Source organism: Pseudochaenichthys georgianus, chromosome 21 (assembly GCF_902827115.2).
Source record: "Pseudochaenichthys georgianus chromosome 21, fPseGeo1.2, whole genome shotgun sequence".
Classification (NCBI taxonomy): Eukaryota; Metazoa; Chordata; class Actinopteri; order Perciformes; family Channichthyidae; genus Pseudochaenichthys; species Pseudochaenichthys georgianus.
This window is the reverse complement of record NC_047523.1, coordinates 33190049-33334227: the sequence shown is the minus strand read 5'-3', so window position 1 is coordinate 33334227 and position 144179 is coordinate 33190049. Positions and strand designations below refer to the sequence as shown.

General features: G+C 41.3%; 4 protein-coding genes across 7 annotated transcripts in view; 2 read left to right on the top strand and 2 right to left on the bottom strand.

Moving 5' to 3' along the window:
* st6gal2a (ST6 beta-galactosamide alpha-2,6-sialyltranferase 2a) overlaps window positions 1–3081 on the top strand; it is an 82063-nt gene extending 78982 nt beyond the window's left edge. The window contains exon 7 of the mRNA XM_034110482.2: window positions 2284–3081. Within this exon, the coding sequence (XP_033966373.1) occupies window positions 2284–2387 (104 nt within the window). The 3' untranslated portion in view covers window positions 2388–3081. The remainder of the gene's footprint in view (window positions 1–2283) is intronic.
* tmtops2b (teleost multiple tissue opsin 2b) overlaps window positions 1–31861 on the bottom strand; it is a 42351-nt gene extending 10490 nt beyond the window's left edge. Inside the window, exons 1-2 of the mRNA XM_034110483.2 lie at window positions 31032–31861; window positions 6117–6442 (exon numbers count right to left, since the gene is read on the bottom strand). Coding sequence (XP_033966374.1) covers window positions 6117–6442; window positions 31032–31401 — 696 coding nt within the window. The 5' untranslated portion in view covers window positions 31402–31861. The remainder of the gene's footprint in view (window positions 1–6116; window positions 6443–31031) is intronic.
* A 42113-nt stretch (window positions 31862–73974) lies between these two features.
* Window positions 73975–125854, top strand: uxs1 (UDP-glucuronate decarboxylase 1). 4 transcript variants are annotated; one of them, XM_034110033.2, is made up of 16 exons: window positions 73975–74124; window positions 74542–74764; window positions 77369–77396; window positions 79527–79575; window positions 88940–88983; window positions 95257–95317; window positions 96568–96748; window positions 102330–102434; window positions 103179–103238; window positions 104280–104401; window positions 114870–114989; window positions 115725–115768; window positions 123486–123546; window positions 123666–123756; window positions 124538–124641; window positions 125152–125854. In XM_034110033.2, the coding sequence occupies exons 2-16, from the start codon at window positions 74674–74676 to the stop codon at window positions 125281–125283; spliced, it is 1293 nt and encodes a 430-aa protein (XP_033965924.1). In that variant the 5' UTR covers window positions 73975–74124; window positions 74542–74673; the 3' UTR covers window positions 125284–125854. The 4 variants fall into 4 exon arrangements, with proteins under 4 accessions (XP_033965924.1, XP_033965922.1, XP_033965923.1 ...); XM_034110031.2 differs by having other exon boundaries at window positions 73975–74172; XM_034110032.2 differs by having other exon boundaries at window positions 73975–74188.
* Window positions 125855–126405: 551 nt separating this feature from the next.
* On the bottom strand, window positions 126406–136345 carry ecrg4a (ECRG4 augurin precursor a). Its single transcript, XM_034110592.1, is given in 6 exon segments — window positions 126406–126556; window positions 126559–126652; window positions 130168–130254; window positions 130256–130341; window positions 133649–133696; window positions 136215–136345. Coding segments are annotated over 6 exon segments (441 nt in total). The 5' UTR covers window positions 136285–136345; the 3' UTR covers window positions 126406–126500.
* Between the last annotated feature and the right edge of the window lie 7834 nt (window positions 136346–144179).

Here is a 144179-nt window from a genome sequence, read left to right as displayed (position 1 = left end):
GGCCAAAATGTAATGTAACAACCCATTGCTTATCGTCTGACAGACAATCAGCTTGTTCTAGGCTTGTAAACTGGCTCATTGGAAAATATCCGGACATAATTTAATCTCTCAATCCCAGCTCTATTTGTGCGTCTGATATTGCTACTTAGGCTGTTAACTGTGTTGACGGATTAGATTAATATTTTCCATCCGAATCACAATTTAAAACCTGCCTAATTCAATCAAAGAACTGCCAAAAAACCATAACCTTGCCAGAAACCCATTGAAAAGCATTACACACACAATAGAAACCCCATAATAAGCTTCACATCACACATTTCTTGGTGTTTTCTGACGGAGAAAACTAATGTTTGCTTCACAGCTGACGTTGAATTGAAATGGTCTCTTCTCCTTAGCAACGATAGTAATTATTAACAATCTTTGTAATGTCCAAATTGACCAATTAAAATCGAGTATTCCACAAAGCCGTGTAATGGCGAAAGATAACATGTTGGATATCTCAGCCGACAGAGAGTGTAGTCAACAAATTAAATACAACAATTGCCAGGTCAATCATGATAAGTTAAGAAGGTCCTCCGTTATCCCCGACAATGATTTAACACACCTTACGTCAATCAAATGTTTTTTTAGACCCTTGCGGTTTATTCTTAAAAACCCTTACCCTTACACACCCCCCATTTTCCCTCTGCTGGTCTATGGCCTTGTAGAGGGTAACGGGGTACAGAGTCGCTTAGATAAGCGGGGGAGTGCATCCGACTAAGAGATAGGTTGTTGTGCTCCCTCTCTCTGTTTCTTATCCTATTTCTAATAGAACTGCTCGGGTCCTGATAGATTGAGTGGGGAAGTTCATGAGATCTTTCTAGAGGGTTATCAAGAATAACTTTTATCCAATGACCTTTTCCCTCTCTGTCTGTGTCTGTGTTTTCTCTTGTTCCGATTAACCCAGCCAAATCTTTTTTCTTGTTTTGTGTCTATATCTACGCCGGGACCCGGAGTCGAGGCTGGTCCTCTTGCTGTAGTCCTGTGTCTTGGATCCTCTGTCCTGAGTTCTGGATTAAGTCGTGGACTTCGGGTCGTGGCTGAACCTGTCTCTGCGGTCCTGCCTTGTGTCTCGTCATGCTGCTTCCCTGATGGCTTCCACAGGATTGTAGCTGACATCCTCGTGGATTCATCTTCTCATTACAGACACATGCATTTCCTAACATTCGGTCTATATGCTGTAAAATGTATTATCTCTTCAATTTCCACACGGCATCTATTGCACGTCTGTCCGTCCTGGGAGAGGGATCCCTCCTCTGTTGCTCTCCCTGAGGTTTCTCCCATGTTCCCTTTAAACTGTGGGTTTTCTCTGGAAGTGTTTCCTTGTACGATGTGAGGGTCTAAGGACAGAGGGTCTAAGGACAGAGGGTCTAAGGACAGAGGGTGTCGTATTGTCATACTGATATTCTGAACAATCTGTGCTGTTGTATTTGCTATAAAGTGTCTCTACTGTAGGCTATTTTTATTTTATGTACAGCACTTTGGCTCCACCAAAAATCGTTTATAAATGTGCTATATAAATAAAACTTGATTTGATTTGAATAAAATATTTGTTATTATATTATTATTAATATGTCATTATGATGAGAGAATGGACAAAACAAAGGATACTGAATGTTGTATCTGTGTTGTTGATTTGGCAGAAGCATCACTGTCCCCAATGAGCAGCACACAGTAAAGGAAGATGGTTTGGATATTCGCTGGCTACATTTCAACCCAAAAAATAATATCTCCTGTCCCAAGAGGCTTTTTGCCGTCAAGGTTTCCAGATGGATGTCCATGCACTTTAACAAAAATTGCTCCCCAAGTGATACATTCTAGCTTCTGGGTTTACTTATGCGTTGTGTGGTCCAATGCACATCTCCCGCTGGCCTCCGGCGACTGTCACTCAGCTCATAGACTTCACTTTGGGATGACATAACACACTTTAAAATAGATTTGTTTTAAACCCTAAGTGGCTGCGCGGTATCCTAACATAACCGGGGTTGGAAGAGTAACTTTACTCTGTTACAATTTCTAGTTAACTGTAAGAAAAGTAATCAGTAATGTTAGTATCAAAATATAAGGAGTAATGTAACCTGATTATGTCCTGTTACTTTTGGATTCCCTCAATATCAAATGCCAATACAATAGAAATAAAATATGCATTAAATGTTTTTTACTTCAGTATATTATATCCATACATTTTCCAACCCATTTTGGCTGCTTCTAATCTCATTCTTTCCGTCATGACCCTTCCTTCAGGACCATCGGTGAGAGTATGGAAGAGGCTCGCTATGAAGATGAAGAGAGAGCCGATCCAGAAGGCAAAGCTCTCAATCTACCACTGCATCTTTGTTCCTAAGTGAATTATATAAGATAACAAAGCAATGTTACCATAGAAAAGAAGAAACCAAGATATGTTGTGTCAAAAATGTGTCAGAGATGTTATCAATAAGAAAACCTGCCTTTCATTAATCATATTCAGGCAGCAGCCATACACCCACACGTGAGCACATACTTCAGTTTAACAAAGCAGAAGTAACTACGGAGCTGACAGAGAATGCTCCATACAGTCAAGGTCTCTCACACTATGTTATGAACATTTAGGTTCACCTACTGAATTAAAAAAGAAATGAACCAAAGAAAGTGAAAACCATAAAGCAAATTCCCCAATTTTAGAATTGACCTCAAATCTCATTATATCCTTGTAACACTCGTGGACTTAGTCTTTGTGATTTCTGTCTTTTTTTATTTGAAAAGGGTTCACCCCTTGTGTCATGTCTGTTTTTACTTCCTGTCTGTGTTTGATGACCTGATTGGTTCACCTGGTTCGTCTGTGTTTTGCCTCCACTCCCCAGCTGTGTCTTTTCGTTGTGATTAGTCTTGCATATAAGCCTTCCTCCCCTTGTGTTTACAGTCTGCTTTGTTCCTGATGTGAAGTGTTTTTCGTACCTGCCTGATTTCTATTGTTCCGGCTCATGCTTATTCCCCTGATTCCCACACCCGGTCTGTATTCAATTATGATTGTTGTGTTCAGCTGTTTTGCCTGGTTCCCCTTGTTTTTTTGTCATCAGCTTTTTCTTAATTAAAAGCTTGATGTTGGTTATCTATTCCTGCCTCCCTCTCTTACTGCGTTTGGGTCCAACCTTACCTTAGATTTTAGATAGAGCTTTATTGTCTCCCATAGGAGAAATGTGTCTCGGGCATCGAGATAATAAACATAAAACATTTAGGACAATCAGTCATAGATACAGAACAGAGATCACATATCACATGGCAAAGAAACAAACAAGAAACATACAGGTACAGAACTTTCCCTATTGCACATATCCCTATTGCACATACATGTATCCCTATTGCACATACATGTATCCCTATTGCACATACACAAATCAAATATTGCACTTTCCCTATTGCACATTTCCCTATTGCACATACATAAATCAAATATTGCACTTTCCCTATTGCACCTATGCATAGTGTCCGTCAAATTGCACATACCCTACCTTGACAGTAACTCTAAAACAGTTACCTTTTTCCTGTTTTCTTACATGTTATCCGTTACTCCCAAAGCCTGAAGTTAACAATACATCCATGCTCAGTTCAGTTTTGAAATGCTGATTTCTGTTAGCTTTCATTCATGCTTCACAATCAGCGACTCTTTGACCAGCTACCTGGATACGAGCTGGCGAATGACACCCAATCATTTTCATACACTCAGCTTCCCTTATATCCACACCATCAATACGGTCTGATGCTGCATTTCCCTCAACCAGCATGACCTTTGCTTTACTCCATGTGCTGAACTCTCATGCTGTTGCTCAGATATATTGTCCGTGCATGTTTTTTTGCATACGGGGGATTTGTTTTCCCCGCCGAATTGTTGCTGCTCTGATGTTTCCAGAACGCTCCCTCAAAGAGCAAAGCCTTTTCAGCCAAATCAAACTATACAACCATGTCATAACAAATCTTTAACATGGCTGTTTTTTTAGGCTGTGATTGGTGCTTAGAAAAAAGGGCTGAGGATTTTGCCAACCAACACTTATATTGATATTGCTCAAAGGAATTTATCTCTGTGTATACACAAGGAGGAACAAAGCTGAAGACAGAATGGAAAATGTTTTGCATTTATCGTCTCACAAAGATCTAAATCTCTTTACTCGAACAGGTAGGCCTTCTTTATAAAAACACAACAATAAAGACACAATACAGGCCAGCTTTAGCAGCCAAGGCTAGACTGGATCTCACAGCACAATCCCTTTAATACACCCTATATATACAGGAATAGACAGTATATGTCTGCTTTGTGAGGAATGAGTCAAGATATACGGTGTTTGCGCATGAATGTAGACCTGGTTATGTAATTTCATATTTGCAATATTCTATAAAGAATCTGCTTTCTGTGTTGATGCTTTGTGGGTTTGTTTAATTTGAATGCTGCAGAGACAGAGCTGCTTCTTAAAGTCTGAAGAAAAAGAATACAAGTCAACAGGTTGTTTCACAAGCACCAAAACACTGTCAGTGTGTGACCTTTCTGTTGAGAGAACATCCAGTTTCCCTTTGCTGATTCTTGTCTTAAAATATGGCAGCCATTTAGGTTTAGTCATTTGTTCACGCGTAGACTACTGGAGGTTTTAAACTGCGCTGCTAATTGCACAACATCAATTACACTGTGAGTCAGCATGACGTGAAATCTTTAGCTTTAATGATGTTATTCCTAATAAGGAAGGTACGTATGCTAAATGACCATGGCGAACCATTTTTAGGACGGGACAAGTGGTTCGAATAGCGCCTGAAGAAAAGATAATGAAACTGAGCTGTAACCAATTCCACATAGTGTTAATCACAGGTGAAGGGCACTTTGAAAAGAAGGTTGAGCAAAGAGTGTGATTTAATTTTGAAAAGAGCCACCTAGCAGTGAGGATAAGACGGACCAGTAGAAGAACATTAGACCTGTGCAGCTCCACAGCAGCGACTCCTCCCTCTTCGGTCTTTGTTAGTGAGAAGATGTGTGAGTGGTATTAAGCGTTGTCCCTGCAGCTGTTAACAGCATCATTCTGGGATAATTCCCTGCGCTGCAGACCCCTTCAGCTCTCAGGAATAAACAGTCTCTATCCCTGGGAGACCAAATGATTGACTTAACCTAGCAGGTAAAGTCTTTCCCCAAAACCCAATGCACCAGTCACTGCAATAGATACTCGAAATGTGCCTGACCGTGATAAATGAAAATACAATCTGTGTGTTGTTGTGTTCAGGGCAGCTTTTTTTAAATCAATGCATGCTAATACTTTCATTTAATGTACTTGAAAGATCGAAAGTGGTGTAGAAGCAGAGCATTTATGGCACAGTTTCACTTACTTACGCATGGGAAAAGTCTGACAAACCTCCAGCAAAACATACGCTGATATAAATCTATTAGTTGGGTTATTGTTATGCAGTCAAACTAAAATTGAGGAACAAATCCCATCAACGCTGGGGGTATTGCTTCTATTTTGGGATTCATCACGAGAGAATCACATGCCAACCCAAGAGGGGGGAGGGGCTCCCTTTGGCAGTGTTCCCGGCAGAAGACCGTTTTCTCTATATATCTTGGTGCTAGAAAATACCAGAAACATGTCTGAAATGTGCACACCGTGATCCCATAAAAGAGTCTTATAAGTCTTTTAGAGGGTGAAGAAGACTGTATGATATATACTGAAGATAGTGTATTAATATTCGATCAAAAGAAGTATGGTTGCTTCTTCTTCCTCCACTTCCCTTCCAGCCCCTTAGGCACCCACATGCATCCCTTTTTTATGAGGCTGCTATTTGAGAACCCATTTTGTGCACCTCACATTTGAAAGGTTTTCTATTGATGTTGTGAAACTCTCTGGACGCTGTTGGAGTTCTGAATACATTTTGAAATGAAGTGAGGCTATTGTACCCACCTGCTGTTCTTGTGTATACATACACTCAAACATATTCTTAATCCTCTTTGAAGCCTAGAGTTTGTGCAAGTTATATTTTGTTTGCGGAGGATCGGTTCGAGCAATATGTGTGGTTTTGCCTTCAGACAGAACAATAACATAAACAGTCAGACTTTGATGTCTCCCTACCTGTTTGACTGCCCATAACAGCCTGCTGTAGCAGTAGAGCATCACCAGGATGGGTAGGCCCAGGCAGAAAGTGAACAGGCAGATGATGTAAGCGTGCGACTGGGCCGTGTTGACCGTCCAGGACACAGAGCAGCTGGTTCCCGCCCCCTCGATGCCGTAGCTGCTCCATCCCAGCAGCGGGGGCACCGTCCAGAACAAGGAGTACAGCCAGGCGCCCCCAACGGCCAGCAGGGGCTTTCGGTAGTCTGGCCCACGCTTGTTGTAAACAGTCAGAGTGCTGTAGCGGTCGTAGGATAGGATCACCAGAGAGATGAGCGACACAATACCTGGAAACAAACAGAGAAGCAGTGAAGTGAGAGTGGGAAGCTCTGCAGGACAGTACTTTCAAAACACAGCCGCCAGAATATTAACCATTTCATTGCATTGGCTCCCGATTCACATAAGATCTGACTTCAAGATTACTATTAACCTTAAAAATCTTACATGGACTAGCACGTCTGTATCTGTCATCATTAATTACCCCGCACATATCTACCAGGCTCCCACGATCACATAATTCCAGTCTCCTTTCCATCCACAGAATTAAAAAATCATCCGTATGTGGCAGAGCATTTTCATTCCGAGCACCTCTCCTTTGGAATCGTCTTCCATATCATATCCGCGAAGCTATTTCCATTGACTTCTTTGAAAGCAAACTCAAGACCCATCTCTTCGCATCTGTCTTCCTTGTAAAATAATTGTCATCACCTAGTTTCGGTTCATCGATATCATCACTCTAGTCACATGATTTTAACACATGGCAATACTTATGTTGATGTATAATGTTTTTATAATTGTTATGCTATGACGTTTGTATTTTGTTTTTGTCTTTGCTTTTGTTTGCTTTGTACAGCCCTTTGAGGCATTTCTTGTGATTTAGGGCTATAATACATTTTGATTTGATTTGATTTGATACTGTGATGGTTGTTGGGATATTTCACAAAATATCCCACATCAAAACCTTATTGTGGCGCTTGAAGAAAAGTCCAAAGATCTCCAAAGTAAAACTAGGATTCATGAAGAGCCGTACAAAACGATGTGGATGTTGAGATCTTTCTGTGGATATTAAAACCTTCAACCTGCTGGTGGCACCACAGGTTAAGTCACGGATCACCAACGTCATTGGGGTTCATCCTATGGGGACCATGAATGTCTAAATAACACTGTTTTGTTATCCATCCAATGGTTGTTGGATAAAAAGTCTGAACTGAAGCTCCCTTTTGGAGGGAACTATGGGATCTTAGCCTTTGCAGACAACACACTCTCACTCCCTAAGCGTCCAGGAGCGACGTTTGGTCAGTGTCCGTGGCGTCCAATTGTGACGCTCCAAGGCTCCTTCAGCGTCATAAAGGGACGCAAATAGCTTTCAACTGATTGCAATGTATTCCCATCTGCGCTCATGGAAGCACGGCATTTGTTTGTGTAGGCTGCCCTTAAAGGCAATGTGAGCGTCCATTCCCATTGGATAACGGAGAATTGTACACCCGGAAGTAAGTATTCCCCTTACTGTCGATTGATTTTACAGTGATATCTGCACTACTCATCGACTAGAAAACACCAGATTATCCTTGTTAATTACACAACATTGATTGGTTTAAATTGTGTGCAATGCTTTTGTATTTTTCCCCTTCGATTCGGAGAAACAAATATTTGTTCTGAGTAAAGGATGGCAGAAGACACTACACTACCCAGAATCCCCAGATATCGTTTGGACTACACCATGTGCTCTGTTTGACAAACCCCGTTTTTTTCACCATTCATTCCGATGGCTGGCGTCTATGTCACATGATCTTCAAATTTCTCCCTGCAGAAAAAGGAAACATGGCCGAACTTCGTTTTATTCTCGATGGAAAATGCCTATTTTAAAGTTAGTTTGGCCATTAAAATGCGTTTTGATGTCATTTGATGCGAGAAATATGAGTTGTTATTTCAGATTATGTGTGCAGTGGATGTACATGATCTTTAGTTTGCTAGTTATTATGAAGATTACTTCAGGAAATCGCGACGTTTTCATTGTTACCAAGGTGGTTGCTAGGGACGCTGCTATCGATATTATTTCTGTTATGTTGTGTAACTGTTTAATGGTGTTATCTTTATTGCTACCCCCTTCCCCGTCAATGTATAGTGTTGGTCCACAGCGCAAACATATTAGTTTAACAAAATCCGCATCTAAAGATAGCCTACGTTATTTTCCCCTGTGCAATTCCAGTCTCACATCTCACAGCACATCATCATTAACAAATACCGGAAACAGACCGAAAACATTTTTAAAAATAATAATAATACTTGATTCCGAGTGTGCTTGCTTTTCTCTTTGAAAGTCATCACATAACGGCATTGTAATACACGGTTCGACTGCATTAAATATTACATATCTGCCGTGGTTCTGTATTTATAGAGCCCTGATGAGAAGACCTCTAGACAAACATGAGGAACTGAAAACGTGACGTGGATCATAAATATATCAGCCATTAAACAACATCTTACATTTCTTTTCACACAATACGTCTCCTTGCAGTATCAACACCAATTCGGCTGACTTTTATATTTGATCCAATTGGTAGATAGGCTGTATTTACACCATAAAGGTGCACAGCTGATATAAAGGGACACCTAGTGGTTAAAGCATGTTATTGAATTTCATTATTTTTATTATTAGATATTAATAGGATCCCTATAAAGTATATTCATTACTCGTTATTCTCTACTAATAGTTAATTAAAGACTATATAATGACTATTTTGCACATCCCTTTCAAGATTTCAAGTTTTTCTAAGGTTTATTGACATATCATATAGGCCTACACAACTACGGTGTAGTTATGCACTGAATGAAAAACTTGGGTCGCAGGTTCCTCAATAGTGCATTACAAGACATCTATCAATATGTGTGCATACCTCCAGCAATGTTAACTATGTTGAAGCACTTATTTTAACTGATATTATACATAATGTATTATACTCTTATAAGATGTATGTAGATATTTCATCTCCGGCCTTGTCAGGTATTGAACAATCAATAAATAAAGAACACAGAATTGTTGAATATAAAACACAGAATTTGTGTGATTATACTAAATGATTTACAAATAAACACCACTGCATATTTAACTGTTACACATGCTGATGTAACGCAAATGTTCCAACTTGGGATCAATAAAGTATATCTTATCTTAAGCTGATCGATGGCTACTGCCATATTTGCAAAATGTGCCTCTGAACCTTGACAAGTGCATGTTTCAGGCTTATCAATTAATGTAATGTAATGTAATGTTATCAATTAACAACAGGAGGGGTCACAAACATAAGTCCAGCTGTTAAATAAAGCTCTTCTGACCTTAGCTGGCGTGTGGGTATATATAGTAATACTGCCCATTATGGGCACAAGCCATTTTCACCCATTTATTAATTATCTGTTTTAAATGTGAGTGTTTCCTATCCCCTAAACCTCCAGGGATGTACACAGTTTAATACTGGCAACTTCTTATTATGGGAAATACGAAAACGTCTTTTAAAACTACAACTCCCAGTAGAGACGTGCCATAGAGAACATGTTGCGAAACAGAATAGCCAGCATGTGTAGTTCTGGGGACGGGGTGGGGGAGGGGGGACGCGGTGGACCCGTTCAAATCCAGTTTTGGACAGTCTGCCGTGGTTCCATCCCATTTCAAGTGCTGTTCGAGAATCGGCTTAACCCTCGGAGCACACTCTCCAATCACAGAGCTTGAGGACTATCACAGGGTTTGTCAAGAGCACATGGTGTAGTCCAAACGATAGCTGGGGATTCTGGGTAGTGTAGTGTCTTCTGCCATCCTTTACTCAGAAAAAATATTTGTTTCTCCGAATCGAAGGGGAAAAATACAAAAGCATTGCTCACAATTTAAACCAATCAATGTTGTGTAATTAACAAGGATAATCTGGTGTTTTTTAGTCGATGAGTAGTGCAGATATCACTGTAAAATCAATCGACAGTAAGGGGAATAATTACTTCCAGGTGTACAATTCTCCGTTATCCAATGGGAATGGACGCTCACATTGCCTTTAAGGGCAGCCGACACAAACGAATGCCGTGCTTCCATGAGCGTCAAATCCCGACGCAGATGGGAATACATTGCAATCAGTTGAAAGCTATTTGCGTCCCTTTATGACGCTGAAGGAGCCTTGGAGCGTCACAATTGGACGCCACGGACACTGACCAAACGTCGCTCCTGGACGCTGAGGGAGTGAGAGTGTGTTGTTGCACACAAACCCATGTAACAGACGACAGGGTTAGGAGGACCAGATGCATCAGGATGTCTGGTAACCCTTGCATAACAGAGCCACTCATTTTGGGGACAATGCTTTCAATTAGAGCGTATTTCCGCCTCTGCAGATGATGAAAGCAGAGTACCCAGCTAGAAATGTTTGGTTCTAAAAATATTCTGAGAATGTTACCATTCACTGTTCTAGGAATGTTTTCAGCTGGAAGTTTTCTTTTGGTTCCCAGAATGTTCTTCTGAAAGGTAGGATAAATTTCTCTAAAAACATTCTTAAAATGCTTGGTAATAACCTATTTAAATGTTGTTGATAACATTGTTAGAACATTTTGCCCTACTATTCTTAAAACGGTTTCAGCTGCAAGTTAGATTTTTTTATGTTGCCAGAATGTTATTATTTTAGAGTAGGATAACGTGCTTTATCATTCCGATTTATCAGAAGTATTTTTAATTTATTTTTAAATGCAGCTAGTACAAGTCACTGTCGGTGTCACTTGTACTGGAGGGGACCCAGAATCAGACTTGGAGTCAGCTGTGAAAGTAACATTTGTTTATTAGAAAAGGGGAGCTGGGAGAGGAGGTTGGTTATGGCGGCAGTGGGAAACAGGTGTTCCAGGGTGGGTAGAGAAGCCTGGCTGGTCTTGGGAGTGTGGAAGGCCTTGGATTCCTCCTGGGAGAGACATACAAATTAGTGTCAGGCAAAATCAGGCAAAGTTGTCAAAGAATCTGCTGGCAAAATGCTAGAGCGGCACGCAACAAACCGTTCACGTTCCGGCTGCAGGCTTTCATAGTGTGGCTGATGAGCAGGTTGCGGGTGTGGTTAATTGGAGATTGCTCCCAGCCATGTAGAGCAGACCAGCAGGCAGGGGGGAGAGAGAGAGACACACAATAGATTCAAACACATACAAACACTAACAGGGGTTTCAGGGACGGGCAGTGACAGTCGGTCCGTTCTATTTCGTATATGGCTTCGCCCTCTAAGGCTATCGCTATTGGGTTATCCCCCTGCGCCCCCGCGCAGCACTGAAAACTTGTCGTCCACGCCCACCCGCAAGGTGGGCCCCACCCTCGGGCCTCCTTCCGGTATAAATAGGAAGGAGGCCCGGCAATCTGCTCCCTCTTTTCTTCAGCAAACCAGCACAGATACTGAAGCACAGCAATTGAGAATCATCATGAGCAACAACTGTGTCCGTGATTGTCCCTCATGTGGCTCTGGGTTCATAATGAGTTATGACCAGCAGAGATAAAAGCAGTATGCGAATCCTGCCTGGGGTCAGAGCAGGCGTACGCGGCTCTAAACCAGCAGGTAGCATGCACACACTGCGCCCGTCTCCCCTCGGGCGGCAGGAAGCGGAGAGCGGACGCTCTTGCTGCTGCGGCCGAGGAGGACGATTGGCCCGTCCAGGCTTACGAGCCGCGGATGGGGCCGAGTGCCGGGCAGGAGTTCGAAGAAAAGCAACTCCTGCCCCGCCTCCCTCCACGGTTCACCGTGCTGATTCTCCCCTCCCTCCTCTCCTCCGGACGGGGGAGACAGAGTCGGAACAGGGTGCCAGCTTGGTGGCCGAACATGCTTTCCCCCTCTCCGTCACCACAGCGCGGCAGAGAATAACATCGCGCTGCTCTCCAACCCGGTGGTGACACTGGTAGAGCGGTCCACCAACGAGGCAGAGGAAATCAGCAAGGCGGCCAGCACGGCGCTAATTCTGTGCGCGTTCGTTGCTATCTCCCAGGCGAGGATTTCCGCGTGGGTGACACAGATCCAGCGCCACCTCTGGCGGAAGCAGGCGTCTGTTACTGAGACGGCCAGAAAAGTGCTACTGGACGCTCCAATCAGCCCGGACGGGCTGCTCGGACCCCAGTTCCACGCCATGGTGGAGTCCATGAAGACGGCCACGGAACAGGCGGAGGCATTCGCCAGCATGTACAGCTGTCGCTTTACAGACGGTACATCTCGTATCACATCTGTCAAAGCCTGGGTTTCATAATGAATTGGAAGAAGAGCTGTCCTCTTCCCTCTCAGATAAATGTTTATCTGATAGTGGAATTAAACTCAGCCAGCAGCAGAGCGCGGCTCTCGCGGCAGTGAGTGGAGAAACTGACAGCTCTCCTCTGGCGTGTCACAAACCCGCACAACCCTCACGTCACGTGGGGATCCCCCTGGGTCTCCCCCACAGGTGGAGTCTCCAGAGGTGGTTCATTCGCTGCAGAAGCCTGCTGTTTTAACCTATTGGTTTATAAACTGCAGAGCTCGCGGCATTCCTCTGTCCCAGATGTCTCCTCCACACGGTCATAATAAATCCACAAGCACCGTTATAACGCCTCGTGTGGACAGCATCCACACACCTCTCATCCTCTGGGCATGTACGCACCTCATGATGAGAGACGGAGTGAAATGCAGCGTGTGGAAACTCCCTCGCAGCCCTTTTGCCTCACGGGCAGCGGCGGCGATGGCGTGGCTCGTCACCATGACGACCATTACGGCACATCACAGAGAAGCCTCTCCCCCCAGCAGTTCCATGGGATACAAGAAACACTCCTGTCATCCCAGGAACAGTGTCTTGCGCGGTTTTTAACCCCGCTATTTTTCTATGAGTCGCCCCGTTGCTGTACAATCAAACATGTGTTGATTTGCACAGACAACAGGCCACGGCTATGGAAGCAGCCTACCTCAATCGCTAGGGAGGAGTACGATCTGCGCAGCTTCTGAACGCAGCCAGGCGGCTGCTGTTTTGGGCGTGCACACACGTTGCTCTCCATCAGAGCAATGTATATTCCCGGCGAAATTAACAGAGGGGCTCGCAGAACGCAGCAGCCGTTGTATGCGAGGAGTATGGAGACTCAGACCTGTGTCACGCACACTGGCGCCTCAGTGGGATTTGGCTTTGGTGTTGCGCGCACTGAAGCAAAGCCCCATTTGAACCTGATCAGGTTCCCCTTAAACTGTATTCAGCCAAAGTAGTACTGCTTTTGGCTCTATCAGAGAAAAGGGTGAGTGATTTGTCTGCTCTCTCTGTGGCTCCGTCAGGTCTCCGGATCCAAGGAGATGGCAGTTCAGCTGTTTTACGCCCTAACCCGGCTTCATGCCTAAGGTCATCACAACACTTTTAGAGTCGAGAGGGATCACTTTGGATGGTTTCTTCCCCCCTCCTTACAGGTCAGAGGAAGAAGCCACGTCTCATCTCCTCTGTCCTGGGCGCGCGCTGTCCTGCTATGTGGCGCGCACGGCGGCCTGGCGCCGTTCTCAGCGCCTGGTTGTGCACTATAGAGAGCGCTCGATCGGGCAACCTCTGTCCGCACAACGGCTGTCACACTGGCTGTGTGAGGCTGTGTCGCAGGCATATGTCTCCTCTGGGGTGGAGCCCGCGGAGAACATCAATGCGCACTCCACCAGAGGAATGTCCTCCTCCACGGCTTCGCACGGAGGAATGTCAGTGGAAGATTTTGCACTGCTGCATCTTGGTCTTCCCCCTGTTCATTTATTCATTTGTATTTCAGGGATGTCTCCCTTTCCTCTCTGACACACCCTGTACTGGGTGTCCTGTCGGAGTGAGTGACGTCAGGGAGCCAGATGTGCACCTCTCTCCTGCCTCTCGGCACGAGGAGAGCGGCACTTTTTCCCTCTCATAGGAGGGATGTTCCTTTTTCCTCTGACACACTTTGTACGGAGTGCCTGGTCAGAGTGAGTGACGTCAGGGATCCAGCTGAGCGCTCTCCTACCTGTGTGACACACAGAGAGCTGCTGTTCCCCCTCTATGATCGCAGGATAAGGTGGGACCTTCGTCTCTACTTTCTCACAGCGGCCGGTAGGTATTGTTCCCAGCCTTCACCCCGTCGGGAAGATAGGCATGTTTTGCTATGTTCCAGGGACGGTGATGCGCCATTACGCATGGCACAACAGGCAGGGGGTGTTATTGAGCAGGTGTGTCTGTGCTTCTAGTGCCGGGCGGACCCAGTGGGGCGCAGACTACATCATGCTTCGCCCTTAACCCAATAGCGATAGCCTTAGAGGGCGAAGCCATAAACTAAATAGACCTGAGGTTACCTACTGTAACCCAGCTTCTACGAGTAATGGCGCAGCCCTCTAAGCGCTGGGCCCCACTGGCTCTACGAATAGCTGAAGAAAAGTTATTTTGTATGGGAGCAGATTGCCGGGCCACCTTCCTATTTATACCGGAAGGAGGCCTGAGGGTGGGGCCCACCTAGCGGGTGGGCGTGGACTACAAGTTTTCAGTGCTGCGCGGGGGCGCAGAGGGATTACCCAATAGCGATAGCCTTAGAGGGCTGCGCCATTTACTCATAGAAGCTGGGTTACAGTAGGTAACCTTAGGTCTTCTATGTCTGTCGGTCTCAAATCTAAAGGGTGCAATAACGATTTTTATCCAATATGCATAAACAGCGGACAGTGTTTATACGCTGCCCTCACGGCCAGATAGCTTATCTAACAGTTAGAACCTACATACGAGACAAGCTTTATAGTCAGAAAAAAGTGTGATTATTTTCTGATATTTTACACACATGAGATTATGAATACCGTGGGCCTACATACCTTAGTGTGATTATAAGTGCATGTGAGTGAATATTGGCATGCAAATTCGTTTGTATACGTCCTACTCATTGTCTCAATGCGCTCATACATCTTAAGAAAGTTATCAGAGAACGTTATCCTACCTTTCAGAAGAACATTCTGGGAACCAAAATAAAACGTCCCGCTGTAAACATTCCTAGAATAATGAACAAACAAACGTGTAATATCTGCTTACAGCTTATCATGAATTACATCCAATTTTTTAAAACATCCTTTTCAAACAAATACAACCAGTTTGTTTTTTAAAGCGCTCTAGAAATAAATCTGACCATGACCGTGTTAATATTTGCCATCACAGGAACGTGTTACGAAAAAAGAATAACATCCTGAAAACATTATCCGAATGTTGCTTTGAAAATGTTCTTCTTTTGTTATCATGTAACATTGAGGGAACGTTTTATAAAGAACATCTTTAATGTGTTACCCAACAACGTCCAAAACACATCCTTAGAATGTTGCAGGCAAAACGTTCGATCACATAAAAGGAACATTTTATAAAAAAACGTTCTGTCATCTCAGGCCTCAATAACATCCTCAAAGCGTCCTCTGAATGTTGCAGTTAAAACGTTATGTCTTAGATAACCTTAAACCTTAGAGGAACATTATTTGAAATAATAAACATCCTAAAAACGTCAGAACATCAGATTAAAACGTTTCGTTAAAACATTATTAGAACCTGTAGGTAATGTTAGCCAAAGTTGTGAGAACGTTCCCCGCTAGCTGGGTAGGCTTACCTTAATTGTGGCCACATTAGCATACACGGTGCTAAAACACCCGGGCCATGTACAGACCTCCACTAAATGAGGTCTGATTAAAAGGATCTTGCTGTATATGTCTTGCATGCACTTACAACTAGAGCTGTCCATCAGATAACAAAGACTCAGGATAATGCGAGGTCTGAGCAGGGCATTGGATGATAGGATTATCACACCGGGTGACTCAATAATGAACTCATCCACTCTCCTCACGCCAACTTAATTTGAGGCATACTGAGGCCTTTACTGCCACTCCACTTAATACTGAGTCACTGAGTAGCTCATTACATTTGGTTCAGCACTTCCTTCAGTGTTGCTGTGTTTTGAATATGTGAATGTCCTTGAAAGTCTCTACCTCTACCTTGAAACACATGAATTGTTCAACATATTTATTCTGCTTCCTTTATCAGGGGCTGCTTACCACTTCTTAGGCTTTTTAGTCAAAGCCAGATCTATTTTATTCTCCACAGGGCTGGAGAAATGTCTGACTTCACCTCTTATCATTCCGGTAGGGAGAAAAAACTATTCAGCAAGTATATCTTTCAAAAAATCTCAATTGTCTTGGGTTCTTAACGGAAGATTCAGCAAAAACGTTTTTGCAAAACAGTCACATGCAGATAGAAAAAAAGAGAGGATAATGCACCTGATGTTCCCGGCAATGGCTTAAGCTGGAGATAAACTGGCTTTTAACTTTTTTTTTGCACATGGCTGCTTATCCTGTGTCTGTTCAGTGTTTTCTGTTGTACATGATATCAGAAATAAACCGTACGCACTTTGAACATGAACATCAGTGAGCAGTATTTAGTGGTAGATTTAGGGGCTTACTTAAACCTGCTGTCTCCTAATCAACAAAGTAGTAACCATGACGTCCTTGGATGTTGCCATGTCTTTGTCATGCTTTAGAGTGGTGTAGGACAACCAAGAAGTTAGCATTCAAACGGTTCCCTCGACAAAAATCATTGGATGTGGGAATATTGCAGAAAATAAGCTTTGTGGCCAACTTGAAGCAGGATAATCTCCACATGTTAACATCACTTTGTGATTGTTTAAGCGTAAATGCACTCGGCAGAAGTAAAAAGCCGACGTTAGGCTATACAAAAATTACATCACAGTCACATGGCTGTGCATCACCACCGCTAAGCTAAAGGCGGCTAATGTTCGGCATGATGACATTATGTGGTCTGATTTAGTCACTTTAGTCGCCGTTTTTATGACGGTCAGAAGCTTCTCACATTCGCCAGCGGGGTATTTACTAATGTATTTTATGTTGTGGAACAAAATCTACAAATCTTGTAAGCTTGTTTTAACCATAGACCCTATTTCAGGCTTCTAACCACAAACACATAAAAAAAAATGGAGACAAGGAAACCATGTTTTTGCACTTCCTTCCTTCCTTCCTTCACCACTCTACATACAAGTGCTACGCGGTCTGAGTTCTCTGTTGTGTCCTTTAGTGCAATCCTCCAGTAAAACTATGTAATACATCTGCAGGTATGTGAATAAATACATTCATGACATCACCGGTTCTATAATACTTGAACGGGTGGTTTAAGAGCAAATCTCCTGCCTCTCACAGTCTACATCTGGTGGGTCAGACTTCATGTCACTGCTTTCCACACATTGTTATGGATCAGCCGTCGCCTTATGATACTGTGGGATTTGTTGTGCATTATATACCACTCAGAACATAATATAAATATTATTTAAAGCAGCTACATTCAAATTAAAGAGGATTTATGCTCCCGGAAAGGTCTTGATCTGTTCAACATTAACCCGACACGGCTGTTACCAATCTGCTTCTCCTCTCTGGAGCTCTTGACCTTTCTCATTCTTTTCATCTTGCCGTGTCATGGCATCATGATCATAAAACAAGCAGAGACTAGTAATCGCCCCCCTCCCCCTCTCTTATATTGGACGTCCAGAGGAGTCTCACGCACCTGTAGCTCACAGTTCAATTACATCGTATCACCATCTGGCATTCAAGGAATGGGGCATGACCTCTGGTATGTCTTGAGAAGAACATGAAGCCCTCCAGTTTATTGCTTGGCAGGTCTGTAGACTTAAAAAGACAAACTTAAGATCAGTAGTAGAATATCATGAAGTATGTCTAATCAAGTGTTGTACAATGTTGAGATACTTGTATTTCCATGTAATGCTATTTTGCAGTTTCATTCCACTACATTTTAGAAGCCATGTTGTACTTCTTAATTAACTACATTTATTTGTAAGCTTTAGTTTCTTTATAGATTATTAGCTAACACAACATTTAAATAAACTAATACCTAAAACTTAGAATAATAATAAGTATACCTAAAACCAGCAGAAGTATAGAAAAGTACATGTTATAGCCCATATAAAATGGGTCATGTACTTTTACTTTTGGTACTTGGGTATATTTTGATGCCAATACTCTTGGAATTTAGCTTTTTACAAGTTTACGAGTATTTTTACAATTAAGTAGTGGTGAAAAGTAACAAAGTACATTTACTCAAGTACCATATTTAAGTTCTATTTTGACATATGTGTTAGAGTATTTTCCATTTTATGCTCCATATACTTCTACTCCACTTAATTTCCGAGCAAATATTGTTCTATTCAGTAGATTCAGTACTGTGCTACCAATATACAAGTCCACGTGTTTAAAAAAGCATCTAGGATAGGCTTCACGTTGAACAACTGCAACATTAAAATACCCTGACATGTATTTGTTAGTGATAAAAACAGGATCATATAAAATTAGATCAAAATATAGTATTGTGTGTATGGGTGAAATGAGCCATTGTGCACATTTTGGCCGATTTATTTCTGTAACTATTATTAAGTAAAATAGTTTTGCATGTTTTCTTAAGACCATAGTATCTCTTTAAAAGAAACTGAGTACTTCTTCCAACTCCATTATGTATTGCTACTTTTTCCACTACTGCACAAGATAGACTGAATGAATACATTCAAACCTTTGTGCCCATTCCAACGTGTTCCAATGTGATTACTGGAAACTCACAGAAATACCTTGGAAATGCATTCAGCGAGCATGCAATCTCCACACATCAGATGACCACCTGCTGTTCAAACCTTATTGAAGTGAGCCGCCAGAAATCCTACATTTCACATTGTTACTGCCAGAATGTATGTGACATCAAAGGGTGTAGGAGAGGCAATGTGACGCCTGAGTAAGAATCACCTTTGCAGAGACTTCTATACAGAATAAATGTCACCATACTGCACTATCCATGCAGACCACTAACAAGACAGCTTGTGTATCTCTGGTGGAATTTATTTTATTCAACAGTAACGGTGTATGAGTGCATAACATCAAAGAAATGCACATTTTCTTCGTTCCTGCACTTAAATATAATTTCTTCCACATCAGAATTACGACTTGGTAACTGTGATCTTCCTTGGTCTTTCATCAGACAAACCCAGATGTAATGGATGAGGTCTTGTAGGCCTACTCAGTCACTCTGTAATCTCAGGCTAACCTTTCCATCTCTTTCATCACTGAACCGACGTCTCCCGTGTGATCAGCCTGAGGGAAAAATACTTTTTGAGTCAGAGGGCAGCACTTTGTGTAATCACGCTGATGTGGCCATGCTGCTCATATTCCAATGTAGGTAAAGGAATTGGATTGTTTGTTAATCTTGTTAGGAACCTTACAGACACTTTGACTCAAACGCACAACTCAAAAGAAAGTTTGTTCAAAATAGTCTTTACTTTGGAAAAGTATAAAGTTCAAACAAAAAAATCACTCATAAGAGGCAAAACGTAGCAAAGCAAATTACAAACTAAATAAACAAAATACAATAATCTCTTGGCGAGACAAGCTGGCTCTCTAAATGGCACAAGGCACAAGACGAACTGGCACAGGACAAAGGAAGACAGGACTATTTATACATGAGGTAAGGGGGAACAGGTGGAAACAATCAGGGGCGGGGCAGACACTGACGATGGCGGGAAAACACACAAAGGGAGGAAGTAAGGGGACCTGAAATGAGACCAGAGGTAAGTACAAATTAAAACAGGAAGTGCAATGACAGGACTAGACGGGTGAACAAAAAGACTTGACTAAACATAAATCTAACCTGGGCTATGAATGAACTAAACGTGAAACAATAACATGAACCTGATTAACATGACATGAACAATTTAGCAGACATGAAGGGATGTTACGGTACCCCCCCCCCCCCCCCCTCTAGGGACGGCTCCTGACGTCCCAGGAACTTCTGGGTGATCCCGATGAAAATCTTTAATCATGGCCGGATCAACAACGAAACTCGCTGGGATCCATGCTCTCTCTTCTAGACCGTACCCATCCCAGTCCACAAGGAACTGTCTTCCTCGCCCTCGCTTACGAACTGCCAGCAGTCTCTTTACAGCGTAGACGGGGCCTCCTTCTACCATCTGGGGGGGTGGAGGGGGTTTAGAGGCGGATACCAATGAGCTCTCCCTGACCGGCTTGATCTTGCGGACATGAAACGTTGGATGGACCTTTAATGACCTGGGTAGACGTAACTGCACAGACACCGGGTTTATGATCTTCGATATCGGGAATGGACCAACAAACCTTGGCGTTAGCTTTCTCGACATGACGTGGAGGGGTAAGTTCTTGGTAGCTAACCAAACTCTTTGTCCAGGCCGATACGGTGGAGCAGGACTCCGGCGTCGATCCACCACCTCCTTCATCCGGCTGGCACTGCGCAAGAGAGCCCGACGAGCACCGGCCCAGATCCGGCGGAACCGACGAACCATAGCGTGAGCTGATGGGACCGTGACCTCTGCCTCATTGGCAGGGAACAGAGATGGTTGGTAGCCGTGCACACACTGGAACGGTGTGAGTCCTGTTGCGGAAGTGGGCAGCGTGTTGTGGGCGTACTCCACCCACATCAGGTGCTTGCTCCAGGATGCCTGCTTCTGGGAGGCCAGGCAGCGCAAACAGGTCTCTAGCTCCTGGTTAATGCGCTCTGACTGGCCATTCGACTGGGGGTGATATCCTGAGGAAAGACTCACGGTGGCTCCAAGGAGATGGCAGAACTCCTTCCAGAAACCGGAAATGAACTGTGGGCCCCGGTCTGACACAACGTCCCTGGGAAAACCATGAATGCGAAAGAGATGATGTAACATGACCTCTGCCGTTTCCTTGGCAGAGGGAAGCTTGGATAGTGCAATAAAATGTGCCATTTACTAAATCTGTCCACCACCGTCAAGACGGTGGTGTTACCTTCCGATATCGGTAGTCCGGTGACAAAGTCCATCGAGATGTGGGACCATGGCCGATGAGGAACAGGAAGTGGCTGCAGCAACCCCATCTGTGCTTCAGTGGAAGTCTTGTTCCTGGCACAGACAGTGCAGGCCGCAACATATTCTGCCACCTGCTTCCTCATAGCCTGCCACCAGAAACGTTGCTTGATCATGAAGGTTGTGCGTTTCACTCCAGGATGACAGGTGAGCATAGACGTGTGAGCCCAGTGTTTTACCTGTGATCGAACGGAAACAGGGACAAACAACCTATTTCGTGGGCAACCCCTAGGTGCCGGGGTCTCACCATTTGCCTGCTTCACCACTGATTCTATTGGCCATGAAACTGCTCCAACCACACGGTTAGGTGGAAGGATGCTCTCGGGCTCTTTGGCAACAGGTTCAGGATCGTACAAACGTGACAATACATCAGGTTTAACATTCTGTGTGCCTGGTCTGTATGACAATACAAAATGAAACCGATTAAAAAACAATGACCATCTAGCCTGGCGTGAGTTCAGTCTTTTGGAGTTCTTAATGTATTCCAGGTTTTTATGGTCAGTCCAAACTAGAAATGGTTGCTCAGCCCCCTCCAACCAATGACGCCATTCCTCCAAAGCTGTTTTAACTGCTAAAAGCTCCTTATTCCCCACATCATAGTTCCTTTCTGCAGTTGTCAACTTACGTGAAAGGAACGCACATGGGTGTAGCTTGTTGTCCTGGACAGATCTTTGGGACAGCACCGCCCCAATGCCATCGTTGGAGGCATCCACCTCCACGATAAATTGTCTCCGTGGGTCGGCCACTGTGATGATTGGGGCAGTCGTGAACAGTTTCTTGAGCTTCTGGAAAGCTTCATCCGCCTGTATATTCCACTTGAACATGACATGGGGAGAGGTTAAAGCATGTAAAGGTGCTGCAATGCCACTAAAGTTTCTTATAAACCTCCTGTAGAAGTTTGAAAAGCCTAACAATTGTTGCACCTTTTTCCTGTTGGTGGGAGATGGCCAATTGGCCACTGCACTGACCTTCTCTGGATCCATCTGGATTTGATTGGCCGAGATGATGTACCCCAGGAAGGAGACGGTCTTGACGTGAAACTCACACTTTTCAGCCTTGCAGTAGAGTTGATTCTCCATCAGGCTTTGCAGTACCTGGCGGACATGATGGGTGTGGGTCTCCTCATCGGGTGAGAAGATCAAGATGTCATCGAGATAAACGAATACAAACTTGTTGAGATAATCCCTCAGCACATCGTTGACAAATGACTGAAAAACTGCAGGAGCATTGCATAATCCAAATGGCATGACTAGGTACTCGTAGTGACCACTGGGAGTGTTAAAACCGGTCTTCCACTCATCCCCCTCTCGTATCCTAATGAGATGGTAAGAGTTTCTCAAGTCCAGTTTGGTGAATAGTTTTGCATCCTGCAAAAGTTCAAAGGCTGAAGACATGAGAGGGAGTGGGTATCTATTTTTAACTGTTATTTCATTAAGGGGACTATAGTCAATGCATGGACGGAGGGTACCATCTTTCTTATCGATGAAGAAAAACCCAGCGGCCGCTGGGGAGGAGGATGGTCTGATGAGTCCAGTTTTTAGAGAGGAGTCAATATAGGACTTCATAGCCTCCCTTTCCGGTGCAGAGAGAGAGTAAAGTCTCCTTTTAGGGATCTGAGAACCAGCCAACAGGTTAATGGGACAGTCATAAGGTCGTGGGGAGGTAGGGACATGGCCCTAGTTTTGTTAAATGCTTCCTTTAAGTCCTGGTAACACAAGGACACTTTAGTCAGGTCGGGATAATCCGAAATGGAGTCAGGCTTATGAGTGTTTGTCTTGTTCCTTTTCAGGTTCTGTGGAGAACCTAGGAAGGTCTGAACTGGTCAGCCTACAGCCTGGGCCCCAGTCCTTAACCCTCCCTGATCGCCAGTCAATGATCGGATTATGTTTGATCAGCCATGGATAACCCAAAATCAAGGGGTGTAGTGCAGAGTCAAATAACTGGAATTTCATTTTCTCTATGTGTGTATTGTCAATGGTTATTTGGACAGGTTCAGATACATGGGTTATTTTAAATAACTTGCCATCTAAGGCACTGGCAGTAACAGGGGAAGTCAACGGAACAGTCTTGATGCATAGTCTCTTTGCCAAACTCCAGTCCATCAGACTTTCGTCGGTACCTGAATCGACTAATGTCCCATCAGTAATGTCTTGGTCACGCACTTGAATATTTACCATGGTCAATGAACGTGGAGGGAAATCAGTTGCAGAGAATTGGCTCACCAGCTGCATGGGTTCCTCCGGTGCAGCCGAGGGCGCTGGTTCCTTGGGCGAGGCTGAGGAAGGTGGACTGGAGCTCCATGGGTGTCGAAAGGCAGGTGAGTGCCCCATGTGGCTCGGAGGTCGTGCACTGGTTCTGATTCTCTCCTTCTGCCTTTCATGAAGCCTGTTATCAATGCGAATTGACATGGCAATGATGGAATCAAGATCTGTGGGTAGTTCATGGGGTGCCAACTGGTCCTTTATAGAGTCTTGTAGACCATTCATGAAGGCATCAATTAAAGCAGGGGTGTTCCACCCACTGTCTGCTGCTAGAGTACGAAAATCTATTGCATAGTCTGTCACTCTCCGTTGTCCCTGTTTGATCTGCATAATGACTCGTGAGGCTTCTCTGGAAGGTGATGAGTGATCAAACACACGGCTTAGAGTCTGGGTAAACATGTTCAGTGACTGACATATGGGCGAGTTTCTTGACCACTCGGCTGTAGCCCAAGCAGCGGCTCTACCAGACATGTGGGACAACATAAAAGCTACCTTAGCTTGGTCCGAAACAAAGGCAGCAGGGTTATGAGCAAAATGTAGTTCACACTGTACCAGAAAGGGTCGACAGTTACCAGAGTCCCCGGAAAACCTCTCCGGAGGAGCCAGGCGAAGCGTCGATCCAGGTGGGGTGGTGTGATCCGAAACAACAGCAACAGACGGTGGACCTGGCATTGCTGGAGTAGGTGCAGAGGAACCGGCTTTGAGGGGTGAGAGAACTTGCTGCATTTGAAGTGCCAGGTGATTTACTTGGTTGGTTACAGCTGATTGGAATTCATCCTGACGATCCGTGAGACCAATCATTCCTTGGTTGATGGAAGACAGCTGTTCAGCATGGAGGGTTAGCATCCTGCGCTAACACATCGGCCTTGAAGGAACCGGAGTCGGCGGAGTCCATTTTTTGGCCAGTTCGTTCTGTTAGGAACCTTACAGACACTTGGACTCAAACGCACGACTCAAAAGAAAGTTTGTTCAAAATAGTCTTTACTTTGGAAAGGTATAAAGTGAAATGTAATGCAAAGCAAATTACAAACTAAATAAACTTGACTATGGTCACAAAATACAATAATCTCTTGGCGAGACAAGCTGGCTCTCTAAATGGCACAGGACAAAGGGAGACAGGACTATTTATACATGAGGTAAGGGGGAACAGGTGGAAACAATCAGGGGCGGGGCAGACACTGACGATGGCGGGAAAACACACAAAGGGAGGAAGTAAGGGGACCTGAAATGAGACCAGAGGTAAGTACAAAATAAAACAGGAAGTGCAATGACAGGACTAGACGGGTGAACAAAAAGACTTGACTAAACATAAATCTAACCTGGGCTATGAACTAAATGTGAAACAATAACATGAACCTGATTAACATGACATGAACAATTTAGCAGACATGACGGGATGTTACAAATCTGTCTAAATTCACCAACTTAAAGAGGCCCTATTGAGCTTTTTTCCTATGGATTGTTATTTAGAGAGGCGAAGTCCCTCCCTTTCCGGTGGACCTTCATGGGACCTTATTTCGGAAAAAGTATGCATTGAAGTCAATGGAGAGAGAAAAATTATCTTTCGATCCCGTTTGAATTGTGCCACGAATTACACATGTTTGTCTATTTAAAAGATAATTTTGCAAGTCAAAAAAAAAGAAATGTCGTAAAACTGTGAAGTAACACTTTTTTTGTGTGAAACCGCTCAATGAACTACATCTCCCGTCTCGCACCACACAATAAAATGGCCGTCACGTTGGAACATTTCACTTCTTTCTTTCAGAATGAGGCGAAAAGTATGAAAAGAGGTGAAAATCACTCCAAGTCTGGGCATGTTGAGAGCTGTACTTACACACAAGGGAAGTTAGTCGGTTCCGTGAGAGCCAGCATGCGGGACCGGGACTCTGGGATTTGTAGTCTTTCTAGTTGCATATTTTTCATAGTCTTATATTTCAACAGTTTTACGACAAACTGTGACTTTTTTGACATGGAAATTCTTTTTTAAGATTGACAAACATCATGTGTGTAATTCATGGCACAATCCAAACGGGATCGAAAGATAACTTTTCTCTCTCCATTGACTTCAATACATAATTTTTCCGAAATAAGGTCCCATGGACCGGAAGTAGATGGGCGTGACTTCGCCTCTATAGGTTTATATAACAATATAGCTTCCCCCCCCCGAAGCGCCTCCATTGGACTAGTGATATCACTATGTGACACCCATGCATCTATTGGCTAGAGCTTGAACACATTGTATGTGATAGGTTAAATGGCGGGACATCTCTAAGCCAGCTAACCAAGCTGGTTTCAGACAGAGGGTGAAAGAGGTGCTGCAGCACAGGCAGTACGAGACAAATAAATACTTTTTGGAAAATTAAAGCATTAAATATGTGACAGTAGAGACACTAAATACAAATAAATATCCAAAAATGAGCATTAAATGTCCTCTTGAACAATATGCACACAGTCTGTGTACAGTAGGGAAGAGCAGTAGCACACACAATATATACAGATTTTTTTAAATGTCACTTTAAACTGTATTGTTTGTCTGATGTGGCCAGGCTTATTCCATTAATCCTTTTCTTGATGTCTTTACATTTCCCAGCAGTTTCAGGAAATGACCTAATCTTTTCATAAAATAAAAGCCTTGTATTTGTGATCTGTTTTTATTGACTAACGTCCTCAGCTGGCCGTAAGGGCTGCAAACAGAGTCAGGAAGTATTATAAAATATCAGACTAATGCATGTTGCTTATTGTCTTTTCAAGGGATTTGTTAACAATATGAAAAATAAGGATTAAAGCCAGATTTATCCTTTAAGCGTAGGAGCAGCCGAACAAATAACCCTTGAGTATAAAGGCCAATGCTATCTGAATGCACTTTGAATGTGTGGGGTCAATGACATAACATGTTGTGTTACTACTGGAAGAGATGACAGCCTTGGATTTGTTCTTTTTGTTTTGTTAAATAAAGGTTCATCAGGGTCCTTGGTTACTTGAACTCCTAATTATATTCCTCTGGTGAAAACAGTGCTTGTCTTGGTGCAAAAGAGACATTGCAGTAGTAATCATATCAACATTTGAAGGATGGAGAAAAAAACTGAAAAACCATAGTGAGAAAAAAATCGTGCTTCAAATCAAATCAAAGCTTTATTTATAAAACACATTTAAAAGCGATTTTTGGTCGGGCCGAAGTGCTGTACATGTAATAAATACTACAATCACATACAAACACATTACTACAATCACAATAAAAGACAATAAATTACAACAGATATATAAAAAACACAGGGAAAAGTCAGGAGTCGTGCTTCGCTCTGACTAAAAGGCCAGGGAGAAGAAGTGTGTTTTAAGAGTAGATTAAAAACAACCTAGGGTCTGGGCCGACCTCACATGGAGGGGCAGAGTGTTCCAGAGCCTATAGGGCCAGCTGCTGCAAAGGCTCGTTGCCCTCGGGTTTTGAGCCTGGTCTTGGGCCCTATCAGCAGCAGCTGACAGGTGCTTCCCTTATAGGACTGTCATTCCCATACTAAAAAAACGTTGTCTCATTAAAAATAATAATCATAGGATTTGACATACGTAGCACCATGAAACCATTTTGATTATCTAGCTCTATCTCGCCCAATTAAATAACTGTCTAGCTTATCAATTTGCTCACTCCCTAATCCTATTTCTGCTTTTTCAAAGATATGGTGCAGGTGGTCTGACTCCCATACAAACACTTGCCAGTATTTCCCACTCATTCTCCCATACACCAATGCATTTTAAATGGTAAATGGACTGCATGTGATATAGTGCTGTTCCATTCTTTACAACCGATGAAAGGCCTTACATATTCAAGCTAGCCTTCAACCATTCTCATACAGAGAAAAAGGCAAACATTCACACAGCCATTTGGAGCAACTGCTATTTTTATTTGTTATGTTCAATCTGGCTATAGGTCGTTAGAAATGATTCCTCTGTGTGGATTCTAAACAACATCTGTTGAGAAATATGTCTCTAATGTATGAAGTGTTTTTTTTAAATGCTATGATCTGATTGAGAACATCCATTGGTTGTATTTGAACAAATCCTTAGTGGGCAATGCCCCATTACTTTTTTTTAAACAAAACTGAGAGTGAAAACTGCGGAGAGTTCAAGGGGTTTACCTCTGTTCCTGAAAAAAAGCTTTTGCTGAAGTGCCCTAAAGCTGCATTCCTTCTAATGTCCAGCAGGAGGCAACTGATGTATAGAAGTCTATGAAAATGTTCCTTATTCTCCCTTGATTCATTACCTCAGTCAGTAAACCATATTGGTAAGGTTATAGTCCTGATTGCTATTTTAAAATCTTCTTCAAAACAGTTGTTTTTTTCCACGATAAATCAGTGTTTCTTTTAGGCCGTGCCTATCTTTTGATTGACAGGTCAGTAGGATTATCTGGTTTGCGTGTTTTTGTATCATAACTTTCATGGTGTGATTATAGTTCATGAAAGTCTTGTCCATCTTTAAAGAACTTTTCTAAATTGATGGAATAAGAGTATCTAGTATGAGTCATCCTGCATCATGACTGTTTCTTGGGTAAAAATACCTTTAGAAGACTCGGGGGGATTTACTGTACGTCTTCAGTGCTCTCTGCAATATGAATGTCACCTTCAAAAAGCGTTTATCTTTTAACTTGCTTTTAACTTGCCTTGAGCAGAGCAACAAAGTGTGTTCTGACACGATTACACATGATGTGGGAGTTAGTGCTCCTGCAGTGACTTCGAGGAGCAGCTCCTCTGCTATCTCATCTGATGGTGGAGATTGTGGCAGGGAGATCTATAGATTAAATGAATAATTTAAATCCGGCATTTCCGTAAGAAGAGTCTTTGTGGTCTCACCAAAGCCCTCGACTTGTTAAAGCGTGGCCATGCATCAATAGAAATGTAAAACAGATGGTGTCTGAATGATCTTTCAACAACACTGAGAGATGTTCTTGACGATGTTAATGTGCTGGATGCTGTTCAATGTGTTCATAATGTTTACGCTTCATTCAAGTATAGGAGTACTTAGTGTGAACGATGCTGCGAGATTGATGAGAATCAAAAACCATAATTAATCATCACAGCATGTTTGCATGGTTACCTAATATGCGAGACAAAGTACCCAAATGATGTCTCAGAATATCATGGTGAGATTATCTGTATGCAGTTTGTTCACATTAATAGAAAAATAAGAAGAAATAAGAATTAAAATAGAAAACATGACTGTTTGTTTCGCACTTGTACCCGCTCAAGTGTCTTGTTAAAAGATTGATGTTCTTTATGTTGTTTCATTGCCAGTATATATATAAAGATATCTATCTCTTGATATCTAGCTCCAGCATTCAGCACCATGAGTCAAGACCTGTGCGCAGCAGGCGAAGAGTAAGTAGAGATCAGAGGGTGGAAACACAGAGGATGACTTTTAAAATTCTGCCAAGCACAATATGTATTCAAAATGGACGAGTGGAGATTGGTTCCCAAGAGACAAACCAGGAGTAACCCTTTAGGAGGTCGACAGGAGAGATACCTGCAGTGTTTGGTGTAACGAGAGGAGTCAAGTTGATTTTCCAGCCCTGTAATTGGGCTCAATGATTGGAGTGATGTATTTATGTATTTACAGCAAGCCTGGGAATGAACAGTTTCTTCAGAACAACAAGCGTGCAAGTCAAGTGGAGTATTCAGTGTTTGCCTGAATAGTTAATTTCTCAATTGACTGCATGAGATTGAACAACGTGGAGTCCATTTGTAACGGTGAATTATGGTTGTAAAAAAGCCTTTAAATGCTTAATGTTGAAAAGCCAGTAAGAGCTTGTATCCAACTGAAGCCCAGGCCAGCACTAATCCACCTCAAACTGATCACGCATCAGTACAATTGCCAACTTCCTTTCTAATTTGTTTCTTCTGAAAACCTGAATCTTTCATAACAAGACTTTGTTTTCAATCGTTTTTGGACAACTTTGGAGGTCTATGGTGTTTGTGTATATCAGGAAATAGATGTTAGTAAATACATTCTCCGGAATTTGATGATATTAAGAAAAGATTTAGATTTTTCTTTGGCTTTCTCATCACGTTTGGGAAACGTATTTCAGGTACACCTCTCTAATTACAATAAGAGTGGTAATCACCAACCCCAACAAAGCGAAGAGAAGTCATACATGTATTTCATGATCACACTTAGATGCATAGTGGTGTATAGGCGTTAAGCAACAAGAGATTGCAGTACAGATGTGCCGGACTAGGTTTTGATGGCAAAACAGCAACAATGTCACCACATATTTTGTCCCTAGAGAGCACTGACTACAGCTTTTTTTGACAGCAAAATCTACCGCTCATTATGAACATTCAGCATCATTTTTTAATTCTCACACAAAGGTCCACACACATTGTACCTTGACACCAAACGCGCCCTCACGCCCTTTTCTACCCTTTCAACAAAAAAGACAATTATTTCCTCAAATAAGCATTTACAGCTTCATTTGAGTCCCCTCGGTGAAGTCATTAGACAGATGGTGCAGCAAAGAGAGGGTCTGCTCTACTGAGAACATCAACACATCCAATCCCCTTTAGACTACTACTGTGAGAGGGAATAATATTCGTTTGGGAAACGTATTTCAGGTACACCTCTCTAATTACAATACGAGTGGTAATCACCAACCCCAACAAAGCATCACAATTAGGTTAACTCACACAACGTTGACATTTTGCCAATATCTTATATACAATGTTTATTTTAAAAAGAGGCTTGTGAGAAGTCATACATGTATTTCATGATCACACAAAGCAAAGTATATGCTTTGTTGGGGTTGGTGATTACCAATCTATATATAGCAGAAATGACTGCTGCTAGTTTGCTTTTACTGAAACATTAACGGAAACTGGATATATCTTTTGACATTTAAAGGTATAGCTCAGTGTAAATAGATGTCAAAAGATATATCCAGTTTCCGTTAATGTTTCAGTAAAAGCAAACTAGCAGCAGTCATTTCTACTTTTCATAATTGTCTTCCCAAAAAGTGGACTACTATATCACAATATATAGTGTTTATTTTTTTATTTGTACAGAAACAATTTATTGAATTTTTTGCTACTGTATGAAGGCATGCGTAAAATATTAAACCATAAAAACCTGTCTAGATTGATTCTAGCCCTCAGTCACAGCCGATGATATAAGAACCAATGTTGTATTTGTGATTGTTAGTGTCATTTAAGTATACAAAAACTGAGGCATCACAAAACATTGCTATTGTGATCGACTTTGTATGAGTAACCTGGCTTGTTTTTGGCCACTTAACAGATGTAAACAAACATGTAAGCATGCAGTTATATATTAAAAGTCCTCTTTATAAAATGATAAACTATATCATAGAATATGAAAATAAAAATATTTTTAGGATCTTCAGTATTATTCAAGATAGAAAAAAACAACTGTCAATGACATACTGATAGAAACGTGTTTTTAAGTAAGCATAGCGCATACTGTAAGACTCCCATAAATGTACACTCAAACTATGTTGATATGGTTTTTTTATGCATGCGTCTTACATTAAGCTGTCTTTGGCTCTTTTCTGCTGTAACAATGTAAATCTCCCCTCTGTGGGACTAATACAGGTATTATGATTCTGATTCTGAATGATATGTCGAAAGGTTAACTTTAACTCAAACCACAATCAGTTTACCAAACACACCAGTTGAAGCTGTGTTTCTACTCAAGGATCAGCAGGGAGCATCAGTAAATGGCACTCACCAAAGCAGGAGTTGATGAAGCCGTACCAGCTGCAGCCGCTGCGCCCCAGCAGCCACCTGCCCCGGATACTGGAGGCGAAGCTGAGGGTGGTGCCGAACAAACACACCAGCATGTCACTGATGCTGATGTTCAGCAGCAGCATGTTCACCGGCGTCCGCAGTTTCTTGAATTTGCAAAACAAAAGCAGCACGACGAAGTTGTTGAGGATGCCAAAAGTCATGATGAAGCCCAGTACCATGGAGAGCACGACGAACCCGGAGGGAGACAGCCTCCCTCTGGCTTCATCGTGCTCGTCCACCAGCTCCATGTCATCGCTCTGGTTAAAGCTGTAATTCAGAGCATCCTGACCAGAAAACATCCTGCTGTCCATGCATCGGAGCTTGTCCTCACTCTGAGGCAGTTTTGGAGGAGGGTTGGTGACTTTGTTTAAAGTTTAAGAGCTTCCTTCTTAAGTCTTTCTCTCTGCTGTGTTTCCTCCGGGACATGAAAACCTGAGCACTTCATGTTTTCACATTCCTCTACAGCTGCTGAGAGCATGCAGCTGCTAAAATGATGTTAAAAAACTGACACAAAGGCTAAAAAGAGATGAAAAAATAAAGGTCCACCTGTTACCGTGAAGCTTCGCGCGTCCCTTTCTCCGTATTCATCTTCATTCAGCGTTCAGCCTTTTCTGACTCCTTAATCATTTGCCAAAGATATTCATCTCTATTCTTCAAAGTAAATGAAAAGACTCAATCTTATTGTAGCAGTTTTTTCCTAAATTGGGGCAGTCTGTTCCCTCCAAGTCACCACTATTTGATGCATTGTAATCACAGTGAAGACTCCGGCAGGATGAGTGTTGCGTAAAGTGCGCTTTGCTCCGCCGCCCAGCATCCTATAAAGGAGGCTCCATACGTCACGGGACATGGCTCCATATACTGTATGTCACGGGACATGGCTATGACAGGGGCCAACACGATGTGTGTGTGTGTGTGTGTGTGTGTGTGTGTGTGTGTGTGTGTGTGTGTGTGTGTGTGTGTGTGTGTGTGTGTGTGTGTGTGTGTGTGTGTGTGTGTGTGTGTGTGTGTGTGTGTGTGTGTGTGTGTGTGTGTGTGTGTGTGTGTGTGTGTGTGTGTGTGTGTGTGTGTGTGTGTGTGTGTGTGTGTGTGTGTGTGTGTGTGTGTGTGTGTGTGTGTGTGTGTGTGTGTGTGTGTGTGTGTGTTAAACTTCTGGAGTCATGTTGTGAAATATAGTCAAAACTTAAAGGGGACCTATGCAAAATGCACTTTTGTACGTCTTTTATTTATTTATTTAAATTGTATTTAACCTTTATTTAACCAGATAAAAGCATTTAGACAAAATCTAATTTGCAATGCTGACCTGGCCAAGAAGGCAGCAACGTTACACATAACACATAACACAAACATATAAAATACAGAGAATATAACTAAGAAAACAAAAGACGAAAAAGCAGTCACGACATTGTGCACACTATGACAGTAAGAAAGGAACTACTTATTACTGCATGAGCAGCTGGTGGTAAGGACTTCAGACAACTTCAATTTAAAACATGCTATTGAGACAAGTGCCATCAGTTTGAGGCGTGATTGAAGGTCATTCCAAGACCAAGGACCATAATAAAAAGACTCCTTTTCCCGGCCTCAGTCCTCACAGCAGGAACCTGGAACCGTATCCAGGCACTGGATTTGAGGTTGTGAGAGTCACAAACTGGAGACAATAAAGTTGAATTTGACTTTGACTTGATCAGTCACAAGGTGCCATGTGACCACACAGTGGGGGATCAGTGATCTGGTCATGGGTCTGATATCTCATAAGCATGTATTCACTGTAAAAAATAAATAAAAGCCTGACAGTGGGATCGTTATTTGATATGAGTGCTGCTATTACCTTACAGATCTGCTGCTGGAGGAGCCATCCAACAACCAGCTCGCAATTACTGTTCCTCACTCATATGGTTTGAACATTGGTTGCATTTTTTATTCACCCCCACAATAAAAAACTATTTACAGAAATTGTAATAACTGTCAGTTATTAAGGATTGGCTTTAATGTGAATACCTTTTCTAAAGATACATAATCCGAGCAGAGCGAAGCTGAAGAAGAGAATTATTCAAGATGGATTCACGTTTTAACTCTTAGAATTTTTATTTTCAAGAAGAAACTGCAACTCAGAATATCAAAAATGTAATCTATTCTTTGCCCAAAAAGGCAGATTTTTATTTATTCCACCGACAGTTTTAAGTTGTCACAAAAGGAAAAGCACAGGTGGAATTAAAACATGAGGTATGCTTCAGATCCTATATCTATAACAGCAACTAAAATGCTTTTAATTACACTAACAACTCACAAGTCAAAATTGTGTTGAAATGTCACTAGTATTTTGACTCAAATACATTGAGGTTGATACCTAATTCAAAGGGGCTATATTATGTTAATTTACAACATCATATTGGTATTAAGTGCTTCTACTATGACATGTTTACCCCAAAAAGCCTAATAGGCCATCTTTAATTAAAGTCAAAATAAAAATAAAGTAAATCCTACCCTCCAAAATTAAGATTGTATATTTCACAAATGTAAAAAGTGAAGTGAGCTTTAGTTGTTCTACATGGTATTGCAGAAAAACGTGATTTTCCACACTCAGTTCCAACAGCTGGCACCTCGAAAATAATGATGTGAGCGTGTTGGATAAGGGCCCAGAAGGATGCAGTGTAAGTGGGTAGAAAACCTTATGAATAAAAGTCAATCTCCATCAATCCTCACAAGAAGGACTCTCAACTGCTCACCATTATAATTACCTTTAGAAGTGTGAATATATTTGTTTGGACAGCTGTTTATTGATTGCGTTTCTCATTCTATCTCTTTTTTCTTTATACCGACAGTATTTACTATTCCCTCTGCCTTTACCTCTCGGTGTAAAAATCCTGTCTGAGTTACTCTTTGTTTGTTTTATTAGTTTATCTGTGATGGTGAGAGTATACTGCACCATGGAAACCAAAGCCCAAATAATGTGAGTCTACTTTCAACAGTAAATAAGTAACACATCTGACGCCTGTAAAAAAGTTTGTTATATAACTTTTTGTTATAATTTGTTCATGTTTTTTTCTCCAGGATAACTTGTCAGACTTTCTGAAAACAACAACCTGACAATCATGCCTGCATCCTTATTTCCTGTCTCAAATTCAGTTCTTTTGAATTCAATACAAAACTAGGCTTCCTAATGTGACCTACGACACATCTTACTATATATAAATGGTATATGAGTCTTGACTTTGCTAATGTAACCCAGTGGCGAACCGTGTCTATCACAACTGGACCTTCTGTAGACACACACACACCCCCCGCCTGTCATTTCAACGTTAAACACAATAAAACGGCATGAATTGCTTCGTCGCATTCTGTATAGGCCGTTGTTGAGTGTGGACGGTCGGAGCATATATAACGTTAGCTTAGCCAAGCTCCATTTAGAAAGCACGCATTTTAAAGGGTTTTCGCCTGCCGTCTGTCTGCAGACTTGTCAAAGCATTGATTCATGGTTTTTACTAACCGGTATCAGTATGTTGTTACTTCGGCATCATTTTGAAACGTGTATTACAATTAAATCACGGTCAAATATGTTCATCTTGTTGTAGTTGTAGCCCCCTTGCCAGCGATTCTCTCTCTAGTTTAGCATACTCAGCCCGACTCAGCCTGGTTGTTCCTGGCCCTAGAACCACGATTTAGTCGGGCCAGAAAAAAGGTGAAAAAGTAGCCCTGGGCCAAAACTAGGCCAAGTGGAAACGCAACCAAAACACAAACACAAAACCACTGAAATGCGTAGTGCATGGTCCGAGAAGGACAAACATATCAACGTAACACTGTAATATTACAGATCAACAACACAGATACCATTCTCATTTATTCATTTTATATACATTTTATTTATATAATTAAATCGATTTTTTGTTTGTTTTATCTGAGTGTTCCAGGGTATTCTCTGAATACCTTGAAGGCCCTGACGGTTCGCCACTGATGTAACCATAACCATCTTACATTATCCAGAGATTAATTTAAGCTAAGTTTAAATTTAAAACTAAATACATTTGTGTTTAGGCCAGTTGGTTAGTTACCTGCTTAGCACTATTACTTAAGGGTATACGTGCAATGAAAGCAGTGATGATAACCTTATTAAATACATTCTATGGGTTGCTGATAAGTCCAGCTTCCTGTTAAATTTAAAGGAATGGAAAAAATGTGCTGACCTTGAAGAAAAATATCTAATGCACTGATCTAAGGCACTTAAAGCTGCAGCCAGTTACATGATCTCTAGTTATATCTTCAACTAAGTGCCACTTTCCTTAAAAGCCAGCATATTTTTTCCCCCAGTTTAATGACGATTTTAATAATGTTGCATGAACTGCAAGCTTCGCACAAAATAATAATGTTAGTATTAGAACATCGACCGAGCCCGGGGCTTTAGAAACATTTACCGGATGACAAGCTTGTCTTCATACAACAGTAAAGGCACACATACTGTAGTTGTCAGAGCTACAATTTCAAGATTTTTACTGTTAATGTGATTAAGAGTTTTCTTTTTTGTGTTGAAATACAAACATTCTAAACCAATTTCGTGAAGTACCTTTTAATTTCTGTTAGGAGATATAAAAGATAACTAGGCCGCATTTCCAAATCTCCCCGCGTCCCTACACAAGCTGTTATCTTACATGAAGGAAATCCAGAGCATACACTTAACCGTTAAACAATAATCCACTTTAATGGTAATATACAATGCAATACAATCAAATACATTACCATACACAACCATATCGTATCATATGTGTAATGTCAGGAGTTTGGCCTACTCCTGGCTCCTGCCCACAGGCCGCCACGACCTCCAGTCCAAGCAGCACGAGAAGAGAGAGAGAGAGGCACACAGCGGGGTTCCTGTCTAAATACTTCGCTGACCAGAGGAGGAGTTATCTGCGCCTCCCTTCCAGACCAGTGATTGGCTGCCCAAATTATTATCAACAGCTCACATCTTAAATTCCCCAATCCCAGTGGCTTAGCTTCATTATCACAGGGATGACTGTATGTTAACTCCACACCTTCCCCCTCTTCCTTTGTCCTCACAAAACCAAATGTTCACAGGCCCCAAAAACAGTTCACAGTTTTCTTACTCAAATCATTTTCCCTTTTTAAGCATCTTGATAGTTTACTAACATGAATACATACAAATATTTCCTCACAATTCCCCCTTTTGCACTCTTAAAAAAAGAGTGCAATTTACACAAGGCACTTGCAAAAAACTGCATCCTTGTCTGCTGAGTCTCCATACTTTTTATTCTCAGTGTCCACAGTGAAGGGCACTCCGTCCAGGCTCTCGTTGCAGATGACGCAGCGGAAGCAACCGGGGCGGTAAGACTTCCCCAGGGCCTGCCGGCCTGCATGTCCATGATTAGATGTCCACCTGCGTTGCACTTGTCTGCAGACTGCTGGAACCCAGAGTACAGAAAGTCCTCTTCACAGAAAACCCTTCCTGCGTCATAGTAGAACGCCTTCCCTCTCAGCCTTCGACTACAGGCGCTGCAGGTGAAGCAGCTGTCATGGTAGAGGCTGCCCATAGCTTGTCAGGCCTGGCTGGCTCCATACACCGTCTTGTTGCACTTAACACACACTCCTGTTTCAGCGGAGAGTGGAGTCCCCTGTGCCGTCCTGGCTTGCCGTGTCTTTGTCCCCTCTGATCCGCTGACGGCGGCTTCTGGGCTGCCTGCTAGAGAGATGTCTTCCTTCTCCTCCGGCTTGCTGATGGCGGCTTCCGAGTCGATGCTGAATAGATGTCCTCCCGATCTTCCTTCTCCGGTCCGATGATGATGCCTCCCGGGACGACTGCTGGATGGATGTCCTCGAGGTCCTTCTCCTCCAATCCGCTGATGACAGCATCCGAGTCGACCTCCATGACGAGAGCCAGATCTGTCCTGATGTCGTCTAGGGTCCTCGCAGGTGTTTTCCCCCGCCGCACACTGGCTCCGCACAGTGGTACCAGTTGTCCCCCTTTCCTTGTAGGCGGACGGCATGGGATGTCCTCTGGGTCACTCGGTCGGGGCCGGAGAGCCTGGGGTTGACAGTCAGCCTCCTGCGTCTCGGGTCCCCCTTTTGGCATCCACAACCTGTGTGGAGAAATCTGATACAAATCCCTCAAGCCTACGCTCCGGGCTCTGGGGCCCTCGGCTGTTTGACCCACCAGTGCGTGGCAACTTGGAGCCTGTTGGTGGGGTGTCTTACAACAACAGACGTCTGTGCACAGGTTTTCTAAATTAATTGTGCAGCTTCAGAATCTTAATACTTGGACTGTGCCCACTAAATAAGAACCACAACATCTTTAGGTAAACTAAATAACATATTTCAATAGCTCTGAATTTCTGACAAGCATCTGTATTTATTTAAATGAAATCCCTGAGATCCCATTAAAAATCTAAAAATATGATTTGAACTGCTAATGTTTCTGGTAAAGAAACACACTAATCTTATGGATTCAAAAACAACCAAAATCACAATACTAACAAAGTGAATGGCTTCCTGGTGATACTGCTTCTACCCGTCAGTTCTTAGATATTATCCTACTAAAAAATGAATACAAAATTCCAACAAACTGTCATCAAATGTCTTTCTATTACAAATGTAGATGAAATGTATATCCCCATAATGACCTAAACAATAAAGTCTATGGCTCTTACTTCTTTACCAGGCTAGTTACATGATGTTGTCTGTTGAAACATTACTCACCGGTCAGCCTCTCCAGTATTTCATTCTGGACTTACATCTCTCTGGCAGCCCCTTGGCCACTGATTCTTTATCTGTGTTACCTGCTATAACTCAATCAATACTAGAGACATGTCAACATTCATCAAACAGTATCTTATCCCCAAATATGGAGCAGGTCAATTCTAAAACTGTCAATCAATGGTCAGATTGAACAATGGAGTTGGGCCAGCCGGTTCCTTTCAGTCCCTAAATGAAAAATGTACATTGTAAAGTTTACACTCCCCCTTTTTTACACATTATCTCATGTGTAAACAAAAACCTGTATGGGAAGAAAACCTTCAGGTCATAATGGATTATAAGACAATACCAAACATTTTTCCCAAATGTACATCCATAATTTCCCCAGTAAACACTTGAGAGTGTTTCTCTCCATCATTCAGTCCTAAAAGAAACAGAATTCCAAATGTCATAGTTTGAGTTTCACATTCTTCAAACCGCCACCTCCTGTGGGAGTGAAACATCATGAAGCAGATTAGATACGGATTCCCCTTTTGTGCAATGTTAGGAAACCTCTCATTTCACACATTATTATCACACAAAAATAATGTGTTAGTCCAAAACATGCTTGATTAGTCATCGTTTTAAATCATGCAGTTGCACTGATCAGGTGCAGACATACACTCACTCACACTCACACTGTCAGGTTGTAAAGTCAGGTTTGGTCAGGTTCACCGCAGAGTCAGTCATTGACAGTGCCTTCCCAAGTTACCCTGTCGGTCAGTTGGTCTCAGTCTTTTTTGGCCATGTGTCGTGCTCTGCAGAGACTTTGATGTTCCAGCACAGGCCAACATCCTCCGTCTATACAAATCTGTATATATGGAGCGCCATCATTTATTAATTCACAATTACAACTATAATGTTCAAGATATCTCCAACCCCTCCTTGCTGTTTCCCACATTCCCTGAAAAGTGTCTAGCCAAAAAAATGTCACTTCCTTATTGTACTATTACTATTACTGCAATTCATTTACACCTAATTAGTATTAAAATGACTAATAGATCTATTTCAGAAACATGTGTACATCACTATCTTGTGTCAAAACATTACTAGGATCTGTAAAGATCTGCTATTTATTCCATAACTCATTCTATCAATTTATCTTCAATTCTGGTGCACTTAAAGAACAATGTTACCCTCTTTAACAGTGCGTGGAACTCTGGGTGTCTGAACATGAAACCAGTACCTCAAATTGAAATACTATATTTTGTTTAGAACCAGCTTTCCCTTCAACATGACCTATATAAATAAATATTTATCTGATCTTATAGAGCTGTTACTAAAACTCTCCCTTTGAACTGATCAATACTGTAACAAATTAAAACACTACCAAATTCACACACAAATAAAAAGTCCAGTGCATACTTCCTTCATGCCCCCCCCTTTTTCCTATCAGTGTGTTTTAGACTGATTTTCCACTTCCCTTTAATAGTTCTCCTCTTTTCCGCTATTTTTATTTACCAATTGACTAATTTATGGTCAATACATCTTCTTATCTTCACTTATTTATATGTATCTTTTGTTCACGCTAACAATGGTATAACAACCACACGTCTTCAATTCTGGTCCACCTAAAAATCAATGTTAAACTCTTTAGCAGTGTGTGGAACCCTGGATGTCCGAACATGCAACAATTACTTCCTCCTTTATCAAGGATTTAAAAACAGAAGTCATTTCATATTTCCTATGGTAATAACTATGCTACAATGGTGAAATCAATTATTTAGATTGGAATACTATATCTGGCTTGGCACCAGCTCTCCCTTTAACATTATCCATACAGATAAAGATTTGTCTTATAGAGTGGTTCCTAAAACTATCCCACTACCTTATTCACACGTGAATAAAAAATGTCAAAGAATATTTTGTTAACATGATGAAAAGATTGAAGAATATGGTTGTACTCTGAACCCTCAGTGTGTTCTCATTATACTCTAATAGTTTACTGCTATTTTTAATTTAATAAATCTTTCTGTCTTTACGTATTTATGCTTTAAATGTGCGTTGTGTGAATAAGTGTGTTTATGTGTAAACTCACTCATTCCCGTTTTCCTTTTCTCCTCCTCTGGTTTTCTCAAGCCGTGACCCCGGCCTCCTCACTTCTAATCGACCATGCCAACTCCTCTGATTCTGTGTTCTCTTCAGTCCATCAGCTGTAACTCTATTAGGCAGCCATTGGCCCAGTTACATCTGCATGCCCCATCATGCTCATGTTCCTGCACTGCTTTGCATTTCATCTCCTCCTTTACAGTCTCCCTGCTGTTTTATGGAGGGGGGATTCTGCTCTCATGTCCCACACTTTGCTCTTGTGCTCAGCTTGGAACTTCATGGTCCCGTCTGAGGGACTGATGAGCGTAGATTTCTGCCCGTCAGCATGCTGTTTGGTTCTGGATGCCACAGGTGGAGATAGTTCTGGCTGCAGTCTTGTTGTTGTTGTTTCAGCTCTGGTTCTCTGTCTGTTCGATGGAGAAGGAGGAGTCTCCTGTTGGGTTAGGTCTTTTGTCTGCTTGGAGGGTCGGGATCGTAGCCTTTTCTAACTCAGAGGGGGAGTCCAGGTCTCGGGACGCATTACCTATAAAAAATCTACCACACTGAGGTTAAATAAATCCAACCCTTTCCACTCTGACTCTTTGTAATCATACTATCTGTCTTAATTGTTAAATGCCATCTAAACAACCTAATTGATGTCTACAAATGATATTACAAAAACTCACTCTAAAAATTGTTTCATCCATTGCTACATATTTACCCAACATAACTCTATCAGGAAACCATTTTCTCCTATACATTGAAAAACGTACATGTTTCCAGCATCACATATTCCACACACTACGAAAGAACATCTACATATTTTCTCCAATATTTTAAGCTAGTTTCTATAACAAGATTATCATGTGTGACATAATAATCAGATGTCTTGTTTGCTAACCAAGAATATTAAACTTTAAAATCTCTTTTGGCCAGTTGAAGTCCTGCTTACTTCATCCTTAAACTCTTCTTTAATTTGAAACCAAAAAAGGTCTTCCTTCTCCACCATGATCCTATCTCTATATCAAAGTCCAGACAAACTGATGATTTATCTTCAGAAACCATGAGGAATGACTCATAAAACACTATTCTCCCTTACTTCAGTTCTAAATCAAATGAGCCAGACAGGAAACCCCCTTTAACCACTTGCTTATCCTATTATTTTGAAATTGTTTATCAAAGTTGTGTTACAAGCAGGTTAGATCTGTAATGAATTAAAATCAATATTTAAAGACGCAATATAAGTTAAATATATTGTTAAGGTAATTACTGTTTTATTGTGAAGGCATCTCTGGCGAACAGCGGCCTTTGGCTTTTATTTTGAAAGGCCGTTCCGAAACAGCGAGTCCGATTTCTAGAAACACGGCAAGTTGACAATCGGTCTAATGCATTAACTATAGTCGTGAAAGAGACAAGGAGGGGGAAGGCGTGTGGAAGCAAGCAATGAACTGAAAATGCCACCAATCCTGTTTCAACGTGATGGCGCACATCGAAAACCTAAGCGGGCATAAGCACCCCTGTCATAACTGACAAGCGTTCAAAAACCTTTCTGCTTATCCCTTAGGCTACTACTTTTCGTTTTATTCATAACCTAAAAATCCAATTGTGATGAATAGCTTGCTATTACATTTACCAACATAAAACAAGGTCTGTACTAATCAACAATGACAACCTACAGACAGCTCATTTATTTAAATATACGCAATATATTGACTTCACTTTTATTTATCTGACTTAATTAACGTGCTTCCCCCCCTTTCAGCCACTAGATGGCAGCAGCAGAGCACAAATGAGCTTCACTCTTCTGAGCGAATGTCTGATTACCACAGACAATGCTCACACAGGTTATTCAGGTAAAAATCACACAGATTTATTCCCCGTACAGTTTGTCTAGCTTGATAACGTGCCTCATATGTCGTCACGCAGGACTCTCTGCCTACCTTGCGATCAACGTTATGTTTACGTCAGCCTTTCAAATTACTGTTTACAGACAAGGGAAACGAGAGCCGGTCTCGTCACAATGTAGGTGACGTTAGCGCTCTCTCCCAAGGATTTAACAGATAACAGTCCACTGACACTTTCGCTTATTCGGCCTCAGACTGTTATTTACCCCCAGTTTTATACGGCGGCTCGATCTGAAATATCGAACATCCAGGTTTCGTCGTGTAGGAATCACACCGTACCACCCACGAACTGCACCGTCTCCACGCCACTTCAGGAATAAACTACCTGAGATCCACGCTAACTGCTTTATTTATCGTCACGCAGGACTCTCTGTACCTTGCGATCAACGTTCACGTGTTTTATATAACTTTCCTAACATGGCAAAAATATGCATTGTATACTCCATTCAAACTTCAAAAACACTCTGAAACGCCTACAGACAATCCTACAGTTTCGTTACCTTATTTGTAGTGGCGCAGGGCCCTGCTATTGTCCGAGGCGTCTAAAAGTGTTTGTTCCCAACCTAGTCTGGTCGCCTGAATCCTTCCACAGCTCATGTTTATTCGGCGTCGAGATCACCATTTGTTAGGAGATATAAATGATAACTAGGCCGCATTTCTAAATCTCCCCGCGTCCCTACATAAGCTGTTATCTTACATGAAGGAAATCCAGAGCATACACTTAACCGTTAAACAATAATCCACTTTAATGGTAATATACAATGCAATACAATCAAATACATTACCATACACAACCATATCGTATCATATGTGTAATGTCAGGAGTTGGCCTACTCCTGGCTCCTGCCCACAGGCCGCCAGACCTCCAGTCCAAGCAGCACGAGAAGAGAGAGAGAGAGGCACACAGCGGGGTTCCTGTCTAAATACTTCGCTGACCAGAGGAGGAGTTATCTGCGCCTCCCTTCCAGACCAGTGATTGGCTGCCCAAATTATTATCAACAGCTCACATCTTAAATTCCCCAATCCCAGTGGCTTAGCTTCATTATCACAGGGATGACTGTATGTTAACTCCACACCTTCCCCCTCTTCCTTTGTCCTCACAAAACCAAATGTTCACAGGCCCCAAAAACAGTTCACAGTTTTCTTACTCAAATCATTTTCCCTTTTTAAGCATCTTGATAGTTTACTAACATGAATACATACAAATATTTCCTCACATTTCCCATGTATATGAGATGAAGCATAGATGAGCAGTAGATAAGGGGAGGTGTGTGGCACAGTGGACCAATGCCTTGGTCTTCGGATCAGGTTCAAACCCCACTGCAGTCAGCATGTCGTTGTGTCCCTGAGACACTTCACCCCAAATTGCTCCTGTGGGAATTGCCCACAGTATTGAGTATGTAAGTCGCTTTGGATAAAAGCGTCTAACAAGTGACATGTAATGTAATGTCTGCTCCTGTAATGTTGATGCCCTCTTCTTACTTTTTCCCGTCTTGAGTTATTGAGTTTATCCGGAGATGTTGAGCACCGGAGGAGAAGTGGATAAGAGCAGGTGTACCACATCTGTTATGATTCTGTTTAGTTGTATTTTTGTTGTGTGCTTTTGTGTGCTATTTCCTGCCTCACCCCTTTCTCCGCTGGTGTTAGGTCTCCCCTGGCTTAAACTCCACAACCCACACATAGACTGGGCCACCTTATCCATCGTCAATTGGAGTTTGTTCTGCCACTCTCACTGTTTACACTCTGCCATACCCACCACTGTTACTTCAAAACCTGTTCCCCCCAGACCTGTTGACCTCACGTCAGTTCCCTCTGAGTATCATGACCTCCAGGAGGTTTTCAGCAAGGATCGTGCCCTGTCTTTACCACCTCATCGACCTTATGACTGTGGCATTGACTTGCTCCCCGGTGCTCCCTTGCCTTCGAGCAGACTTTATAATATCTCCAAGCCGGAGAGGGAGGCCATGGAGACTTATATCACTGACTCTGTTGCTACTGGTCTCATTCGCCCTTCTCGCTCTCCATTGGGGGCAGGGTTTTTTTTTGTTGACAAGAAGGATAAGACTCTACGCCCCTGTATTGATTTCAGGGGCTTGAATGACATTACTGTAAAGAATAAGTATCCTCTTCTGCTCATAGACTCAGCTTTTGGTTTCCTCCATCAAGCCACCATCTTCTCTAAGTTGGACCTCCGAAATGCCTACCACCTAGTTAGGATAAGGGAGGGAGACGAGTGGACGACTTCGTTTAAGACGCCCCTGGGACATTTTGAATATTTAGTTATGCCTTTTGGGTTAACTAACGCCCCTGCTGTGTTTCAGACACTCATTAACGATGTCCTTCGTGATATGCTTAACAGATTTGTCTTTGTGTATCTTGATGATATCCTAATTTTCTCTCGTGACCCCCAAGAACATGTCCAACACATGAGGTTGGTGCTGCAGAGACTCCTGGAGAACAGACTTTATGTTAAGGCTGAGAAGTGTGCCTTTCATGTTTCCTCTGTTTCCTGTTCCTGGGTTTTGTGGTAGAGAAGGGACAGGTCAGAGCCGACCCTGCCAAAGTCATGGCAGTGGCCGAATGGCCCACTCCTACAACTCCAAAGCAACTCCAAAGGTTTCTTGGTTTTGCCAACTTTTACCGCAGGTTTATTCGTGACTATAGTCGAGCAGCCGCCCCACTCACCAAGCTCACCTCAGTTAAAGTTCCCTTTGTGTGGTCATCTGAAGCTGAGGCTGCTTTTGCTATGTTGAAGTGTTTGTTTTCCTCTGCTCCTGTGTTATCTCACCCTGATTCTTCAGCCCCTTTCGTGGTCGAAGTGGATGCCTCCGACACTGGTGTAGGGGCAGTCCTCTTCCAGCGCTCAGCCTCCGACCAGAAGTTGCATCCCTGCGCCTTCTTTTCCCGCTGGCTCTCCCCGGCAGAAAGAAACTATGATGTGGGAAATCGGGAGCTTCTGGCAGTAGTCTTAGCCCTGCAGGAATGGAGGCACTGGCTTGAAGGCACAACTCATCCGTTTGTGGTATGGACGGACCACAGAAACTTAGCTTATCTCCGTTCTGCTCGCAGGCTCAACTCTCGCCAGGCTCGATGGGCACTTTTTCTGGGCCGGTTCAGCTTCACCCTCACCTATCGGCCAGGCTCACGGAACATCAAGGCAGATGCCCTGTCACGTCAGTTCGCTCCTCCGGTTGAGGAGCCATCCGCAGGAACCATTCTTCCATCCTCCTGTGTGGTGGGAGTAGCCAGGTGGGAGGTTGAGAGGGTGGTCCTGGAGGCACAAGAGGACCATCCAGCTCCTGAGGGTTGTCCACCGGGTCGGCTGTTCGTTCCACCGCACGCCAGATCTTCAGTGCTCCAGTTGGGACATGATTCTAAGATAGCTTGCCATCCAGGAGCACTTCGGACTCTAGGCCTCATCCAACAACGCTTCTGGTGGCCCTCCATGTCCTCTGACGCCAAGAAGTATGTTGCCGCCTGCTCCATCTGCGCCCGCAGTAAGGCATCCCACCGCGCCCCTGCTGGTCTTCTCCGCCCTCTTCCCATTCCTCATCGGCCTTGGTCTCACATCGCCATGGACTTCGTGACGGGTCTTCCCCCATCGGAAGAAAATACAGTTATCCTGACGATTGTTGACCGATTTTCCAAGGCCGTACACTTCGTTCCCCTACCTAAGTTACCTTCTGCTCTGGAGACTGCTACACTAATCACCCAGCATGTTTTTAGATTGCATGGCATTCCTCTGGACATTGTTTCTGACAGGGGTCCGCAATTTGCCTCTCGAGTCTGGAAAGCCTTTTGCCAGGCATTGGGGGCGTCGGCCAGTCTGTCATCAGGTTACCACCCGCAGACCAACGGCCAGACTGAGCGTGCAAATCAGGACCTGGAGGCAGCCCTTCGCTGTGTCTCTTCTCACCATCCAGTCTCCTGGGCCTCCCACCTGCCTTGGGTTGAATATGCCCACAACTCCCTGGTTTGCTCCGCCACAGGAATATCTCCATTCATGGCTTCTGTTGGATTCCAACCCCCTCTCTTTCCCGCCCAGGAGAGGGATGTGGCAGTCCCCTCAGTACAGGGGCATCTTCGGCGGGCCCGCAGAGTCTGGCATGAAGCTCGGGCAGCTCTCGTTCGCACTGCTGCTCGCAACCAGAGGCTTGCAGACCGCCATCGCACTCCAGCCCCGGACTACCAGCCCGGTCAGAAGGTCTGGCTGTCCTCCCGTGATCTGCCACTCCAGACTGACTCCCGCAAACTGGCACCCAGGTACATTGGCCCGTTTGTCATTGAACGGATTATTAACCCCGCTGTGGTTAGGCTCAAGCTGCCTGCTGCCTTGAATGTCCACCCAGCATTTCATGTCTCACTTCTCAAACCAGTTTCCTCCAGTCCTCTGAGCCCTCCGGCCAAGCCCCCTCCTCCCCCCCCGGAGTATTGACAATCATCCTGCTTTCACCGTCCAGCGGTTGTTGGATGTACGAAGGCGAGGCCGGGGGTTCCAGTACTTGGTGGATTGGGAGGGGTACGGACTAGAGGAGCGTCAATGGGTCTCCCGCTCCCTGATTCTGGACCCTGCTCTCCTTAGGGACTTTTATGAGAGGTACCCGGACAGGCCTGGTAGTACGCCAGGAGGCGTCCGTTGAGGGGGGGGTACTGTTATGATTCTGTTTAGTTGTATTTTTGTTGTGTGCTTTTGTGTGCTATTTCCTGTCTCACCCCTCTCTTCTCTGTTTTCCTCAGCAGGGCTGGTGTGTGATAGGGAGTTGGCTGGCTCCTCCCAGTAGCAGACGAGGCACACCTGTTTCCACTCACCTCTTTACCTGTAGATATAAAAGCCCGGTCCTCATGCCACTTCCCTGCCAGATAATTCCTCTGTGTTTCGACCCTCCGGTGTGTCTCGCTGCTCTCCTCGTTGTTTGGATTTATTGTTTGGATTTTTGCCAGCCAACTTCCTGACTCCACTGCCGTATTTTTTGTTCTCTGCTTGAATAAAGCTTTTTGTTTATTGACCATCTCTCTCCAGTCTTTTGCTTTGGGGTCCAAAATTCTATAGGCCGTAACAACATCACATCCATCATCCGCTGCTCCTCCTAATACACATGCAGTATTTAGGAGGAACAAAAAAGAAAGAAGGAAGTGAAAGGACAGAGTAGTCTACCTTTAATGTAAGAATGCCTTTTGTATAAAAGCATCTAACAAGTAACATGTAATGTAATAAGGGGATGGGCTGAGTATTTGGACTTTTCACAGTGGGGGAAAGTAATATTTTTAGATATCTATTTGGCATGTAATGGTTATTTGTAAATGGAACAAAATGGGATGTTGGCAAGTGCTACGACATTCCACCTCAAGCCGGTAATTTCTGTTGTCCTGTAAGCCATCTGTGAATGCCTCACAAAACAACTGCTGCCTGTACAGTATGCCTGCTGCTGTTTTTAACTATCTGTTGGGTCGTTTTAATTTTACATACCTCAAACATGCAATTTGCTTATATTATCTAGTTTTAAGAGGACATATTATGCTCATTTTCAGGTGCATATGTGTATGTTGTGCCTCTACTGTGACAGGTTTACTGGCTTTAATGTTCAAAAAGGTCTTTATTTTTCTCATGTGCTACAGCACCTCTTTTCACCCTCTGTCTGAAACCAGAGCCCAGTCTGCTCTGATTGGTTAGCTGGCCGGCTCTGTTGTGATTGGTCAACCGCTTAGAGATGTCCCGCCACTAAGCCTTTCACGTACAATTTGTTGGAGCGCCAGACAATAGAATTGCGAGTATTACAGAGAGATGTCATTATATTCCAGAAGTAAACAAACGAGTCCTATGGAGAATATTAGCATTGCAGACCATTTACATGCACAACATAGCGTTCTCAAGATGGCGCCTGTGTCGGCATGCCGCTCCCTCGGCTCTCTGCCTTTAGCTATCCTGCTTTTGTTTTACGTTTGTCAGAATGTCCCTGCTCTGCTTGTCTATGATCGCCAAGCTCTCCTCCACCTAAGACCCTCACTGGAGTTTATACTGCTACCCAAACCTATATCTGGCAACCGTAAATCGACTCCCCCCCCCTCTACTGTCAGATATTCCCACCTACCTGCGCCGGTTGCCCTGCATCCTGCCTCACAATAACGTCTAGAACAAACTACACCCAAAAAAGAATAGGGCCCCTTTAAGATAATATTTAGCAGATCTTGAGATATTTCCATCTGGAACAAAGCGGTGGACTGAGTGACCCACAGACTGAAAAGTCATTGTGGAACATAAGTAGTAAAAACCTCTGGGATACGACTCTTAATAAGTGGTAGATGTTCATGTGATTATAACTCTGCTTTCCCTCTGCATTATCCCCTGCAGCGATGGTGCTCAGTAGCCAGTGTCAGTTCCCAAAGTGTTTGCTTTTGATGATGCTTCAGAGTACATGGTGGATGTTTTCTTGCCAATCCCCACTATTAACAGCTGTCAGATGGTCAATTACCAAACTCCTCCCCTGACAGATGGGTTGTTCTATAAGTTATCTCTGAGGGATAGTATAAGCCAAATCACATCAAAACGTGAAAAAAAAACACAGAGCATAGAAACTCTTCGTCGTTATGTCTTCGTAAATTAAACTGAAAATATGTTTCTCTTCCTCTAATATCAAATAGCAGTTTTTACTGATAAAGGCCTGCTTTTGATATGAGCAATGCATAGGGAATTACCATTACCTGACTGAATTATAAAATAATTCTGTGTATTTCAGTAAGCTCCAGGGACTACAACCTCCTGATGTGAAATAAATAGTCTTTCTCGACATGCTTTAAAGGTTCTACTTAAAAATGCTTTCAAAAAATCTTGCTGTGATCATCTTACCTCGGATTCCTCAGTTCAATTCATTCCTACTCAGAATTTCAATTTGTGAACACGTCATATGTCATTACAGTCAACTCGTTTCTCCCGTCCGAGTGATTTCAAATTGGCAACTGCATGCCAGGAGAAAATGAGCTGCGCCATTCAAGACCTGAACAACATAATTATCCCCAGCTGAGTGCTCCTATCAACGCCTTCTGCCAAGTTTTAGAGTACAAAGACAGCGGGGAAATGAGTTGTTCTGCTTTTACTTTCTTCAGACCATACTTTTTTAAATGTCCTGCTGATGCGTGAAGCCTCTGTGCACTGCCTGCAGATTATTAATATACTGTCAACTTGACTCAGCTTGCAGGAAGATGTGAATCGATGCATGTCTCTCTTGCTTTATTGGCTGTAATGATAAAATGAGGAGAGTCTGGTTTATTGAAAAGTAGGTTTTCACATACAGGAATATGCTTTGGTGTAATGGTGCATATACATTCAACATTAATATCCAAGAGAGGAAAATACATTGAAAATATTTTAATTTCAAAAGGAACAGGAATGTGCAAACATATACAGGGATGTTCAGTTTTGTAGATTAAAGCAATCAATCAATCAATCAATCAATCAATCAATCAATCAATCAATCAATCAATCAATCAATCAATGTTTATTTATATAGCCCAATATCACAAATGTTACATTTGTCTCAGTGGACTTCACAGTTTGTACAGAATATCAGTATGACAATACGACACTCTCTGTCCTTAGACCCTCACATCGTACAAGGAAAAACTTCCAGAAAAACCACACAGTTTAAAGGGGAAAATGGGAGAAACCTCAGGGAGAGCAACAGAGGAGGGATCTCTCTCCCAGGACGGGCAGACGTGCAATAGATGCCGTGTGTAAATCGAAGAGATAATTTGCAGCATAGGTAGACCAAATGTTTGGAAGTGCATGTGTCTGTAATAAGAAGATGAATCCACGAGGATGTCAACAATCCTGTGGGAGCCATCAGGGAAGTATGAGAGTCAGGCAGGACCACAGTGACAGGTTCAGCCACGACTCGAAGTCCAGGACTCAGATCCAGGACTCAGGATCCAGGACTCAGGATCCAGGACTCCGGATCCAGGACTCAGGATGCAGGATCCAGGACACATGATTCAGGATCCAGGACACAGGACCGCAGCAACAGGATCAGCCACGACTCAGGAACCCGGCGTAGATATAGACACCAAAAAGAAATTTTGGGGAAGCTGGGTTATTCGGAACATGAGAGGTACAGACAGACAGAAGGCAAGGCAAGGCAAGTTTATTTATATAGCACCTTTCAGCACCAGGCAATTCAAGGTGCTTTACAAAAATGAAAGACATTCAGATAAAGGCATTTAAAAACAGTAAAAGATAATAAAAGAAACATTAAAAGAAAAACAAAAAATGAAAGACATTAAGAAAATGGCATTTAAAATCAGTCATTAAAAATAAAAGCTAATAAAATAAACATTAAAAGTTACAGTGCAGTCTAAGATATGAATAGTTCAATTATTTCGGTTCTTGATTTTTTATTTATTCACAGAACCTCCCTTTGGAAATCCGAACATTTCCATCCCGATTGTTAATTTAGACTGATTGTTTTCACCATGTTATGCTCGCATGACATCCACAATCGGACCCTCAGGAGGGTGTACTCAGGCCCGCCTTAACCTGCCATCAGGCCCTGGGGTTTTGTAGGCCCCCTATTTAAACAACAAATGAAAGTCATTTATAGCCTCGGCAGGCTCTGTGATCGCACTTCTCCACTCTGCTCTACTCGCGCCTGGTCCTCTCCTCCAGATGCGTGACGTATCGGGCCTCCCTCATGTATTTGTCCGGTTGCCTTTGGCTCCCCTCCACGTAGCAAGTCCTCGTCATCCTCTCCATCTCCTCCAACAGATAATGTCCCTCCTGTCTGTTTTTCCTCTCCCGCTACTCGATCGCTATCAGAACCAGACGGCCTACTTGGCTCAGAGGCCCCGCGGCCGGCACCGCTACTGCTCGGTACATAACTCATCTGTCCTTCCTCCTCATCCTGGCCTACAGGTTTAAAATAACCTGTAAGCTTCGGCATTTTTTGTAATAGCTGCTTGTCTCGAAACTCCTTTTCCCTCAACAATTTCCTTTCCCGAGCGTCACTCTCAAACTTTTTCTTCTCAAATCACTCAATCACTCAATCACTCGCAATTGGAATAAGTCACATGTGAAACATATTCTCATTCTGATCGGCTGTTAAGTGGTGCCCACGGACTGTTTCTGAGTCATCATGTTTGAGAAAAATCTCTGGAATCCATCGATCTGATTGATTAGCGGAGCAAATGATCAAAATACTATGGAGAGAAGATATTTTCGTTTGGATTACTGGTCTGGGGGAAGCTCGTGAGCGTGTGTGTGTACGTGTGTTTGTGTATTTTTGCGTTTGTGTGTATTGTGTTTGTTTCCCGGGGAAAACACTCACGAGAAACACAGGCTGTTGTTATGCCTGCTGTGACGTCAAGTTACTCCGTTCTCTGCTTGTAATTATGCCGTTACAAGCTTCAGCGTTGTATTTATCATCTGAATTTGCCGAAACAATTTTAATATTCTGAAAGCCAAGACTTTGTTTATTTGAAACCAGATGAAAGCAAACTGTAACGGACCCTGCCGTGTTATCTATGATTACTATACGCCTTACATTCATAATGTCAGCCGGAGGGAGGGGGAGTGAGTGGCGAGTGAGAGCTGTCATCTTCCCTTTACAAGCTGTAAAAATGTATTTATCGTGTGATTTTGGAAATAAAAGTTTCATATTCTGAAAGCCAAGACTTTGTTTATTTAAATGTTTTTTAAAAACATCGGAAATAAAAAACTTTTTTTTTCTAATTAAATATATTTTTTAAACTTTTGTATTGGCTCATGATAAGCCCCTGATCTCCATAGGCCCCTGGGCTTCAGCCCAGGTCAGCCCGTGCATTAAGGCGGCCCTGGGTGTACTAGCCCCCTACTCTGCTTTGCGTTCCATAACAAAGTCTTTAAGTGTTACCTGAACACCCCGTGTTACCAAAACACTATTTTTCACCCGTCGGTGATGTGATACTTGTTCCTCAGTACAAATCACCCAAAAACTGATCGTAAACCCTGGCTACGATGGATATCCCAAATATCCTACTTTTGAGCAAATTAATTAAGTTTAAATTTAAAACATTAAAAGAAAAAATACATGGATAAAAGTTACAGTGCAGTCTAAGATATGAATAGTACAATTAAAAGCAGCGACAAAAAGAAAAGTCTTCAGCCTGGATTTAAAAGTAGTCAGAGTTGCAGCGGACCTGCAGGTTTCTGGGAGTTTGTTCCAGATATTTGGAGCATGATAACTAAACGCTGCTTTACCATGTTTAGTTCTGACTCTGGGGACAGAAAGCTGACGAGTCCCTGAAGACCTGAGAGATCTGGATGGTTCATAATTTAGCAGGAGGTCAGAAATGTAATTTGGGCCTAAACCATTCAGTGCTTTATAAACCAGCAGCAGTATTTTGAAATCTATTCTTTGACACACAGGAAGCCAGTGTAAAGACTTCAGAACTGGAGTGATGTGATCCACTTTCTTAGTGTTAGTGAGGACTCGAGCAGCGGCGTTCTGAATCAGCTGCAGCTTCCTAATAGATTTTTTAGTGAGACCTTTGAAGACACCATTGCAGTAGTCGAGTCTACTGAAGATAAAAGCATGGACAAGTTTTTCCAAATCCTGCTGTGACATTAGTCTTTTAATCCTAGATATATTCTTTATATTCTTTTTCCATAGGAATCCCGAACCCAATAAAATACCCAATATTAGCAGTGTGTGTGTCTGCCCAAGGACAATTTAAGGTAAAACCTAATAGAGGTGTCATACATAATAAGTACCTAATAAAAGTAAATGTAACAACTACTACAGTGCAACAAAACAGGAAGATTAAATGTGGTCTCTTAAACATAAGATCTCTAGCATCTAAAGCAATATTGGTAAATGATTTAATATCAGATTATAATATTGATATATGCTGTCTCACTGAAACTTGGTTGAGACATGAAGAATATGTCAGCATTAATGAGGCCACTCCACCCAGCCATATCAACACTCATATTGCTCGAGGCACGGGCCGAGGAGGTGGAGTTGCAGCAATCTTTGACTCAAGTTTACTTATCAATACTAAACCAAAATTAAATTATACCTCCTTTGAAAGCCTCGTTTTTAGTCTTACGCATCCGACCTGGAAAACTTTGCAGCCAATCTTATTTGTTACAGTGTATCGTGCACCAGGTCCTTATTCAGAATTCTTATCAGAATTCTCTGAGTTTTTATCAACTTTGGTACTTAAAACAGACAAAGTAATTATCGTAGGTGACTTTAATATTCATGTTGACGATGATAAAAATAGCCTTACTATTGCATTTAACTCTATATTAGATTATGTTGGTTTCTGTCAGAGTGTAAATAAACCAACCCACTGCTATAATCACACTCTCGACCTTGTTCTGACTTATGGTATTGAAATTGAGCAACTATTAGTCGAACCGCATAATCCTGCTTTATCCGACCATTTCTTAGTAACTTTTGAAGTACTGTACTAGACTACAAAGCATTAGTCAAAAGCTCTTGCAGCAGAAACCTATCTGTTAGTGCTATAGCCACATTTAAGGAAGAGATTCCACCAATACTTAACTCGATAGCATGTCTGCATGTAGGGGAGGAAACGTATACAAAATGTACACCACCCCAAATTGATCATGTTGTTGATAGTGCTATAGATGCGCTGCGAATAAAATTAGACTCTGTTGCTCCTTTGAAAAAGAAGAAAATAAAACAACATAGATTAGCTCCATGGCATAATGCCGAAACCCGCAAAATAAAGCAAAAGTCTAGACAACTTGAAAGGATATGGCGTTCCACTAAACTTGAAGAATCTCGTTTAATTTGGCATATAACTCTCAATGAATATAAGAAAGCACTGCGTAAAGCGAGAGCAGCCTACTACTCTTCATTAATAGATGAGAATAAGAATAATGCAAGATTTCTTTTCAGCACTGTAGCCAGGCTGACAAAGAGCCACAGCTCGATTGAGCCTTCTATTCCCATAGCACTCAGTAGTAATGATTGTATGTGCTTTTTTAACGATAAAATTGTTACTCTTAGAAACAAAATTAATGACCTCTTGCCTTTGACCAGTATAGTGTTATCAACAGCTCCCGGAAACGTAAGTTCTAATATTACACTAGAGAGTAAACTAGAATGCTTTTAAGCCATAAACCTTGAACAATTACATTCAATGATTCTCTCTTCTAAACCATCAACGTGCATGTTAGACCCAATTCCAACTAAGCTGTTGAAGGAAGTTTTTCCATTAATTAGCACTTCTTTATTAAATATTATGAATATGTCTTTATTATCAGGCTATGTTCCACAATCATTCAAAGTAGCAGTGATAAAACCGCTTCTTAAAAAGCACAACCTCGATCCAGAGGTTTTAGCCAACTATAGACCTATTTCTAATCTTCCGTTCCTCTCAAAAATTATTGAGAAAGCGGTCACAAAACAGTTGTGTGATTACTTAAAAAACAATGATTTATTTGAAGATTTTCAGTCTGGCTTTAGAACACATCATAGCACAGAGACAGCTCTGGTTAAAGTCACAGATCCAGAGGTTTTAGCCAACTATAGACCTATTTCTAATCTTCCGTTCCTCTCAAAAATTCTTGAGAAAGCGGTCACAAAACAGTTGTGTGATTACTTAAAAAACAATGATTTATTTGAAGATTTTCAGTCTGGCTTTAGAACACATCATAGCACAGAGACAGCTCTGGTTAAAGTCACAAATGACATTCTAATAGCCTCAGACAAGGGACTTGTCTCTATTCTTGTTTTGCTCGATCTCAGTGCTGCATTTGATACTATCGACCATGATATCCTATTGCAAAGACTAGAGCACTTAGTTGGCATACAGGGAACTGCTTTAGGCTGGTTTAGGTCCTATCTATCTGAACGCTCTCAGTTTGTACGTGTTAACGATGAATCTTCCACGCAAACCAAAGTTAGCCATGGAGTGCCACAGGGCTCAGTGCTCGGACCTATTTTGTTCACATTATATATGCTTCCGTTAGGCAATATTATAAGGAATCATTCTGTAAACTTTCATTGTTATGCGGATGATACTCAACTATATTTATCAATCAAGCCTGATGAAATTAATCATCTAAATACAATTCAAGACTGCCTTAAGGACTTAAAAACGTGGATGACCTTAAACTTTTTGATGTTAAACACGACCAAAACTGAAGTTATTGTACTTGGCCCGAATAATCTACGAAACAAATTATCTAAAGATATACTAACTATGGATGGCATTAATTTGGCCTCCAGTGAGACTGTAAGGAATCTTGGTGTTATATTTGATCAGGATTTATCCTTTAACGCCCACATAAAATCAATTTCAAGGACCGCCTACTTCCATCTACGTAACATTGCAAAAATCAAGCATATCTTGCCTCAAAACGATGCAGAGAAACGAGTCCATGCATTTGTTACTTCTAGGCTGGATTATTGTAACTCTTTATTATCAGGGTGTACCAAGAAGTCAGTCAAGTCGCTTCAGCTGATTCAAAATGCTGCGGCTCGTGTACTAACCAGAGTTAGGAAAAGGGACCACATTACTCCTGTTCTGGCTGCCTTACACTGGCTCCCTATAGAACACAGGATAGAATTTAAAAGTATTCTTCTCGCCTCCAAAGCCCTTAATGGGCAGGCGCCATCTTACCTTAAATAACTCATTATACCCTACTGTCCTACTAGGGCATTGCGTTCCAAGAATGCAGGGTTGTTGCTTGTTCCTAGAATCTCTAAAAGTACAATGGGAGCCAGAGCCTTTTCTTATCAAGTTCCACATTTGTGGAATCAGCTTCCAGTTTGTGTTCGGGCGGCAGACACTCTATCCGTTTTTAAGAGTGCGCTTAAGACCTTCCTTTTTGATAAAGCTTATAGTTAGGGCTGATTAGATTCAGCCCCTAGTTTTGCTGATATAGGCTTAGTTTGTCGGGGGACATCTTACTTCTTCCTTCTCTCTGTCTATACCTGTGTACTCTCATGTTCCGATTAACCCAGCTTCCCCAAATGTCTTTCTTTTTGGTGTCTATATACGCTGGGATCCGGAATCATGGATGATCCTGCGGTCCTGTGTCCTGGATCGCGAGCCCTGGATCGCGAGTCGTGGCTGTGGTCCTGGATCATCGGTCCTGGATGGATATCCTCGTGGATTCATCTTCCTATTATACACACATGCATTTCCAAACATTTGGACTACCTATGTTGCAAATGTATTATCTTTTCAATTTACACACGGCATCTATTGCACGTCTGTCCGTCCTGGGAGAGGGATCCCTCCTCTGTTGCTCTCCCTGAGGTTTCTCCCATTTTCCCCTTTAAACTGGGTTTTCTTCGGAAGTTTTTCCTTGTACGATGTGAGGGTCTAAGGACAGAGGGTGTCGTATTGTCATACTGATATTCTGTACACACTGTGAAGACCACTGAGACAAATGTAACATTTGTGATATTGGGCTATATAAATAAACATTGATTGATTGATTGATTGATTGATTGATTGATTGATTGATTGATTGATTGATTGATTGATTTAACTGTTTTAATGTGACTGTTGAAACTCAGGTCAGAGTCCATGACTACACCTAGATTTCTGGCTTTATCTGTTGGTTTGAACATTGCAGACAGAAGCTCAGCGCTCACTTTTATATGTTCTGACTTTGCTCCAAAAACCATTACCTCAGTTTTATCTTTGTTTAATTGGAGAAAGTTCTGACACATCCAGTCATTGATTTGTTCAATGCACTTGAATTGGAGCATAGTCTCCTGGTGAAATTGTTACGTAGATTTGTGTGTCATCTGCATAGCTATGGTAACTTATTTTGTTGTTTTTCATTATCTGAGCCAGTGGTAGCATTTAGATGTTAAAGAGAAGAGGCCCCAAGATGGAGCCTTGAGGTACCCCACATGTCATATTTGTCAACTCAGATGTGTATGTACCTATAGAAACAAAGTTGTTTCTGTCCTTTAGGTAGGATTCAATCCAATTTAGAACTGTTTCCGAAAGTCCCACCCAGTTTTCCAGTCGGTCCAGTAATATGCTGTGGTCAACAGTGTCAAACGCAGCACTGAGATCTAATAATACTAACACTGAAGTTCTGCAACTGTCTGTGTTTAAGTGGATGTCATTAAAGACCTTTACAAGAGCAGTCTCAGTGCTGTGGTTTGGACGAAAGCCTGACTGGAACACATCGAAACAGTTATTTAAATGCAAGAAATTACTCAACTGTTGAAAAACCACTTTTTCAATGATCTTACCTAGAAATGGCAGGTTTGATATGGGCCTGTAATTGTTCATTACTGAAGCATCTAGATTATTCTTTTTTAAGAGCGGTTTAATGACTGCAGTTTTCAGGGCCTGTGGAAAAATACCTGAGTGAAGAGATTTGTTTACTATATGAAGTAGTTCTGAGGCCATGCAAGGCAAAACATCTTTGAAAAATCCTGTTGGAATAATATCAAAGCAGCAGGAGGAGGATTTCAGAAGTTGTATAATGTTCTCTAGGTTTTTATCATTAATCTGATGGAAGGAAGAAGTAAGGTGTCCCCCGACAGTCTAAGCCTATAGCAGCTAAACTAACGTGTCTATGTACATGGACTCCCTTAGGATAGGTTGAGGGAAAGGGGTAGCAAGTAAGAAGTAAGGAACAGAGGTGGAGAGGCACAATGTCTACGTACATGCACTCCATTAAGATAGGGTGAGGGAAAAGAGTAGGAACTAAGATGTATGCGCCACATCTATACCATGAGCGCATTGCTCCTAAAAAGTGTTTCTGGCACTGACACCAATCAACAGTTGTGCGTCGACTCGGCAGGGATCAAGGCACATGCCTCTTCCTGCTTCCACCGTCTACACACACAACCAAATGACATCGATACCATGAGCGCATTGCTCCTAAAAAGTGTTTCTGGCACTGACACCAATCAACAGTTGTACATCGACTCGGCAGGGATCAAGGCACATGCCTCTTCCTGCTTCCACCGTCTACCATGGGCGCGGGAAGGGGGGTGCTGAGGGCGCTGCAGCACCCCCTAGCGGCAGGCAGGGGGTGCGGAGCTCCCCTGTCTGAATTATTATTTGACGGTTATTGCTGCTCCCGTTGTGCATAATCTGTGTAATATGTATATGGGCATAGATATGTCTCATAATTATTTGTGTGAACATACAAATAATTTATGTGTAAATATGTGATTTGTAAATGTAAAAGACCATCCACAAATGCATTTAAAAGATTTGCAAACTCACAAATACATTTCCAAATGTAAAACGGATCTGCAAATACGCTAAATATTTTCACAAATAAAAAAAAGATCTGTGAATATCTCTTTAACATTTACAACTTTCGATCAGGCATTTGTGAATCCATTTTGTATTTGACGACCAAAAATGCGCTTGCGGATCTCACATTTCTGCTTGTGGATCGTCTTTTTACACACACGGAATTTTGAGACATATTTTCCGCCGGTCTCTTCTAAACTCTACTCGTGTCACTCGGTTATTTTCGGAAACCACGTGATGGCCTGCTGATGACGACATTTCCGCATGATTTCAAAGTAAGAGCATGAGGGTTTGTTTAATGCTTTGTTTTTGTATTATAATGAACAGCGGAACGTTAGATGCATTCTTCATCGTCATCGTCGTCATCGTCGTCATCATCATCATCATCATCATCATCATCATCATCATCATCATCATCATCATCATGTTATAGTGATACAGTTAGTTTGTGTTAGTTTATTGGATCAATATAGCATATATTGAGCACTTTCGTTGATGTTGAAATACCCGGGGGAGCAGCTGGCAGCGAAGCAGCCCAGATAAAACTCTTTCTTCATTGTTTATTGTGTATTCAGTCAACCGGGAAATGTCGTCATCAGCAGGCCATCACGTGGTTTCCGAAAACAACCGAGTGACACGAGTAGAGTTTAGAAGAGACCGGCGGAAAATATGACTCAAAATTCCGTGTTTGTAAAAAGACGATCCACAAGCAGAAATGTGAGATCCACGAGCAGAGATTTGAGATCCGCAAGCGCATTTTTGGTCGACAAATACAAAATGGATTCACAAATGCCTGATCGAAAGTTGTAAATGTTAAAGAGATATTCACAGATCTTTTTTTTATTTGTGAAAATATTTAGCCTATTTGCAGATCCGTTTTACACTTGCACATTTATTTGTGAGTTTGCAAATCTTTTAAATGCATTTGTGGATGGTGTTTTACAAATACATATCACATATTTACACACAAATAATTTTTATGTTCACACAAATCATTATGAGACATATCTATGCCCATATATGTAGCCAATAAATTCCACATTGTTGGTAAAATAATATTTTGGCCTGCCCCGAATGTTGTTTCTGTAGCCCCGGACAATTCTACCACCATAATATAATACATTAAAACTACGGTCACAGACGTGCACGCAGTTGTGGGCGGGCCTTCGCGTCCGAGCGCCTGTAGGGGAGGGTCGCTGGTCGTCCCGGCGTCAAGCAGATGCGCGCGTGTCCTCCGAAATGAGCCGTTCGTAATTTCTCAAACGTTCGTGTCCCGGACTGCATCTTCCCCATAATACTCGGGCATGCATGTGAGTGGTGGAGGAGGGGGTGGTGGAGATGCAGGGCCTTCAGCAGGGCCTTCAGCAAACTCCAACAATTCTGCAGCAAGCTGCTCCCTGACAGTCTTCTGGGTGTGTGGCTTTGTCCTGCTGCATCTAACAAATGTGGAAAAACAAAGAGATTAGATTAATTCACTGGCTTATACTTATAGGATAATATTGGACTATAAATGAAATATTACACCAAATAAATAAGTAAACACATGTATATTCATTCACTGGCCATTCATTTACAAAATGTAACTCCAAAAAGACAAGTAACACAATTTAGCATTTTGGCTAATCATTCCTGTTGGCTAAGCTAACACTGTGATGCAGTTCCACCAAACACAAAAGTAATATATAAAAAGGATAATATTGGACTATAAATAAATAATATTACACCAAATAAATAAGTAAACGCATGTATATATTCATTCACTGGCAATTCATTTAGAAAATGTAACTCCAAAAAGACAAGTAAAACTATTTAGCATGTTGCCTAATCATTCCTGTAGCTTCGTGGCTAAGCTAGCACTGTGACGCAGTTCCACCAAACACATAAGTAATATATATAAAAACAGAGAGATTACATACCTTTCCCGTGGTGGAAGTTCAACATCCGAGTCACTACTGCCCGGATCCAGGTCTGGCTGGAGGAGATCTTCATCATCCGACGAAGAGTCATTTGGTATGATCAAAGCCCCGCTATCGTCAGCTAGCATCTCTAGCACCTGCTCGCCTCGGTGGTGAAGCTCTCCCTTCTGGCTGCGTAATGCGTAATGGAGCGGGCGTAGTTTATACTACGCAGGATCATATCTTTGGAACCCATTGGTCGATTTGGGTGATTGACACCTTTTCTGAACCATTGGAGCCAATAGAATCGAGTGACAGTTAGTAAGTCCCACTAAACACTTACGTCAAGTAGAGAGAGGTTTGCGTAAACAGCACGTGAGACAGCATTAACTCGGGACTGCAACACTTTATACCTACTCTGCTGCCATGAATGTAATGATAGATTATCAGGAACAATTCTAAAGTGACTAAGAGACATTGGATTAACCTTAAGCAGCGCTTTTATTCCCTTGAACAAGAGCTTTGATCACAAAACAGCAACGGTAAGACATACTTATTGTTATGGTTTTGAAAACTGTTGTTTTTTTTTCTTCTCTGTTCTGGCTGATAGCTCAGTGAGTTTGTGTCCTACAGTGATGATACTTATAACAAAAAATAATCTGTGGAGTATCAGCTTTCAGATGATATGTAGTTTGTGCAGAAAACATTAAGTTTTAAAGGTCGTTTTTGCTAGTTAGCACCGGAAGTAGCATCTGCCCGTTTTAGCTAAGGGCTAATGCTAACGCTTCTTGTGAGACTTTTGTTTTGTCTCGGTAAAAATAGTTCTTATCGTCAGTTAGCTGAGATTCTTCTCTTTAATCTGGTATAACACATTAATAGGTTTTTCAATATTAAGATGCTCTGAGACACAGTGTCGTGGAAAAAAAAAACAGGGTCCCCGCCGGCTTAACAGGTTAACCGTGGCGTGCGGTGCAGTGGGTTGTGCAGACGTTCTGCCCTTGACTGTTTGTTTACTCAATAAACGCATCTCCTCTTGATATTAGGCCATGTATGTTCCATACCAGTGGAGTTTGCTTTTTGTTGTTGTGTTTATTGATCAAAAAGCAAACCTTCAATACAGCTGTTATGTGGACAAGGTAAGTAAAGTAATAATTGAAGCTGTGTATTGGTTAATATTAGCATATGACTTAAAATGAAAACACAACAGCATTTCACAAAACGCTACAGCATTTCACAAAACGCCGCAGCATTTCAGAAAACACCACAGCATTTCACATTGGACGGAAAGGGTATTCCGTAGGGAGAACACTTCTTGTTTATGATTGGACAGAGCCAGCCAGACAGCACTGCTGTGATTGGTTGTTTTTGCTGCCAGTGAAGAAATGACGCTTCGTGATTGGTCAACGTCCGACAGCGCAATATGTCCCAACCGGTCCCTCCCAACACATCAGCCGTTAGCACACACTCAGAGCTCACAGCTCCTCATATCTGTTCAGAAACTGGACAAAAGTTAAATATGTACAAACCACAGATGGCGAATACAGTCGCTGCTTTATTTATGTCTGTATGACGTTGTTGTGAGTGTGGACGGAGCAGCTACAGGTTAGTTTAGCCTGATGGATCCGATTCCATTCTGAAAACACGCATTTTAAAAGCTTTTCGCCTGCCGTCTTGTCTGCAGACTTGTCAAAGCATTAATTCATGGTTTTTACTAACCGTTATCAGTATTAGTTACTTCGGCATCACTTTGAAACGTGTATTACAATTAAATCACTGTCAAATATGTTCATTTCGTTGTAGTTGGTATCTCCTATAGGATTTACATGGAGATACTTCCTGCCCCCTCTCCAGCGCGTCTTGTTTGAATGACAGGAGCAAACACAGCTGACAGCCGCGGTGAAACTCAAGCGATTAGAGCGATGCGAATATTGGGTAAGGCAAGGCAAGGCAAGTTTATTTATAGAGCACTTTTCAACTCAGGCAATTCAATTAAAAAAAAAAAGACATTAAGCATTAAAAAAGAAAAGCTAATCAAATAAACATTAAGGAAAAATACATGGATAAAAGTTACAGTGCAGTCTAAAATATAAATAGTTCAATTAAACATTACAAGAAAAAGTACATGGATAAAAGTTACAGTGCAGTTTAAGATATGAATAGTTCAATTAAAAGCAGCGACAAAAAGAAAAGTCTTCAGCCTGGATTTAAAAGTAGTCAGAGTTGCAACGGACCTGCAGGTTTCTGGGAGTTTGTTACAGATATTTGGAGCATAATAACTGAACGCTGCTTCTCCAGGTTTAGTTCTGACTCTGGGGACAGAAAGCTGACCAGTCCCTGAAGACCTGAGAGATCTGGATGGTTCATAGTTTAGCAGGAGGTCAGTAATGTATTTTGGGCCTAAACCATTCAGTGCTTTATAAACCAGCAGCAGTATTTTGAAATCTATTCTTTGACACACAGGAAGCCAGTGTAAAGACTTCAGAACAGGAGTGATGTGATCCACTTTCTTAGTGTTAGTGAGGACTCGAGCAGCGGCGTTCTGAATCAGCTGCAGCTTTCTAATAGATTTTTTAGTGAGACCTGTGAAGACACCATTGCAGTAGTCGAGTCTACTGAAGATAAAGGCATGGACAAGTTTTTCCAAATCCTGCTGTGATATTAGTCTTTTAATCCTAGATATGTTCTTTAGGTGATAGTAGGCTGATTTAGTAACTGGGTAGTCTACCATAGTATTTACATGGAGATAAGCCCCTTAAAAACCATGAATTAATAAAGCATTAATTCTGTGTTTACTCCTGTGATTCAAAAAAGACGCTGGAGAGGGGGCGGGCCGGATCTCCATGTAAATCCTATCAGAATCGGATCGATCAGGCTAAACTAACCTGTAGCTGCTCCGTCCACACTCACAACAACATCATACAGACATAAATAAAGCAGCGACTGTATTCACCATGACATAGACAGTCTGTGTTTTGCATATCTTTAACTTTTGTCCAGTTTCTGAACAGATATGAGGAGCTGTGAGCTCTGAGTGTGTGCTAACAGCTAACGGCTGATGTGTTGGTCCAATCACGAAGTCATTTCTTGATTGGCAGCAAAAACAACCAATCACAGCAGTGCTTCTCTGGCTGGCTCTGTCCACAAACAATATCACAAACAATAAGTGTTCTCCCTAAGGAATACCCTTTCCGTCCAATGTGAAATGCTGCAGTGTTTTGTGAAATGCTGCGGTGTTTTGTGAAATGCTGTGGCGTTTTGTGAAATGATGTGGTGTTTTGTGAAATGCTGCGGAGTTTTGTGAAATGCTGTTGTGTTTTCTGAAATGCTGTGGCGTTTTGTGAAATGCTGTTGTGTTTTGTGAAATGCTGTTGTGTTTTGTGAAATTCTGTTGTGTTTTGTGAAATGCTGTGGTTTCTTGCACTTCAGGGCCACCGTACAATAGAGATGTTTTTATTTTAAAGTAAATTGAGATGGAACATAGTAAAAACATGTAAATTCTAATGTCCGCCTAAAAAAAAAACATTACCAACCTTGAATGATGAGTTTAGTAGACTAAAAGCTTTAGGAATCCAAACTATAACATATAATAAGTACCCTGTATCAAGATTGATGCAAAACAAGTGAAATTTGACCTTTTTAGAGAGGTTTAGAAAAATAAAGTCCACCTCACCTCTGGGTAATTTGGGAACCATCAGTTCCATTTGAACGTTTTCACTGTAAAAATCATTTTATTACTTTGTATTATCACTATAGGTATTCATTCCATCCAAATACAACTGTTGTGAAAAAATAAATAAAATAAAAATAAAACATACTCTGTTATCGTCTTAGGCCCCACGGACCCGTAATCGCGTCATTTTCAGGAAACAACGTCTAAGGAAGCTTAATATTTAATAAACTATGAATATTTTATATCCATAGAACGGGAAAAAACTAATTTAACTGATCTTTTTCATTTATTTTTTCACAAAAAACACACAATGCTAACAGTGAGCCTCTGAATTAGCCCCGAGCGAAAAATGCTAACCTATTACTGCACCGAAAATCACTCCTAGCTCCTGTAGTGGACATTTTTATTATTATCATCCTTATTATTATCCTTATTATATCTTTCATATGTTTAAACCAAATGCTTCTTATTTACTCTTGTTGTGCTTTTACCATTATTATTCTATTATATTCTCTTATGAGTTTCCCAGTCTCTGCAAGGCCACAGCTGTTTCAGCAGACTGGGAGACTCATACACAGTCACACAAAGTTCCGTTATGCTATCTGCAAGGCCAGAAGGTGTCTCATAACAATCTCCCCGTGTGAACAGGGGAGTTATAATATTCCCACTCTTTCCTTATATAATCTCTGCTTTTTCATTGTCCTGCGCACTCTCGGGCAGACTTTCCATACTCTGTCCGACCTGTGACATATTATATTATTGTATCGTGTATTTGAAGCTTCAAATAAATAACCAAAAGACAGCCTTGCTTGATTCACCATTTATTTGTTTTGATCATTTGACTTGTACTCTCCAGAGCCGTGTTTGGGTCCCAGATTTCCATAACAAATGGCGTTGTCGGCAGGATCTCTGTATGTTTGATCGGGGAAACCTCTGGACGCTGGTGGCTGCTAGCTCCGGGATCTTGGATCCTCCTCTACCCCGACAAAAAACAGTACGGGACGAGGGGACCAGCGCGAGGGGTGGAACCGATTGACTTCACGAGATCCAACGAACTCAAAGGGCTTTCAATACTCGGTGAGATGTGCAAAGTCTAAATTGTTTAAAGTTAAACGTAATTAAAACTCCATGACATCTGGGAGAGGGACTGCTCGAAAACAGAGATATTTGGCATATCTGGCATCGACGGATGAAAAATAGTGTTTTGGTGACACGGAGTGTTTTGGTGACACGGAGTGTTTTGGTGACACTTTAAAAGACTTTGCTATGGAGGCAAAGCAGGGGAGGGGGTATGGACAGCCTCCTGAGGGTCCGATAGTTGATGTCATGCGAGCAAAATATGGTGAAGAAAGTCTGTCTAAATTAAATATATGGACGGAAATGTTCGGATTTCCTAAGGGAGGTTCTTTGAGTAAATTAAAAATCAAAAACCTAAGGGATAAATTACAAGAGTCTGAAGATGGAATGAAGAAGAAGAGTACAATTAAAGTAAAAGACTTAGAGAAACTGGACACTCATAGAAAGTGTTTAAAATACTGGGAGGATGAAGCAGAGTGCCGTGAAAGAAGGCAATTGGCCGAGGAAATAAAAAAAGATACAGGCTGAGGATAAAAGTGCAAAGGAAGAGAAAAAGTGTTTTGTGTTACCTCCACAATATAAATCACATGCTTCCCTTTATCCTCTGGTTTCAGGCGTGCGGGACCCTCTCCTCGACTCGGGATTTCCATCCCCTCCTCCACCTCCCCCCGTCTGCTACATGCAGTGGAGGCTCCTGGAGGAGCTGCTGCTGCTGGACCATGAGGTCAACATACCAGCCGCCGCTGGAGCAGCTGCACAGCAGCAAGACACACAGACAGGGAGCAGAGACGAAGAGAGACAGAGAAAAGAAAATGAAGAAGAAGAAGCAGGACTGAAAAAGATCCATGACAAGAGAGAGAAAAAGAAAAGAGACGCGAAGAAAGCTGAACTCTACAGAAAAGAACACGTCATGTGCTGGGTAAACTGTAAAGGAGAAGTTTCTGTACCACTTCAGAGTAAAAATAACGGTGGTAACAGTCATCCATTCCCACATCAGTAAAAAACAGTTATTTTATCATCTGCCTGCCCAACACATTTACTGGGCAGAGATCTGATTATCCGGTTCGGCTTGGACCTCATTTTTCCACAAATGAGGGTCTTAAAGTCCGACAGCCATCTCCTACAATGGTTCAAAAAAGTGTCATTTGATGATAAAGAACTGGTGAATGTGTATCAATGGGCTGCTGACATATCCTGATTTTCAGGAGTTGTTGCGTTTGACTGATCAACGTGGTTTTCCACCTGCTGTGTGTAAACTTCTCATTTTGCATTGTACTGCTAACGTGGTTGAAAGATCCGTGTAAATGCTATGATGAGAGTTTTACTGTTAGAATGTGTGAATGATGAGCTCATATTTAAAAATATATTGGAATTCGCTGGGTAGCGCTATCTCTGTTAGACTCACACACACACAAGACACAACCAGCTGTGTCAAATTGATTTAATCTTGCCATTTTAAATGATGTATTCAATAAATAAGGTTAAACCAAATCATTACATTACAATAGATTTTATTTTAATGATTTGGTTTCACTTAAAGAGAAACTTTATTGTTATTGCACATATTACAGGTACTGAGACAACGAAATGCAGTTTAGCTTCTAACCAGGTGCAACAAGCAGTGAAGTGGAAAGTAATGTACACAATCTACAGAATAACATATATAATGAATTGAATGATGAATAAACAGTGGGGTATGAATACACTAGATATCAGCCTGTGAGCAGTATGAACAGTGTGTATGAATATGCTAAGATATATAAAGTATGAAAACGGTAAGCAGTATAGTATAAAATATATAGATATTAATTTCATGATGATAAACATTGTGGAACAATGATGAAAAATGGGAATGGATGTGGCGACGTAAAACTGACACAAAACAACAACAAACTTTTGCCAGCCAATTGGAGAGTTTCATCAGCAGCACGTGGTAAAAACCACCAATGAGCGCTCAGCTCGAGATACCAGCGAGCCGTTTCCCATCAAGCATTTCGCTTCCGCAGCTCGTGGAGAGCAACTGCGCCAACTCGCCTCGCCTCGCTCTCAAGGCTGCGGGCGTCTTTGTCCCGCGAGATTTCAAAGTCTCATGTGGGCGAGCCTCCAGAGCAAGTCGGACAAAATGACTAACCATCATGCAACGCACTAGCAAGACGTTGATCGCAACTGCGCAGGTCTGCGCAGGTCTGCGCAGGTCTTGCTTGTCTCAAACAAGCCTACTGTCAAGTTTGGCTATACTCAGCATTGAATCAAAACGCACTACAGCTGTTGATCTTAATACGTCTGTGAGGTGTTTTTGCTGAACAAAATAGTAATCGCCGCATTCAGCTGTAATAGGCATGCCAACTTGATGCTCTGCTCACGGATGACTCGATGAGAATAACAAACTGTTAAGATGATGACTTTGTATGCGTGTATATATTTTTTTCTTTGAGGGGGTCTGCCCCCAAAAAACTGTTTTAAGTCCTGAAAAAGTAAAATAAGACGGTGTGTAAAACTACACTGCCCAGCCAACAGAAAGTAACCACTTTGATGTAACTAGGCCAGTAGGTAAGGACCTTCCACTGGATAATGACTGCAGCGATGTTTATGTTTTAGCTGAATACACGTTTTTTAACCCTAACTGATGCAGTTAGTCACTTCTTTAATGTTTGTTCTTTCTGATGTAAAGTCAAGGTTGTAACTGTATATCAATAATGATATAATTACTTGTTTTCAAATTTGAAGGAGGGTGAGCAAGCATCTTGATGAACATTCATCATTAACTCCTCCAAAAAATATAGTTTATTCAATAATAAATGAATATGTGAATCATAACAGTTCTTCACTATATCTGTAAAGCGTCTTTGAGCACCTGTAAAAACGCTAACAAATTAAATCTATTATTATTATTATTATTATTATTATTTATTAACAGTGATTGACAGCTGATAGGAATAATATGATTGTTAATAGTATCATATTCATTCAGACAAAGTGCAGTCTGCATAGATTTGGTACCCCTGCTGGTCTAAGAGTGAGACAAACTCATTCGGTTATTGTTCAGTTAAAATTCATTAAATTACGTCTGCCACCTTATATGTAAGGCTTTACTGATGTGCCACAATAATATCACCTATGTGATTGAGTTAAAATATTAATATTGTGGCTTTCCAAGTTAACATTGATTGTAGGGGTGTAACGGTTCACAAACATTTCGGTTCGTTTTTAGGTCACGGTTCGGTTCGGTTCGGTACGTTTTCGGTACAGCAGAAAAAATTATCACAAAATATTAAATATATTTTTTTAATTATTATTAAACTGTGACTAATGTATCCAAATAAATACAAAATATAGTAAAATAAACATTAAGGTGCAGCATTTCGATGAACTGAAATAATCTGTATTTGAACTGTACTAGTACCTAAACAGCCAGCTTGACATTATGACTAAGTTGCTTGTCATTGTATTTTCATGTTGTTTAAAGAAAGATGAACTTGTCCACATTGCTTGCTGAAAGGGCAGATCTGCTGGCACTAACAATGTCTCCTGCTGTGGAGAACACCCTCTCTAGGGACAGTGGCAGCAGATACAGCCAGGTAGCGCTTTGCTAACATGGCAACATAAGGATATTTGGCATTTGTAATAGCTTTGGCTCGGTCTGAACTTTCTGCGAGTGGTGGAGGCTTACATGCTAGTGGGAGTTGGGTTTGCACTCAGTCTTTTTTCTTTTGGTACCGGTGATATTCACATTCGGGTGATGCCTTTTCAAATGAGTGTGATGTATTGCCAGCCGCGTAACCAATGTTAGTTGAACAATGCCGACAAACAGCTTTGGTTCGGTCCACCTGTCTTTGTCCGTCATCCTTGTACGTAACTGCCAAACCAAAATGTTCCCAAACTGGAGACTTCAATGATGCTGGAGGATTTTCAGCTCAACTTTATCTGCGTTCGCCATTTCGACAGTTCCTCAAATTACTGACTACATTTGAACGCATCCCTGTGACCATGCAGCTCTCATAGTATGCCTCTCGTCCAATGAAATGACTTGCTCGCTCTATGATATATACCTGAGATTACTTCCAGAAAGTTGTTCATGTTCTCAATTTTTTACGTTTAACGCTATATTCGTTCGGTACACACGTGTACCGAACCGAAGGGCCCGTACCGAATAATTTCAGTACGGGTACGTGTACCGTTACACCCCTAATTGATTGATATGATTGCGATTTAAATCAGCATATACTTCTGTCAGGGGATGCCACCCCTCAAAATCTCCTGCCACCCTCTTGCCACTCCATGAATATTTGTCTAGATCCGCCCCTGCCTATATGCCGTGAGCTGATGATCGAACCTTCATTGTAACAGTCGCGAGTGTACTGTGTGTTTGCGTGTGGGGAGTGCTTTTGTGCGTGCTCTATAGTGCCTGTAATAGTGTTCACTGGAGTCCAGCACCTCAGCACCCCCACTCAAAATACCTTCCCGCGCCTCTGCCGTCTACACACACAACCAGATTACATCGATACCATCAGTGAAGGAAAAGAGTAAGAACTAAGATGTATGGGTGAAGAGGCACAACGTGAGCAATGTTTGTACGTCATGTCAATCTCACACACAGGAAATCGCAGGGATATGCATTTGTTTGTGTTGCTCAAGTCACCACTAATGCATCAATAGTCAATTGGGAATATCACTGGTAGAACATTTACACAGTCTGTTGTCTGTCTTTGCATATGTATTTAATATTTAAGAGATTATATAGACCGAGGAGAAGCATTAATGCACCACTGAGATAATTAATTTCATTGAATTGTTTATTTGAATAATAATAATGCTTCAAGTGTAAATATGCCGGATTTGAGCTTTGAGCTAATTTCCATCCGTAGTCCCTCACATACAACATATAAGAACATGACATTTATAAACATAGCAAAAAGTACATGCAAAAAGAGCAAGAGCAGCATTCACAAGTATTTACCATGGCAGTATAGCAGCTACGACATATAAAGTGCAAGAGAAGATACAAGAGCTACATAAAGTGCGAGAGGAGATACCCCTGTAATAAACTGCATTTAGCAGTCATTGCACGTCTGTTTGTTTCTCAACCAGTCTTTGAGTTGACCTTAAGCCCCGAGCCTGTTTTTCAGGTCTCAGGCTAGAAAATGACATTCCCAGAACAAATGACCATATCTTCCCTTCTAAAAGGGTTAAATTAATAATATTTTTTCTCAAAGCAAGGTTACATCTGTGAGTTGGATGTAGAGGTGTCAGAATCAATATAGATGTTTTTATTTTTAATGTAAATTCAGATTGAACACAGTAAAACAAATGTAAATTATTGTGTCCGTCCAAAAAAATAAATTACTTATAGTGAAAACCACCCTTGAATGATGGCATGGTAGACTAAAAGCTTTAGGAATCCAAACTACAACATATAATAAGTACCCTGTATCAAGATTGATGCAAAACAAGTGAAATTGTACCTTTTTAGAGAGGTTTAGCAATATTTAATATTTATATTTCAACAGTTTTACAACAAACTGTGACTTTTTTGACATGGAAATTATTTTTTAAGATTGACAAACGTGTAATTTGTGGCACAATTCAAATGGGATCGAAAGATAAGTGTTCTCTCTCCATTGACTTCAATACATACTTTTTCCGAAATAAGGTCGGGAGTAGATGCGGGACTTCGCCTCTCATTATCAAATCGGGGTTGCGTTCCAATAGTCCATTTAGCTTAGGAACCTTCCTAACGGAGTGAAATGACCCTTAAGTACCTCAGTAGCAGCCATGATAAGTGCCATTCCAATTCTCCAAATGAAAGGAAAGGAGGTTTCAAACTTCCTTTATAACCTCCTTTAGCTTAGGAACCACTGGACCTCCCTTGACGAAAGGGAGGTCCAGTGGACTGGAAGTACCGGAGACCATAAACGGTTTTGAAAACTTCTGTCATAGTGATCAACTTCCCAATAAAATATCTTTGCTGATGTTTTTTCGAGTCTTCTGGCCAATCAGAATCAAGATTGTTGCCGGAAGTGCCGACGGAGAATAACTTTGCGGTAGAACTCTTCTTTATACATCCATGGTTACAACTTCAGATAACAATGAACACATAATGAAATATGACCCCCGGTCTGATGACTGACAGGTCACAGAACAATGGGAGCTATCTACCCTTGCCCACAATTTAAAGTAAGTCACACAGACTATCTCCTCTTTACTCTTCTCGCAGCAAGATGTCAGAACAAAGTGAAAAACAAACAATGGCATCAGTGGCGTAACTATCGCCGGTGCAGCCGGTGCATTGCACCGGGGCCCACAGCCGTCCAGGGGCCCATGCAAAAAAAAATATTTATATAATATATTTTTTTTTTCCATTTTTTTGTTATATATATTTTATTTTGGGGCCCCAATGGCATTGACTGTTTCACGCAGTCTTCAAAGTAACCTAGCAACCTAAATTAATTTTTAATTTGTCTGTCCAATGACCTTGCTCCCTTTCATGTCATGTGATACCTTGCGTAACGAGCGTACCGTTTAATCAACATCAAATGTTATATGTACTACACAGCTATAGCAGCAGCAAGATCGGCAGAATTGAATAGCTTGCATTTATAATGTACAGCAAACCAAAACACAAGAGCGGCGCTCAAAAGAGAAAGGACAAGAGAGAACAAGGAGATGTAAAGGCTAAACAGACAAAATTAGACAGTTTTTTTTGTCATACATCGTCCTCGAAATCGAACGCTAACGTTGGTAATGTTGACGTGCAGCGGCAGCCAGAGCCGGAGGCTAACGATAGCTCACCTGCCTCACCATCATCTAGCTCCACAAGTGAAGCTGTATCCGTGGCTGTGCGACCTTCTTCTCCAGCCAGGAGCCAGGAGGAGAGGATGGATTTGGCTGTGGTCCTACAGTTCCCGCAAGGGCCCCGCCCCCAACCGATAGGGGACTCTATGGCGCTATTGAGACCCCCGACCCCAAGATCAAAGGCTATATCATAGCAACCAGTCCATGTAGGCCTATCGGCCCATTCCCCAGAGACACACATCAAGGAAACAGGTGTTTCTCCGAGATGTATTACACCACCACTACCAGAGCAGGTATCAAACTGCCACGGACATGGCTGTGTTACTCCCCCACCCTGGACTGTGCCTATTGTGAGCCGTGCTGGCTGTTCGCAGACCGAGGTGCACCGTTCTACAGTGATGCGTGGACATGCGTTGTCTGCGAGGATTGACTCACATGCACAATCTCAGGTCCATGTCGGAGCGTGTGTCATATATGAACAGTGGAAGAAAAACGGGAGAATCAATGGAAACATGGAGAGGAATGCAAGGAATGCTGCTAATTACTGGAGACAGGTACTTGAGCGTATTGTCAACATTACAATCACTCTGGCCACTTGTAACTTGGCTTTTAGAGGACATAGGGAGATTCTTGGACAGCCCAACAGTGGAAACTTTCTCAGTATGATAGAACTTTTAGCATGTTACAATCCGGTTCTGAAAGAACTTGTTTAGCGACCACAAGGTTCTGTGAAATACTTGAGTCCAGCTGTTCAAAATGAGATAATCTACATAATCGCAAAGCGGGTGCAGTGCGACATTCAAGTAGAAATAAATAATGCTCCGTTTTATGTTGTTTGCATAAGTAGGCTATATTTTTCGTTTATTTACTTTGGGAATTTTGTTTGTTTGTTATGAGTTTTAAATAGATTTTGAAAGTGGAGATAGAGAGAGAGAGAGAGAGAGAGAGAGAGAGAAAAAAAATAAAATAAAAGCAAGCAACGCTGATTTGGGGGGGGGGGGGGGCCAAAAAAATATTTGCACCGGGGCCAATCACAACCTTGTTACGCCACTGAATGGCATAAAATATTATTAATATGTCGGGTAGTAATAGATTTATTATTTTCTTCTCAGAGTGTACCAGAATGCATAGTTTATGTTAGTATTTCTAAAAATCTCCTGGGGGAGAATCCCCCCAGACCCCCCTGCTGGGGTTGGGTTTTCAGCATGCGTGCCTTTTTATATAGTTCAGCTTTGATTCCATCATCTCATTAAACCTTTTTTAAAAGCATACTTTAATCTGTGAAGGGATATAAGGGATATATGCACTGTACTTCACTTTTATTAATTTTGTAGCTGAAAAGCGTATATTACAGCACGATTTTTTGTTGAATAGATTTGAGTGCTTCAAAATGTTGGGTCGCGATGTATTGACCAAGTAAAAATGGGTCCCGAGGCCTGACCAGTTGAGAACCACTGCTCTAAAGTACCGCAGTCTCTTCTCCTAAGTCCTTTTCAATTCTCCTATCCACTATCCCTTAACCCCGTGACATTTCACTCAGAGGTCAAGGAATAGGAGATAGGGGTAGAATTTAGGAGCTGATTTTTGGATTATCGGAACGCAACCAAGGAGTGAGAGTGACGCATAGCCAAAACCGGAAGCTGCGATAACTCTGGTGGCTACCATTAGCAGCTAACTTTTACACTCCGATTTTTACACAAAAATGGAATTATGGATTATGAAGTGACAGATACATTCAATTAACCTATGGATTAACCCTCAGCCGCGTTTTTTCTCGTTTTAATGCCATTGAACACGACTTTTGATCAGAATAACAGCTAAGGTGAGACGATGTCCCGTTTTTCCTCCGTAACGCTACGTGTTGTGATGTCTGTGTTTGCTTCCTTTAAAAAAAGACCCGCTGAAGGGGTCTTTGGGGCTTAACTGGTTTTAAAGCTATTGAGAGTGGGACAATCCCATATCTGAGTTGGGAGGCTATTCCAGTTAAGTAAATTGGAAATATGATGACCAGTTTTGTAACCTGTAGGGGGGAAACAGGAACATTACTAGAACAACTTGTGTTGTTGAGTTGAAGACCAGCCAGAGTTACTGTCTCATTATTCTAAAATTCAGTTTTTAAAGTCTCTCTGGTAGTCTTTAAAAAAAATAATACCTCCTGTGTAATGCCATACAGTTCACATGAGCAAATTCAAATACATATTACCCTATGAGCCAACCACACAGAGAGCTTACAGCACCAAACAGGCTGCAGTGGTTCAAGTGGGAAAATCAACAAGGTGTTCAACAAGGTGACTTTACTGCCCTGTGGAAAGTTTCGTGTGATTGAATGAATGAGCCATTGTATCATTGCTAAATTAAATGTTTCGGCAACTCGAAAGCCATGATCCCATAAAGGATGATGAAGATTTGGTACATAGCGTACTATTTATGTTATCTGTAAAATAAAAAGTTGTTAGATCGCTCATAAAACACAACTAAATGACTTTTATTATTGGAGGCAAGTCAAAGGAGCGTCACGCAGTCTCTGCAGGAAAAGTCAGGCTGCTAAATCGAGCAGTGAGTAATCGCTCATCTGCTATCCCTCCTCGGCCCAACAGAGAGGAGCAAAACTCCTTCATGAGGAAATGTCTGCGCACTTAAAATGAGAACCTATTTTATTTTCAAGCCACTCACCTGAAAACAAATGTGAGGCAGGATTCGCGTCTTTTGTTTTTCCAAACGGCAGCTATGAACGTGAGAAAAAAACGCTGTCAGTTAAGTAGCCTGCTAGCTAGCCGTAGTTAATTGCTAAAGGGGTGCTAACGGCTAACCGTTTATCTTTACTGTGTTATTGTTATTGAAGTAGACGTGTTTTTAAAGTATAGTTTACGTAAGATGTGATGTGTTGTGTGTGGTTAATCGGGGGGGACATGTCGCTGATAAACAAGTGTACTAGTAGATGTGAGTGTTGACAGTGTAGCTTTGCCACCTGGTTCTGTTTGCTACCTGTGTTCAACAGCTAGCCACGTAAACTGCTCCTGCCTGGTGTTGACGTAGCAGCAGCAGCTAGCTTTCCTGTCCTGCTGCCAATCTCACATTGCCCCATTCTTTTATATGAATTAGGATCTCCACCTCGTTGACAATCTCCTTAGCAAACCAAACACACCCCGAACAGCACTAATGACATGAAGAAGTGTGAGTCAAAATGCTTTAGCTGGACTTGATTGTGTTCCTGGTGCTTGTTGCATTGAGCGGATGATGAAGCGGATCATCTGGCTGATATCAGGATTAAACAGACGAATGATGAAGCTGCTTTTTGCCCTCGCTTTGATCGCCTACATTGCCTGTAAGTACTCGGAATGTCTCTAAACTGTTAAACTGTCATAGTTCCTTTGGTGTTATGTCACCTGAAAACTTTGAGGAATTTAAGCTGACACAAAACAACACATTGTTTGGTGAATCAGCCTCCTGGAGACATGTTAAAGGGTTCAAGCTCAACATACAGAACACAATAGCTGTTTGACAGGAATGTCTCTCACCTGTTAAACTGTCATTCCTGTGTCTTTATGTCACCTGAAAACTTTAAGGAATTTCAACTGACACAACACATTGTTTGTTGACTAAGCCTCCAGACTTAGTGCCCTCATACAGGAAAAAGCAGCTGGAATACAGGGATGTCTGTCTGTCATCATAACTGGGAATTCATGTCTCCTGAACACTTTGAGAATATATTATGCCGGGGCCAAGTCTCCAGACTATCAAGTGTTGAAGGGCTCAGATTCCGAATGCAGGACACATCCATTGTACACATTACACAAATGTTTGTTTATTAGTGTTTCCCCTTAAATGTAACATCTCAGATCCAATTTTATACGGAGAGAAGGACAGTGTTATGTTAGAAATGGAAGGGGAATTAAGCTTTTCAACTAAATGTACATCTATGGGAAGTAACTACTGTTCTAGTATTCAGTGGTGTCAGCTTCTTTAATATGAGGTCAATGTTGGCTCTTGGAAGTTTTGTTGCACAATTCTCACCAAGTTAAATTCATCTAAAAATGTCCCAGACAATTAGTTTAAAACTAATTTACAGATTAATCGATATGAAAAAAGTTGTTCATTGCAGTTTCATTGGTATTTACAAGAAGTAAATTGTTGTTGCAATTCTTGTGATGCAACATAATTTCAGTACTTCCCAGTCAACCATTTCTATTTTTGATTGACTTGAAAACACCCTATAATTTGGTGATGCGTTTTGGTTTCATTTGGTTTTCATATTTGCTGATTATTTTGTCTTGTAACACGTTGTACGGTTGAACTGACATTGAAGGGTCACAATGTGGCTGACAACAAGAAATCAAGATAAGTTGTTTGAGCATCGCTGCAGTCAACAACATCTTTGCCAAGATCTCGACAAGTCCAGGCACAGTCAAGTCTGATTTAGAAGCAAATGAAAATAGACTTGAGACAGATCCAATACTGTCAAAACTGATCCTATCATAAGGCTATGTTCAAATTACAAAAGTTCATACAAAAGGAAATTAGATTTTCTGCTCATTTGACACAGAAATCAGATTTTGGCTCGATTCGTCTGTGCTGCTAAATCAGATCACTTACCATGCGCCACTGTGTGAACAGTAATACTGGAATTACTGTCTTTATCACCTCTCAATCTCTATGTATAACTTAAGACCATATATATGTATATAAAGCTTAAAGGTCACCTATTATGCAAAATCCACTTTTTTTACGTCTTTTATACAAACATGTGTCCCCTCTGTGTAAAGAGATTCTGAAAGTTTCAGGAAAAAATATTTGCTCACTTTTTGTCCTGATCCATTTATATTAGGGATGCTCCGATCGCCAATTTTGGGACCGATCGATCGGAGCATCCCTAATTTATATACAATCCTGTCTTACAATGATGTCATAACGAGTTTTTGGCTTGTGTGGCCAATAGTCAAGCAAAGATTAATGGGCATCTCTGTTAATCCTGTATTATTGTGCCATTTCCCTGTTGTTAACAGTTATCTCTAATCAAACCTTATCACAACCAAATAGCTTGTAAGACTATGACAAAGTAGGAGACACACCATTTTTCTAACGTTATTGTAATTTATACAATTTAGGGGAATTTATTGGCTGACAGGTAATAACATATTCAGAACTATGTTTTAATTAGTGTATAATCACATGACACTATTGTGTTTTTTGTTTCTGCTAAGGAGATGTTTGAGGCAATATAAAATAGATATTAAGTAGGGAACTATGACCTTTTTAAGCACAGTTTAAAATATTATAATCACTATTAAATCAAATATTAAAAAAGATTGAAATACCCGTTATTTTTGAATTGTTGTTTTTTATGACAATAACAAAGTATAAACAGCATAACATTAAGAATATTTGAACGTTGACAGCGTCTTCACTCACTCTATTTTGGGCAGAGTGTGAAGTTTGGTAACGTAGATCACTGTGTTCCTGATTTAGCAGAGCTCACTGCTGCTATCAGATGATTACACTCCTGTAAATACCTTCACACACCGCACATCTGAAATACACATTGTTGTAATATAGTCTACTCAAAATCGGCCTATTATGGCCTGACACAGCCTTCTTAGGGGGTCAGCACCTATATTAAGTGTGAAGATTAAATAAAATAATAATAAATACCAAGATCTGAAAGACAAGGTATTTCCCGGTTGGAATTCAACACTAATGCATTCACTAATAGTCCGATTTTTCACGGATCAGTTTTGATTATTTACAGATCAATAATTGACATCAGACAATACACATGCTGAGAAAAAGAAGATAACCATGGGAGCTTTTCCTGCTCGCTTGTCTCTCTTTGGCACCTTTTCTCTTATCTACGGACTAATGTGACACGGCACTTTACATGTACTTTATTCATGATTCATTTGGTGACAAGTTTTCTTTTTCTCTCTTTCAGCTGTCTGGGGAACATATACCAACATGAGGTACAGTAATGAATGTCTGACTACTTCAATGTGAAATATGTACCAACTGCAGTGTAGCTGAAGTCTTGGTTTTAAAACACATTTGATCAGCAGGAGTCATTTTTACCTCTTGAAGAAAAAGAAAGGTGTGATAAGATAATGGCAGCAATCTTTTCTAATGCATAGAAATATGGATATAGACAATATCAATATATACTTTTTGATATTATGACAACAACTGACTTTTAATGGAGGATTTTACTCGTATGTCCCTAGTACTGTATGTTAATGGTAGGGTTGGAAGTCTTAATAATAATAGATTTAATTTGTTAGCGCTTTTACAGGTGCTCAAAGACGCTTTACATATATAGTTAAAATAAAAATAAAGGAACAACAAATAAATATATAGTTAAAGTCAAATAATACAAAAACAATCACAAATTAAAAGCCAGATTGAAGAAGTGAGTGTTTTTAAGGTGGTGAGGTCAGTGCAGTCTCTGATGGGTTGGGGGAGTGAGTTCCAGAGGGAGGGGGCAGCGACAAGAAGGCTCTGTCCCCCCAGGTCCGGTGATTGGTGCGGGTGGGGATGGATAGGAGGTTGGCTTCTGATGAGCGGAGGCAGCGGGAAGGGGCGTGGTGGTCCAGCAGGTCTGTGAGGTAGGGGGGGGCTGATTGTTGAGGGCTTTGTGAGCAATGAGGAGGACTTTGAAGTTGATTCTTTGACGGACGGGGAGCCAGTGGAGGTTCTGGAGGCCGGGAGTGATGTGGTCTCGGTGTGGTTGAGGAGGCGGGCAGCAGAGTTCTGGATATGTTGTTGAGTTTATTGAGGAGGTTGGATGGTATGCCGTAGAGGATGCTATTGCAGTAGTCGAGTCGTGAAGTGATGAAGTTCAGATGGGTTTTCAGAAAGTGGGGGGGGGGAGACAGACATCTTGCAGGTAATGGAGGCAGTGATTGCTGAAGGTGAGATGGATTTGAGATTTCTGTAGGTTATTGTGCGTTTTTGCTTTTGGGCGGGAATGTTGATGTCCATGATGATGGCCAGGTGATCAGAGATGTGGAGATTGAGGCTGGACAGATGATGGATGGTGAGACCAGTGGAGCAGACCAAGTTCAGGTCTTGCGTCATGTATAGCTCACTAACAACGTGCTTCAAGTCAATAGCTATTTTCTCTGGCTTCGTGATGATTGCCGCAATCATCTTATGCCGTTCACTCGTATGAAGAGATATTTTTTGGGAGGAGCGGGAAGTTAAATGAGGTTAATCACTAGTCATGATGAGTGTGATGATTATCAGCATGAGCCATTGTGCTGCTGGGTGCAATTTGACCTGTTTTATTGACTGTCTCCTAAGGGTTAACGTCATCAAATAGGGACTATTAAAATGTTGTTTTACACTCGGTTATCAAATACAACATATGTTTTAGACCTCATACTTACTGTGGACCGTACAGAGCTAAATCATACTGCTGCATACATATTTATTATTTTTTATTTTAATATTTATTACTTGGTACAAAACGGATTCCTTTCAGTTATAGCGATGTCGTTGAGATGATAAATATATTGGCAGGATTGGTGGATTAGAGAGTTATTGATTTATTCACAAGACAAATGTTATTTCCCTCTCAAAAGGAGGGGCATGTTAAAACCAAATAATTAAAGTAATTCATCTGTTGTATTTTTAAATGAATGTATAGCGTCAGAAGTTATTATTCTAAAGATATGCTCTATCTTCAGTGTTTTTTTTATTTATTTTTATTTGAATGAATAATGTCCATTTGATTTAATTCGATTTTTTAAAATATAATTTGCAAAATGTTTTTTTATTTTTCTAAAAATATTTTTGATCTTTAATATTTTTTCAGTTTTGTATGCATACTTCTTGTTAAACATTAAGCTGTCTTTGGCTCTTTTTCTGCTGGAGCAAATGTACATTTCCCCTCTGTGGGACGAATAAAGGAATTCTGATTCTGAAGATACACGTAGAGATATTGTGATTAATGTGGGATTTTAGTCGTGTAAATATCCACTGTTAATGTGTGGGTTTGTGTGTTATGTGTGCTCAATAAGTCAATATCCCTGTTTTCCCTGGCTTTGTGAAGATTGCCTTCTCTTATCCTTTCCTTGTCTTTAACTCTCTGATCCTAGATCAATACAAGAACACGGAGAAATGAAGATTGAGCAGAGGATTGATGAAGTGAGTCTGACATGTCTTTTACAGGTTCAATAATATCTATTGAACGTTAGCGCACATACTAACTCTCTTTTTAATGTATGTATTATTCCACATGTACGTGTATAAAACATTGAAGGCATTATTTTGATATGCGTTCATTTGCAACCGCTACATGCTTTAGCCTAACATTGATTTATTAGTTTGACCCTGACCAATACAGTGCAGCCTTAGCTTAGTCATTTACTGTAAGCCTGGGATGTTCAATTTGTTTTTTGCATTGCTAACACGAATCCAATTATACACTTATCACGTGACTGATAGCAAAATGTGTTGTTTTACACACTTTTCCCTTACTGTCTGAACATCAAAGTGCCCCAATTTATTAAAGGGGACCTATCATGCAAAATGCACTTTTGTACGTCTTTTATACATGAATATGAGTACAGAGTTTCAGTTAGATTTCTTTTCGCTGGTCAACATGTCCGTTAAAGTTTAAATCTTCCGGACAAAATTAGAAAAGTGCCGGTCAAAGGTCTTTAAAACAAATGAATAACGTCTCTATATAATCATATAAGAATAAAACACGGAGGACAGAGATCTATTTTTCTCCCCCTCTTCTGAGAGCCCAGCAGCTGATCAGAGCACGCTTCCCTCTCCTGCAGGGGGGCGTGGTCAGCTGCAGCTCATTTGCACTAAAGCTACGTCACAGAATCAGCCCCTGCAAAAACAGGGCTGGAAAGAGCAAATAGAGCGAAATGAGGCATGGCTCAAATGCATGATCTGTTTGGTATTTTGAAAAAAAACATGTTTTATATAGGTATGGCCCTACAATATATTGTTCAAATATAGCACGATAGGTCCACTTTAAAGGGGACCTATACATGAATGTGTCCCCGGTGTGTCAGGGAACTCACCAAGTGTCAGAAAACACAACCCTCTCTATTTTCCTCCATACCCAAATCTCTAAAAAAGGGGCTGCAACAGATCTGATGCAGACTGATCCAGATTTGAACACTTTACTGACGTCAGTAAAGTGGCGCTACGGCTATTGGTAAATTCTCAACCTATCAGGGGAATGAGAGGTTGGGCCACGGCCGGCCATTGCCGCTCGAAAGCGCTGGAGACGCTGTAGTACATATGCCAGGCCTGTAAGTGGCGCTGTAGTCTGCCACAAAAGCAGCGAAGAAGACTTCCCGCGCATGGTTGCCCTTCTGTTTATTCTCCGCTGTGGCTCTTTTTCTCCCTCCCCGAGGAAAGCGTTTGCGCCTCCTGCTTTAAAACAAATGAATAATGACTCTATTTAATCATATGTAAGGGATAATGTGCAGCGACGCGGTCATTATGGGGAAAAGAACACCGACAGGCTGATCAGGAGCCCGACGCGAAGCGGAGGGATCTAGATCGGCATGAAGGCACATTATGCAATGTGCACATTATCCCGCTTATTACACATGGCCACATTCTCGACAAAGTAACGACATGACTCCCAATATTAATTTAAATGCTTTTATGGATTTAGAAAATGATTTTATTGATTTAAAAAATGGTTGTATTGATTTAAATTGACATGCATCCACAAAGAAAAATAGTCCGTTGTTACCGTCTGAACTAACGTAGCAACGGCAGGAACTGCTTCAATAGTGTTTTTGAGGAGCTTTTTGATTACAGATTTGAAAACATTGTTGCTTTCTTTTCAAAAGTAGCACAATTAATGATGTCAAACCTTGGGAGAGTATCTAGATATCCCTGCCCTAATGCCAAAGGAACTGCACACTGAATACGTGTCGCCGTTTGATGTCTATGTCTGGACCGCTGCGTAAAAAGGAGGGTTTCTGCCCCATTACTTCTCTTCTTACTTCTATAAGAATAAAACACGGAGGACGGAGATCTCTTTTTGTCCCCCTCTTCTCCCCGCTGCAGCCTAGCAGCTGATCTCAGAGCACGCTCCCCTCTCCTGCAGGGGGGCGTGGTCAGCTGCAGCTCACAGAATCAGCCCCCTGCAAAAACAGCACTGGAAAGAGCAAATGGAGCGAAATGAGGCATGGCTAAAATGCAGGATCTTTTTGGTATTTTGAAAAAAAAACTATATTTATATATTTATATAGATATGGCCCTACAGTATATTGTTCAAATATAGCATGATAGGTGCCCTTTAAATGAGAAACTTTAATACATGGACAAACTTTAAACAATGGCTAAATTATTAGTCCCTGCCTGCCAGTAGCTTTGCCGATATCTGTGTTGATAGGTAATAGATTAAGAGCGGTGAATGATCTTAGATACAGGAAGCACTCAAACGTCTGTGTGAGTTTATCTAATTTAGCAGTGATTCCATGTCAGCCACAGCTTGTTACAAAAAACATGACTGATAGTGTGTTTAACGAACTTAAACTAGCTTTATTAAATGTCAGGTCTTTGGCAGGAAAAACATTTTATCACTGAGCACAATCTTGATTTTATGGAAACTTTGATTCTTTTGAATATGTGGCCCTTCAGCTGAAATGCTCCTCTCGAGCTCTGTTCCTAAATATCTATAGGCCACCCAAATACTGTGCAAGCTTTTTTGATGACCTTACTGAACTGCTGTCTATAGTGTGTATTGACTTTGACCGTCTAGTCATTGTTGGTGATTTTAACATCCATGTTGACAACCCCCAGGACAGAGGGGCTAAATAACTGTTTTGTGTTCTTGATAGCTATGGACTGACTCAGCATGTGACGGAGCCCACGCACAATAAGGGGCACACTCTGGACTTAATTATCTCAAAGGGTCTGAATATCTCTAAGGTTGTGGTGACTGATGTTGCACTGTCTGACCATTCCTGTGTTTTCTTTGAGAGCTCTATTTCTGTTCACACAAGTGTTCAAAAAGAGGTAACCACAAAGCGATGTTTAACTGAAAATACTAGGGAAATGTTTACTCAGAATTTTTCTTCCACACTTGCCCCTGCTAACACCTCAGTAAATGAGCTAGTAGATCATTTTAATTCAAAAATTAAAAATGTTATAGATGCCATTGCTCCAATTAAGGTAAAGGAAGTGACCGGGAAGAAAATATCTCCATGGAGAAAGGCCATGACCGTTAAAAAAGAGAATGTCGAAAAGCTGAACGCAGGTGGCGAAAAACAAATCTCCAGGTTCACTTTGAAATTTATAAAGAGAGACTTGGCCTTTATAATTTGGAATTGAAAAACGCATGACAATCATTCTTCTCTGACATCATTACCAAAAACAAAAACAACGCACGTGCCTTGTTTGCTACCGTCGACAGACTAACTAACCCCCAGTGTCAGTAGCCTCTGAATTTCTATCCACCAGGGCGTGCAATGATTTTGCCTCCTTTTTCACTGACAAAATTCAGAAAATCAGACAAGCAGTCAGTGCCTCTGCATCAGGAACAGCAAATGTGTTGTCTCTGTGTCCACTTAACATCAATTCAGACATCATGACACAATTCCATCAGATTAATGATAAAAACCTGGAGGACATTATACAACTTCTGAAATCCTCCTCCTGCTGCCTTGATATTATTCCAACAGGATTTTTCAAAGATGTTTTGCCTTGCATGGCCTCAGAACTACTTCATATAGTAAACAAATCTCTTCACTCAGGTATTTTTCCACAGGCCCTGAAAACTGCAGTCATTAAACCGCTCTTAAAAAAGAATAATCTAGATGCTTCAGTAATGAACAATTACAGGCCCATATCAAACCTGCCATTTCTAGGTAAGATCATTGAAAAAGTTGTTTTTCAACAGTTGAGTAATTTCTTGCATTTAAATGGTTGTTGCGATGTGTTCCAGTCAGGCTTTCGTCCAAACCACAGCACTGAGACTGCTCTTGTAAAGGTCTTTAACGACATCCACTTAAACACAGACAGTGGCAGAACTTCAGTGTTAGTATTATTAGATCTCAGTGCTGCGTTTGACACTGTTGACCACAGCATATTACTCGACCGACTGGAAAACTGGGTGGGACTTTCGGAAACAGTTCTAAATTGGTTTAAATCCTACTTAAAGGACAGAAACAACTTTGTTTCTATCGGTAAATACACATCTGAGTTGACAAATATGACATGTGGGGTTCCTCAAGGCTCCATCTTGGGGCCTCTTCTCTTTAACATCTACATGCTACCACTGGCTCAGATAATGAAGAACAACAAAATAAGTTACCATAGCTATGCAGATGACACACAAATGTACGTAACAATTTTACCAGGAGACTATGCTCCAATTCAAACACTGAGTAAGTGCATTGAACACATCAATGACTGGATGTGTCAGAACTTTCTCCAATTAAACAAAGATAAAACTGAGGTAATGGTTTTTGGAGCCAAGGCAGAACGTTTAAAAGTTAGCGCTGAGCTTCAGTCTGCAATGTTCAAACCAACAGATAAAGCCAGAAATCTAGGTGTAGTCATGGACTCTGACCTGAGTTTCAACAGTCACATTAAAACAGTTACTAAATCAGCCTACTATCACCTAAAGAACATATCTAGGATTAAAAGACTAATGTCACAGCAGGATTTGGAAAAACTTGTCCATGCCTTTATCTTCAGTAGACTCGACTACTGCAATGGTGTCTTCACAGGTCTCACTAAAAAATCTATTAGAAAGCTGCAGCTGATTCAGAACGCCGCTGCTCGAGTCCTCACTAACACTAAGAAAGTGGATCACATCACTCCTGTTCTGAAGTCTTTACACTGGCTTCCTGTGTGTCAAAGAATAGATTTCAAAATACTGCTGCTGGTTTATAAAGCACTGAATGGTTTAGGCCCAAAATACATTACTGACCTCCTGCTAAACTATGAACCATCCAGATCTCTCAGGTCTTCAGGGACTGGTCAGCTTTCTGTCCCCAGAGTCAGAACTAAACATGGAAAAGCAGCGTTCAGTTATTATGCTCCAAATATCTGGAACAAACTCCCAGAAACCTGCAGGTCCGCTGCAACTCTGACTACTTTTAAATCCAGGCTGAAGACTTTTCTTTTTGTCGCTGCTTTTATTTGAACTATTCATATCTTAAACTGCACTGTAACTTTTATCCATGTACTTTTTCTTGTAATGTTTAATTGAACTATTTATATTTTAGACTGCACTGTAACTTTTATCCATGTATTTTTTTTCTTAATGTTTATTTGATTAGCTTTTCTTTTTTAATGCTTAAAGAGCCTGTGACACGGTTTTCCCCCATCATCCAAACCCATCAATTTGAGTACATATTGTCCCCTTGAAAACCGTTACTGAACTGATTTTGGATATTTGTACTTTGATAACCATTAATCTGCCTTCAATGTTGACAATTTTCTGAATCTTCTCGCGGATTCTTCAAGTCCCGCCAAATGATGGGTGACGTCATTGCGGGCACAGCGCTCCAGCTGCACCGTCCAGGATCCCAGCATCTGCATGTAAACCTTTATATATATACAGTCAGATGTAAACGCACGATGGTGCACACAGCAGCAAGCTCAGACAGCGATGACAGGTTAATGTTGAACGTGTCTGAGAGCTCATATGAGGCTGAAGGATCGGTTTATGTTGTATCTTCTAAGTTTAGGAATGAGGTGCGTCAATATGGGCGATCATATGGTCATGTAGCCAGTGGTGGACTGGGACTAAAAATCATCCCGGGACTCTCGACCGGCCCACTTCGGTACCGCTAGTAAGCTGTCAACGGGGGGAGTGGGGGATGTAAAATACAAATATAATGTATAATGTCTGTGTCTTTGACATTAGCGCTGCTAGCCACCTGTGCCCTGTACTACGAAGCCAGTTCAACAGACCCTGGATATGTTTGAGTAACAAACTAACAACAACAAACTAACAAACGAGATCTCGCTAAGCGGTCCTACGACGCTGGTTATCAACTCGGTAAATCAAGCCAGGGTTTCTCTCTCCAGCTGAGAGCGCGTTCACGTCTAAGACACGAGTGGATCTGACTTTAATTACATTTGTCTCGAGTGTTTCGTCAACATAATGTGTTAAATAATACTTCTGCATCCAGTCTGTGACACTGTGAGTGTTGCACGGCCAGATGAGGCTGGAGAAGCTGACTCAGATAAGGAAATATATGATATATTATGATATTATCTGATTGATGATGTAATATGAATGATAAGTGCGACACGTCGGCGTCTTCTCTGCATACGGCAGTTTACACTGTATTTTCTTTATCCTGTAATATGACTTGAGAGATTTAAATTCCGCACACTGAGTGGATCTCTTTTCTATAGACGCCGGAGGCGGACAGCGTCAGGTAAAATAAGTTATTTAGCCTTCTCAAACCTGAGCCTCACGCGCCGCCTATGGGGGATGTGCTAGTTACTTATCCGACCGGCCCACTTCGGTACCGGCCCATCGGGATTCGTCCCGATGGCCAGTCCGCCACTGCACCCACAGTCCGCCACTGCACCCAGCCCACGTAAACTGTCAACGGGGGGAGCCTCGCTGCGGGGAAACGGTGGACCTAGTGTCCCGATCGGAGTGGGAATAATAATAATAATCCGTGCATTTTATCTATTAATTTCCCCAACATTGTGGTAAAAAACCACACGTTTAATCCACGTTGTTGGTGTACTACAACTACAAAAAGCATCGGTTTGTTTTCTCATCAGTAAATGCAGACCGGCTCAAACAAACGATTTTTAATCATCATCCTCACTCATCATTTAATGTATCATATGTTCGCCGAATTGACATGAAAGCACTAATAAATGTAGTTTCATCCACTTGAGTTTATAACCACAAAAATAATCGATTTGTTTTTATATCACATCCGACGGGAGGAAATTCAGCAGCTCTCACTCCCGATTTTTAATCCTAATGTAATCATCATCTTCACCACGATCATTTATGTTTATGTCGCCGAATTGACATGAAAGCACTGACAAATATGAATATACTGTAGTCAACTTCATTAAAACGTTCTTAACGTGCCTAAACTCAGTAATTCACCATTTCTACGCATGACACAACACACTTTGTCCGTGTTTGGCACTCGAAGCGTTCCCGCATTGACGTCACTTCCGGCTTCCCCCCAAAACTTCAAAATGAGTGAAGGAATTTCCCCGCGATGTTCGAAATTATTGATATTTAACGAAACGGTATCGCTTTTTCTTTTTTAAACTGACGGTTCGAGATTACTAGTAGCCCAATATTTCATTGCACAACAGTTGTTGGGATGGTGTCACAGGCTCTTTAATGTCTTTCATTTTTTTTTTAAAGCACTTTTTGCGTTGAAAAGTGCTCTATAAATAAATTTGCCTTGCCTTATGTTTAAAAAAACAAAACAAGGGGCATATTTTGTATCACCTTTTTAAGTAAAACACCTCAGTTATAAATTGTATTTAAATGATGTGTGACATTTTAATTGCTAACTGGTATGGCCATGAAATGATTAAAAAAGGTACTAATAAAAGTATATATTTTTTTGTACATTTAAGCATTCAAGTGCTGCATGATCTGCTGCTAGTCTCCAAATGGGATTTTCTCAGGTGGTTCCTGAGTGTTTCCTGAGGTGTTGATGAGTCTCTAGGTCAACAATCACCAAGCCACTTTGGTGCCACCAAGCCACTTTTCCAACGTTTATGCAAATTAGGCCAGTAGTGTTTTCGTTATCCTGCTGACAGACAAACAATCCAAACCAAAACTCTCTAGGTGGAGGTTATGATCATCACCATGTGTGCCATTTATTGTATTTGATTAATCTTGAAGGCCCTCCTAATCTACTTATCACGCTGTATTTAACTTCACATAACCTCATTGACAGCGTTAATTGCTCATTGCTGTTAACACACACATAAAGTGTTGTAGGCAACTAGACTACTATTCTAATTGGAAAAATGAATTCACACTGCGTGGTGTATCATGGTTTGGCTGTGCAGATATTTCCCAAGCCAATTGTATTTGTAATCTTTGTTGTGCAATGAGATGTCTATTATGAAACCTGTTAGGTATTGCAACCACTTCAGGAAACAAACTAAAAGTCCCTGAGAGGCTTACGGTACGTCCACACAGCAGCTTTTCAAAAATCTTGAAAATCTTGGAGCTGGGCGTGTCTGACAGCTTGGGGATTTTTTGCTAGCAATGCGACCAACAATCAATCACATGAATCTCCCACCCCCGACATACAAAGCAAAAAACCCCGGGGATTTTATGCGAGCAATATATATATATATATATATATATATATATAAACTCCCCAAACAGGGGAAAACCTACCAGTTTCACCCACTGTCTCTGCCACCTCCCTCCATGCCTGGTTCCTCCGGTTTGTATCCCGTTAATAGTTCTGGTCATAAAGAACCGGGTGATTTGCTACCGTAATTTCTCGTTTGCAATATGAGGAAATGAACTGCGGTCTGGTTCTCCCTGCTTACACGCGGTTTGATTGGCTAGCGCTTCTACTGTCAGATTTGCATAAACGTGATTGATTGGCTGAGATTCCAGCTCAGCTTCAAAAGTTGAACATTGCTCAACTTTTGAATCCTGGACATCCTGGAAATCTTTGCTTCGCTCCCCCACAATGCAGTTCGGCGAAAAGCGAGGCAAAGTGACGTCATCCCCATTCAAAGTCAATGGGCAGAGAAGCGTTGGAAGCGGTGGAAGTTTCTTCTGAAGCTGCTGTGTGGACGTACCGTTAGGATTGAACCTTGTTGCCTTTTTTCTGACATGCTTTCAAAAATGAATGCTGAGATCTACATTTTCACTTTCTTAATTCAATGATAATGGTCAACTTGTATAATAACGAGCACATACATATGATTTGAAGAATCAAACTTTCATCAGAGTTGGGGTCATACCCTACCTACACTAACCTCCTCATAATTGATCACAAAATAATAATATTATAAACAAAGACCAAAACTAAAGTAGGAACAATCAAAACCCTTATGAAATGAACTACATACATCACCGCTTTCTGACTTTCAGGGCTGCTACAAGTATCTTTAATGCAATTTAGTGAATGGTCCAAATGGAGGAAGTTTTTTCAAGTCTGGCTTTAGTCTAAAGGGCATTTCAAAATTGAGACACGATTGCAATTTAGATCATAATTGTGATTACACATTTTTCGCCCACCCATAGATGAAGATGTCATGAACACAACATTACTTGTTACTCAATACTGTGGGCAATCCCCACAGGAGCAATTTGGGGTGAAGTGCCTTGCCCAGGGACACAACGACATGCTGACTGCAGTGGGGTTTAAACCTGTGACCCCCTGATCCGAAAACACCAGCGCACTATTTCACTGCGCCACACGCAACCTTACATTAACATGCTGATGTTGTAGTTTGACCTTTAAGACACACCGTAGTATCAATTAAATGTTAACGAAGCATCGACTCCTGCCTGACCTCATGTTTCTCTCTTCTCCACTCTCTTTAGGCTGTGGCTCCTCTCAGAGAGAAGATTCGTGATCTGGAACAAAGGTGAGTTTCCCTCTTTGATACACATGTGCAAACACAAACACCTGCTCAAAGGTAATGAGAACAATATATAAGACTTATGAAGCCTGAAATACTTGCATGTTTTCTATATTGTAGTACCAACTCAAATGGTCGGCCCTAATGACTAGAATTAAGACCCAATGTTATATGCATATTTTAATTATTACTTTCAATTGTTCTCCCCAAAACCATTTAATATTCATTCAAAGCTAAACTAGACCCCCCAGTGTAACTGCACCATCTGAAGGACATGCAATGAGCCTCTAAACGTCCATTATCAATAAGTTACAGCCGTTTACAGAGCATGAAAGAGAAGCAAGCTGTGCTGATTTGCATAGCTATTCTCACCAGGCAATACAAAAATAGATTAGAAAGTAAGATTAGAAATATGTGACTTCAGGCTAGCAGGCTTTCTATGAATAACACCGACACTGTACGGACCATTGCATTGCAGCTTCTAATGGTTATTATTTATGTTCAAAGACAGACCAATGGAACTAAACCGACGGCATTATTATACATGGACATAGCTATCGCACAGACAAGACACACAAGGAGGGACGCAGAGGTTTACAGCGTTTCATTATTTAATGCATGCGTTTATTTTCAACACGTGGTGTTACCATAGGAACCATAGCATCTTATCTTAGCACATGCTTTGCTCCATCTCCAATTAGGACATTTTCTTTTATTACAAAGAGAAGAGGCATGTTGTTGTAAATTCACAAATTACCTTCTTGGGTCCCATTAATGTTTCCCACCCCTCTACCCAGATGTGACAGTAAAGATGCAGCTTCTCCCATTCATATGAGCTTCAGAAAGTCTTCAAGCTATTTATCTAAGTTAAAGTACTTTGCCTTTCTATCTTTAGGGTTCATAAGAATTATACGTTTTGTCGCAGGGCATGCTAACGCTATATGCTATTGTACAGATGTATATGGACATAGACCTACACCCAGTGTTGTAGTCAAGTCACCAATTCACGAGTCCAAGTCACTCTCGAGTCACCACTCTTTGAGTCCAAGTCCGAGTCACCAAGGGAGAGTCGTAGCCAAGTCCAAGTCCAAGTCCGAGTCACCCAAGGAGTGTCCGAGTCGAGTCATCATTACCTGTGTTTGAGTCCGAGTCACCCAAGGAGTGTCCGAGTCGAGTCGGAGTCACAAGTCTTCATGTATTAATCTTTGTGGATATATGTGTTGAAATGTAGCTGCTCCTCTACATTGCTTTTATCCTGTCATGTTGTACTAATCTGTCTATTGAACTGCTGTGAAGCGAGTTTGGCTACAATTCTTGTAATAGGTGTACAAATATAAAGCTTATTACTAATATGAATATTATTATTATATATAAATAAACTATATTTAAAATGAGTTAACTTTTAGAGAAGTGATTATATGTGTATGCCAATATTTTTCCTATGGTAAAGTTTTCGTTTTGCACTTTTATTTTGATAGTAATAAGATCGGGACTCTTATTTTGAAGGAACCTTTACCGGTTAAATCGGTTTACTGATAAAGATTTAACCCCAGAAAGCACATGGCTACTTAGCATGCAAAATGAAGTCATTCTGCATGCTAAGTAGCCATGTGCTTTCGTGTTATGGCTGAATCTTTATTTATTGATTAGATCACCTGATGATAGTGTTCAAGACGGCCTATATGTCTGAACTCAGTAATGTGTTACAGAGCCTTCTCTTCAATATTGTTTCCACATAATGAGCATTTTGCGCTGCTCTTTTCCAATGTGGAAGCACAATGTGTGAAAGCATACAGCACGATGCGGGGTGTGTCTCTAGACATCTTTAGGCTGGAATAGCGGGGCCCAGTACGTGAACTCGCCTCGCAGGCGCACACGCCAGGATAGAGGACATCAGACTCCAGAGAAAATTTGCTGGAGTCCAAGTCAGAGCATCAATGTACAAGTCGAGTCCGAGTCATCGTGGGGGCAAAAATCACGAGTCCAAGTCATCGTGCGGGAGAATTCACAAGTCCAAATCCGAGTCGCGTCAATCAGTGCGCGAGTCCGAGTCGAGTCACGAGTCCCGAAAATCGGCACTCGAGTCCGAGTCCAGGACTCGAGTACTCCATCTCTGCCTACACCCATATTCATGATCTTTAAGAGTGTATCCCTTAACTACATCCCATGGCAGCTTTTGCTTCTTATTTTAAGTCTTCTTTTAAAGAGGACATGTTTTGCTCATTTTCAGGTTCATATCAGTATTTAGTGTCTCTACTGTGACTTGTCTCCATGCTCTAATGTTCAAAAAGCTCTTTATTCTTCTCACACTGCCTGTGCTGCAGCACCTCTTTTCACCCTCTGTCTGAAACCAGAGCCCAGTCTGCTCTGATTGGTTAGCTGGCCGGCTCTGTTGTGATTGGTCAACTGCCTGGAAATGTCACTATAATAATAATAATAATAATAATAATAATACATATTACATTTATATAGTGCTTTTCCTGGTGCACAAAGCACTTATCAGTAAGTAATCTAAGGAGTCCAATGGAGGCGTTACAGCCTTTGCAGACCACTTATATGCACACACAAATGCATTTAAAACACACTTCAGGAAAGGGAAACCCCCCAAATAGCATAATAAGGTGTCTTTAAAGTCTGGAGGTGGTGATGAAGGCTGTGTGCAGTATTGTCAACACTATTACCCTCAATCGACCACCTTTGAATAGTGATACTGAATACTCTAGTGGTGGAGTGAGATACTCGCTCCTATCTTTTCTGTGTCTTCAGGCTAATATTCAGATATTCATAGCAAAATATATAGGTACCCTTTTATCTATGTGAGAATAGCTTTCAATTGCAAGTAAGAAAGGAAAGAGGATTCTGTCAGAATGCATGTTATGTTTTGTTTATCAACAGGTTACCCACTGCAGATTTTTCCATCCATTTTTGTGGACTTTGAGAAAAAAGGAATACCTCCTCTGTGTAATTTAAACACACTGACGGGAAGTTAGATGACTGATTATTCTACCTTGAAATGGGTTTGGGACCACAGCGTCATGATGCTACAGAAATATAGATTTGTTATGCATATATCTGTTTACGCCTTGAATGCTAATGAGACCAAGCCACTTGTTTGTATTGCCCTGATTGCTACGGTGTGCTGCTTTTTATAAACCTGCAATATGTCACAGCATTATGAATGTGATCCTCCTGAGAGGGCACTGTGGAGAGCTGCAGGTGGGTTACTGTACGTAGATCTAAGATTATTCAATAACGAGCCTCTAGGTCAGGGGTGGCCAACCTGCGGGTCTTTGCCTAGTTTCATGCGGCTCTTCAGTTCATATCGAATTGTGTGAGTTTGGGGGAGAGACACTGACTCCTGACTAGTGTTGCACGGTGTACCGATACTTGAAAGGCACCGCGATACCCTGCCGTTAAAAACATTACGATTCCTCCGTTTCATTAGTATCGGTACTTTAAGAATGACGGGGGAAAGTACTCCGGTGAGAAAGCGCCGTTTTACTAAGAGCCGTGTGTGTGTTCTAGTGATGTGTCGGTCGCGAACGAGCCGGCTCTTTTAAGTGAACGACGGGAGCCGGCTCTCGCCCGCGAACGAGCCATTTTTGCGGAGGGATCTAGATCGGCATGAAGGCACATTATGCGATGTGCAATGTGCACATTATCCCGCTTATTACACATGGCCACATTCTCAACAAAGTAACGACATGACTCCCAATATTAATGGAAATGCTTTTATGGATTTAGAAAATGATTTTATTGATTAAAAAAATAGTTTTATGTATTGATTTAAATTGACTTGCATCCGCTAAGAAAAGTAGTCCGTTGTTACTGTTTGAACTAACGTAGCAACGGCAGGAACTTCTTCGATAGTGTTTTTGAGGAGCTTTTTGATTACAGATTTGAAAACATCGTTGCTTGCTTTAAAAGTAGCACAATTCATTATGTCAAACCTTGGAAAGTATCAGATATCCCCGCCCTAATGCCAAAGCAACTGGCAACTGAATATATGTTGCCGTTTGATGTCTATGTCTGGGCCGCTGCGTACAAAGGAGGGTTTCTGCCCCATTACTTCTCTTCTTACTTCTATAAGAATAAAACACGGAGGACGGAGATCTCTTTTTCTCCCCCTCTTCTGACAGCCCAGCAGCTGATCTCAGAGCACGCTCCCCTCTCCTACAGGGGCGTGTGGTCAGCTGCAGCTCACAGAATCAGCCCCCTGCAAAAACAGCGCTAGAAAGAGCAAATAGAGCGAAATGAGGCATGGCTAAAATGCAGGATCTTTTTGGTATTTTGAAAAAAAAACTATTTATATACTTTATATAGGTCGATACAGTAGCCCCTTTTTTTTTAAAATAGTTTTTATAGGTGTTGCTATCTGTTTTGTGTAGCGTGGTTCTACAAGCAAGTCAATGCATTCATTGGGTGGTATCAGAGAGTTACACGGGTCTGTAAATGCAATGAAAACAATTGGCCACAGCAAATCATTTATATTAAACATGTAATTTTTACTTTTGAATGCTACAAAGGATGTATTGAATAATTTAAGTGATATATATGTGTACACATATAAATCATTAGTCAAAACAGGGCAACATTTGATTTAATTAAAAGTATAATATGTGGTAAACTGAAGAGCCGTTTGGGAGCCGAAAGAGCCAGCTCTTCTTGGTGAGCCAAATGATCCGGCTCAGCAAGAAGAGCCGGAATTCCCATCACTAGTGTGTTCAGCGCTCTGCTTCCACTCCCTGCACTGCAGCGTGCCTGCAGTCCCGCCCCTCTCAAGCATGCTCAAGTGCCTCCCCTCTCTCGTGCACACGCTAGCTGCCAGAGCATGTGAGAAAACGAGAAGCATGGCTGCAAGTGGGAGTGCAACTGCCGCTGCGCCTCGGCTTGTTGACAAAAAAGACGCCAGAAGCTACATTTGGATGTATTTTAGCTATATCTCTGACAGTGAGGGCAAGCCTACGGACACCACGAGGCCTGTCTGTGAGACATGTATTAATTTTATTTAATACGAATTATTGTCATTTATTTTATTTATTGTTCTCATTATTTAAAAGTTTGTGTTATGGTTATGGTGTGAAATAAAGCACAATAATTACATTTAATTTTTTAAGAAAAGTATCGAAAAAGAATCGGAATCGCAATTCTTGACTTGGTATCGAAACCAAAATGTTGGCATCGTGACAACACTACTCCTGACAGTTAAACCTGATATTTAGTAGGTCTGTTAAGTATTGAATGCTGATAATTCTGACGTAATTTGGCCGGTCAAAGTTGTTTGGGCTCGGATAAAATCGCTCCGTTACTTTCGTCCCGTGTTACTTTCGTCCCGTGTTACTTTCGTCCCGGCTCCCGGCGTGTATGTGTGGTGTCAGGTATCAGTATGAGAGGATGACAGCGCGTCTAATTTTGATGTGGCCCAAGAGCCAATCACAATAATACCCGCGATGCAGTGAACCAATCACCTTTGAGGGGGGGAAACCTATCTTTGATTAAACACTATTCAGTGTTTCCCCCTCCATTGCCCCTGAAATTCAAGGTGTTTAAAAATATATATAAGTTTTTTTTTTTAAATATATATTGCACCAAATTGCAAATAATCTATAACTATTGTCACTTTTCGCATTGAACATGTGCTCTTTTATTAAATAAACTAAACGCTTTCATTTTAAGTTGTGAGTTTAGTGTTGTTGACCCTAAGAAACACTGATGCATTAATCAATAACAATAATCCACAGCTCCTCTCTTTGCTCCAAAGGATTTACAAAAAATATATCCCAATGCCACAAAAACGCATCAGTGACGTGGTTGAAATCTTGTCTCCAGAAAACAAAAAACTGAAACAAGCGGTATCAGTGACTGTGTGTTTGATGTGGCTCTTTGCAGTAACATGGAACAAATGTGGCTCTTAACCTCTGACTGGTTGGCCACCCCTGCTCTAGGTATTCTGCTATGCTGCAGCTCCCGATAATGAACAGATTGTGCTTCCTTAACACATGTTTGACACATTGCTGTTGAGGTATACGTATACTCAGGCTATTTTATTGATTTAAAGGACAAGTAGTAGGCTTAGTTCAAATTGAGAGGAACCAGAGAAGATTAGTTTCTCAGAAAAGCATTTCACGTATCTTACATGTTTTCAGAGCGGCAGAAAAATACATAAAAAAACCCATTTATTGATTCTTCATGAACAATTTTTTACATGTATTCAGTAGATATTGATCCAATTTGCTTCCCTCTCATTAACCTTCTCTTCCTTTTCTTCTCTCCCTCTAGTTTTTCTCAGAAATACCCACCTGTGAAATTCCTGTCAGAAAAGGATCGCAAGAGAATTCTGGTATGGGATAAACACGATTTCAGACGACCTATACAATAATCGTTATTATACCCTGATTCGAGCCACTAGCTGCTTAGGATTTAAACAGAATGAAGTTCTAATCCTTATCTTTCTCAAAATTAAATCTAAACAGGGCATTTCTGCTTTAACACAAAATGGGTCTTATTGTTAGCTCTGTGGCGGTGGCCCTGTGGATGTTTATGGTTCCAGGAAAATGTATTTCATTTCATTTCAAACCTTTATTTATCCAGGTGTATCCCTTGAGATCATTGATCTCTCTTTCAAGGGGGACCTGCTCAAGTCGGTTCCACATGAAACATAAAACAACAAAAAGGACATCATACAGCATCATTACAGGGATTACAATTTACAATAACTATCCACATGAACCGGTACCAACGGCATCCGATTGAGTAGCATCCAACCGAGCTTTAAAAACATTTAGTGCCACCAGATTGTTCAGTTTCCATTTAATTGGCAGACTATTCCAAGACAGCGGAGCTGCGCATCTAAAAGCTATCTTCCCTAAGACAGTCCTAGCAGTTGGCAAATTTAATAAAATAAATATTTAGCACCATGTATCCTGATGACTTTCGCTATCCTCCTGACTTTTCATGAAGCACCGTCAGGAACTTGACATTTTTAGGTTCAATTGAAAACCTTTTTTAATTAGTCAGGTTGATTTCTGACTTTCTGTCTAACACCAAGAGCAAGTCAAAAATGTTTTTTATTACTTAACAAATTAAAAAAAATGCTCCACTGATGTTTTAAATGTATTTATTTTGTTACCAAATACCTCTTGCATCCAAGGCACAACGTTTAGAATTACTGAACCAACAACACTTTATTTTTATTTGTGCGGCAGTTAGTTAATCAGCAGTTAATCAGCATCTGATTGGTCTGCATGAAAAACAACATGGTGAAGTGCAAATTAGATGAGAATTGGCTTTTTAAACAATATTTAGCACCATGGCTGCTATCAGTGTTTTAAGTTCTTGTATGCACATCTTGTATAAAGCTGTTCATACTGTGGTTAATGGGTAAAAGTAGTGTACTGTACATTTCCTCTCAATTTTCATTTCAAATGGTGTACATTTTATCAATTAATATATTGTTTTAATTTCTAAGACAAGTCTGCTGTGTAAAATGCCTGTTGATTTAGACTTCATTCTTCCTTTAGAGTACATACAAAAGATTAATGAAACACAAATATGTATCTTCCTTTACTGACATGTGTTTTCTTCCTCTAGATCACAGGTGGGGCGGGGTTTGTGGGTTCCCACCTGACGGACAAGCTGATGATGGATGGCCACGAGGTGACGGTGGTGGACAACTTCTTCACGGGAAGGAAGAGGAACGTGGAGCACTGGATCGGCCATGAGAACTTCGAGCTCATCAATCACGACGTGGTGGAGCCGCTCTATATTGAGGGTGAGTTGGAGAATAACTGTGGGCATTGTTTATTAATACTTTAAGACCTGGTTGTCCAGAAGTAACTAAATATATTAAAACTATGAGAAGCCGGGAAGCTTTACTACTGATCACAGTACACGGTATCATATATGTTTCAATATGGAGTATGACCATAGTGTAGTGTTTCAGAAACGATAAAGGAAACCTCAGAAATTCAGTGAAACATGAGTGGATTGGGATTTTGGTTTTCCCTTAGAAATTAATTTTTCATTATTTATGCAGCATATGAAACATTTAGGCACAGATTTTGGTCTGTTATATGTTTACTACGGTAAAGTGTTCAGGTGTTCTATTCACCTCAGTGGTTTCAGGACGGAAAAGTCTGGAAAAGATGTTTTACACAAACCACAATGAGACAAATGCTTCAGTATTTCCTTTCAGTGTGTTTGCAGGATCAGGAGATCCTATATCTAAAGTCTTATTTGGTAGCAGTTAGTAGCGTTTAGGCACAGTGGTGTCCGCTGTCACTGCGGGGAGGAAATGCATTCATCTCAGTGTGTTGTTGACAGAGTGCTATAATGACTTGCAGTGAGGCTGTTGGTTCAAACTGCATTTGATTTTAAAGAGGCCCTATTATGCATGCTGAGGTTTTCCCTTTGTTATAGAGGTTTTTCCTAAAGTAAGGGAAGCCTCCATTAGACTCCTTTTGTTTCCTTTGAAACATAATGAATTCACTGTGTAACACTGTACTTGATAGTAGGGCTGTACCATTATGGCAAAAATCATAATCATGATTATTTTGGTCAATGATTGATATCACGATTATTAAATACGATTATTCATTGACTTTGAAAACATCCATTTATTGAACTTTAAAACAAATACAAATAATAATTTCAACAGTATCTTTTTAACTGTTGATTACCCTGAACGTATAATTCAACTGAAAAACCAATACAAAAATAAATGATACATTTAATTAAATAACATCAAAATAATAAATACCAATAAACAAGATCAACAGTGCACTTCAACAAGCTACTAAACATATGTAAATATGATAAATACAAATAAATTAGATCAAATATGTTGCAGTGCACTGTCACAACCAAGCAAAGCAAAATAATCGTTTTTTTCGATTATGTTTTCATAATTGTGGCAGGCCAAAATCGTAATTGCGATTAAAATACAATTAATTGCACAGCCCTACTTGATAGGCTAAGGGGCTGGACATCTCTAAGCATTTGACCAATCACAACAGAGCCGGCCAGCTAACCAATCAGAGCAGACTGGGCTCTGGTTTCAGACAGAGGGTGAAAAGTGGTGCTGCAGAGCTTTTTGAACATTAAAGCATGGAGACATGTCACAGCAAATGCTCAAAATACAAATATGATCCTGAAAATAGGCATAATGTCCTCTTTAAGTATTTTATTAATGCTTACGACGCCATTCAAATCCTACACATATAACCTGGCTCAGTCACGAGCAGAAGTGAGACTGAAAGTGGTGGATACTTTGCTGCTTTATCGGTGAACTCTACTATATCCTGTATTAAAAATTAATCTGTCATTTGAAGGTCTGCTACTACATTTTGTTCGATGAGACGGCACTTATACCCCATGCGATGCAAAACCACCCACTTTGTATCGTTGTATATAACCTAAAAATAAGAAAAACCTATAGAAGGAAGTAAGGATACTAAGAAAGTTGGAAATAAAGAGAAGAGAGTTTTGAAACAAAGTTTATTTTCTCAATTTATCTCCAACAGCTTTTTCTCCGCGGCTCATCACCTAGCAGTACGGTTTCTGTGGGGGCTCACAATTGTTGGCCAACAGAGTAGATGCCTGTGATGTTTTCGTTTGTCTGTTTGTTTACTTGAGACCAGTGCCAAATGCAACCTGTTGAGCTCTGCTAGCCTCCGAGACGACGGGGGATTTGAGATGGTGGGGGGGTGGGCCTTTTGAAATGCTGAAGGAACGATGAAAGAAATTGATAACGGCACTTTTTGTAGCAATGGCAGGCATGGCAATGAAAAATAGAAAGCTGAGGGTTGATGGATCACATAACATACTGTTGGAAAAATATCTCTCACGGCTTCAATATCAGGAAGGATACATGTATTTATTATCCTTGCAAGAATGGAAGTAGTCATCACATACAGAGCTTATGATACAATTAGTTTCAGAACAGTCTCCTTCAGATGCTGATAAACAAGACAGGGTGTTATTCAGTCACAAGATACGTGAATACCGGTTCAAAGCAGTATTCTATGCTTTGTTCAGATTAGCTAAGACCCACGTAAGCAATAACCATGACAGTCATATGTCTATCTCCATAGAGGCTCAATCATCATGTTAATCACATAGCTGTCGTATGTCTAAAACAGTCCTGGCGCTCTTCTAGGTAATCATACATCCTGTCATGCACACAGCTACGTAAGGCCTTTTCTAATATCAGAGTAGCACATGATAACAGAGTACAGTAATTTCCCAACATACCTATAACTGCTAAGGTGTATGAATATCTGCTGCCGTGATAAGATGATTTAACTTTGTACGCAGCAGTGTACTTAATGTTTCTGCCTGATTTAGCTCAAGGCCTTGGCAGGAAGACACTGAATGATCCATCAGAGTAATATAGTGCATGAACAGTACCAGTGCTGCATCAAGTCAAGGAAGAAGTATTCAGATCTTGTAATTAATTAGTAGTAGAAATACCAAAGTTTAGGTATACTCAGTTACAAGTCAAAGTCCTGCAATCTGAATGTTCCTCAAGTAAACATTTTAGCATGAAAACATGACCCATTTCAGAATAATATATATGGTTTGATTATAAAGTGTCAAATAAATGTGCTAAAGTAAAAGTACAATATTTACCTCTGAATTGCAGTGACGTAGAAGTACAAATCAGTAAAAAAAAGATAAAACTCGATAACCTACAAGTACCTCAAAACTGTACTTCAATACAGAGTTTGAGTTAACTTGAGTAAAGTGTATTTCCCACCCTGACGATACATTGATACAGCACAGAAGTATCTGGTTTACATCAAACAAAGTAACTGTTGTTATGAAATGCTTCGTTTCACCTCAGTGTAATGACTCCCACAGAGCCGCTGAAGATTATGTTTAAGGTTACGCAGGCACCAGAAGACAATATTTAATAAAACTAGTAAACACAACTGCATCATAAACCTGGTGTCCCTGTGCCAGTGACATAATGTCCGTCCCTGTAGTATCACACATCCTCACAGTCTCGAATGCAATGTAGCAATTTTGTGATAATGTTACAAACAGGAACACGATGTGAGGTTTGCATTTTGATTCAATGAAGAGGGATTGAAGTAGGAGTCTTGCTAACCCCGTGAAAATGACCACCACATGACGCCTCATGACTGTCGCCAGAGTTGTATCCTGGCAGAATACAGAAATACTGTGGGAGAAAATGGAACAAGCTGTGAAAGGGAAAATGTTTTCAGCCATGAATCAAGAGGTCAATCCATCAACAGGTGATTACATTCACATTGAGAGGGAAATTGAAACGCTTGAGAAAATGATAAAAAGAAGAGCACCAGAAAATGTTAAACGTATTGAAAACAAACAAGGCAATTAGACTTTAATGCAGAGCACAATGTGCCCGGGCTATTGTTAGGCCCAAGCCAATTGCATGTAACATTTTCAGGTTCATAATGTTCATATGTTGTGCCTCCAATGTGACATGGCTTTAATATTCCAAAAGCTCTTTATTCTTCTCATACTGCCTGTGCTGCAGCACCTTTTTCACCCTCTGTCTGAAACCAGAGCCCAGTCTGCTCTGATTGGTTAGCTGGCCGGCTCTGTTGTGAAGAGTTAACCGCTTAGACAAGTCCTGGCCCTTAGCCAATCATGTACAATGTGTTGTAGCGCTAACCAAAATAAGTGTTAAATAGTGATCATTATTTTACTAACTCACTGGGTTTACATGCACACAGACCTTATTACACACTATAGATGACGCACTATAAGAAAGCGAAACCCGAAAAGCACAAACTGGGCCTCCTTTTTAAGTATCATGTAGCAAATGCGTCGGTCACGTGTCACATCTCTTTCTTTGCAAGATAAAAGCCTGTAATTACTGCGCTCTGAGCTACATAGAAATATATAACCAGTGTTGTGCTAGTTAGTGAAAACCAGTAACTAGTTACCATTACTCGTTACTTCATTTAAAAAGTAACTCAGTTACTTTACTGATTACTTACACCAAAGAGTAATGCGTTACTGTGAAAAGTAACGTTTTAGTTACTTAAAAAAGGGCTCCCATTATATTAGTGCCCTTATAGCCTTCATTTCAGTACTGTTAATGCATTGGAGAATAATACCATCTGTTGATCAACTTGACATGCATTATATGCAATCTGGATAGCATCGATATTAGCTGGCTTTACATTTTTGTATATTCTTTCTCCAGGTAGTTGGAAAAAGTTTTCCGTTTCATATGCCGTGTGCCGCCCGGACATGCTATCATGCTAACTAGCTCCCTGAAAGCGGGTGACTCCACTGTAGCAATAGCCTGCATGTGTTCTACAACATACCGTGCAATGGCTTTATCGACTTTTCCCTGGCTAGCAGTCCCTTGGTTAAAATCCAGCCGCTGTTGCTTAGGTGCAGGTGGAGGTGGAGTGGCGTTGGATGAGTCTGGGTCTGTGGTCTTAGCTACTGGCTTCGTCCCAGCATGTTGTTTTTGCAGATGTTTTAAGATATTTGAATGACTGTTTTGGGCAGTAGATAGGCTCTTTGACCCGCCAGGACACAACTTACATTTAACTAAAACGTTCTTTTCTTTGTGCTCGACAAAAGTGAAATAGTGAGAATATCTCCAGGTGGAGAAACTAGACTTGAGCTCCGCCGCCGCCATGATAGTCTTGTTAGTAAACAACACAAACACGCGGCATCTATTGCACGGCTGTCCGTCCTGGGAGAGGGATCCCTCCTCTGTTGCTCTCCCTGAGGTTTCTCCCATGTCCCCTTTAAACTGTGGGTTTTCTCTGGAAGTTTTCCTTGTACGATGTGAGGGTCTAAGGACAGAGGGTGTCGTATTGTCATACTGATATTCTGTACACACTGTGAAGTCCACTGAGACAAATGTAACATTTGTGATATTGGGCTATATAAATAAACATTGATTGATTGATTGATATGCCTAGCTTTCAGTAAAAGTTTCAAGGTCAAGGTTCCAAATGAGCTGCAGAATTGATGAATGGCAAAAATATTCGGCACGGTCTTTTAGGCCTGCTCGATTATGGCAAAAATCATAATCTCGATTATTTGGGTCAATAATTGTAATTGCGATTATTAAATGCGATTATTCATTGACTTTGAAAACACATTTATTGGAGAGAAAAAATGTGAACAGTATGTTTTTAACCCTGAACTTTAAGTGTAATTCAACTGAGAAAAAAAAAAGTAATAATAAAAGAATTATCGTTTTATTTCCATTACGTTGTTTTCGTAATCGTTGCAAGCCATAATCGTAATCGCGATTACAATACGATTAATTGAGCAGCCCTACTGTCTTTTATTTTTTGCTGAAAAATATGTTATTGTTTTAACTCTTGTCTTTGCAGTGGACCAGATCTATCACCTGGCGTCTCCCGCCTCTCCTCCCAACTACATGTACAATCCCATTAAGACACTCAAGACCAACACCATTGGCACTCTGAACATGCTTGGTGAGTACATTAAGAGCACTTAACGCTTTGTCCCTTTTTATATAATGGACTCAAAAATAAGGCTTCATGGTGACATTTTCTTGTGAACATGTTGTCAAGACTTCGAGGTCTAATTTGAATCTTCCCACATTTACACGGTGGGGTTTCTCGGTAATAAACATGTGTTTCTCGTTTGAATTTTCGAAGAGCTATGCGGTATGTTGATCTTTTATATATTGCAACAAAATATAGTTAATATTCCACAAAATATTTAGACATAACCTCAGTCCAGATCCGGCAGATACAAATGTGTTTTTATTATATATATTTTTACCACAATACTTAACCGAACATTACCCTCCCTCATTAAACGTTTCACTTTTATCCATGCCAATTGATTTTTGAATCCAGCAAAACACTGAGTCAAAACCTTGTGTGTTGTTATTTAACATTTCAAAAACAGGTCCCATTTTAATATTATATACATTTTTAGATTGATGACGATATGACCTCTCCTCTCACTCACAACCTTTTGAGAAACATTTCAGAACTTCTCCTGTGAAGTATTGTCAAAGCCCTGTATGAATATCGATGTAGAGCTTTTACACTAGAAGACTGTTCCCACTGTGTTTAAGGGGAAGAAAGAGACCGGAGCACACTGATTGATTTCCTGCTCTTTAATTATGTCTTCACATAAAAGGCAGGAAATCAATCGGTCTCTTTTTATCTCTCGTTGAGCTGAGAGTTTTGTTATTTGTCTTTCAGGTTTAGCCAAGCGTGTGGGGGCCAGACTTCTGCTGGCTTCTACTTCGGAGGTCTATGGAGGTAAGGAAGAGCCCCCCCCCCACTCATCTTTAAATATTCTGCTGCCGCTTTCTAATTACTTTAGGCACTTTCACACCGGAGTACTTTTTCCCAGGAATAGTTCCGATAGTTCCTGGGATTTTGCGTTCACACCAAAAAGATCTGGAACTTTTGCGAACCTTTTCACCCCTTTTTTTTCTTCTGATTGGCTGGGCAAATTGCAAACCATGCCCCGTAAAACTCTGAAAAGTTTTTGTGAAGCCGCCATTTTATTTGCTCGCATTAGCATTATTAGCATTAGCCCAGCGCACCAACGGAGAGAGACTCACTTAAGGCAACACAAAAGAAAATATGGGAGCGGTGGAGATGAGGAGGTGTCGGCCTTCTGGCGATTTACTCGGAAGCCAGTCCCCAACTCCGGGGACTTCCGGCCGGGGACTTTGGGCGGCAGTATACGCCGTGAAGTGGGTTGCGGCCTGCCAGTAAACCCAAAGCAGAAGAAGAAGAAGTGAGGTCAGCGGCTTCATTTGCCTAATCCACCGTCAGGAACTTATTCCGGTGTGAACTCGATCTGTACTTAGTTCATGCGAACTAAAGAGTTCTCATGAACTAAGTTCTCATGAACCTTTGTGGGAAAAGTACTGCGGTGTGAAAGCGCCTATTGTATTTTCAAAGTTCAGGATTAAAAACTTGAACTTTCAAATAAATTTTTTTTTTTTTTGAATGATCAAAACGTGTGACCCTGATATAGAACATTACCCGCTGTTAGCTTAGCGGTGGTGAAGTGCAGCAATGCAACGTTGATTCTGTTTTATAGCCTAATGTGTTTTACATCTGGCGATTGCATTTGCGCTTCATCCAATTTTAAAAGTAGTGTTAACATGCGGATAACAAAACGTGTCGGTGTCATAAATGTTTGTTTGCCAAAGATCTAATTTTCACTGAAAAGATTGATGCGAAATCCAGAGGCGGCCTACAAAAAAATGCCATCACAGCCACTTCATTCAAGATCCCTTAGCTTCTACATTTGGCTAAACATGTTTTAAACCGTTTATTTCACAGATCCAGAGGTTCATCCACAGAACGAGGAGTACTGGGGCCACGTGAATCCAATCGGGCCTCGTGCGTGCTACGATGAGGGGAAGCGCGTTGCAGAGACCATGTGTTACGCCTACATGAAACAGGTATCAATACCGCACGGTGTTCATTTGAAGGGAAATCAGGTTAGAATGGCTGGAATGCAATACTCAAAACGGTAAAATAATAAATCCATTGTGGTTGTTTTCTCAGATTTAATGGATATAAATAGAAAATGTCAGCTTTCGGGTGAGGTGTATAATTACTTCTAATCTAATATGTAAAGTGCAACGATGAGTGTTTTCTTTGTTCCATTGGCATAAAATCAATTGAGGAAATTGTGATTTTTTTTTTGTACAATGTAATTAATAACATACAAATATGTTGTTTATCATGAAGCCGATTATATGAATAGATTTTTTGACATGGTTAAGTCTCAGTAAAGACATGACAATCAATCATTGGGTTATTATAGAGGTCTGTGTTTTCATGAATGTTTCCTTAAATATCCTGACTGGATGATGATGAGACTTTTCGATCATTTCCCCCCGCCGTGACTTGATTGACGGCAGCCTTTGATGATCAGATACGATTGGCTTCTCTTTCGTTGCCTCCAGGCAGGTGATATTTATTTATCTGCCTCGTCTCCTGCTCCTCAGCTGCTCATTATTTTTTTCACACTTTCTGGGAGAATTCTCGCTAACAGACGGCTTTAAATATCCAGGTGTCAGTCGTTTGAGCACGGGGACGAAGATATCACTCATTACATCTTTTGCCCAGTCATGTCATCGAAATTCATTAACATTTAAAAACTGATGAGTGTAGGTTAACCAGCGGGAAAAGCATGTATGTCCTTCTCCCCACACAGAAGGCAAACATTATGAAGATGGAATACATCTGTGGACTTCTAATCTCTTATTTGATTTATTTAACAACATTTGATTATAGGCAAACTATTCAGTGACATGTGAAGCACAGCTTAATGTAATCAAAGTAAATAAAAAATAGCATAATATGAAAGGATGAGCATCTCTAGGCTTTTGGCACTTTTATTGATACTCCTCAATACAAACTTTATTTTAGGAACAAAAGGAATAACACGTTTTTGTTGCTGATTTATAATAAAAAAACTAACCTTAAAGAGGAGAGCCCATTTTCAGGTTCCTATTTGTATTTTGTGCCTTTGACATGTCAAGCTCTTTATTCGTCTCATACTGCCTGTGCTGCGACACCTCTTTTCACCCTCTGTCTGAAACCAGAGCCCAGTCTGCTCTGATTGGTCAGCTGGCCGGCTCTGTTGTGATTGGTCAACCGCTTAGAGATGTCCCGCCCCTTAGCCTATCATGTACAATATGTTGGAGCGCAAGCCAATAGGAGCACAAGTGTTACAAAGGGATGTCACTATGTTCAGGAAGTAAACGAAAGAGTCCAATGGAGGCTTTTCAGACCATTTACATGCACACAAACCTATATAACACTACAAGCGAGGGAAAACCCTAATAAAGTCTCCTTAAATACAGTGTTGGTGGTCACCAGGTAGCGAAGAGCAGCAGTTTGCGTACATTTAATCCCAACTCCTTTTCAGCCAGTTTAACTCAAATGTGTCATTAAACACATGTATGCTTCTTTATTTATGTTTTGCCAAGTGATCATGGCATCCTCTTCCTAATTAATTATATGAATACTGCAAAGATAGGTGCAGATGTTTCCATGTCATTAAACATTACATCTCAGCATCTCCAACAAACCCTCTGAGGCTCGGGACATGAGCAGCCTGCACATGTTTTCTCGTTCGGTCGCTGATCCCAAGTCAGTCCCAGAAGCATTTCCGCCTGTCTATCATAAGTCAGCAGCAGGTGAACACATCCTATGCAACCTGCTCTGCAAAGCTGTTAAATAATTGAATTAAACTCGCATGTTATTTTTAAGAGCTCCTGTGCCTCAGTTGGGAACATATCCCCTTTTTATTTTTAATGGAATAAACAGATGCATGATGCTTCGTTAAATCTCGTTTTAGGCAGCCTAAAGCTTTAGGGGTGTTGTTTTAGAGCATTTTATAAAATATTGAGCCAAATTTGCTTTTTCAAAGTCTCTTCACCTTACGGTACGTCCACACAGCAGCTTTCCAAAAATCTTGAAAATCTTGGAACTGGGCGTGTCTGAAAGCTTGGGGATTTTTTGCGACCAACAACCAATCACATGAATCTCCCGCCCCCGACATACAAAGCAAAAAACCCCGGGGATTTTATGCGAGCAATATATATACCGTACTTTTGGGACTATAAAGCGCACCTGCATATAAGCCGCAGCAGCTAAATTGTCCGTCGGTCTTGCTCTCGTTCTGTCTCTCGGTTCCACTTTTACTTTGGCGCGCTACCTGTCTCACTCTTTTCCGGCCTCCAGCTTTTCCTGCTGGAGCCCGCCGCTTAAAGGTGGCAGGCGCGGACCGGTCATAGAGCCCATAGTGTTAAAGGTGGTTAATTTTACCTGTAAAATCCATAGATTTGGGAGGTTCCCTAGTGGCCGTTAGTGGTACAAATGGGGAAAAAAGTCACGGCTTATAGTCCGAAAAGTACGGTATATATAAACTCCCCAAACAGGCGAAAACCTACCAGTTTCACCCACTGTCTCTGCCACCTCCCTCCATGCCTGGTTCCTCCGGTTTGTATCCCATTAATAGTTCTGGTCGTAAAGAACCGGGTGATTTGCTACCGTAATTTCTCGTTTGGAATATGAGGAAATGAACTGCGGTCTGGTTCTCCCTGCTTACACGCGGTTTGATTGGCTAGCGCTTCTACCGTCAGATTTGCATAAACGTGTTTGATTGGCTGGCGCTTCCAGCTCAGCTTCAAAAGTTGAACATTGCTCAACTTTTGAATCCTGGAAATCTTCGCTTCGCTCCCCCACAATGCAGTTCGGCGAAAAGCGAGGCAAAGTGACGTCATCCCCATTCAAAGTCAATGGGCAGAGAAGCGGGCGGGCAGGAAGATTCGTCTGTGTGGACGTATCCTTAATCATATTTCATATATTGTCTACATTATTTATTTCTTAGAGGTAGGGTAGGTAAGAATGGAGAAACCATTTCGAGTGCGCTAGAATTTGAAAGTACGCAGCCGAAAAAATCTGCCCCTTCCTTCAGACTTCCTCACAGAGCCCCTCCTCCAACACACACGAACGCGCACATGACCAATGAGGGCACGAGATAAGTTTGTACACAGATGGAAGGCTGACAGGCATCCAGTTACTTTAGCCGGGCCGGTGAAAATAATTGGTCGTGCAGAGCTACGACTTCCACAGATGACATTTTTTAATGTATTTATTGTCAAAGCACTTAATATATTCATTGCTATCGGGATGTTAAGAGCATTCCATGGAATATAACAAAAAGTGTTTCTGAAGTGAATTACCTGCCCCACCTTTGAGTCAATATAATTGCAAACATAAGAGCAACCCATTTTCAATTGATGCATCGACAAACACATCACCAAATGCATACACGCACGCGCACACACACACACACACACACCCTGACAAACACTTGATCGTATTGCTACATTTCAGCACTCGAGTGGGAAAACTGTGGTCGCCAAACAGTGGGCGAATGCTGTCGATCCACGGAGCGAAATATAGAATATAGAGCTGTTTTTTCTAAATTATGGAAAATCCATCTTTCTGATTCTCCTCTGTTTTATTGGCAGTAATTTATATGTATATATGCACATAGGTGGAGAATGTAATGACCCTAAGGCAAAGTGGTTTCCTGTAAGGATAGAGGGTGTCGTTTTGAACCATCTGTGCTGTTGTAGTAAAGTGTCTCTACTGTAGGCTATTTTTATTATATGTACAGCACTTTGGCTCGACCAATTTCTTTTATAAATGTGCTATATAAATAAAACTTGATTTGATCAATCACAGATCATTATATGCATGCACAGATGGACGGGCTTTATTTCTGGGGGAAAAACGACTTGTTGGATTATAGTTTCTGGAAAATGCCAATAATATGTGCCTAAAAATAGCAGACCTTTAAACATTACCGTCTTCAATTGAAGCTAATTATTATTATTATAATTCATCAATATCGTGCTTAAGATGCATAGACGGTAATGTTTAAAGGTCATGCTATTTTTAGGCACATATTATGGGTCTCAGATATACAAAAATATAAAAAACATGTCTATGATGTGTTTCGCTCAAAAAGCCAAACAGATCACCCATTTTAGACATCCCTCATATCCCTCTGTTTCAGGCCTGTTAGCGAAACGCTGATTTTGGGTCCTTTAGCTTTAAAAATAAGAAAAAAGGGGATGGAGCTAATGCCTGCTCAGAATTCTACCGATTCTCAGCTCAATGCTGCCGTGATTAACGCCATATCATGTTCAAATCCACATTAAGGATTATTTCTGAAACAGTTTGGAGCTCAAATGCTGTTTCTCTTGCGGGATTACCACAAGGCGAGTTCCTTTTTATTTATTTCCTGATTTCTTTTTACACATACTCTCTCCAGTACAGGTTAGCTCTGAGTATTAGCGATGCTTGCTAATGTAAACAAAGACCAAATTACGTCCAAAACGTTGCGCATTGTTTCTGATTGGGCCGTGAGTTTGAAGCCAGCCCACATTTCTGATTGTACGTCATATCGGACGCAAATCTGGATCAGCTCCGTTGTACCCCCGTTTTTAGAGATGTGGGTACGGAGGAAAAGAGAGAGGGTTTTATTTCCGGACACTTTGTGAGTTCCCTGACACACCGGGGACACGTATTTATGTATACAAGACTTCAGAAAGTGCATTTTGCATGATAGGAGACCTTTTAAGACAGAAACAAAGCATGTAGGTGTGTGTATACTGTGAGTGCAAACCAGAGATGGGGACTCGAGTCTGCGACTCGGACTCGAGTCGCACTTAAGTCGCGCACACAGAGACTTGAGACTTGACTTGGACTCGTGACCAAAAGACTTCAGACTCGACTTGGACTCGTGTGTTGGGACTCGTGAACAATCATTGTGTTTTCTATTTTTGGCGTATTAAAGGTGGGGTAGGTACATTTGAGAGAAACCGGCTCGAGATCGCTAGAATTTGAAAATACACAACCGGAGATAATCTGCTAGAGGCTGCTACTTCCTTATAGAGCCCGCCTCCTCCAACACACACGAACGCGCACATGACCAATGAGGGCACGAGATCAGTTTGTGCCCAGATGGAAGGCTGACAGGCAGGTAGGCCATCCAGTTACTTTAGCCGGGCTCATTACACAGACGTGCGCGCCTCTGTTACTACCTCGTAGTAACACAATAGCGACCGGCGGCACACCTGCGGCTGTACCGCTTGTAATTAGGTTCAACTACAAAAACTTCGAACAAAACGCCAGCGGCACCAACAAAAAGAGCGCACACTGCAAAGTCTGCAATATCAAAATCAAGGATGCTGGCGCAACAACGTCGGATTTCATCAGGCACTTGAAAAGTCACCCGGAGAGGTCAGTCACATTAACGCATATGGACGGTTAGCAAACATGTTTAGCTCAGCATCAGCTATGTAATGTTAATTTAGCTTGCTACTAGCTTTGTAACTGAATATTTGAAAAAATGAGTGAATGTTTGCTTGTCACACTTGTTTGAGTTGAGTGGCGTTGACATCCAACTCTTGACATGACATAAAAAAGGTCGGTAACGTTAATCATTACGTTCCGCTGCGTTAAACGTAGAAAAATACATAGTTACATACATAAATACATCTGTGGATTTATAGGCAGGTTACAGGTTTATTGTTGACCACGTAACGTTAATGTTACAGGTTTATCAGGTTACCATGACACTGGCTTTGAGTGAGAGGATAGAGGAATATGTTTATTAATAGTAGACTTAAAATATGTCATTAGAGACCCAGTGTATAATAACACAGTAAATGCTTTGAATTGCTTAGATATAGCTGTGCAGTATTCTTAACAGACGGATAGCAGCAGACAATAGAAGGCTTATTACAACCAGAAGAGACATGAGACTTTTATTTTTTTAGAGACTTGAGACTTGACTTGGACTCGTGACCAAAGACTTGAGACTTGATCAAGTCTCACCCCACAAAGACTTGAGACTTGACTTGGACTCGTGACCAAAGACTTGAGACTTGATCAAGTCTCACCCCACAAAGACTTGAGACTTGACTTGGACTCGTGACCAAAGACTTGAGACTTGACTTGGACTTGCAAAAAAAGACTTGTGAACATCTCTGGTGCAAACACTCCATCTTTTCCATTTACAAACACTTTCTAAGACCTCCTCTCCAAGTTGTCCCCATTGTGTCCTTGTTCTTCACCGGCTGAAACCAGGTTCTTATCATCACATTTCATGTTCCACATTTCCCCCAGACCCATCTACATAATGTTCATGTTTTTATTCATCTTATGTGAGCTTAAATGTATTCACATCACATCTGAAGTAGCACATATTGATGCATGAGGGGGGACTTATGAAGGCTATAGAATTTTTTTGTTTTAATAAAGTAGGGCTTTGTAAATCTGTGGGATCACTTTAAGTAGAAGTGGCCTCATTTATTAATTGCTGGAGAGTGTGTAAGGAGAACGTCGTGTCTAAACTAAACTGGGACTGAGAATCTGCTTTCCATGAAGAAATATTCTTAACACTTGCACTTACCGTAGGGCTGCTCAATTAATCATATTTTAATCGCAATTACGATTTTGGCTTCGTTTTTGATAATCGTTTTTAATAATCGTGATATCAATTATTGACCAAAATAATCGAGATTATGATTTTTGCTATAATCGAGCAGCCCTACTTGCACTGTATTAAACACTTGGCTAATAGGGAAGAGAGCATGTGACTAGTGCCGTTCCAACGTCACTTTTAGATATTCAAAGCTCTATTTCATAACCCTAAAGGAAAAATGTGGTTGATTAAATGTGATGCTGTTTAAAGGTCCCATGTCATGGCCATTTCTACTGATCATAATTCCTATAGCTGCGTTCACACTGCGGTACTTTTCCCACAAAGGTTCATGCGAACTTAGTTCATGATCGCGTTCACACCAAAAAGAGCCGGTACTAAAAGTAGTTCATGCGAACCTTTTTACCCCCTCGAAAGTCCCTGCTAGAGAGCAGGGACTTTCGAGGGGCTCTTTTTTGCAATAGAGTCTGGCTGCAGACCGCAGCAAGGAGGCGGATCGTATAGGGGCGTTTCCTATAGGGCCGTTTCCTATAGTGAACGACGGGAGCCGGCTCTCGCCCGCGAACGAGCCGTTTTTTGTTTTGTTTTTGTGGAGGGATCTAGATCGGCATGAAGGCACATTATGCAATGTGCAATGTGGACATTATCCCGCTTATTACACATGGCCACATTCTCAACAAAGTAACGACATGACTCCCAATAATAATTGAAATGCTTTTATGGATTTAGAAAAAGATTATATTGATTTAAAAAATAGTTTTATGTATTGATTTAAAATTGACATGCATCCGCTAAGAAAAGTAGTCCCTTGTTACTGTTTGAACTAACGTAACAACGGCAGGAACTGCTTCTATAGTGTTTTTGAGGAGCTTTTTGATTACAGATTTGAAAACATCGTTGCTTGCTTTAAAAGTAGCACAATTCATTATGTCAAACCTTGAAAGATATCCCTGCCCTAATGCCAAAAGTAACTGGCAACTGAATATGTGTCGCCGTAGCTATGATGTCTATGTCTGGACCGCTGCGTAAAAAGGAGGGTTTCTGACCCATTACTTCTCTTCTTACTTCTATAAGAATAAAACACGGAGGACGGAGATCTCTTTTTGTCCCCCTCTTCTCCCCGCTGCAGCCTAGCAGCTGGTCTCAAAGCACGCTCCCCTCTCCTGCAGGGAGAAAAACTATATTTATATACTTTATATAGGTTGATACAGTAGCCCCTTTGTTTAAATAGTTTTTATAGGTGTTGCCATCTGTTTTGTGTAGCGTGGTTCTACAAGCAAGTCAATGCATTCATTGGGTGGTATCAGAGAGTTACACGGGTCTGTAAATGCAATGAAAACAATTGGCCACAGCAAATAATTTATATTAAACATGTAATTTTTACTTTTGAATACTTTAGTACAAAGGATGTCTTGAATAATTTAAGTGATATATGTGTACACATATAAATCCGGGGACTTCCGGCCGGGGACTTTGGGCGGCAGTATACGCCGTGAAGTGGTTTGCGGCGTGCCAGTAAACCCAAAGCAGAAGAAGAAGAAGTGACGTCAGCGGCTTAATTTGCCTAATCCACCCTAAGTTCGCATTAACCTTTGTGGGAAAAGTACCGCAGTGTGAACGCGGCTATTGTTGAGGTCTACTGGAATAGATTTACATTGTTCAATGTTCCAAAATCACATTGGCGCAGACTGAAAACTCATCTCTTTCGACTCCACCTCGAGCGATAGAATTACTAACAAAGAACTGCTAACAGAGCACTTATATACTAATAAAGGACTGGCTTATCTATAGCCAGTTGAGTAGCACTTGAAATGCTTGGCTCTAATGCCCCTTTCACACCAGCGCCTTTTCAGCTCCGGCTCGGAGCTAGAGCCTGAAAAGCGCCGGGTTTTCCAGTTCACACCGGAGCAGCGCCGGCTCTTAGCTCTGGAATCCGCTTCATTTCCAGCTCCAAAAAATTGTCGGTCCAGAGGCAAGAGCTTTGGAGCTAAGAGGTGACGTCGCTTACGTCGAGGCGTGCAGGAAACTAAACCCACCTCCCATGAACATGGGTCGACTGTTATGCCTGCCTACAAGCAGTAGTGCATATAAACACACTTTATAAAGTCAGGCAACACTAACCAGGCTTCGTGTGATTCTGTTTATTTGTGCCTTACTTTGACCATCCGTTCGCTGTTATCGATCATTGTGGAGAGAGGCAGATGTGTTGTTTTGTATTATTGCAGCTATCGGATGCAAGTAGTCAGTTTAGCTTCGGTTGCTATGCTAACATCACCCGTTTTATACCAGAGAAACTTTCATAACAGCGTTGTGATACCAAACAGTGTCAATTCAGACTGACACACATTCACTTAGGCTAAGGGGAACTGGGGATATGCATCAGCTGCTTGTGTGAGTCGGACAGTGAATACTTTAGAGCGGCCGCTGCAGTGTGAGCTAACGGGAGAATAAACTCCCGTGGAAGAGCAGCACTGCAGCGGTCGGTAAATGCTGCAGAAACACATTAATAAACAATGAACCACGGCACTCTGGAGAAAAGTATAAGGTTGGAGAAGTCGTTATTCAATTTATTCTGGCTTCGTGTGATTAAAAGCAACACGATCATCGACCCGACGCAGTTGTTGTTGTTGTGAGCTGCCGTTGGGGGGCAAATCAGCGATGTAAACGGTGACGTCATGATGCAGCAAGGGCAGATCTGGGGCGCCAGTGGGCGGTGTGCACAGAGCGGGAGCTGAAAAGGGAAACCGGAGCTGAACCAGAAAAGCTCCCGCTCGGAGCTAGAAACTGAAAAGCGCTGGTGTGAAAGCCGCATATGAAACCTGATGTACTTATATGATTCTGTTTTCTTCAAGGTTGTTTCTTCCTGGTCGAATGTACTTATTGTAAGTCGCTTTGGATAAAAGAGTCAGCTAAATGCAATGTAATGTAATGTTTTCTCATGCAGCATCTCTGTATAGCATGTGTATTCACACTCTGTCCAACACGCCTTGTTGGAGCTCCTGACCCCTCCCTATGAGCCCACTATGCTCTGATTGGTCAGCCAGTGGATTACTGGTGTTGTTTCCTGGTTGCTGCGTGGGGTCTGAGCCCTGCGGAGCTCAGGCTGAGTGAGTGAGTGTGTGGTCCATTTGGACTTAGTGACATCAATAGGCCCAGGAAGAAACAAATGGAAGAAGAGAAATCTCCAACGAGGCGTTCTGGGGCAGCACAGACAGGTATTTTGCTGTGTTAGAGTTTTACTCGCTACAGGGTGTACTTTGAGGGTTTGTGACTCTGCAGACCGTTTACATGCAGAAAAAGCTTCATAACACACAAGGGGACGGGTACTAACCGGACACATGATGGGACCTTTAAGGGACTGCTAGAAAGTCCACGTAATGCAGCTGAGTGCCTTTCTTTGAGTGCGGCAAAGTCCAAATGTTTTTTCAATGATAAGCTCTTTTCACACAGTATATAGACACATGATCTATTATTTGAACTGCCTATGTGTAAATGTAGGTTATTTTTAATGTATACACACGACACCTACTGCACGTCTGTCTGTCCTGGGAGAGGGATCCCTCCTCTGTTGCTCTCCCTGAGCTTTCTTCAATTGTTTCCACATTAACTGGGATTTCTTTGGCCGTGTTTTCTTGTTTGATGTGAGGGTCTAAGGGGAGAGGATAGTACTCATATTCGAAGCCCCCTTTGACAAATGTGTGATTTGTGATATGTGGCTTTATCAATACAATTTGATTGATTGAGATATTTCAGCAGATAAAAACTACTTTTGGAAATGATTACATCTATATTTTTTCCATAAATGCTTTTAACTTCACCGTCCCCTGGAGCTGTTGTAAAAAATATGAATAATTGACTGATGTGATGCTTCTTTGTTGTTTCTCCGCTCACAGGAGGGCGTGGAGGTGAGGGTGGCGAGGATCTTCAACACGTTTGGCTCCCGGATGCACATGAATGATGGACGAGTGGTCAGCAACTTCATCCTGCAGGCTCTGCAGGGAGAGCCGCTCACTGTAAGCTCCGTTTTACTCATTTAATACACGCCTGAAGCAAACCTCTACTCGGCTTCTTTTAATGAAGATGTGCACACAATTAGCCGTAGTGGGTTGAGGCTCAATTACGGTTGTATGCATCCTAAATGATATGCATGCAAATGGGAACATGTGGCAGCTTCTTTAATTAAACATGATTTCACTGTAGGTCTGTTTTAGTTAGTTATATGAAACACTTTAAATATATAATTTTGATGCAAACAAATCAAACCTAAGACTTTAAAAGGGGAAATAGTAAAGAATACATGTCCATGTTTTTATTTAGAGAAAAACTCAGTATAGATATATATATATATATCATGACTAAAGTAGACTTGCTTGTGACAAAAAAGAAACCCTTGGATTTGGTTTATTATTCAAGTGTGTTTGGCAGAAATGTATTGTTTACCACATGGTGTCAAATGCTCCAGTATGTTGTAATGTCTTTATTGAACAAGGATCATGCACACATACATGTCCACCTGCAGTCCTCGGGCAGGGACACACATCAAAATCAACCAACACTATAAACATTTGTGTCTCTCACACTTAAACGGATCAACAGGTTACGATTCATTTCAACGTACATCTTAAATTACAGTAAAATGAACGAGACTGGTTGCTCAATATCCATTTTATTTCACCATGGGATAAAACAAGTGTTTGTGTCTGCAGAAATTGTAATCAGTTTTGTTGTTGTTGTTGTTGTTGTTCTAGGTGTATGGTTCAGGTTCCCAAACAAGAGCCTTTCAGTATGTAAGGTAAGACCATATTCTTCATATTTCTTATTAGTCACGAGAATCCCTTGTTGCAGTATCTACCCACCAATTAGGAAACAATATAATTACACATTCAAGATATAATTAATAACAAGTCATGTTGATTGACCATGCCTTCATGCAACTGTCTATTTAGTGTATGTTGTTACTATAGTATTATTAAGTCTTCTACTGAATACACCATACCAAAGGTGTGTATGCTGACGCTCACGTGGCCTTGTGAATGTGAAATCAGGTGGAAGAGTGATTTGAATTTGAAGTTTATAATTAAATGCCAACATGTGCACGTCTCTCTGCCCGTAAGCAATATGTGTCGGTGGCAGGTTCGAGGAGCATCTATGGGTTTGTGTGCAGGTGATAGGGACATTAATTTAGCCATTTTGAAGATGCGAGATTAAAGACATGGAGCTTTTGAAGCTCTCCTATCTCTTCAGAGCATTCAGCCTCCGCTCTGTATGACTTTCACTTTGTGTAAACATCAAAATGCCAAGGTCTGCAGGTACGGCGAGCTCAAAAGACTGAATTACTAATGCAACAACTATTCAGGTTTAATATGCTAAATCTTCTCCTTCTCGCAGCCACATCTGCTCTTTAATAATACCATATTAATTAACCTTTTTAATATGGCACCTTTCAAACAGTTACAATGTGGTTTAATTCACACAGAGTATCAACTAAACACATTATAAAACACTAATTCCTAAACAGACTAGGAATTAAAATCAAAGAAAGAAAAACTAGGGCTCTCAATGTTAACACGAGTAATCTGGAAACCTTTACCCATTTTTACGCAATTTAATCGCATTACAAAGTTGGACCCAAACTTCTTCTCGTAATTCCTCCGCGGATTATGTACATTTTCAGGTTCATATTTGTATTTAGTGCCTCTACTGTTTACATTCTTTAGGATGTTAGCCTTTGCAGACCATTTACATGCACCTAAACCTGTAGAACCACCTGTTGCACTTTGCTGTTAAACAGACTACATGCAAAGTTAATAAACAGTATTTACTCACTCATTACATCTTCACTGATCAACAGCTAAACATAAGATGTTTCATCCCCATTTTCAAAGTTAGTACACAGCTAGTCGTTTGCAGATGTGATTGGTAATAAGGTTACTATTGTTACGCTAAATCTGAATCTCTCGGGTGAAACATTTTATACAACAAGAACAGCAGTTAAAATGTCCTTAATGTCACATTTTAGGGCCCAAACTACGAATGAGAATGTGGTCACTTTAATCAATCAATCAATCAATGTTTATTTATATAGCCCAATATCACAAATGTTACATTTGTCTCAGTGTTCTTCACAGTGTGTACAGAATATCAGTATGACAATACGACACCCTCTGTCCTTAGACCCTCACATGGTACAAGGAAAAACTTCCAAAGAAAACCCAGTTTAAAGGGAAAAATGGGAGAAACCTCAGGGAGAGCAGCAGAGGAGGGATCCCTCTCCCAGGACGGACAGACGTGCAATAGATGCCGTGTGTAAATTGAATAAATAATACATTTGCAACATAGGTAGTCCAGACGTTTGGAAATGCATGTGTGTATAATAGGAAGATGAATCCACGAGGATATCCATCCAGGACCGATGATCCAGGACCACAGCCACGACTCAAGATCCAGCGCTCGCGATCCAGGACACAGGACCGCAGGATCATCCATGACTCCGGATCCCAGCGTATATAGACACCAAAAAGAAAGACATTTGGGGAAGCTGGGTTAATCAGAACATGAGTGTACACAGGTCCAGACAGAGAGAAGGAAGAAGTAAGATGTCCCCCGACAAACTAAGCCTATATCAGCAAAACTAGGGGCTGAATCTAATCAGCCCTAACTATAAGCTTTATCAAAAAGGAAGGTCTTAAGCGCACTCTTAAAAACGGATAGGGTGTCTACCGCCCGAACACAAACTGGAAGCTGGTTCCACAAATGTAGAGCTTGATAAGAAAAGGCTCTGGCTCCCATTGTACTTTTAGAGACTCTAGGAACAACCAACAACCCTGCATTCGTGGAACGCAATGCCCTAGTAGGACAGTAGGGTATAATGAGTTCTTTAAGGTAAGATGGCGCCTGCCCATTAAGGGTTTTGTAGGCGAGAAGAAGAATTTTAAATTCTATCCTGTGTTCTATAGGGAGCCAGTGTAAGGCAGCCAGAACAGGAGTCATGTGGTCCCTTTTCCTAACTCTGGTTAGTACACGAGCCGCAGCATTTTGAATCAGCTGAAGCGACTTGACTGACTTCTTGGTACTCCCTGATAATAAAGAGTTACAATAATCCAGCCTAGAAGTAACAAATGCATGGACTAGTTTCTCTGCATCGTTTTGAGGCAAGATATGCCTGATTTTTGCAATGTTACGTAGATGGAAGTAGGCGGTCCTTGAAATTGATTTTATGTGGGCGTTAAAGGATAAATCCTGATCAAATATAACACCAAGATTCCTTACAGTCTCACTGGAGGCCAAATTAATGCCATCCATAGTTAGTAGGCGATATCTTTAGATAATTTGTTTCGTAGATTCTTCGGGCCAAGTACAATAACTTCAGTTTTGGTCGTGTTTAACATCAAAAAGTTTAAGGTCATCCACGTTTTTAAGTCCTTAAGGCAGTCTTGAATTTTATTTAGATGATTAATTTCATCAGGCTTGATTGACAAATATAGTTGAGTATCATCCGCATAACAATGAAAGTTTACAGACGGTTAGTTGCTATCAAAGGTCGAATATACGTATTTCTTTGGAGATGCAGACACATATTTTAAATTCAATCAAACAGTAACATATATTAACCACCATCATTAAAAAAAAAAAAGTCAATTATTAAGTTGATCAACTTTCCAAGCCATCAATAATTTAATCCGAACAATCCACAATAAATGATGTGAACTTGGTCAAAATAAAATATGAATGCCGCAGGGTCTTAAAGTCAGCAGCCCTCAGAGTACAGGCTCATGGACATTATGCAGCGGGTGGTATGAAACATTGAGAGTCCAGACCAAGTCATATTTGCATGAGAAAAAGTAATTGATCTGTCTGCCACACATAATGGAAGGGAGACGAGGGAGAGAGGTGTAGCGCTGAAGAAAGCTACATCAATAATTCTTCTTCCTTTTTAATTTGCTAGTTGATTCAAAACAATTCTTTACTTGTGACTAATGTCCACTTCCTGTAATGCTCAGACAGTGTGTTCAAATGATAGTGATCACAAATTACTGTAAACTTTTCATTACATTAGGAGTTGACATTTTTACTTGGAGGTCTGAAAGCTAACGACTTTGTATATGAATGGAAGGAAGCAAATATCAGATTGGTATCATTTTAATGGACCGCTTGATACAGGTTTAAGAAAAGAAAATAGAAAAATTGAAATTGTTAATTCAGACTCTAATGTTTAGTGACCGAGTGGAGATTTAATGCTGTGTTTGTTACACAGCATAGGGTTTGTTGGATGCATAATCTGTTTTATTGTATACATTTATACTTGTAAACAAACATTTGTTTACAAGTATTTGACTCTATCCGCCTCTTTGCATTGACTTTACATGTATTTGCGAAGTGCAAAAATATTGCATCGCGTCCGGTGTGAACGTTTCTTAAGTGATATGCTAAGGGAAGGGACATCTTTAAGCGGTTGACCAATCACAACAGAGCTGGCCAGCTAACCAATAGGAGCAGACTGGACTGTGGTTTCAGACAGAGGGTGAAAACATTTTTGAACATGGAGTCATGTCACAGAGTAGAGGAAAAAAATGCTAATTTGAAACCTGAACATCAGCATAATATGTCCTCTTTAAAAGAGAATAATACAGCCGGTAATAATTGACTTTCTCAGTAGTTGACCGACAATGTCATTGCTTTTATGATGAAGCGGCTATTGATGGATGGAAACACACGTTTTGATCCGGGATGCTTTTCCACAGTCACAGTTCTGCAGTTATCTTTGGACAGTTTCTCGTGTATACTACAGCCTGCAGGGGTCTGACTATCTCCTGTGTCACAAATGATCGTCTTTGTGACTTGCATGTTGCTCGTTCAATTCAGAAAGCAGCTGGTTTCTAGACAGACTGCAGAGGAGTTTTGTTACTTTGCACACGCAACTTAGCGTCAAAGGATCACACTTCACGGTCACCATTAACTGCCTCCCGGTTCCGTTATGCAAAGCTAAATGCTCAGAAGGCCAGATTAACCAAAGGAAAAACTGCCATTTTCTCACAATCCTTTCGCTATGTATGCTTTTGTGTTGCTCAGCTGTAAAGGCGTACAAGTGGGTCTGTGGGTGCATTAGAAATGCACCACAGCATCTCTTCTCAAAAGATGTTTACCGTGTGAGTAATGGACTCTATGTTGTGGCCATAATAAAACCTTCTTAAAACCTAGTTATTGACTGCGTAACATATTTTCCCTTTTTAGATGATCACACTTCTTTATGCTGATAAATTCTTCCTTTTGTGAATAATGCTGAGAAGGACCGAGCCATAATACCACAATACATATTTCGGAGAGCTGTAACTTTTGAAAGCTGTCCTTCAGGATTCTTGTTATTCAAAAGTTATTGGCTGGACTAGAATGAATTAATGCATGTCGCCTGTACAGCGAACATTGTGAACGACCGTATGGTTGACCAAACAGAAGTATGTTGGGGAGGAATGGCTCACAGACATTGTCTACTACAAGGATGCGTGGATGTGTTTTACACACGTCACCATTTTCTCTCAGGCTTTTTCAGATATTTTCACCATATAAATATTTCCTTCCGGAGGTGTTCCATACGTCCCATTATCATGAACACAAATGCTGATGGACATTTGTTTGGTTATGACAAACTGTAATGTGCCAAGGCATAAAGGTCACTTAACGAGCAAATAAAGATGGAAACATTTATCGCTGAGAATGTTTGATAACATCGACTTTGCAAACGCTTTACGAGGCAATGAATGTTATTGAACCTCAAGGATACACACACGCCGTTGTAGTGACGAACGTCGAATGTATACGAAACATTTTGAGTGTTTCCAAGAAAACTTCTCGTGGCAACTTTAACAACCCTAATATTCTCTCCTACGTCGATATTCAGATCATGAAATATCATCTGAACAAATCTCATTATGTACAACAATCAGAACAATAATTAGGAAAATCGATATATTGTATTCCCTTTGTACCGTTAAAATGATATGTTTATTCTAAGTAGTGTTACGCTTATAGAGATGAATATACAGCCAAATACAAAATACCTGCCATGAATCCCTTTGTTTAAGTAGTTTTTTTTTATATATATATAAAGGCTGTGGCTCAGTGGGGGTAGTGCAGTGGGTTAGTGCAGTGGGTCTCAAACTTGTTTTCAATAATGTATCCCCTTTTATAAAAAAAAATGCCCCCAAGTACCCCCTGATCAGTGCAGAACCAATTTGTTGGGGACAAAAAGCCTATATAACGAGGTACAGCACAGCGCTGCACCATCAGTGTCTGATTCATTAAAACAACAACATTGTAACTGAGAAACACTTAAATGCTACATTTAAAATGTTTACAATCCATCACTAAATTCATGGCAAACCAATTTTAACATCATGCAATAACACTAAGACGACATTAGTTGCATTGAACTGATCTTTTCAATAAGTTGTACTTACATAGTGAGAAACATGGGCTTGAGCTTCACTGAGGACTTTGTCATTCTGACAGCAAGGCAACTGCAGTTATTACACTTCACGTTTTGAAATATGTGTAACTCTGTTCATATAAAACCCACACTGCTCAAACTTCCTTACTTTTCCTAAAATTGGTTTATTTATTTATTTTGGGGCGTGGGGAATGAAGAGAAAAAAATATATGAGCATTTATTGAGCATGGGATTTTGACCCCTCATATAAACATATGCATAATGCTGCGCTATGCTTTGCGGCCACACGCCGTTGACAAGCAACGCTTATTGTATAGGTGTCCTTTGATAAGCAGGCAGTCATATCATTAACTAGAACTAGCTAGATCTGATAGATTCGGACATAAACACGAGTAAAGTCTATCCGGACGCGAGAGAGAGAGAGATCAGCTGCTGCTGACGGAGAACACGCAGCTCTGCATGATCACAGCTCCGCATGATCCCAGCTCCGCCGCTGTGACGGACTGTTGAGTGGTGCAAAATTAAATACACTAAGAGTTAGACCTAACACACTTAGCTAGTTTATCCACTCTGGAACTAGCTAAACTAGTTATAAATATATTTAATCTTTACTGTCGGGTCACTTATTACAGGTTCAGCGAGCTGCACGAGACTGACGGGCTGTCAGGAGAGGGAGAGGAAAAGAGAGCACCCGTTTATTTTTCCCCTTTTATTATCCAGAGTTACTGTAAACTTTTGAATAAAGTAGTTCATCTACTATTAGTAGTTTTGTTTAAATGCATTTATGTTTTTTTTTCATTGACATAAAATAAATCTCACGTACCCCCTGCAGTACTACAACGTACCCCTAGGGGTCCGCGTGCCCCCATTTGAGAACCACTGCACTGATCTTCAAATCAGAGGATAGCAAGTTCGAGTCCCGCTGCAGTCAGCATGTCGTTGTGTCCCTGAGACACTTCACCCCAAGTTGCTCCTGTGGGGATTGTCCACAGTACTGAATGTGTGTAAGTCGCTTTGGATAAAAGTGTCTAACAAGTGACATGTAATGTAATAAACTATGTTGAATCGACTGTTGGTTCATATTAGAGGCTGTGAACTGACTGCATGTGTTTTGAATATTCTAGTCAGCCCTCATTGACGTAAAAGAGATGGACAATGACCTTTCTCAGGATATAATGTAACATGCATGCATGCAAATGTGACGGTTGGGACAAAGTAGAGCTTACTGATGTGGATATTTTGCAGTGTGTCGGGGGAGGTTATAATTACATGGTATATGTATCATCAGTCAAATTTGAACTCTCTGGTTTATATTATATATCAGTGTCATGCTTCACTGAATATCATTCTATGCATGATGCGCTGAAGCAAACAAGAAAGAATATGGCTTTACATCGGCCGCAGAACATCAGGTCCATCACTTTTTATATTGGCACTGAGGTATAAAAGCATGGATGGACGAGAGCTCAGGCTGACTCTTCTCACCTGGCCTTGGAATAATTTGCTTCAGTTGAATAACAACCCAACATTAAATTAATCATGGGTCGAGGTCAGCAGAGAAATTATATGGAATGTAATATATTACACGAACAAAGTACATCATGTTCTCAAAATCAAATATGTGTGTGACGAGCTGATGCTAATGCCACATCCTGGAGGAGTTGATCTTAAAGGTCCCCTATTATACTGTTTCTCATCAATATATATACAGAACATGTCTCTGAAGTGTTTGGCTCCAAATACCAAACAGATCATTGTGGCATCCCATAATCCCCTCTGTTTCAGCCCTGTTTCCAAAGTTCTAGGAGGAGATTCACATGATAAGGGTTACCTTGGTTGCTGATTGGCTAATGGTTACACAAGCCAACAAAATCGTTATGACATCATAAAGTGGCCAAAATCTGATCAGCTCATTTTCAGACAGGCTTTTATAGAAATGGATCAGGACAAAAAGAGAGAATATTTTTTCCTGAAACTTTCAGAGTCTCTTAACGCAGAGGAGACACATGTTGATGTAGAAGAGACATATTAGGGTACCTTTTTTAACGTGTGTGTTTCCCTCCAGTGATCTGGTGAACGGCCTGGTTCTGTTGATGAACAGCAACATCAGCAGCCCCGTCAATCTGGTGAGTTCGCCCTTCCCTGCGGAGTCCCTCAAATAGAAGGAAACGCAGCACAAGCAGACATTTAACGCCCGTCTCTGTTGACACTGAATGATGGACGTTTATGAAATGTTTTTTTACAGGGCAACCCAGAGGAACATACCATATTGGAGTTCGCTCGTCTCATAAAAAGTCTTGTCAGTAAGGCATCCGATCGATCCAAGTATATGTCGTGTATGTTTGTCTCTGGAAGCTTCTAACCTTTTCTATCTCTGTCCCTTTGCTGTCGAACCTTTCTCATCCCTGAATTTCCTTCCCCAACTTTATGTTTCCTATTGTCAGTCTTACTCATTCATTCCATTTACGCCCCTTATTGTTAAAGCATAGCACGCGTTTTCTGTTAAGATTCAAAAGCCTTATTGTCATATGCACAATGGATCGTACAATACACTTTGCAGAATAGAAAAGAAAAGTACAGCCGTGAGTTCCAGGAATAAGAAAAACATATATATCTAAATAGAATCTGGGCAGTACAATAACTACTGTATACGTGAGCACAGCATCAAGTCATCTCTTGCAGTTGTTACAACAATAAATCATACAACAATAAATCATATTCTCTTATCCACTTTGATCAAAAGCAACAATGCAAAGACAAAAGTTTTACTGGAAGAAGCTGAACTCGATTACTTGGAGGCAATAAAAAAGAGCAGATTGTTTTTGGTCTGGATAATATTTTTCTATTTGAACAAACTCGCTGACATCAGGAACAGGAAAGCACGCTGTAGTGATCTCAAGTGGGCTTTCCATAGCCGATCGATTAGCCTGGTCTCCCTGCAGCACTGCAGCTACGCATGCAGCTCCACACAGCCTCGACTCATCCCTCTCTTTCAAAACCTTCATGTGATCATCAGCAGTATTAAAAGTTAGACAAATAATAACACAATTTCCTTCTCTCTGCATACTGACACACACACACACACACACACACACACACACACACACACACACACAGTGAGCAGAAGTCAGATCCAGTTCCTTCCGGAGGCTCAGGACGACCCCCAGAGGAGAAGACCTGACATCCGAAAAGCCAACATGATGCTCGGCTGGGAGCCGGTGGTAAGTGTGCCGCATGACACACACACACACACACACACACTACCTTGACAACCAATATCTGTCCTATTATTTGATGGTAGATATGTTTCCATCTACCTGTTCATTTTAAATTTGCTCAACAAAAATGACTCGGGTGAAAACAAAGGGAAATTGGATGAAAAGGTCATGTCAGTTATGATCAGGGCTGAAGTAGATAAAAGGTTTTACAAAGTGAAAGTGGAAAACAATTGACATATAAAACCTTTACGGAAGTTATTTAATTGTTGGTCCTCTTTTCGGGCCAGCAGCTACTGACCCAGAATCAGCAGTTCTCTAACAGGGCTGAAACAGAGGGGTATGAGGGATGTCTAAAATGCATGATCTGTTTGGTATTTTGAGCAAAACACATCATAGACATGTTTTTAATATATAGTTATATATCTGAGACCCATAATATATGCCTAAAAATAGCATGATAGGAGACCTTTAAAGGGAAGCACACTGGTTAAGTTGTCTATGTCGTGTCAACAGGTGCCTCTGGAGGAAGGCTTGAACAAAACCATCCAGTACTTCAGCCGGGAGCTGGAGCACCAGGCCAACAACCAGTACATCCCCAAACCTAAAGCCGCCCGCATGAAGAAAGGAAGACCCCGACACAACTGAGGAAGAGTCCCCCCCCCCCCCCCCCCACACACACACACACACACAGAAGTATGTTAAAAACTCCTCAGAGGACCCTCGAAGAGCGACTCTCTGAAACACACTGTTGAGAAAAGCACACATGTTGTGTTGCTCTTTTTTTTGAGAAGCCGAGACGATTCTCTCTTTCAAAGTGTTGCCATGGAGCCGCACCGTGGGGGAAAGAGCTCTCCACACAGGAGCTCAAGTGTTGAAAGGACAAGTTTGAAGAAATCTGAACCCAGCCTACCTTGTTTTTGTGAATTTTGTTTTGCTTTTTTGCTATTTAAAAATGCAGATGTGAGAATCATGCTTCATTTATTTGATCCGTTTCATGGCGTTTTGTCTGCAGAGGTGAACTACCTGACTGCTTTTTCACTGGAAGCTTTTGACCTCTTATCAGTGGCGTGTCGGCTGTTCAGCTCTGCAGGACGAAGAATCGGCATCTTTACGTGTTTGTCAGAACATCATCGTGCTGTACTTTGTGAAAACTCATGTCAGGGTGTGCTTTATCAATATCCGATGAAGATGCTATTTTAATAAAATATTTCCAATATTTTGCGTTTCACATCATTAGGGGTGTGTGTGTGTGTGTGTGTGTGTGTGTGTGTGTGTGTGTGTGTGTGTGTGTGTGTGTGTGTGTGTGTGTGTGTGTGTGTGTGTGTGTGTGTGTGTGTGTGTGTGTGTGTGTGTGTGTGTGTGTGTGTGTGTGTGTGTGTGTGTGTGTGTGTGTGTGTGTGTGTGTGTGTGTGTGTGTGTGTGAAAAAGCAGGAGACTTTTGCATCACAGTCATGTCTTTATTTACAATAATGTAGAGATAAAGAGCTAGATATCAGATTTAAAAAGTATTTCATTAAATCAACTGCCTCATAACTAGCGCTGGGCGATAAATCGAGAACATGAGATTGGATTTTGTCTGAGATTTTGGACATCATAATATATGTTTTCCCTGACTTTTAAGGCGGCATTACAGTACTTTTCTCATGATTGCTGTTTATCTATTGGCCTTTCCCATTATGTCACCATTACTCATGATTACTTGTCAGAATTATCATCGTGTAAATGTTAATTTCGCCCCGCCCCAAAATGAGTTATTGCTGTCTTTGAACATTGCTCTATAAAAGTACGTGGGTAGAATATAATCGGTTATACTGTCAAAAGCAGCTGTGGAGAACTTGGTAATCGACAGCTTCATGCCACAGTTAATAGTAGTCGTAGTTGACATCGGCTCCGTGTCTGTAATCAGAGCTGTGGTCCCGGGTTCGATGGGAGCGTTCTCATCGTAATGGTGCTGCCGACCCTGGTCTCTGGAGCGACTCTGGCCCATCCAGTAGGAGAGGTCGGTCTCCAGCCTCTGTGGAGCAGGAAAACAACATGGATGTAAATCAGTAGCACGCTCAGCCTCGACAAATGTGGAGCACACAGGCAGCTGATAAGGGATCCGCTGACTGTCAGCAGCCACAACTGTTTCCAATAGATATGCATGAAAGGCAAACTTTGAAAAGGCCACCGCTTTCACAGCTTTGGCCTTTTAATGAGCAACGGCAAATGGCACACTCGTACATGGCGTAGTGAACGGGGTGTTGAAAGAATTACTGCTACGCTGGCTGAAATGGAAATGCTGTGAAGGGTAATTTTGTGCACTCTTCCTCCGTCTTTTCCTCTCCTGCTCTCTCCATTCCTAGCTGTCTCTGAAGACTCCTAGAAGACGGCCACTGACCTGAAAGGAAACCGGCTCTGAAGGGAGGAACACGTTTGTGTGTGAGAGGGAATTCAGTATTCAGTTCCACATTTGTATTCATGCATGCAGTTACACAGCAGCGTTGTGAGGATGACCGTCTTTTGAAGAGATTACCCTTCACACTACTGTTTACACCTTCATGTTTTCTGTCCTCCACATATCTGAGAAATCTTCGGAGAACTTTTTAACTGTTCTTTCTGTGTTTGTGTTTATTGCATAGCCCATCTTTTAATCCAGGTTTAAAACTCCCCTGAGAGTTCACACAAATCTGTAGTTTTTATTGAATGTTCATTTGAGCAAGCAATCTCAAAAGTGTCAACAAATCTAGATTGATAAATCCTGTTTTTGTGCACAGACAACCCCACCTCTTCAAACTAGTAATAAGGGCACAGAAATCAATATGAAGTGTCAGAAAATATGTAGTTTCTCTTGTTGGACCCCATTGGTTAAAATTAGAAGCTGACAAAACAAATGATTTTGGGGGCTTTTTATTTCAATATAAAACGATACAAAGGGGTTTCAGCATGGGCGTAGGAAGCATCCTGAATGTGGGGGGGACACTTTTAACGGGTGGGGGTCTTCCCCCACGAAAACAAAAATAGATTTCCGGTATTCTGGATACTAAACCTTGAGTTTATGTTCTAGACTGAAACATAATATTTGCATTGTATCATATGTTGACGCCGGGCTGTGTTTCAAAGCACTTGACTACACTCTCTGCCATTGTGTGTAAATAAATTACAATGATTTGAGGGTGCATTATGGATTTACAGTTCGAAAGTGAGCATAGCCTAGGACGTATGGACTCAGATCAGTCTTAATATTAATAAATGCACACAAGGATTCACAAATGTATTTCGGGATGTTTTTAAAAAACATGTCTATGAAGTGTTTTGCTCAAAATACCAAAACAGATCACCCATTCTAGCCACACCTCATATCCTTCCATTTCACTTCCTGTTTCAAAAGTGCTGATTTTGGGTATAAAACTTTTTTTAAAAAAAAGGAGAGGGCTGAGCTCAGCTGAGATGCTACTGTCTAAACTAAATACTGCAGCGATGAAACACCATATCAAGGATTATTCCTGAAACAGTCTGGAGCTCAAAGGCTTTCTCTCTCAGGTTACACTTCTTCACACGCATGCTCTCCGGTACAGGTTAGCTCTGAGTGCTAGTGATGCTAATGTAAACATGCACCGACCATATTACGTCCAAAACAGTCGTGCATTGTTTCTGATAGGGCCGTGGGGGTAAAGCCAGCCTACATTTCCGATATTACGTCATATCGGACGCAAATCTGGATCAGCTCTGTTGTAGCCCCGTTTTTAGCGAGTTGGGTACGGAGGAAAAGAGAGAGGGTTTTATTTTCTGACGTTGTGTGAGTTCCCTGACACACATCTTTATGTATAAAAGACATCAAAGTGCATTTTGCATAATAGGTCTCTAAGACAAATCCAGAGTTACGTGTGTCTGTACTTCCTCTAAGAAAAAAGGACGGTAAAAGAAGAGCTCTGTGGCTTCAGGCTTGATCGCCGTTCAAATGACAGCGTTGGTTTCCCCCAAAAGTGGGCGGGGCCGTAAAGTGACGTAGATGTTACTCTCATCTATGGACATCGATCGCCGCTATATTTAACCATATATCAAGCCCGATCGTCGATTTCCAATGATTTAATGTAATTGTTTGCCTGTCTGGCCATTGGAATCGGGCTCTTTGAAGATCCAAAAATCCACGGTTTTCTTAAATTTCTGATCGGATTGGCAAAAACTTCAGAATTTGCATTGACCGCAGTTCAAATGACAGCTTTGTTTTCCCCCAAAAGTGGCGGAGATGTACTTTTTGCCCGGAAGTGACGCATGTGTTCTCATCTATTGGCAGCAGGTTTTTTATTTTATTTGCAGTGTTTCGTCCATGCAGTGCTTTAAAGGTGGGGCAGGTAATTCACTTCAGAAACACTTTTTGTTATATTCCATGGAATGCTCTTAACATCCCGATAGCAATGATTACATGAAATGCTTTGACAATATATACAAATATTTCATCTGTGGAAGCCGTGGCGCTGTAAAAAGCAAGTCCAATTATCTGCCTCGGCCCTTGGCAGATAATTGGACGTCCTACCTGCCTGTCAGCCTTCTAGCTTACTCGAGCTGATTTCTCCATTCTTACCTACCCTACCTTTAAAGGTCCCATGACATGGCCATTTCTTCTGATCATAATTCTATTGTTGAGGTATACTAAAATAGATTTATATTGTGCAATTTTCCAAACTCACATTGGTTTCTCATACAGCATCTCTGTATAGTATGTGTATTCACTCTGTCCTAAACGGCGTGTTGGAGCTCCTGCCCCCCCCTCCCTGTGAGCCCAGTGGCCGTCTGCGAGACACCGACTCACAGCCTCACCACGTCCCGCCGTCTTGGAGGACAAATCGACGGAGCTGCAGCTGAGAAAAGATTGAGTGTGGATTGGTCCATTTGGACCAATCCACGGACTTAACGTAACGGCTCCAAGTATTGTTCTATTTGGACCAATGGGTCCATTTGGGTATGGGCACGTCACTATACTCTGGAAGAAAACAATGGAAAAAGAGAAATCTCCAACGAGGCGTTCTGGGCAGCACAGACAGGTCTTCTCTGTGTTAGTGTTTTACTCGCTACAGGGTGTACTTTGAGGGTTTGTGACTCTGCAGACCGTTTACATGCAGAAAAAGCTACATAACAAACAAGGGGATCGGTAATAACCGGAAAAGTATGACATGGGACCTTCAAGTAAACACTCCACGTGTTGTGAAGTTGGTGACAATGTTTCTTCATGTTTTAACACAATTTAGTTTTTATAATTACACCATTTTTAAGTGCATCACGCTTCCTAATGGAAGTGTCCTGGGCCGTTGGAGCGCGTTTGCACCTGTCGGCCATCGTACTTGCTTGGTGTTGAAGCCAAAACTCAACATGAGAAACGAGTGTTCTTGTTTTCCCCCTAACCCCTGTGTAAATGAGGATTTGTTAATCTATTTGCTCTTTTTCTCATGTGAATCAGTTGTGTTGAGCATGTTGGCAACTTTGTTTGTGACAGACTGCAGGAGTTCACTGTGAATACTATAAGCTCTCCGGGAACAGACGCAGACCCACCTGCTCGTCGAAGCCCATGTACATGAACTGCTGGATCCACTGCTGCACGTCCGGCCTGCTGCGGTCCCACAGGTTCCTCTTACTTACTGCGGCTCAGCTTCGACAGAAACCCCTGAGCTGTGGAGGGGGGGACGGCCAAGGAGGACCTGGAGAGGGCAGCACCTGCTCCGGCCGCTAGGGGAGGCAACATTTGGGGCAAAAACATGGAGGTATTTCCAGAGATCTGAATCAAGTTTACTGACAGATACATTTACACATTCAAGGGATTTGCTTTGGTGTATGGTGGTGCGAACATGAACAACCTAAGAAAGTAAGTTGTAAGAGTAGGTCAAAAAATATAACGATAGTAAAAAGAAAGTATTTAAAGGGGAAAGGAAACACCAATTACAGCTATAATATTCCGGTAGTTTATTCCTTTTACAATGGATATTGATCGTAATATTTATTGTATATGATATTATTCGCCAAAAGAAAATTAATTATCCACCGGCCGGGTGGGGAATTCCGGGACCAGGCCGCCGCCATTAGGGGAGTCCCAAATGGTGACGTCACTGGGTGGGTCTTCGCTCCGGGTATCCATACCGGAAGTCAACACAACGTAGCAGATATGGCAGCGATGGAGGAATTTTGCAATGAGATCGACGTTTTGAACGATGAATTTGACTATTCGTCGGGAGATGACATTGATGTGGAAGCATCTACAGTTACCAGGCATCCCATGGCCTATGCTTATGAACCGATTCGGTCCGCCGAAAGTACCGACGGTTCTGAACTCGCCGAGTTCACCAGTTCCAGTACCGACTCGGTCTCAGAGGAAGAAGATGTTGCTCAAAACCCGGGACGAATGGACAACACAGATTGGTGTACATGTAACAATTGTGTGGTGATGCCATCGGAAAATGAATGTAGATGTTGCAGGGGAATTGGTATCGACCACATGCTCAATTCAGACGGGAATAATCTCCAGTGTATCATGGAACACCGACTGTTCCCTATGGTTTCCATCGAGAATGATATGTTGGCGATCGCAATGGTATCGCTACGAGACGTGCGTGCAGCAACCCTCGAACGACCAATAAATAGCGAGTAAGTGTAGGCCCTATTTAAAAATATATAATTGTTTTCAATTAAATGATTTGTATTTATATGTGTATCCTATTTATTTCAGCCTCTACAGACTAACAGCTTATCGGCAATTCACCATCTGGACTAGAGGTTTCTTTGGAAAAGGGAACAGAGTGCCGATACCTGCCTGTGTTGTGAATCGGATACGAAGTCACTACCCATCAGTAACCTACAAAGGATTTGAATATTCTGGAGGGATATGATGTGACCAATGATTCCATGCATGGAAGGCAAATCTTTGACAGTGAAATCGTGACATTTAGGCTAGCGAAGAAAATTCTACTTTTATAATGGAACCATTCATACAATGTTTGTGATATATCAGAACAGTATTTACAACTTATATTATCAAGCATATACATGTATCTCACTAGATTCTACAAATGTTTTTCAGTGCTCGATGTTCATAAAGTAATAAAGACCATTTTCCTGAACCAAACTATGTTTATACCCTTCAAATAATAATATACAAATACTACCAGCAATTACTTCAGCCATAGACGTCCTTTATTTATTTGCCACAGAGCCCCACAGGTTGACTAAGCTTCATACACCACAGACACATTGAGCCCCACAGGCTGACTTCATATATACGACAGACACATAGAGACCGACATTACTTGTTCACAAATCGACTTAGGTGGTGTGCCACAGCATCCTCCTTCGATGGTTTTACCAGGCCTTTATGCGCACCAAGTGTCCTTTTCGCCTTCTCTGCATCTGTATGACGGTGTTCTGCAAGTTCGGACCTCATGGACGATGCTGATAAACACCTCTCGACTACCCCTACCATGATTTCTCTTCGGAAGTTGTAGCTTTTTGGTGTCTTCATCGCCTTCACCACATCCTCCAGCAGGCTTCGAGTACTGCAGTTTGAACTGCAGTGCCCCCTTCTTGGTCTGTGCCTGCTCACGGTCGATGTTGTGGTTGTGATCCAATGCAGCGAGGCGTGCCTGAAAGCTCTCCTCCGTGAACTTCTTGCGCTTTGGAACGTACTTTGTATACAAAGAATGGATGCTCTCCAGCTCGCCAGTATGGATCCCTTCTGTAACCTGCAATTGAACAGAGTGAGTCATGAATGTCAGCATTATTTAGCATTTTTGTTATCACTTAATTTGTCAGATTGCGAACTATTGGAGTTGAGAGATGCCAGACATGCAATTCTCAAACATCGCTATTGAATAATCACCCATGGTTGGTGGATAATTCAAATACTGATATTAATTATGCATGTGTTTGTATTTTTTTTTATACATATTTTCAATTTCATATTTTACTGTTTGTTCAGGGCTACATCCGTTGAATATATTCTCTTTAGATAAATATACTGCTTTGTGGTGAATTTATAAGGCCAGAATATATAAATGAAGAAGGGCAATTAAGTTAATACCTTATCTAGTTTTTTCAACAGTCTCTTGTCCATGACCACTTTCTGTAGAGTGCCAAAGGCCTTGGATGAACGCTCCAACCAAGGTCGGGACCTCCCATCCTCTTCAGAATAAGGCTCGTGTTCACACTTCAGCATCTTCTCTGCCGACAGCCACTCGTGAACATTGATGATATGATGGAGGATAGACGTCCATTTCTCCTTCAGCAGTAACGCGTCACCATCACATGTATACACACAGTACCAAAGATGGTTGGATACCATGCGCACCCACTCCTTCAGCTCGGTATTCCTGCTCTGCAGCATCCACTTCTTCACACCTTTCACAATGTGCCACAAGTCAAACTCATGCTTGATGGTCTCGTGGTCCTCACGTAGCATCTTCTGCACTGCAGGGTGGCAGTCTGTGGCTAGTATGGAAATTGTCACATTGTGATCCTGAAAAGATATTTACCATACATTTAATTTAATAAAAGTCAAACTTAGAGGGCCAGGCCATTTTCACATGTAAAATCACAATTTGGTCAATTGTAGGATTAATTTTTGCAACATGGAATTTAAGACTTTAGACAATTTAGGTGGATTTCTATATTTTCATGTGACAATGTTTGTCCGAAATCATGGCCTCTCTAGCATATCATGTAACAAATGTACATACATTATATATCTTTGGCTATCAGCAGAGATCCCATACATACAATGGCACAGGCAGACAGCTAGACATCACAATCTTTCTATTCCAAATTGACAATCGTTATTTAAAATTAGACAAAAGATTATACAATATATTGTAGCAATACTACATGTACCCCCCCGTGTCCAAGTCAAACTTAGAGGGCCAGGCAATTTTCTCATGTAAAATCACAATTTCGTCAATTGTAGGATTAATTTTTGCAACATGGAATTTAAGACTTTATCAATGGGGATTTCCGATCTTTGTTTGAGTTTTTATGTTAAGTCAATTGTTACCTTCTGGTTTCCTTAAGATCCTGTGCAAGCTGCTGTCACTGGAAACGTCTGAGAGGAGAGGGGACAAAGAGCTGCAGTTTGAAACACCATACTTCTTCACAGGTAATAAATAGGCTTGTAAATCATATAACACACTTGAAACAACTTTCTGTCTTCTTTTATTTCTATACAGTCTCAAGGTTTATTGCCAGGGTAACTGTAGTTTATTTCCTTTTTATATGTAGCGCTGGAGGATATGGAGAAAATCAAATGTCACAATATTGCAACGATATTGTAGAGTTGGTTGACCATACTGTAGGTGCTTAAACAAAAATAATGCTATAAGCTATATTTTATAGGATGATCTCAGTTTAAACATATGTATAATGGATATAATGACAAAGTGCAAAAAGAAAACATCTTAAAATGGTCTTCTAAGTTCAGGAAATGACATAATATGACTGTAATGCAGCCTTCAATACCAGGAAGAAAGAACTCTTGCCATATAACAATATCCAAAACCTAAGAGGACAATATCTATTCTTCTATCGATATCTATTGTTTTGGTTTAAGATTCAAAGGCTGTTGTCAAATGCACAATGGCTACAGCAACATTTTGGTAATTAAATCTGAAGTCCCATGTTATCCACCGAACAATATTCTTTACACACAAAAGCAAATAGAGAAATAAAACCGTGCAGACCCGATGGTATTTATAAAAGAGAAGCGACATGGACAAGCGGAAAACAGGTGAAATATATTTTTAACTACAATCTGTAACACTGAAATCTATACATGTTTTTTCACATTGATCTGCTTGCACTGCGGCAGCTTGTTTAATGTGCCTCAGTAGTTTTCACCACACTTCCCTCGTTTCAGGTAACTAAACCAGTTTCATTGACGATTACATTCTGTTTTCATAATAAATGCAAATGTGAATAGTTCAGCGGACCAACACACATCGATGTATATTTACAGTGAGCTCCTTCCTGCTGCTCTCCTCTCCCAGCGGAGCTACACTGTGAGCAACGATTTTTCACACATATATATTTATACATGTTCTTTAAGTGTGCAGTAATGAGTTGTACTTCTACCCAGCGGACAGATAACCCTGTTCTGCCATTGACCGTTTTCTCGCAGCTCAAATCCCTCGCCAAATCTAGCGCACGTTTACTTCGGTCCTGGAGGGTTTCATTAATCTCTTGTTCAGAATGGTTACAGTAAAACATGAAGCTGAGTTTGTATCTAAGCCTAAACAATAGATAGGACCCTGAGAATATGCACAGAAATCCCTATCTTTAGGTGAACTTTGTCGAGGCTTAAGCTACAAACTTCTGAACTGCGTTGGAAAGAGTGGAAGGTGTGTTTGTTGTGTTGCAAATGAGCTTCTCATCGCTCCAGAGCTTTTCCTCCAACAGCCATCCTTATAAAGTAATAAATCCCCGACAGCATCAATCTGCTTATCAGTGTTGCATGCATTGACTCCAGGGATGCCAATGTTGGTGGTTCCAGATTTAAAGAATCGTGTCCGACTGATTCAGTGATTGTGACTTTTACTCTTTTTTTTATTTGAGTGGTTTGTCTCGACACATATTTGATGGATTGATGTGCATTTTTGTAAATACATTAAAGTCCCCCCTCCGGATGAATTATGGGACATTAGAACTGATGTTGAACACAACAAAACAAGACATTCATTGTCATAACCCAACCTGTTTGTGAGTGACAGCTCAAATGCCTTTCTTTTCTTTCTTTTTCTTTTCAGTCTTTATTACGAACAGATTAAAAAATAACAAATAAAAAATAACAAATGTGAAAAACAGAATACCGTATTGTTATAATACAGTATTTATCCACGGTAATATGTGTATATTAAAAAAAAAAAAAAGTCTTCATATTAATAATCATAATTTTTTTATAACGACACACATCGTAAAGGGGTTTTCTTTGTTATTTAATGTCTTTTCCCATTTATATTGTGTGTGATTTGCATAACAGAATTTGAAAAATAATGCTATACTTGTATTTTGTAGATGTTTGTGTCTTTGTCTTACCCTCCTGGTACTGAAGATTGTACATTTGAGCTCTTATAAATATGTAGTTATAAAAGTATGTTTGTGGTGATGGATTTCCTGTGTCTTGTCAAGTGTTTGAAGGTTTAGTGTCCGACCAAATTCGAATGAATAAAATAGATAAGTTATTAAAATGGATTCTCTATATTAAAGATTAGCATTCAAATACATGTGATGCATTGAAAGGCAAGCATCAGGGATGTTAATCATACTGAAGGGAAGTCAATTGGATACAATGGAGAGGCCTTTCATTCCTGCTCTTTTGTATATCAATGAGTCCATGCTGTCACCTGAAGTGTGGCTGCCTTTCACTTTTCATGTTTCTAAGCTCTGACATGCTCCCACTTACTGTAACCACACCCTCGTCATGCAGTTTGAGGTGTTCTTAATTGCTAATGCTTTGAGATCTACAATAACAGCACAAGGCAAGAGGGTGGCCTTCAACATCTGGCCTCATATGATGAAAGAAAAAGTGACATTTTAAATGCTGAATAAAAGCAGAAGGTTGAGCTCACCTCTGAGTGCAAAGAGTGTCAGCAGGACAGCCAGCCCCATCAATCTCAGACACAGCTGCTGGGATGCCATGTTGTACTCCAGTCTTTGCAGATTAAAAGCAACAACTGTGCAGAAGAGCTGCTGCACGACCCGAGGGGAGAGTTGGCCGACTCCGAGACTCTCCAAATGGAAATGGCAGGCAGGGCCGGCACTGACCAATTTGCCGCCCTAGGCGAGATTTAAGTTGCCATTGTCTGGTTGGTTTAATGTGTCTGTGGACCCCCTCAGAGCCAGGTCTCTCTCTGCTAAGGACTGACTTATTGCCACGAATCGGGTGAGAACGTCACGCCACCTATTTCTCTCAGCCTGAGCAAGGGCCATCTCTTGCATATCTATTGTAAGCCCCCTGGCAAGACGGACGTCTAACTCCTTCCATGTCGCCATGTTTGTGTTGTGCTCCTTGCTTTCTTCATGTACCTTGAGCAAGTGACTTGCATTTTTCCAGTCCTTTAGCCCTTCCCTATTGAGTTTGTAATTTCTCTGTGAAAACATTTTGCAGCAGAAGCAGTGCAAGCTATCATTCTTTTTTGAATACATCAACCAGCTTCTTTTGATTTTTTCTCCGTTGAATAGTCCTGCTGACACCTTCTCCCGTCTTTTTGTTTGGGAAAGGTAAAACTAGGTTTCATTTTATTCACCTATTTTCCCTCGCTTACCAGTCAGTCTGAGCTGAGCTATGTCATACCTATTTGTATGCTTTCACTGTCTGTCCATGGCCTTTATGTGCCTTGTTTTTATTCTTATGTGTGCTTTTTTTATCTATTCATGTAATATTATATTATATTTTATTATAATGTTATGTTCATTGTGAAGCACTTTGGCAAACCCTCTGTTTTTAAACTGTGCTATACAAATAAAGTGGATTGGATTGGATTTGATATGGTCCACAAACTCTGTCCTGTCATTATCAGTAAGAACAGATGGCCAGTCGGCAGGGTCTATTGGTGAAGCCTTTATCCCTGATGCTGTATCACTTGGCTCTGCTGAGGTGGAGGGGACAGGAGCACTTGATGCTGTATCACTGGGCTCTGCTGAGGTGGAAGGGACAGGAGCGCTAGATGCTGTATCACTTGGCTCTGCTGAGGTGGAAGGGACAGGAGCACTTGATGCTGTATCACTGGACTCTGCTGAGGTGGAGGAGACAGGAGCGCTAGATGCTGTATCACTTGGCTCTGCTGAGGTGGAAGGGACAGGAGCGCTTGATGCTGTATCACTGGGCTCTGCTGAGGTGGAAGGGACAGGAGCGCTTGATGCTGTATCACTGGGCTCTGCTGAGGTGGAAGGGACAGGAGCGCTTGATGCTGTATCACTGGGCTCTGCTGAGGTGGAAGGGACAGGAGCACTTGATGCTGTATCACTGGGCTCTGCTGAGGTGGAAGGGACAGGAGCGCTTGATGCTGTATCACTGGGCTCTGCTGAGGTGGAAGGGACAGGAGCGCTTGATGCTGTATCACTGGACTCTGCTGAGGTGGAAGGGACAGGAGCGCTTGATGCTGTATCACTGGGCTCTGCTGAGGTGGAAGGGACCGGAGCGCTTGATGCTGTATCACTGGGCTCTGCTGAGGTGGAGGGGACAGGAGCGCTTGATGCTTTATCACTGGGTTCTGCTGAGGTGGAAGGGACAGGAGCACTTGATGCTGTATCACTGGGCTCTGCTGAGGTGGAGGGGACAGGAGCGCTTGATGCTGTATCACTGGACTCTGCTGAGGTGGAAGGGACAGGAGCGCTAGATGCTGTATCACTGGGCTCTGCTGAGGTGGAAGGGACAGGAGCGCTTGATGCTGTATCACTTGGCCCTGCTGAGGTGGAAGGGACAGGAGCGCTTGATGCTGTATCACTGGGCTCTGCTGAGGTGGAAGGGACAGGAGCGCTTGATGCTGTATCACTGGGCTCTGCTGAGGTGGAAGGGACAGGAGCACTTGATGCTGTATCACTGGGCTCTGCTGAGGTGGAAGGGACAGGAGCACTTGATGCTGTATCACTGGACTCTGCTGAGGTGGAAGGGACAGGAGCGCTTGATGCTGTATCACTGGACTCTGCTGAGGTGGAAGGGACAGGAGCGCTTGATGCTGTATCACTGGGCTCTGCTGAGGTGGAAGGGACAGGAGCGCTTGATGCTGTATCACTGGGCTCTGCTGAGGTGGAGGGGACAGGAGCGCTTGATGCTGTATCACTGGGTTCTGCTGAGGTGGAAGGGACAGGAGCACTTGATGCTGTATCACTGGGCTCTGCTGAGGTGGAGGGGACAGGAGCGCTTGATGCTGTATCACTGGGCTCTGCTTAGGTGGAAGGGACAGGAGCGCTTGATGCTGCATCACTGGGCTCTGCTGAGGTGGAGGGGACAGGAGCGCTTGATGCTGCATCACTGGGCTCTGCTGAGGTGGTATGAGGCCCAACACATTTCAAAAGTGCATCTGGAGAGAGAAGAGAAGTATATGTGACCATCAAGAGATGCATTATATTTGCTAGACCTAATTATATTATAGAAATCAGAAAACAGGAGCAGCTCAGAAAATAATTAGAATATCATGGAATATATTGCCTCCATGTAGAATTGATGCATTTATCTCTGCAAGAGGAGCCCCGACCAAGTATTGAGTACATATTTGAATAAACTTTTCAGAAGATCGAAATATCTGTATTATAAATCCTTATCTAATATTATACTAGATACAGGATTATTGATTTTCATGATCTGTAATAATCACAATTAAAACAAAAAAGGTTTGAAATATTTCACTTCATGCATAATGAATCTAGAATATATGATTAATTTGTTTTATAAAATTAAAGAAAAACAGTTCTATGATATAGTTATTCTTTTAGATGCACCTGCAGATTCTGCGACTTACCAGATGGCAAAGAAGCAGCTACATACATTGTAATATAGCATATTAAAGATAAAGGCTAAGGTATGCAGTATTTACAGTAGTGACAAGCATTTTAACACTGATGTAAACGTTACACTATTGATTATTGAACATACTTTAGACAGCATAAACTGTAAGGCAATACAATTAAAGGCCTACAACTATAAATTATTGAGGGGATGTAAAAGGAATAGCATTTTAATGACTATCATTATTAGCCTATTACTACAAGCAGGGCAAACATTGGCTCACCTCAACAGATATAGTAGATGATATATAGCAGGTGATGTAACTCTTTCCAAATGTCCCTGAATTTAAGGTGGGAGTAACGGTAATAATTGACGTTAACTCTAAATGTAACTATTGATTAGCAAACGAACGACCTTGCTATCGTCTAAAAGTAAACAAGTTAAAACTGTTCCATCAACGGTAACTACAACTACAACTACAACTACTACACGACTTTGTTTAATCATCATCACATTAACGTTACTGTACCTTTGTCTTTCTCCCGTTTGTCCTCCTCCTCTTTTCTTTTCTTTCTTCCTTGGGCACCAGATAACTTTGTTCTTTTCGACATGCTAATTACCGTCTTTGTTTTCTTCTCTCGAGTCACAGCAGGTCCCCTCGCTCCTTGAGGACATAAACAGCCTACGCGGCTGGGGCAGTTCAACTTACCTGAATTAGGGGGGGGGCGCCATACTGTATGGGCGCTGTACGCAATATAGGCGTAGTTCTATTAAGATAAGATATTAAGATGTACTTTGTTGATCCAAAATCGGGAAATTGTTTTATTTTGAAGAAAAAAAAATCACAATTAAAACAATTTTTTTTTTAATAAAATAAATATTTCCCCCAATTTTCGGCGCCCCCCTGGCTTGATGCGCCCTTAGCATTCGCCTATACTGCCTATGCCAAGGGCCGGCCCTGGGGGCAGGAATGCCGTTTAGCTCCTCGCCTACGGTCAGGAACAAGTCTGAAGTGAAGTGAATCCCAGGTACTTTTCCATCTCCAAATATACAGTCCAGGAGCAGCTGTGAGGAGGAAGAAAGAGCAGATTCCTATTCCTGAATGTGGCGTATAAAGCAGGGTTTCTTTATGAGGAGATAGTCAGGATTTGTCATTTCTGAAAAAGCCTCCTGCTGTATAATGGGTTCAAAAACAATACTCTTTTCACTCAGGATAACAATTAATACACTGTCTGAGGTGAATTTCTCGTAACCCAACTGTTCACAAACTGTCTCTGCAGTATTTATTACAGCCATTTTATAATTTCACCTTAAAATCACCTCTAGACATCTGAAGACAAGCTTCTTTATATTCATTTCAATAAATAACACTTAGTGGCCAACAGGGAAATATCTGATTCTATTTCCTCTTTTGTAAAACGTAGCCTACATTATTCTGCCTATAATTCTTAGGAAGGAGAGTGTCCTCAGCGGAGGTCTCATGCCGTGAGTTTAACAATGATGGTGCAGGTACACGAAGGCAGCAGGAATATAATTGTTTCAGTCCGCAGCTCCGGTTTAACTTCCCCCCTCAGGTCATCAATTAGACATTATGTCAGGAAGTGATCCACGTTCCCGTCGTTTCCTTTATATTTACTCTGTGTGCACGTTGTCTTGCCTCGGTATGTGATCACAGCAACATGTTTTTTGTGTGATTGGCTATTTGTTTTATATGATTTATCAACGTGATCATCAATAGCTAATCTGAGCACCAGAACCCAGCTCATGTGTCCTTTTATGCTGTCCATTGAAATGCAGGTATGTGAGTTTTGTACACCAGTTTATTTATGTGTAATGTTTCACATTGCTCCACATGATGCCTTGACTACAAAGATGATGTTTCTACGCTTCTTCCTCTGCGTCACAGTTTCGGGAATATCAAGATCATTGCACAGGGCCTTGGTCTTGTCATAGACCTCATGTGCTTTCTCGTTACTTTGGTAATTTTTCAGTGTGTTCTCAACTGCTGTTTTGTAATCTACTGCCTGCACCAAGTCAATTGTTTCTTTCTGCAGGTATTTGTGCAGCCCTGAGTGGTTGAGAGCAGTGTCTGGAACATGACAGCATGTAGATGGTACTGCATTTTCAAAGCTTGCTTTCCAGTCCCTTTGCTAGAGGGGCTGAAAGGCTCCCTAAAGTCTTGATGAAAGCAGGGAGGTTTTTGACATGCCCAGCGAATAAGTTGTTTGCCCCCTACCTCTAGCTGTTTCTGAAATGTTTGCAATCTCTGATGGTGGACAAGAGATGTGGAGAAGAGAGTAGAGACACTCCAGGAGATCAACGCAGGTATGTGAGTTTTGTACACCAGTTTGTATAAGGTTAATGTTTCACACTGCTTGTGAAAAATATACTACCACTATACGATCACTGATGTTTTGTTGTTGACTGGACAGGACACTTATTTTGTAAAAGAGATAGCATGAGAGGATCTCTTAAGCAATGCAGCTCACATGTCCTTTTTATATGCTGTCCATTGAAATGCAGGAAAGTAATCAGCAGCTCTGAGTGATCTGTTGCCGAGGGGACACTACACCGGAGTTACATAAGCAGAGATAAAGTGCTATTTTGGGGGGAACTCACCTCCTCTGGGGTCCCCCAGGAAGATTTTTTTAAATGTTGAAGTTAAAAGCATCAATCTTGTGCACTTTGAGAGCAACATCAAGAGATATGATACATCTCTCAACACCCATATGTCAAAAAGAAATCAAAGAATCAGAATCAGAAACGGGTTTATTATTTAAAAACACTTCATTTTCCAATTAAATCATAAACGATGTCAAATTATTAGAAGTTGTTAGTAATCAGATTAAACATAAAAAGGGATGGAAGGAGGAAATAATAATCCCTCATCTCTTGCTGTTTGCGGTTGAAATTATCTCTTTTGCTGGCCAAACATGCTGGATGGAAAGCAGTGATGTCTCACTTGCCGTGGCCCTGTATCTGCAGGCCCTAAATCAGTCATGTTACCCATTGACTCTTGTCTGTTCTGGTGTTCCTGTTCATTGTTGTCTCCATTGTCGTTCTTGTCTGTTGTATCTCCTTCTTGTGTGTCCCTTTCTCCTGTTCTCCTTTCTTCATCCTCTACTCTGTGTGGCTCATCTGTGATGACTGTGGGTAAACACAAACAAGTATGTAAGTCAATCAGTTTCCAGCTCTGTCAAATAAATGAATTTCAAGATACACACATTTGTCTTCATTAAAATGACTGTCACCACACTGTCACAACATGTAATACTAACCAATTGAAAATAGTTACATGTACATTGGAAACCTCTTGTAGATATCACTATTAAGAGTAGTTATCTGCCAATAGGACAGAATCATTCCTATACAAATGCAGTTTGAGTAATTCACTTAATTTATTCACTTAAAACTTTAATATAGTCATTTTCACTTAATACTCTAATATAGTCATCTTTCTGCATTCAACACTAAGGAAAGCTGTACAATTTGACATGATGAGGAAAAAAGGCCTCCGACAATGCAGATCATTTTTTGATCATATCAATTTTAAAATGGGGGTCAAGGCTTAATATCTGGGAGCATAGTGTCCCTTCCCCCTTTCAGGAGCCCCACTGGATTAGCTTTGATCTGAAATATGTGTATAACAAGCTTGTGTTAGCTGGCTGTCCATCTCATAATGTTCACATAGAAACTAGCTGTCAATAGGAAATATCAATCAGAAGAATTATATTTTCATGCAAAATCTGTCACAAAAAGAGGTTGCACATTTAAATGCAGGTGTTGTTATGGCAACGTCAGTGGCCAGACAGCCACATTTACTGCTGCAAATACGTTCAAACATGCTGTCGACACGTAAAGCAGTGGCAACTATGCCACCATTTCAGCTGACTTTTTCTCAGAAATACCGTCACATAACATCCATATATATTTCAGTGCTAGGTTGATGCTTAGCTAAGCTAACTATGAAACACTTTAACTGGCAGGACTCAGGATCAACTACTACTGTAAGGTAGCTTCTAGCTTCATGTCGAACACAGACAGTAAGTCAACATTTCCCAGAGAGCTTTCTTTGAAATCACCAAGTAACGCTAAAAAACACAACATTTAGATTGTATGACAAAGTGTTTATTTAATATATCTGGCTAGCTATAGCTACTTGCTAACGGTTTAGCTTACCCCCGCGATTCAAAGTAACGTCAACGTAGCTATAATTTATGCTTTGCTTACATGTTGACATAACTTGTAAGTTACTGACAGGTGCATACCTTGTTCACCTGGCTCAGGTGGTGGCTCTGGGGTTGTTGTGTGAGCCACCACTTGAGAATTGCCGTCTTTTTTATTAAAGAAATGTCTAATGTCCATCTTCAGAATCTCCGCGTCCGGGGCTGACAGTTTAAAGTTTAAACATTGTCACAGAGGAGAGGTACGTACCTGTCAGCCAATAAAACACGTTTATTTCCATGCAACTCTCTGATTGGTCTGGGTGGCGTCGTCTTGCCTCTGTGTTGCATTCACTGAACATGGGAATTTACAGTTCTGCCGTCCGTCCTATAGGTAAGTAGGTTAATGTATTATATTATTGAGGGAGAATTTGTCCGGGGCTAAAGAGAAAAACATCCGGGGCTAAAGCCCCGGATGCCTACCCCAGGCGACGCCCCTGGTGATCACTCTTAGATGTTGGTGTTTCAATTGAATGAAAACTGTTCGTTGTACACTGAAGTCAAAAACGTTTTGGATTATTTGACAGTATTCATCGAGTCTTCTTGTCATCCTTCTTAATCATCTTCATATTCCTCCTCTTCATATTCCTTCCTTTTTCTTTGTCTTGCTTTCTATGCCACAAAAATAGCTCTCTTAAAGGTCAAATGCAAAGCTTCCAAATATGCTACATTTTTTATAGAATGTTGTTTTAAGACTGCCTGTATTTTTTATTTAATTAAATCGAGATAATACAACACCCGAAAAAAAAAGCTTTTTATTGATTACAAAACTCGACCCAAAAGCCGTCTGAATTTCTGACATGTCATTCCCAGCAGCCTCCGCGCGTCGTGACGTCATTGTGGCCAAACAGTCGTCTGGGCCA

What these genes read in the sequence shown, in the direction of transcription:
- uxs1 (XM_034110033.2), top strand. Translation starts at nt 74,674, where the DNA reads ATGATGAAGCGGATCATCTGGCTGATATCAGGATTAAACAGACGAATG. An exon ending in AGGATCGCAAGAGAATTCTG is followed by an intron (nt 95,318 to 96,567) that starts GTATGGGATAAA and finishes TTCTTCCTCTAG; the next exon opens with ATCACAGGTGGGGCGGGGTT. An exon ending in TGCTCGGCTGGGAGCCGGTG is followed by an intron (nt 124,642 to 125,151) that starts GTAAGTGTGCCG and finishes TCGTGTCAACAG; the next exon opens with GTGCCTCTGGAGGAAGGCTT.